This window comes from Podarcis raffonei, chromosome 3 (assembly GCF_027172205.1).
Source record: "Podarcis raffonei isolate rPodRaf1 chromosome 3, rPodRaf1.pri, whole genome shotgun sequence".
Classification (NCBI taxonomy): Eukaryota; Metazoa; Chordata; class Lepidosauria; order Squamata; family Lacertidae; genus Podarcis; species Podarcis raffonei.
In genome coordinates, this window is record NC_070604.1 from 94,743,532 (window position 1) to 94,887,710 (window position 144,179).

At 43.5% G+C, this 144,179-nt stretch overlaps 1 protein-coding gene across 3 annotated transcripts; it reads left to right on the forward strand.

The window, feature by feature from the left end:
• The first annotated feature begins 39,799 nt into the window (after window positions 1-39,799).
• On the forward strand, window positions 39,800-89,893 carry DUSP10 (dual specificity phosphatase 10). 3 transcript variants are annotated; one of them, XM_053383115.1, is made up of 4 exons: window positions 39,800-39,839; window positions 42,717-43,556; window positions 81,059-81,439; window positions 86,458-89,893. In XM_053383115.1, exons 2-4 carry the CDS (start codon window positions 42,758-42,760, stop codon window positions 86,721-86,723), a joined length of 1,446 nt encoding a protein of 481 aa, XP_053239090.1. In that variant the 5' UTR covers window positions 39,800-39,839; window positions 42,717-42,757; the 3' UTR covers window positions 86,724-89,893. The 3 variants fall into 3 exon arrangements, with proteins under 3 accessions (XP_053239090.1, XP_053239088.1, XP_053239089.1); XM_053383113.1 differs by lacking the exon at window positions 39,800-39,839 and adding an exon at window positions 39,846-39,950; XM_053383114.1 differs by lacking the exon at window positions 39,800-39,839 and adding an exon at window positions 39,972-40,119.
• Window positions 89,894-144,179: the final 54,286 nt, after the last annotated feature.

Genomic DNA, 144,179 nt, shown 5'->3' on the forward strand with positions numbered 1-144,179 from the left:
TTCTCTGATCAGCCCCAGCCAGTATGGAGGGGCACCACTGCCCCATCCTTTTATTAGAAATAATTGTAAAAGATCTTAAAAGCATATTCTCCCAATTAATCTGGGGTGTCAGTGAAAATGGTTTTTTTATTTCACCAGTTTAACTGATGAATTAATTAAATACCCTGCCCCAGGGAAAAGTAAATCTCTGTGTGATGTAGCTCACATGGGGAAGTGAAAGAAAATGAGCACACAAGCGAGGCATAGATTAAAAAGTTCCTTGCCTGCTAGAATCAGGGCTATGGCACCTAAGCAATGAGATTTGAGCTTGGTGTGAATACAATGGTCACCTGTAACTGCACCAGGGCACCATGTGTAATTCCAAGGGTAATCACAGCAAAATGATAGCAATGCAAGTGTCTTCACGATAGAAAGCAGGTGGTTGACAAGGTGAAAGAACCCTCCATTTCTTAGCACTAAATATTAGCTTTCAGACAATGTTTCTGGCGCACCACTGAAGCATGACCAACATAGGGAATTGCTGAACAGCTTTCTAGCTATTTGATAGAATTGTTATCATCATAGCTGAACAAAAAACACCCAACCCACATTGAGATGCATGTTCGTACAAAGCAGCTGACATGCTGAGTCAGGCGACTGTTAATCTAGCATATCATTCTTATTTCGATATTGGCCATGTAGATGCTCTGAGGAAGTTAGGCAAGATGACAAAATTAAGCCCCCTGTTTTGTTTTGTTTTTCTAATTCCCAGAACCCGGTACTCACAGATGCATTGTCCCTGAACATTGGAGAGTATTTCTAGCTGCTATGGCTGGTAGTGGCCAATAGAACTATTATTTCATCCTTCTTTATAGCAAGCATTTATGAGAACCAATGAGCTGTGTCAATGAATTCCATAGATAGCCAGTGCCGTTTTAAAGAAAGTAGCTGCATGAGAGTGAGATCTGTTCTGAGAAAGCAAACATAATTTCTTATTTACTCTGAATTTTCTTTTCTCTCCCCTCTCCCTCTCCTATATATGTACATTAGTGTGCATTCATATGTGTGCACATATATAAATCGCTCACCAGTTGTCTTTTTCACATGAGCTATCCTAGCCTCCCCCCATAAGCCAATGCATTTATTTATTTATGCATTAATAAAGGTAAAGGTAAAGGTACCCCTGCCTGTACGGGCCAGCCGTGTCCGACTTTAGGGTTGTGCGCCCATCTCACTTAAGAGGCCGGGGGCCAGCGCTGTCTGGAGACACTTCCGGGTCATGTGGCCAGTGTGACGAAGCTGCTCTGGAGAGCCAGCACCAGCGCAGCACACGGAAACACCGTTTACCTTCCCGCTATAAAGCGGTACCTATTTATCTACTTGCACTTAGGGGTGCTTTCGAACTGCTAGGTGGGCAGGAGCTGGGACCGAAAGACGGGAGCGCACCCCGCCACGGGGATTCGAACCGCCGACCATATGATCGGCAAGCCCTAAGCACTGAGGTTTTACCCACAGCACCACCCGCGTCCCTAATGCATTAATAACCTGCTCTTAAGCCAAAAGGATTCCCTAAGTGGCTTACAGATAATAAAAAATCAGGGTTACAATATAAAAAGACACAACACAAACCGAAAAGGAGATAGGGAGGGAGGAGAAAACAAACAAACCTGGACACCAGTTCTAAAAGTTACAAATAATAATGATGCTACCAATAATAAGCGACTGAGATGGAAATAGTTCAGAGGTGTGTGTGAAGCTGGACTCTCAGCTGAGTTGATGGAGTGCCACTGCTTTTTGGTGGTGGAGGCTGGTCCATTAGGGTGAATGAGGCATTGCCCCACGACCTCTGCTTGCCCTCATCTGCCTGCCCTCTTATTTACATCCATTCTAGGGGGCTGCTGCCTGTTAGCTCTATCCTCTTTAGTCTCATTGTTGCCTCTGCAGAACTAAGCAAGGAGAAGGATGAGGGCAAAACTTGAATTAGTTTGCTCTGCTCATCATTGGTTCTGGCTCTGCCTGTCATTGACTCTCACTCTTCCTACTGTTGGTCTCCCTGCCTTCCACCCTATCAGCGCCAATCCAATGGGCACCAGCCACTGCTGTTTCTCCTTCCCATCCTCCCCTCCCCTGCTCTCTCACCTGAAGCCTGATGTAAGGCCTGCTGCCAGGTTACAGCTGATGGAGGGAGGATCTCAATGGTGTCGATCTCTCAGCAGAGCCAAAGGAGTGACCCTGCTTCCCATCTCTCCCTCTATTCATCCATCCTCATGATCATTTCATTGTGTTGTTTAGTCGTTTAGTCATGTCCGACTCTTCATGACCCCATGGACCAAAGCATGCCAGGCACTTCTGTCTTCCACTGCCTCCCACAGTTTGGTCAAACTCATGCTGGTAGCTTCGAGAACACTACCCAACCATCTCGTCCTCTGTCGTCCCCTTCTCCTTGTGCCCTTCATCTTTCCCAACATCAGGGTCTTCAGGGTTTTTTCCAGGGAGGATCATTTCATTACCCATCCCTAAACCCATCTGGAGGAGACTCTTGAGAGTCCCATGGACTGCAAGAAGATCAAACCTTTCCATTCTGAAGTAAATCAGCCCTGAGTGCTCACTGGAAGGACAAGATCCTGAAGCTGAGGCTCCAATACTTTGGCCACCTCATGAGAAGAGAAGACTCCCTGGAAAAGACCCTGATGTTGGGAAAGATGGAGGGCATAAGGAGAAGGGGACAACAGAGGACGAGATGGTTGGACAATGTTCTCGAAGCTACTAATATGAGTTTGACCAAACTGCAGGAGGCAGTGGAAGACAGGAGTGCCTGGCGTGCTCTGGTCCATGGGGTCAGACACGACTAAATGACTAAACAACAACAAACTCATCTCAAAACTCATCTTAGAGCCAGAGCTTAGAGAGTTGGAATAGGACCTTGTTGGAGGAACTGGTCATGGGGAAGGGATTCATTTCTTTCATGAGTGCAAATCACCCTATGGATGAGATAACAGGTTCAAGGTCAGCCAAGCCAGTTGCTATGGCAATGATCCAATGCTGACTATATAAGCGATTAAGGCATGTCAGCTCCTTAGGTCTGGGACCTCATGCTGGCTGAGTGTTGGGGTCAGACTTGTGAAGTGAGTCGGAGTCTGTGTTGTCTTGATTTGCTGGAGCAACAGGTATATTTTGTACTTGTATAAAACTGTATCTGTATCTGCAACTCCTACAAGCTGAAAGTATATATCAGTGTCTGGAACTGTATTACTGAAGCCTTATCTTCTGCAGCAGTAAAGTATGTTGGACCTTAAGCTGCCTCTGTGTGGTGACTGGAACTGGAGGCCGCTTCTGCTATGTGAGTACCGCACCTCAGATTCCCTGCAGACCTGGGAGACCAGGGTTCAAAGCCCTGCCCAGCCATGAAACTCACTGGGTGACCTTGCACCAGTCACAGTCTCTCAGCCTAAGGTACCACATATGGTTGTTGTGGGGGATTTAATGAGTAGTGGGAGAGCCATGCACATCACCTTGAGCTCCTTGGAGTCGAAGGTAGGATATAAACGCAACAAATGAAATAAATAAATAAATAAATAAACAAATAAATAAATAAATAAATAAAACCTGTATGGGGGGAAATAAAGAGACACAAACAGCCCCATGCTGAGGCTCTTGAAATAGAAACAGAAGCAGAACAAGAGAGGCAAGCTGCTTCTTCTGAATTAGTGAGCAGAGAGATGAAACTGAAATAAGGCGGAATGTGGGCTGGGCCAGTGGAGCTGAAGGCATTTCTTCCACACCAAAGGGGGCTTTGCCTAAAGCAAGCCCTCTGCAACCTGTGCATCCTGCCTGTTGACAGGTGATGAAACCTGACTATTAAGAAAGAAGACTGAAAATGCCAGAAGACAAAATCTCACACCACAGAAGGTTAGCATCAGCAGAGATAGGAGGAAAAAGAAACACCACGGGGAAAGCAGCAAGGAGCTATGTCAAGTTACAGATAAAAATAGCTGGTATGGCCATTTCTTCAGCACAGGGCATGAGAGCCAGTGTGCTAAGCAGTTCAATGAGAGTTGGATTTGGAAAGCGAAAATCTTGGGTTTGAATCCTCGCTTGCTACTGTATAAGAATGTTAGAAGAGCCTGCTGGATCAGGCCAATGGCCCATCTAGTCCAGCATCCCATTCTCACAGTGGCCCTCACCCCCCCAACTGAACTTAGGGTCATGGTTTATCTTCCCACTTGCAGGGCCTTGACTGAGGGTCTGTGTGAGTAGGTAGTCCAAAAGGATTCCTTAGGCTTTCTGAAAACTTAACTAACACATCCCATGTAATTGTGGAAATCTGTTGCGCCACTGATATTCAAGTCCCAAGCTCCCAAAATTCAAGCTAAAGTCTTCCTCTGAATGTCATCCTTTTGGAGCCCAGAACATTTCCCACAACTGATTTGTCTGGATATTTTTTTTATCATATTAGGCTAGTTGCAAAGGCTGTCCTTCAATTTCTTCATCTTACCAGGGAGATAAAGGAACATTCGTCAGTATCAAGCCCTAATGAATGTGACAGACCCTTTTCCAAAGGAGCAGTGACTATAAATGCAAGATAGGAACAAGTTGGCAGGAGGAGATAGCCAAGCTAACACCAAAGGAGTTCTGAAAGTTCTGAAGTCATCTTGTCTGGTTTTAGAACTAAGCATGTTGTAGAATGGTTTTTTTCTGGATGCAATGCAGCTCAACTTGTTTTTCATAACCTTGCCCTAATCATCGTACACCTGCATGTGTCAAAATAGCTCTCCTCCCAAAGGCTGCAATTGTTCAAAGCAGAATAACCTGCACTCTGAGTGAACAATCTTTCCCTTGGAATTAGCTGAGATGCGTAATGTGGGAGCAAATGTCTCCAGTAGCAAGTTTTGTCTGCCCTTCAAGAAGAGCGTGGTCTTATTCTTGAAAAAAATCTGCTTTCCTTCTAATACCAATGGGACACCTGAAAGCCCTGTGGTTCCTTCCTTGATCATTCTTATCAGACGGCTAGCCAGTTTGACTGATATTCCTGTAAAGAAAGATGAACATGGAGAATCAAAGTTCTGTACCCAAAGGCTGTCAGCAACTGGCAAAGCTGGGGACCCATTTCTGTTCCATTATCTTTGCTGCAGAGATGGAGAATTTGGGCTTGCCCTCAGTTCAGGAAGGGCCCTCCTAGGCATGTGATAGTATGTGCACTACCACCACATACGCTCCAACTGTCCTGAAAATGCTGGGACCGTCCCGAAAAACCACCACAGCTTCTCACAGTGAGTCCCAATTTCCCAAGGAGTCTTCCCTTCAGTACAGCATTTCAACAAGTTACTGAAAGTTCAGATCAGTGCATCCCTTGACCACATTTCTTAGACCTCTGCCTCCCGCTCCCTCCCCCCTACTCAATATGGTGTTGCTTCCTGCTTCCTGTTGTGCTTCATGCCCTTTGGGGACCTAACCTTGCTCACTGCCTTTTCATGGAACTGGGCAAGCAGCAACAGCAGCAGCAGTAGCAGGTGCTGGGCTGGGCTGGGCTGGGCTGGCAGCTGTGCACTGGGAGAAAGGCTGTTGCTGCCACCTGGGCTTTGACCCATGCACCTTCTCTGAGGTAGGTGCTTTGGATCTGAGCCACACAGATCCTGAAATCCTGAACAGAGCCATGTTTCAGCAGAAGGAAACCCGGATAATTTCAAGAGACTTCATTCCAGGGAAGTGTGCTGAGGCTGAAGCACTACTGCAGCGAGCAAACTATTGCCATGGCCCTACGAATATCCAAGTTTTGCTTGAACGGTATAGAGAAGGCAATCTCTGTTATAATTCAAAATGTACCTTCTTTATTTTGAGAAACTGGGACTTGTTTACAGGAACCTTGAGATGCATATGTGAGAACGGCTGATCACATTTACTTGGTCATCCTCTGCACCGTGATTCAGAGGAAAAAGTTAACCAGCACCCATAGGGACAGAGATGCAAACGAGGCCATGTCCTTGGCATTTGCAGTCATGCTAAGGCTGAAAGCATGAGAAAGGTGGTTTAGTCTCTGGGGGAAGGACATAGATGGCATTTGCTCTATGTATCTTGGTGACTTGCCAATGAGCACTATTAACATCAGCGTCTCCAAAAAGGTCAATCAATCAACCTGTATATTTGTGGGATGCCCTTTATGCCAAGCGCCTCCAGGGCACTTGCTAAAAATACAGACATCCAGCAGGGCCACTTAAAAACAAAGATAGCCAAAAAAGATTAAATGCAAAACACACATACGCATTAAGAGCTGGGTGAAGAAGACCCAGCAATAACCAGCAATTATCTCAATGACTCATTCAACTATATGGCCATATGTGGCTGAAGGAGGCTAGAGTCAGATGCCCTTTAAATGTTACCCCAGCTGCATGAGAGCTACATTCCCAGGCCAGCCCTACCATTAGGGAGAGTAAGGCAGCTGCCTTGGGCTGGGGGGGGGGCAGGGAGCAGCAACAAGGTTGGGGGACAGAGCTGGGTGTGTCATACAGACCTTCAGGTGCAGTGAAGGATGCTGTTCCATTGCCAGTGCTGCAGTAAGAATCAGCTGCCAGTTCAGTTGACATCCGCATGTGGAAATGTGGCTGATGTGTGAGCCATCTTGTCCTTTGTCTTAAGCACAGCCGGTCTTGGACCAGCCCTGTTACTCTTTTGTCAGTGGCTCTAATGCAGGTATTTGAATGGCCAGGCACCTTTTTCTATGGTGCAATTTGTTCATAATGCTAAGCCATAATGCTAAGTGAGTATTCACTTGGGATGGTCGTTATATCTCTCTTTTAATTTTTCTCAGTTTCTCATTTTCCCAGTTTTCCAATCTTCAGTTCTCCCCATTTCCACATCAGTTTGCAATTGGGCTCAAGCTATAAGAGAGGCCTATAGAGAAGGAAAGGCAGACGAGAAGGGTGACATAGAGGTGGGAGAGAGGAGGAGGGAAAGGCAAAGGAGAGACCACAGAGTTTGTGAATGGGATTCCTAGAGAAGAAGGGCAGAGGGAGAGGCTAGCTGGACACAAAGAAGGAGCAGGTGGTGGAGAGATGAGAGGCAGTGGGAAACCCTGAGTGGAAGAACCAAGAAGCAGAGAGGGAATGGATTTCAGAGTATAACACAAAGATGGAAGGGGGGAAAGGCACTTGGAGCCCTAGGAAAGTGAGTGAAGAGACCCAAATCCTAATTCCCCAGCTCGATCACATAGATCATCTGTAGGAACATTACTGGTTGCCCCCCAGATTGGTGAGGCTAATCTGATGTCAACAAGAAACTGAGCCTCCAGGGTCATCAGCCCAGCAAAGTGGAATGCACTCCCAATAAAGATTCAGCAGGTGTATTCTGTGCTTCTAAATGTTTGCTGAACACTTTTTTATGCTTCCAGGTTGTGCAGACAATTAAGTGGGGTGGGCATATCTTTCTGTAATAGTTAGCTAGTGATCTGTGTTTTAGGTTTTTATTATATGTATATAATTGTTGCAGACTGCTTTAAGTTTTCTTTTTAATGAAATTGTGGTCCTTTAAGGCTTTATAGGTCAAAACCAGCATTTTGAATGACCATGGCTGTTTTCTCTGTTCTGAGACCCAAGTCTGCTGCGCCTCTGGGAGAAGCAAGAGGTTCTCTTGGAATGTGAACGCTCTGAACTCTGTCCAACTAGAATCAGGCTGTATATATGTGCAAATAAACCACATATCATAAAGACACCACAGTCTCCTCTGTGCCTCATTGTCCAAAGGTAAACACAGACCCTGGTAAGTGTGCCTGGTACCTCTGGAATCTCGCACTGCTCACCAGAGATTGGGGTGGTGTGTAACACAACTAAGTCTGTAAAATGCAAATGCATAATGGAAAGGAGAATTTAATAAGCCCTAGGATATTTTTATTTATTTATTGGATTTATAGCCCCCCTCCCTTTCTCCAAGGTGGTGTACATGATTCTCCCTCTCCTCATTTAATCCCCCAAAGTACCATATTTTTCGCTCTATAAGATGCACTTTTTCCCTCCTAAAAAGTAAGGGAAAATGTGTGTGCGTCTTATGGAGTGAATGCAGGCTGTGGAGCTATCCCAGAAGCCAGAACAGCAAGAGGGATCGCTGCACAGCACTCCCTCTCGCTGTTCTAGCTTCTGGCTTAGCCAAGCTCTGTCCTTTCCACCTCCTGCAAAAGCCAGCAAGAGCCGCACTCCCTTTAAAGAGCCACACGGAATGTGTGTGTGGCTCTTGGGGGCTTTTCCCCGAGGAGGGAGAAGGGCAACCCTTCAGTGACACATGCTCCACGTGGCTTGTGAAAGGGAGTGCTGAGCAGAGCCTGGAATGCATACAGGCTCTGCTCAGCACTCCCTTTAAAGAATATTTTGTTCTTGCATTCCCCCTCTTAAAACTAGGTGCGTCTTATTGTCAGGTGCGTCTTATGGAGCGAAAAATACGGTAGGTTAGGGTGAGAGGCAATGGCTGGCCCAGGGTCACTCAGTCAGCTTCATGGCCAAGTGGGGATTTGAACCCAGGTCTAGCACTCTAACCACTACAGTATATTATACTGGCTTTCTTAGTAACATAGCAAAGCATAAATGACTATATTGCTTTACCCACATGAATAATTTTTTCAAGCAATAACTTGCTTGTTTATTATATTAAACAGCCATCATTCATTCATTCTCCCATTCATTCACTCACTCGTTCATTCATGACCACTGCTTTATCACAAATTCTGAATGTTGCCAGGCAACCACAAGATATTACTAGCGCATCTGCTGCTGGCTTTGCGTTGTTCCACCTGACCATGTACACATACTTCACTTGAAGAGGGAAATGTATGTTTCAATTGAACACATTCAACTGGAAATGCTTCCAATCTGTATCTCAGTAAAGTCTTTGGCACATTTCCCCCAGTTCTGCCTTACCTCTTTCTCAAGCCTTTTGAATAACAGCCCTTGCAGATAGACATCCAGACAATATCATGAGACTATACATCAGTCCCTTTTAGATAAAGTTCAGTGGGGGGAATCAAAACTGTTCCCAGGGAAACTTAAATTAGCCGCAAAGCAATTACCTTAAGTGATTGAAAAAATGGTTCCATAAAATCTTATTTAAATGAGTTTTTAAGTGGTCGGCTAATTACAAGGTGGCTGCGCTAGCAATGAGTAAAACTCACGAATCTGAGAATAAGAGAAAGAAACACAAGAGTATTGTCTAAAACATTAGTGGCTCACATTGACTATAACTGAGCTGTAGAAAGGGCTCTATGAACTGAAAGCAGAAACACTGTATGTATTCATGTAACCCAAGAAAATCTTTATTAAAAACAGTAAAAAAGAGTAGATACATGCCCAACTTTCTGACTAGTGTAGTGATGCCCTGGGCATCTGCAGTAGCTTTCCAAATGCCACTTGAATTATTGGCCAAGCCTCAATGATGTCCCGGGTCTGTGCCTCATGGTTCTGAAAATAAAAAATGGAGATGGTGCTACCAAAACAATATCCAACAAAGGTCTCGCATTTGGTACTTGCATGCATTAACCTGAGTATTCTCAAGGGTCCATTGTTAGATTACGCAAGCTTGTGTTTAGGGCACCAGCAAAGGAGGGGCATTAAAAAATTGACCAGTGTTTTTTTGGGGAGAGGGTGACATTTGATATTTCAAAAAGAACTTCAAAATAGTCATAGAATTGTAGATTGAGCAGGGACACTCCCCCCAAAAGTTAATATATTCCCTTCCGCTGCAATGCAGTCATCATGGGGGGAAAAAATCAAAACTTTGTTAGACTTCCTTACACTCCACTACACATGCATCTCCAATTTTTCTGGTCTTTTTATTACCGTATTTTTCGCTGCATAAGACGCACTTTTTTCTTCCTAAAAAGTAAGGGGAAATGTCTATGCGTCTTATGGAGCGAATGCACGGTCCCTGGGGCCGAATTGCCGAGATCATGCAATGACGCAAAAACGTGGTTACAAAGCACGGATCTACATGGATTCTCAGGATTTTAGCATTGGGCTACTCCCAAACTCACCATCAAATCACATGTCTGTGGCCACAGCATGAACCACAAAAATCATACATCCATGTTCATTCCAAATATTGTTTTTCTTGTTTTCCTCCTCTAAAAACTAGTTGCATCCTATGGTCAGGTGCATCTTATGGAGCGAAAAATACGGTACTTATTCCCAGCAAAACAAGGGACATCCTACTAACATAGATCAAAATATTATTATTATTATTTATTAATTAAATTTGTATACCCCCCCTATAGCTGTAGATTTTAGGGCAGTTCACAACTTAAGATTACAATATAAAAAACACAAAATACACAATGAAAATAAGAAGAAAGACCACCCAATAATCTCCCCCTTCCACAACTCATTTAAAAGGACATCAGATGTCAATCAGCCCAAGGCCTGGTGCCTAAAGGTGTATAATGAAAGCGCCAGCCAAACCTTCCTGGGGAGAGCATTCCACAAACAGGAATAATGTGAGGAAGTCAAATTTTGTCATGCGGTGCAATAAATCTTTGTTATATTTTTATTATCATTGATAGAATACCATATCAAGGAGTTACATGCAGTTGATTTGTTTTGTTTTGTACACTGCTCACATCCAGCAGGAACAACCTCAAAGGGAAGGGAAGAAATAGCCAGTCTGATTATTTTCCTCATTCCCTGCTATGCTAAAGTAACACAAACAAACTGGTTACCTCACCTCATTCACTCCCCAGAGCAAGGAGGGTCTGTCAACTACCCTGGCGGTGCTCTGGGAGATGATGCCATTGCTTTTGCTTTGAAACCAGTCCCGGAGCTGCACTCCCCTGCATTCTCCCTCCACTGCACCACCAATAAAGAGGCATCTTCCCATGTAAACTATCCACAAGTGCCTTTCTTGACTAGTGTTTAATCCAGCAATTGCTTCGTGTATCGAGCAGTCTAGGGACAAATTACACGTGACACTAAATGCACCATCAGAAAGCATGTCAGTTTTTAAAAATTATTGAACAATAGGCATGAGACTCCGATTTTCATCTGGACTGCACCGCATGGAGAGGTTTAACCCTTCCTTCCCCAGCCACAATTCTGATGAAAATTCTCTCTGCTCTCAATGCTGCTCTTAGCCACTGCGGGAAGGGGGCCAAAGCTGCCATTGGTGCCCATGCCAGTTATTTTCTAGGGCTAATAGCAGCTGGGGGTTTTCTCACTGGGATCATGACTGGGAAGGAAAAGGTTAAGCCTTCCTTCCCCTTGTGCTGCGGTCTCCATGCCTGGGTACCGAAGAATCAAAAATCCCTGACATGCTTTTGGATGACACATTTAATGACACACACAAGATACTACGAAAATCACTTTGGCGTAGTTTGACATTTGAGGTTTTGATGTCGATGTGCTGATACAGATGCTGATAAAACTGTGGCAAACGCCTGTAGCAACAGACCGGAAAGGAAGTGGCTTTTTGTTTGAAACGTGTTCCTGCAACTGACTTAATTCCAAATCCCCCAAATATGTACAACTGGCAGTAAGCAGCAACTCAACGTTGCTTGTGAAACAACAACTCCCAACCCCCTACTGTTCATTTGCTTGTTCCCCCTCCATATTTCTTCTTTCAGGGTAGCCAACAAGTGCATTCTTACCAGTCGTGGGCAAGACTATTTGTCCATGAAGACAGATGGTACAGTGACAATCTAATACAGTGACAAGCAAGGGGTTGCATGTGCTCGAAAACATCCAGTAGAAATGATGCAGAGGAAATGTTGAGAAAGCGCATGAAGAAATTGCCCTCTTCTTGTGTGATAAGGCTCCACAGAAGATCTGATGACCTGTTGGTGTTACAAAGCAGGTCCAGAGCCAGCCCAGGACATTTTGCTGCTTGAGGGGAAGGATGAGATAGTTCTCCCCATACCTCGAGTTCCATCCCTGATGAGAAGCCAAGCACACCGGCACTTGAGTCTTATTGCAACACTGTCAAAGGAATGGTGTCCTCCACTCAATGTTGACTCCAGTTTTTGGAGGGTCCTTGAGCAAGACTCTATACGTCAACTTCCTTGCTGCAGCTGTTCCAGGGTCTCTTGTTAGAACCCCCCCCCAAACATGGTGCCTGGAAGACAATACTGAGCCTTGATGCCATTCCTGCCTTGCAGCAGGCTAGCTTAGGGGGAGCAGGCTGTGTGGCATACAAAGCTCTGCTCTGCCTCACTGCCACTCCTCATCCTCAGCAACTGCTATGGTAGGACTGGCTCTGGGAAGCCCCCCAACAGGCATGGATACTGGTATTTTGCCATGCTTGCTGGGGCTGACGGGAGTCAAAATTCAGCAATACCTGGTGGACCCAAAGTCTTCCACACCTACACTAATATCAGAAGATAGGAAACTGCAGAGTTACCCCAGATGAAACAGGTCTCAATAGTGATCTGGAACCCGAAAATGACCCATGAGTACCAAAGACTTCCCCCACTTCCTCTCTCTGACATTTACAGTATCAAGCACGTTGGACCTTCAGGTCCCAAGAACATAGCACCTCAGATCCACCATGAAGTAGATCACTCACCTCACCCCATGAATTCAGTCCCATTCACCATGAGCATACTCCCAAGAACCCCCTACTCTTGAAGCATCTGACATGCAGTGAACCCTGGCAGAAACAGCACAAGGTTATCCAAGTGTAGCGCAGGCCTTGGACTTTGAAGAAAACAGCTCCCAGCTCTCATCAGCCTCAGCCAGCCTGGGCAATGGTCAGGGAGGAAGGGAGTTGGAGCAGCAATGTCTAGAGGACCACAGACACAAAACTCACCTGTTCAAATTGCCATTCTATAACTAACACAACTGTCCTTCACTCATTCATCAGCTAGGCTTTATCCTAGGGTTGCCATATTTCAAAAAGTAAAAACCAGGAAACCACTGAAATTGTTGAGCATTTTCAATTGACTTGCCTAAGCCCACCTTTCAGAAATTCCCCCTGGACGTCAATTCTGCCTTAGAAATCCCAGTAACTCCCCCTAGATATATGGCAGCCCTACTTTGTCCAGTGATTGATTCAAGAAATCCTGGCTTTCAACATGGGGCCAGCACTTCCAGGCAACAGGGAGAAGCAACTCCATTCAGGTGGTACAGCAAGGAGGAAGCAGATGAAGGCAAGAAGTCATGTCAGAGAAAAAAATGAGAGCTATCATTTGTGAAGGGTGCCGAGAGATGTTGGGAGACCCTTATTTTCCTCAGAGAGGTACAGTTCCTAGAGTGGCTTAACAATTAATCCCTCTTCCGAGGGAACTCTGGGAATTGTAACTCTGTGAGAGGAATAGAGGTCTCCTAACACCTTTCAGTGCCCTTCACAAATGGCACTTCCCATGATTCTCTGGGCGAAGTCATGAAGCCATAAAGTGGTATTACAGTGCATTAAATATGTAGTATTTGTGGGGCCTTATTTAGCATATGTTTAATTTACTCTGAATTTTATATGGATTTTTGTATGCAACCAAGTCTTCTCATCAAGGCAGTTTAGAAGTCTGAATGGAATAAGGTAAAAATGAAACAACAGAACAATGGCTAAATAGCAAGCCAGATTACAGTTATACATATTTTAAAAACACAGGAGCCATGTAATATAAACCTTGCAAGGCAATTTTCAGTGTTATGAAGGATACAAGCTAGACAAAATAACCGAGTTAAGTGCCAGTCATGAAGCAGAGTTTTGGCTTCCTGTTCCCTATTTCCTTACAGCCTTTAACCACGTATAGAAGAAAATGACTTATGGTTCCTCATCGCTGTTTTACCTGATAGTTTGCTGTGTTCTCTTACAGTTGGCCATTTGTTATCCATACAAAACAGCTGCACTCTCCTCCCGCCGGCGACTGGCTTACTGTGTCATTATAAACAGAATTGGTGTATTTGTTTTGCTATTCCGAAACGCATTCTGCACTTCACTCACAGTCTCCACAATTGAGAAATCTGTCACTTTGGTGGGAGGCCAAAGAGAAGGGTTTCACAAACTGCAGCTATTTCTTGTTGCCAAAGTTTTGCAGAGAGTCTGTAATCAAAAAAAGGCAACATTTATACACCATTGTCGTGCTCTGATACTTGATACAGTAAATGACAGTTGTTTCCTGCTGCCTTATGTTTTGCCTCATGCATAAAGATCAGAAGAGAGATTCAGTTCATGCGGCTGTGGCTTTTGCAGAGAAACAAACAGAACAAGAAAAGAAAAAAAGTCAGAGATTGTTCCGGATGAGCATTTTGTGTATACTAGGATTGTTTTAATGAATATTTTGTTATCAGTGGTATTTCTGTATTTTTGTAAGTTGCTTCAGGACTCCTTTCAATGTGGGAAGCAATGAACAAGTTTAATAAGCTAAACTATAAACTAAATTGCATAAACCCCTCCCCTAACACTCAATACATAATCTTATTTTATAATAGCATGTTTTAACATGCATACATATATTGCCTGCAAACAATGCATCATGTTGTCTAGGGTATGCTGCCTTCAAGAGAAACCCCACAAGCATTTTGCATTTGTCCTTATTTTGGTATTTATGAGAGATGGAGAAAACCATCTCTCTAACATCCTGATGATGCTCCAATAGGACCGAACTCTAACTTGAGCCTAGCTCAATTGACTGCAGATTGGGAGAAAATCCTAAGAGCCAAGAAAGCTCTGGGTTGTCTTGTGACCTTTGTCCACGATGGAAGGTCCATAGCTCAGTGGCAGAGCATCTTTTAGAAACAGGCATTCAGACACTCAGGAATATTGCCCAAGGATCAAGGGTGAAGAGCCAATGATCTGGCAAGGATTCCTTGTGCCTAGAGAAAACCTCTCTCAATTTTAAGTTGTGGACAAGCATGGCAGAAAACAGGGCAGGGGAGTGATAATCGTTTCCATATTCTGTGAACTGTTCACACCTAAAACAAACAGAGCAGTTGCTGATCCGTGCTTACCTGGATGTGCACGAATGAATGCCTTAATGAAAGGCTGCTGTGAATTGAGGCATGAAGGACAAATGATTTGCACGTTTTTGCCAGTTGGCTGTACCTGGTTGTAAAACTAGCGCAAGGAGACAGGCAATTCAAAGTAAACATCAATTAGAAAGCCAACCACAAGTGCAGTGCTTTATAAATGCAACCAATAATCTTTAATATAATTATAAATATGACATATAAATCATAGAGAGCATGAACTGTTGACTCGTATAGATTTATTCTTGCTTTGCATCTTCTTTACAGATCTGTATGGGGGACAATGAAACCTCAAGATCTTTTTTTTTTTTTTTTTGGAGGGGGGTTCTCTGCAGCACCTGAATTATTCTGTGCTGGAGCTGAAACTACTTACTGGGGAGTGTATGTATGTTGGTGAATATTTCCCATATGAGGGTGAAAGAGGAGAGCGCAAAATATGGTCTGAAGCTCAACATCAAAAAAATGAAGATCATGGCCACTGGGCCCATCACCTCCTGGCAAATAGAAGGGGAAGAAATGGAGGCAGTGAGAGATTTTACTTTCTTGGGCTCCATGATCACTGCAGATGGTAACAGCAGTCACGAAATTAAAAGACGCCTGTTCCTTGGGAGAAAGGCGATGGCAAACCTAGACAGCATCTTAAAAAGCAGAGGCATCACCTTGCCAACAAAGATCCATATAGTTAAAGCCATGGTTTACCAGTAGTGATGTATGGATGTGAGAGCTGGACCATAAAGAAAGCTGATCGCTGAAGAATTGATGCTTTTGAATTATGGTGTTGGAGGAGACTCTTGAGAGTCCCATGGACTGCAAGAAGATCAAACGCATCCATTCTTAAGGAAATCAGCCCTGAGTGCTCACTGGAAGGACAGGTCATGAAGCTGAGGCTCCAATACTTTGGCCACCTCATGAGAAGAGAAGACTCCCTGGAAAAGACCCTGATGTTGGGAAAGATTGAGGGCCCAAGGAGAAGGGGACGACAGAGGACGAGATGGTTGGACAGTGTTCTCGAAGCTACCAGCATGAGTTTGACCAAACTGCGGGAGGCAGTGGAAGACAGGAGTGCCTGGCGTGCTCTGGGCCATGGGGTCACAAAGAGTCGAACACGACTAAATGACTAAACAACAACAACAACAACAACAACAACAACAACAGAAATAAAATGTGAACCAAATGAGGACAATTGAGAGTGAAAGCAGGAAAAAGGAAATGAAAAAGCACCAAGAGTAACAAGATGAAAACCAAGGAACAGGTTGCTTTCTTTGTCGGTGTTGGTTGCCTGTAGATGGAAAAATGTAGACGTAAAATTCACAAGGTTAAAATAGTTCAAACCAAAACCAGGGTTTAAAGGTGCTGAGTTGGAGTCAACTCCCTGCAAAGCAGAATTCACTGCTGAGGAATCCCTGGGAAATTGCCCGACTTCAGAGCTCAGAGAACTCTATCAGTAGCAAGACTTTGCAAGCAACAGAAATAATGACTTGGCTGTGGACTGCAACTCAGCAAGGACTTTGAAACAATGAACCTTCTCTGGGCTCAGAGAGAGAAGACTACTTGTACCATCTGTAAATAGCGTGCATATGTATGAAATGCAGTGTACGGTGGTGTTGGCCTAATAAAGACAACTCTGCCAAATGGCTGTTTTCTGTGGTGAGCTTAACCACCTGACTAAACTTCCGCAGTGCATACACCCAACAACCCCAACAAGGCAGCGGGAGCTCAGTGTGGCACATCCACAGCATGGATACAGTGTCAGGAGCATTGGATTGGCTCAGCCACAGCTCCCACCTGCCCCATACAGGAGAGCTGCACAGCCCCACTAGCCGCTGCTGGCCTCATGACTTTGATCTGAATGCAGTGGGCAGCAAAGGAATGACAGCAGCGTTGAAAAGTTATGGCTTGCCTTCTCATTAATGCCTTTTAATAATCTGACCGAGCCTTGGCCGTGGCAAAGGCACTGGAGTGGATATGATGCCTGACTTCCCTAATAATAATTAGGAATGTAATCTCCAGCATTTAAGCTGATTGAACTTCATTGTTCTGTACTGAAAACCAGAAGAGGAGAGACAGACAATGTCTTGCTGGGGGCTTGGAGTTCTTCACCAGAAGCTGAACGTAAGAAACAAAGAAGGGAAAAGGAATTGTTTCCACTCGCTAGCAGAAAGCCTGGAATGAAGCTCAGTGACTAGATCCAGCTCAGTAAAGGCCCTCTGTATATAGAAGAGTGGTTTATTTTCATGCAAGCCTACAACATTGGCATATGCATTCCTTATGGCTTAGCAACTTGCTATAAGGGGATGAGGCTAGATCCACAAATTTAGGTGTGATGCTAGGAGGAACTTGATTTAGGCCAGATCAGGTATCCTGCCTGAATCCTTACATGCACCTACATAAACAGGCCAAAAACAGACAAAGTTAATGGATGTTATTAATGGAAATAGCTCTATAATATCCCACAGTAATTTATAAAAACACATGTGAAATAGGCTCATGTTGTAGTCCCACCCCACAAAAAAGCCACTGACTGAACTTACAATGCAAAATTCCTCTGTGAAACTGAATCTTTGATAAGTCTATTATGAACTACAAGACAGCGATAGGTGAATTTGTCATGGGTGACTCTGTCGATGTTGGCTCCTTTCCATTCTTCATTTTTCCATTCTTAAGTTCAGACCTCTGCATTTCCACATCTGCTTGTGATTTTTTTTTTAAGTGCTCATGAAAATTCATCAGCAACCAAGTGCACATTTCTCCAAATATGCACTTAAAAAGGTAAAGGGACCCCTGACCATTAGGTCCAGTCATGGTTGACTCTGGGGTTGTGGCGCTCATCTCGCTTTATTGGCCGAGGGAGCCGGAGTACTGCTTCCGGGTCATGTGGCCAGCATGACTAAGCCGCTTCTGGCGAACCAGAGCAGCACACAGAAACGCCGTTTACCTTCCTGCCGGAGTGGTACCTATTTATCTACTTGCACTTTGACGTGCTTTTGAACTGCTAGGTTGGCAGCAGCAGGGACTGAGCAACCGGAGCTCACCCCGTCGCGGGGATTCGAACTGCTGACCTTCTGATCGGCAAGTCCTAGGCTCTGTGGTTTAACCCGCAGCGCCACCCGCGTCCCTTACTTGCACACAATTTTCTCCAGTAACCACACTTTTGCAAAGCAGTGTTCCCTAACATAATGAATGTTATTTTCACTAATATGTGCATTTTTATACACACTTTACCCTATAATATGCATTTTTGTACACATTACTTGGCTGGAGAACTACATTGCAAAATTCAGACAACTGCAAATTTTGAAGGATGGGTGTGTTTTGATGCATGTGTTATCTCAGAAAGTGTGAATTGGATAGGTTCCCCTTTAAAAGTGAACCAAATCAAATTTCTCTCCCATCTGTACTATGAGATCTCCATCTGTAGCATGATCTACAGATTTATTGTTTTTTGTGAGCCATTTGGAAGGTCGAAAAGCACTCTGTAAATACACATATAAATGAATGAATAAAATATGAACCATATTCTTGACATTCTAGAATATATTCTTGGCTGTTTAGAAAATGAAAATGTTGTAAAACCACTTCTAACAAAGATTAAATAAGTAATTTTCTTCTGTATGGTTTACACATGCTGTTTCTGTCTGCTATGAGCCAAACAACCACGCCAATCAACCTGAGGTTGGTCAGTATCAACACATCATTAAAGATCAAACATGTCTACATGTGTGAAACTGAAGTAAAGGCAAAGGAAAAGTTCAGATATCACAGAGAGTGGATTTCAAATTAGGAACATTAACAAGATTTCCAATATTCTTTTAAAAATATTTCACAGGCTTAGAAGCGATCCTACAGATATAGATATATTTAAAAGCGAAAGAAGTGGATTAAATTAGTAAGTAAGTAAGTAAAGTAAGTAAATTTTTATTTATACCCTGCCCTCCCAGGCCAAGACTGAGCTCAGGGCAGCTAACATCAAATATCAAATACATTAAAACACAATCAAACTATTGATTAAAATACAGCATAAAAATTAGAATCAGGATAAAATTAAATGACTGCCCATGAATTATAACCATAGGGGGCGGGAACCTCAAGTATTCATCAGGGCCAGCTATCCATGTTGGTCCCACTTGAGGTGATAAAAAGGCCAAAGAGGTAACTTACAGGGTCCCATAGAGAGGGGTAAAACTGGGCCCAGACCGGAGGCCAGGCAGAACAGCTCTATCTTAAAAGCCCTGTGGAAGGATGTCAAGTCCCGCAGGGCCCTGGTCTCCTGCAACAGAGTGTTCCACCAGGCTGGGGCCAAAGCAGAAAAGGCCTTGGCCCTGGTTGAAGCCAGTTTAACCTCCTTGAGGCCTGGGACCTCCAAGATATTATTATTTGCGGACCATAAGGTCCTCCGCAGGGCATACCAGGAGAAGCGGTCCTGTAAGTACAAGGGTCCTAGGCCGTATAGGGAGCCAATGCAGCTGGTATAGCACTGGATGAATGTGGTCCTGCAGCAAGGACCCTGTAAGGAGCCTCGCAGCAGCGTTCTGCACCCGCTGGAGTTTCTGGGTCAGCTTCAAGGGCAGCCCCGCATAGAGCGAGAACAATCGAGCCTGGAGGTGACTATCACATGGATCACTGTGGCTAGATCAGGGTGAGAAAGGTGCTTAGCACTGTGAAGGTGGGAAAATGCCTTTTGCTGTAGCTGCAACCTGCGCCTCCATAGAGAGGGAGGCATCGAAGGTTACACCCAAACTCCTGACGGAAGGCACTGGCACTAATTGAGCCCCCGCAAGAGATGGGAGTTGGCCCCACAACCCCATGTCGTCCCGACCCAGCCAGAGGACCTCTGTCTTCGAAGGATTTAACTTCAACCAGCTCCCACCCAGCCATCCAGCCACAGCTTCCAAGCATCTGGTCAGTGTGTCTGTGGTAGAGTCAGGATGGCTGTCCATCAGCAGATAAAGCTGGGTGTCATCAGCATATTGATGGCAACCCAGCCCAAAATTCCAGACAAGCTGGGCAAGGGGGCACATAAAAATGTTAAAAAGCTTCAGGGAGAGGATTGCGCCCTGCGGTACTCCACACACCAAGGGGTGCCGTGATGACAACTCCTCTCCTAGTGCCACCCTCTGTCCCCAACCTGAAAGGAAAGACCGCAGCCATTGTAAGACTGTGCCCTGAATCCCCATGTCGGTAAGGCAGTGGTCCCAAAGTTCATGATCAACCATGTCAAAGGCTGCTGTCAAATCTAAAAAAATCAGCAGTCCCAACCTGCCTCGATCCAGCTGTCTACGGAGCCCATCTGTTAGGGTGACCAGAGCCGTCTTGGTCCCATAACCAGGACGGAAGCCAGACTGAAATGGATCCAAAGCCAAATTACTGTTGTTTGTAGACCTAAGTGGATGTCCAGACCATGCTGATGCCTTAGGACTTAAGGGCAGCAGGTGTGAATTTGCACTGATTTAGCAAATGTCTAATTCCGTTGCTAGCTCCATTCATTTAGCCCAGTCCTTCCCTCTTGCTTCATCAAGGGAGAAACCAAGGAATGCCAGCAAATCATAATGCGCTTTCTGAATGTTCCAGCAAGAAGCCCTGCTGCTTCACTGCAAGTTCCTTAGGGCAGCACTAATTTATGACAGCTGGAGATGATCCCTCCAGGACTACAGTGCCAGCTGAGAATGGCAATGGGGAAATGCCAATGTCCTTTTCTTTCTCCTGAGATCTGCTCGCTGCACAGAGCAGGAGGAGAACATTTGCTGTAGCTGCCAGCTAGTGCCCGGGTGAGGGCAACTGGGACCTCACTTTTGCTGGGGACTGCAGCTAGATCCAAAATATTCAACTCTCTCTTCCTCATGGAGAACAGGGCACTAAATATTCTGACGCATTACAAATTGCTAAGGTGAATGCAGAAGCAACACATTTCAAGACAGAGCTCGGTTGACAAATATAAACTGGTCAATTAAAAAAAATGTTTTAAAGATCAGGAGAGAACAGCAGGAGCGTAAGTGGGTGTGGGGCGAATGTTCTAGCAGGAATATAGCAGCTCATTAAAAGTTTAGAGATTTTTAAAAAATGAATCCTATCCACATTTATCTTGGAGTAAGGCCCATCGAAATTGTGTGGTCTTACTTCTGAGAAAACATGAATAAGAGTAAGCTATGTGTTGCATTGGCAGAAAATAATGACCAGACCATATGTTGCAGTTAGAGAGCCTAGGAAGAATAGAGTAGCTGATTTGAAGTTCTATATATATAAAGTCTTAGGAGTAGGTCACCAAAATGTGCTACATTCCCACAGAGCAGGAATTAGCCAACATCCCACCCTCCTGATGTTGTTGGACTCCAGCTCCCATCAGCCCCAGTCAGCATTGCCAATAGTCAGCAATGATGAGAATTATGTTGTTGGTTGGCATCCATTTGTCTCAAGAAACAATGGAGTGCACTTCCAGGGGTGAAGTCAAACCTCTGCATTAGCAGCGCCAAAGTGACCTCTCTGGGACACAAGCCCAGACAGTGTGCATGGAGGTGCTGGGCTGCTCAGATGACAAAACCCCCCTGATGTGGTCCAAAGGAAAGCAGAGCAATATGTTTGACACCAGCTTAGCTGCAGGAGTTGCCGGAAGGAGGTGTATAAGGCACTATCTGCTCCAGATTTGTGTTGGGTTTACTCCTTAGCTTTTTCTTCCCCTAAAGATATGCTACAAGGCAGGGGAGGCTTAGGATCAGAGTTTTCTTTCTCCAAGATAGGCTACCTTCTCAGGTTGACAAGCCCTATCTTGCAGAAACTGCCTTCTTGACCATTGGACTCACTCTTGGTCTTGTCCACTCAATTCACTGAAGCCTATCTTCACATGCAGGGGAGGTCCCTAATTCACCAAGGATTTGAGACTCATAGGCTACCCTCACCTGGTTTAGCCAGCCGCTTGAAGCTGTTTCCTGGAGTGTGGCCGCTGTTACATGCTGACAGCTTCTAGGAGCCACAGGGGAGAGCTGAGAGCAGGGTGGGGACCAAAGGTGAACAAACTACAGTAGAATGAGCATGACATGTCTCCCACCAGAGGTACCACCCCTCCGCTAACACCCCATATACCCCATGGGTATTGTAGTCCGACAGTACCCCATGTTGGCCGCCTCTGCCATATGGTGTGATATATTGTCCAGTATGAGCAAGTCTCACATTTTCTTCTAGTCATATTTAAATAGATATTACCTTTATGATTGCCCATACAGCTGCCTTCTGAAGTTTAATTGCTATAATATATTAGACCTACTGAGAGGTGGGTACAGATGGAAATCAACTGCAGCAGGGTACAGCAAAGGTCTTGAAGCTTGAAGGGTGGTGAAGCATGTGTGTTGGTGCCCTCAACATCCCTTTCACAGTCTCTCTCTCTCTTTCTCAGTGGAGATCAGACTGCAAATGTTGTACCTTGCCCAATAAATTATATTGGTAGCCATTAATCTCCTCAGACCAGATTAATGCTAGATTTTATTCAAGGATAGTCCAAAAATGTTACGGTCAAGATGACACACCTATAAACTCATTCAGTTGTTTGTTTATTTTACAAAGTGATGAATGGGGTGATGACATAATAAATCCAAGATGGCATGCTAATCTAGAGCTCATCCCACAAAAATTAATTATATCTCATCACTGCTATAAACAGACATGACTCCAGGATTAAGCAGGGAATAAATCAAGGATTTTGGGGACCAAAGGAACAGGACCTAAGATACCTAACACAGTCCCTGAGTTTTGTAACACAGTAAGGTAAAGGTAAAGGGACCACTGACCATTAGGTCCAGTCATGGACAACTCTGGGGTTGCGGCGCTCATCTCGCTTTACTGGCCGAGGGAGAGCCGGCGTACAGCTTCCGGGTCATGTGGCCAGCATGATTAAGCCACTTCTGGCCATAGCTGTCAAAGTTTCTCTTTTTTAAAGGGAAATTCCCTTATTCCGAATAGGATTCCTCGCAAGAAAAAGGGAAAGTTGACAGCTATGCTTCTGGCGAACTAGAGCAGCGCACGGAAACACCGTTTACCTTCCTGCTGGAGTGGTACCTATTTATCTACTTGCACTTTGATGTGCTTTCGAGCTGCTAGGTTGGCAGGAGCAGGGACCAAGCAACGGGAGCTCACCCCATCACGGGGATTTGAACCGCCAACCTTCTGATTAGCGAGCCCAAGAGACTCAGTGGTTTAGACCACAGCACCACCCGCGTCCCATCAATGCCTAAGCACAATGGTGGTCATAGGGGAAATCAGTTTTGAAAAGACCTCTCTGAAGAATGGCCATATGCAATTAAATCTTTAAAGGGATGGGTTGGTGGCGATGTCTGCAAAATCGACAGCCCTGACAATTCCATATCAAGATCAAACACAAAATAGCCGTAATAGTTCTGATGAGATCACAAATGGATCTCTACTTTCAAATGCAGGATTTAAAGGATCAGGACATTGTGGAATCTTTTAGGACCCATGACTTACCAGTTAAATAAATGGAGTGGATGAATAACCTTTTCCTGATCTAAATGTGGTATCGAGAGATGTAGAACGGGTGCATAGATCGCTCCATCCAGGACCTCCCCCTCTTGGAAAGCCATAGGTTATAATGTCAAGATTTCCCAAATATTTTGTGAAATAATCAATAACACAAAAAGCAAAGGCCCTGGATAAGTCAGAGTGTGAGGTAGCCTAAATTTTACTCTTTCAGGGTATAAGCGTTAAAATGTCATGCATTTGGGGGGGAATTCAAATCCTGCACACAGCAGTTAAAATAAGGTGGGGATCTGCTATGTTGCGGTTATCCCTTTCAGCTTATTATTAGCCGTGACAATAAAACTGAAACTGTCTTCTCATGCTGAGAGACAAGAAAAACCCCAAAATCATTGGGGCTGGAACAAGGAGAGACTGGAACCAGCACAGCGGGTGAAGAGGATAACAAGGAGGATTGATGCAGAGACCCTTATGACTGGCACCAAAAGAAGAGAAAACCTAAAAGCAACAGCTCCTGCAATACTGAGGATTAAGACCCAATGCACACTAGGAAAGAGCGACAGCTGAAATTGGAGCTCAGGCTACAAATCTGGAACAAGGTTTCAGCTACACTCATTTGCGCACGAGTGGAGTTGTCACTTAAAATTAATAACACAGCAGTTCAGACTTGTAAGATATGAGGAGTGGGATAGTATGCTTGGTGACCTCAGATAGCTTCATTCAACTGAGTTTTAGTTTCTCCTACTTTTCTCCAGAAGCTTCTAAAGCAGACAAATACCTGGAGACAACAAATACCTTAGGGATAACGCAGTGCTGTCCTGGCCTTGGACCAGAACTCCTCAGAGGCAGAATCTTCCAGCAAATGCAGCTCCAAAGAAGAGATGGATAAACTACCTGGAGTGTTTTGTATTGGCCTGTAGCACGGGGGCCTTCCCCACTTCCCTCACTGACCCCCAGAAAATTGATCCTCCACAAATTTCCTTCCCCCTCACAAAAATACCAATATTGATGGAAAGAGATTAGCTAAAATGTTGGCTGAAAAATCTTCTACATTTTATTCATAAGGACAAGAAATTCAGAATTAATAACATTAGAACACCTTAGGTTATAACTGACATTAACTTCTATTGAGATCCTGATTCCTCAGAAGAGCTTGGCAGAACAGGGACAGATGTCTCAGCTATACAAAATACTTTTGAAAGAAATGATGAGGTCCCAGAAATATTTGAAAATAGCATGGGAGCATGACTTAGGAAGTGTAATTGACAGAAAATATTGGGGCAGATGGTGGGAAACATCCCTGATTTAAATCAGTGTCAGCACTGGTCTGAGGAAATGCTGTCAGGAGCCAGTCAGGGGCTGATCAGCAATAAAACACCCAGTGTCAGTGAATTTAACTCTTTATTCAAAGAAACAAAAGCTGTACAGACCTAGTGATCACAGCAAATCTTCCTAATAGGCCTTGCCCAAGTGAGGCAGTCATGAGGACAGAAGGTCCCTGTCTTCCCAGTGCTCTCTAAGACTCCTCCCCTGGGTTCTTCCCCAGCAACCTGAGCCTCCGCCCTCTTCATTTCTCTGTGTGTTCTGGGACACCAAAGGGGAGGGGAGCTAGTCACAGCAGGAGGGGGAGATTCCCTGGGTTCTTTAGCATCCTGCTTGCTGTCTGCCTCTTGACTGCCCTCTGCTTCTGCCTCTGATTCTGGACTGCTCTCTTCCACAGCCTCTTCCTGCTCACTAAACCCTGTTGCCTCTTCAGCTTCCAACACCACCTCCTTCTCCCAGCCTGCTCCCTCTTCTCTCTCTGACCACACATTGTCATCCCACCACCAGTACCCTGGCTCTGAGCCTTCTTCCCCTGGAGATTCCCTTGGGGGTTTCCCAGCAGGTGCCTCCCACCACTCCTCTACAGACAGCTAAAAAGGCTACACATAGTCTGTACCTTTCTCGCTATGTCCTTAGTAAGATAACAAAAAACACTAGCCTACTGCACTAGAGAAGCACATTCCCACATGTGGGGTGTGTGTGACGTAGTGTGAAGATTTTGGGTGATGGTGACCAAGGGAGCAGGCATGATCATTGCTCAAACAGTACCGTTGGACCCCAAGATAGCATTGGTATCAATTTATGAGGGTGAGACCAGGGCATTTGTGTACAAAGAGCTGTAGGCAATTCATTTTGTAGTGGCTAAACTTCTTCTAGCCTGACACTTGAGATCATTCAGTATAAACTTGCTGGGGGAGTGGTACCAGCAAATTTGGAGTCCCACTCTGATGGGGAAACTGACAAGACATTAAAGGCACGGAGAACTCCAACCACACATGAGGACATTGTCTCAAACGAAGACAATGACAGCTATCTGCAACAGATACCCTGTTGTGGAAAGACACATAGGGATGTGAGCACAGTAGAATCATAGAATCATAGAATCATAGAGTTGGAAGAGACCACAAGTCTCTTGTTGGGTTAAAGATTGGATTGTCATCAAAAACACAGACCTGTTAGACTTAGAAGGATTCAATATAAGATTTGGTTGGCACGCTTATTTGTGGCGCAATAAGGAAAAGGTCCACAAAGGATTTTCTAATCATATTATTAGAGGGCCACTGCTGGAAGTATGGGAGAGAAACAAAAAATTACTGGAAAAAAATACCCCTTGGTGGTTATCACCCATCGATATATTGACAATAAAAAAAACAAACATTGAAGGAGAAAGATGGACGTATGAAGATTTGCTAGTAAAAACAGAAAATGGATGGAAGATTAGGCCATATGAAGAGGTAAAGAATAAACTGACAGGTTGGATCCAATTTCACCAAATTAATGCTATGTGGACTGAGGACAAAAAGAACGGGATGAATGATAAAAAATCCAGATTCCAGGTAGAAATATTAGAAAGCAAATCAAAACTCAAAAATGTACAGCCAGTTGCTTGAATGGGACACCAAGGATGAGGAAATAAAGGAAGTAATGGTGAAATGGGCAATAGACATTGGATACAACATAGAATTTGATAAGTGGAAGAAGCTCTGGAACAAAGGTATGAAATTCTCGGCATGTACAACACTTAGAGAGAATATGTATAAAATGATGTACAGGTGGTACATTACGCCTGTAAAATTACCGTATTTTTCGCTCTATAACATGCACCCGACCATAACACGCACGTAGTTTTTAGAGGAGGAAAATCCGTAGGCATGCCACCTGTAGGCATTCCCTCCATAACACGCACAGACATTTCCCCTTACTTTCTAGGAGGAAAAAAGTGAGTGTTATGGTGCAAAAAATACGGTAGATAAAATGTACAAAACCGGGGACAAATTATGTTGGAAATGTAAGCTCAAGGAAGGCAATTTCTATCACATGTGGTGGTCATTTGAGGTAATTAGAAAGTTTTGGGAATCTATTTACAATGAACTAAAAAAAATATTTAAATATACCTTCACAAAAAAACCCGAGGCCTTCCTCTTGGGGATAATTGGAGAAGAAATTAAAAAGGAAGACCAAACACTTTTCCAATACGCAACAGTGGCTGCTAGAACACTAATAGCACAAAATTGGAAGACAGCAAAAATCCCAACTATAAATGAGTGGCAATCTAAACTATTTGACTATATAGAGTTGGCAAAAATGACACAGAAAATAAGAAATCAAAATGGTACAAAGTTTAATAATGAATGGAACAAATTTATGACATATATAAAAAACCTAAAAATCACAGTAGGCTCGATATAACGCTTGTGACGTAGAGTTTTAAGAAAACGAAACTGCAGATAGTAAATTTATTGTAATATATTCCAAAACCGAGTTGAAGGGAAGTCAATTATTGTTATGTGATTTAGTTATCTAATTACTGTAAGTTTAATTTGTTTGTATCTTATGTTATGTACTGTTTTTCCTTTTGTTTTTCTTGTTTTTTGTTTCTTTTTTTTCTCTTTACTTTTTCGTGTTCTGTTTGCCTTTTTTGTTGTTTTAATGTTTGGTGTTGTATAATGAAACCAATAAAAATTATTTTAAAAAGAAAAGAAAAGAAATCAGCAACCTGATACTGGGCATGTGATTGTGATTGGTAAAATTAGTGCTCAAACCACATTTTAAAATTAATTGAAAACATTTGGTGGAATTTAATATACTGCCAAGTGGGGTATGCATGTGGGGAATGAGGTCCACACACACCCAATGGGACTTTCCTCTTCTTGTTTCCCTGAGCCCAACACAGGCCCTAAATTTATTCTGGTGATTCCCTAACTTAACAGGTTAAGGGGAGGGGAGAATCTGTGGTGAGGAAAGATGGAAAAGTCCCATTGCACAAGCGGACAACTTGATTGAGTTCAGCCCATCGAAAACACCAAATTATTAAATGTGAACACTTTTGCAAAATTTCATCTCAGACTTTGAGTTTCACTGAACTCCTTTGTTTCCAATTACTACATCAGCCCAAAGGAAAATGAAATGGCTACCAGGCATTGAGCTCAATCACCTGTTCAATTAAGTCCATTGAAACTGATGGGAATCAGCTTAAAATCCATGTATCATCAGAACATTTTGTTCCATTTGTCATTGGGCTGATTGCTTCTTGGAAAAGGATTGTAAGAACTGCAAAGCACAACATGGAAATACCATGCGGGAAATGTGGTGACTACCTTGGTGTGTAATCAGAACAGCTATAACAGTTACTTGGGGGGGGGCGTGGTGGGACTATGTGCTACTCCTGAGCTGGAGAAGCTTTGGTGATGCATCCCTGAAGATCTGAAACAATTTTGAGGTGAATGTCACCACCTTGGGTTTGCCTGTGTTAAGGATGAATAGAGATATCTCCGACACCAAGAGTTCTTGGTGAGAGCAAGAACAAGAGCAAGAACAGCAGGCAGCAGCACGAGAGATAAGAGGTTGCGAGCCTTTCCTTTGCTCCGCTGTTGGAGAAGTCCATTTCACAGACATCACAGAACCTGAAGCAGAAGAAGACTGACATTTTGAATCCTGAGAACAACAGCAGCAGAGCTGCTAAACCAGGAAAAGGGATCTGTGTATGGAAAGAGTTTTTGACACACACTTCTTTCCTAGTCAAGATGGAAAGGGCTGCAACTGAGAGAACAAATCCTACCCCTAATGCTTGGAGTATTCACATAGTGATGTCTCCAGTGGCTGAACCATGTGAATATCAGGGCCAGACATACCATAAGACAACATGAGGCAACCTTCTCAGGCAATGGATGCTGGTGGGGGTGGCAGGAGTGGACAGCAATGGCAGACCCCTTGGATGTTCCTCCCGAGCCCCCTGGTCACTTCCCTCTGTTGGAGAATATAGCTATTTGTGCCGCACCAACCACTCAGTGCCTCTCAACCTAGCTTGCTGCTCTCAGGCGCGCTGTCCAGTCCCCAGTGTTGAAGAAAGATTCAGCTGGTGGTTTAGTTGTCTTCTCCATGGTGAATGTGGGGAGTGCCATCTTGTCCTTTGCCTCAGATAGTAAAATGCCCTGGTGGGTTTTCTTATTGTATTGGCCTTGTCACTATTACACTCACCTCAGTTTAGTATACAGCAGGTCGCATGAGTTAATAATTATTACGAGAGCTTCGGTCTTGTGGCACTTTTAAAAGCATCTGCAATAAGTGAGGTACTAATAATGGAAGGGAAAAGTTATTCTCAACAAAACATTCATGCTAATGGATGACCCCCCCATCATGAAATCAGCCACTTCTTAAATAGCTTTACCACCACAGCCTGTCCATAGGGACCACACATTACAGTCTTGTCAGTCACAAGGACAACTGATTGAAACAGCGTCGGTGTACCAGCTTCTCCACATGACAGGGATAAGATATAGTGCACTTGGAAAACTTCCACGTCACTGGCAAAGTTTCCTGCTGATGGCGGCATGGAGATTCTCTGTATCATCTGGATTAGATTCAGAGATGTCCCTCCACAAACTGGAGGTGTATTTTACCCGCAGAAGGGGTTTTTTCTTACTTACTTGAAGATCCTCACAAATGAAAACTGATATCCACAGGTGTGCTTCTGTTTGCACCATCTCTCTTGGGGAAGGTCAAGATGCTTGCTAGCATAGCTCAATTTCTTACACAACATCATGCAATGTATTCCACTAGATCAAGGGTAGTCAGAGGCAGTGTGCTTCTGAACATCAGCTGCTGGAAACCAAAGGAAGAGAGAGTGTTCTTGGGCTCAGGTCTAGCTTGTGGGTTTCCCAAAGGCATCCGAGTGGCCACAGTGACAACAGGATTCTGGACCAGCTGGGCCACTGGCCTGATACAGCAGGCTTTTATGTTCTTCTGTAGAGGGAGCCAACATGGAGCCCTTCAAATGTTGAACTCCAACTCCCATCAGCCCTCTCCAGCATGGCCAATGGGCAAGGATTATGGGGCAGCATCATGTTGACTTCTGTGTTGACTTCTGTGTTAGAATTGCAAAAATCCGACTTCCGGGTTAGCGCCATCGGCGAATGGCGGACTTCCTCCGACCGGAGGAACTGGCTCCGTGGAAACTGGGTCTACCCGCCGCGGCGAAGGTGGGGACCCGCTAGAAATCCCAGGTGGAAGAAGCCTGGGAACGTGGGGTTCGGCAGAGCACCAGGAGCGCCTCCCCTACTTGCAGGGAACCCCATTTTGGGGCTCCGGAGCGAAGTAGGGTGAGCGGCGCGGTGCTGCGAACTGACTACTATTTTCACGGAGGGAAGCCGCATTGCCATTGCCAGAGAGCGCTGACTTTTTCCTGTCGACAATTGGACTCTAAATAAGTACCCGTGAGTAGAAACAGAAAATTGGATCAAGAAATATCCTAATTTGGTACCGAAGCGGGAAGGTTCAAAACAGGAAGTCCGCCTTCCGCTTTTTGTAAATAAACTGAAGCAAAAACCTTGTAAGCTAATAGCCTGGAAAGTTGTTTTATAAAGGTCGAAATTTCCTTCATTTATAACCACTAAAACCCCCTTGGAAGCAGGAGAAAAGGGGGAAAATTTAACTGTTCAAGCCTGCAGGAGAGGGAGTAAAGGAAAATAAGCTAGAATACAAAAAGTAAAAGATAAAGGATTAAGATAAAAACAAAGAGGGAAAGGATTTGCTGAATTAACTAACTGAACTGGAATACAAAAAAGGGAGGTGTGAGGAGGTCAGGGAAACAAGTAAATGAAAGACAAGATATGGAAAGATTGATTTGTTTTTAATTGTTTTTATTTTTCTGTATTTTGTATTTTTTGTTTCTTTTTTCTTTCTTTTTCTTATTTTTGTAATCTTTTTTGAAACTTTAATAAATATCATTTTTTTAAAAAATAGAATTGCAAAAATCCCTTCCTCTAGCTGCTAGTGCATGTCTGAATGCCTAATCCTCTGAGTGGCAAGATGCACTACACAGTAATCCTTTAGACCCTCCAACTGCCCTGAAAATACCAAGATCATCACAAAACCCCTTAAGCCATCATGGCTTCTCACTTTTTCCATGCAAAATCCCAAACTCCCTTCAGCACAGCATCCCTTTAGCACGACGTCAGATCCAAGGTCAGAAGGTCAGATCCAAGTATCCCTCTTACACATTCCTTAGATCTATGTTTCCTGCTCCCTTTCCTTCACCACCCAACACTCAATATGATGTCACTTCCTGTTTTTATGGGGGGGGGAGTGTCTGGGTCACTTCAATGTCCCTAAGAAACTTTTTCACAGTTTCCCCACTCCTCTGTCAGCCAGTCTCCCATAAAGAAAGTGGTGGGTTGGAGAGTGAAGTGGGCAGGGCCTATCCGTGAGGTCACTGCCATAGCTGTGAGGGGGGCTGAGGGGTCATGGGTGTTGAACAGCAGCCGCTGTGGTCACTTGGTTCTAGCTTGCTTCGTTCAGCTGCTATATCTACAATGTCCCTGCACCAGCCTCTGAGGAGGAGGCGTGGGGTGGGAGTGGGGGTCACTGATGTCCCTAAGTCCCTGTTTACATCTGAGGAATATTGGAAGGTATGAACCTGCTGTGTACAGAAGCCACAAGGCAAGAGTCGTTTCACTTTTCCTCCATGAGACTTGCATAGTGTGGAACCTGATTGCCTTTCCCCCATCTTTTTTGTCAATTACTTGGCTACACAAATAATGGTTATCCATTTTTAAGATGCAGGAATATGAAGTGGCATTATCACGTTAGCTAATAGGATTTAACCACTTCAGTGCCAGGCAGTGTTACTTAATAAAATGATCACCAACGTGGGAGAATAAAGTGCAACTTCCTAATCTTCAACCCCCGATATCCGACTCTGGTTACCCATGCTTTGCCACTGATTTCCCTCTGTTTCCTTTCCTTCTATATGTTTAAAACAGGAATTCTACGCTGACCCTCGGGGGATTAGTTAATTAATGTTGATTAAAAACATGAGCCTTGGCTGAGCTAAATCACATGCAAATTTAATCCTCAGTAGATAAGGAGGGGGGGAACCCTCAGAAATAATTTAGTCAGTTTTTAGAAAAGAAATGAAAGTAAATTTCTCAGTGTCGGGGCAAGAAGAGGAAGAAATATTGGAAGAAAGCTTTATGATGACTACTCTAGCAAAGCAGCAGCTTCCATTAAAATAACAGCTTACACCACTCTGTGTGTTTGTGTGTGCTTGAGGGGGGGGGATGTCAGGAGTGCTTTTGTTCAATTTTCTAAATAGCTAAACAGATTAATATGGAGCCGGTGCATTAATCATATTAACAACAGACATGTATATAGACTGCTGAGGCACCCCTGACTTGTTCCTTATGTGTCATGAATGATTGACGCAGTGACAATCCAGTGCAGCCTTCTGTCACAGCTCATAGCAGATCGCTCTGCCTGACTTCCCTATAGGGATATACAGAACACACACTTAGACTGGCAATGGCAATATTTTAAGGCTGGGACACTGATGCATAAACTAGAACAGAAGTATATTTGCAGGACCCATCTCTGCGTCTCTTAAGCAACAACTCTAGGAGCAAAGTCTATCATTCACCATGGCAAATGGAGACTGTTTTTGTCCGGAAAAGCCTTCTTATCCTAAGATGGTTTCAGTTGTTCCTCACCCAGTGCACAACCCATGAAGAGAGGCAGAAAAAATATCTTCCAGTCAGGTTACGGCAGACTTTTAGTAGGACTAGCCTCAGGTTCATAACTTGCCTATGCAATGCTTCTCTTCATGTGATGGAGAAGTAACACACCCACCCCATACTCCATGTGGATGACCTAATGTATCTCAAATGTTGTTGTTGTTATTTTTTATTATTATTATTATTATTATTATTATTATTATTATTATTATTATTATTACAGTGGTACCTCGGGTTACAGACGCTTCAGGTTACAGACTCCGCTAACCCAGAAATAGTACCTCGGGTTAAGAACTTTGATTCAGGATGAGAACAGAAATCGTGCGGTGGCAGTGGGAGGCCCCATTAGCTAAAGTCGTACCTCAGGTTAAGAACAGTTTCAGGTTAAGAACGGACCTCCAGAGCGAATTAAGTTCTTAACCCAAGGTACCACTGTATTATTATTATTATTATTATTATTATTATTATTATTATTATTAATATACTGCCGTATACCCGGGGGTCTCAGGGCGGTTAAAGCTTCAGGTTCTTATGATTCTTCCTAATACCCTCCACCACGGGATATATTGAGACTATTTTAACTGGAGAAAAGATGCTGACATCCCAGCATGAGAGAAAGAAGCAGCGGAGGGCGGGGGGCGGATGGATGGGTTTTGAGTACAAAAATGAGCCTTAATTTTGCAAGGCAAAATTCCTGCGGGAACACAAATTTGTTAACCTGTTTGCTTAGGACAAGCACTCAGTGTAATTTTAGGGCCTTTCAATCAAGGCTGTCTGAAACACCTGCAAAGGAAAGATAGCAGCCCGGCTAATAGTAACAGCATCTTATTCTCTGCACATACTGTGTATGTTTTTCCTTTCCTTGTATAATGCACTGGTGGAATCAGCAATCTGATTCTTCTGCAGGCTTTGTCACTCTCCCCACCCCCCGGCTAAATTTTCCACACACACAAATTGCCTGCTGGCATGATGGGGTTGGGTAGAAAGCCTAAAAATCGCAGGGACCCAGGGAGAGAGCCTTAGAAATGAACAACACGAATTCACTCTTGGCTCGGTTGGTTAAGCATGGTGCTGATAACACCAAGGTTGCAGGTTCAATCCTGCTATGGGAAAGCTGCATATTCTTGCATTGAGGGTTGGACTAGACGATCCTCAGGCGGTCCCTTCCAACTCTACACTTCCATGTTTCTATGACAGAAAGGAAAGGGATTCACTCAGACAGTGGCCTCAGTGGTCAGAAGATAAATTGCCCAGATAAGTGGAGATGCGCATTGTGGAATCAACAATATACAATCCCCTGCTGACTCCATGTGCTACTCTACAAGTAACACTGGTGTAGAGAGGCTGCGGAGGAGCTGCCATGGTAAGGGTAGGTAGACCTCATGCTTGTGGAATTTGATTTGTTTTTTAAACTAGAACCTTGAGAATCACCATCCTGTCTTGCCAGTTAGCTCAGTTGGTTAGAGCATGGCGCTGATAATGCCACGGTCACAGGTTTGATCCCTGTATGGATGGATATTTCTGCATTGCATGATCCATGGGGTCCCTTCCAACTCTAGGCTTCTATTATTCAACCAGGTTTTTAAAAGTGACACTTTGAATTAAATAAGAAGAAGATATAATAATAATAATTTATTACTTATAGCCCGTTCCTCTGGCTGGGTTTCCCCAGCCACTCTGGGCGGCTTCCAACAAGAGATTAAAAATACATTAAAACATCAGTCATTAAAAACTTCCCTAAACAGGGCTGCCTTCAGATGTCTTCTAAACATCAGGTAGTTTTTTTTATTTCTTTGACATCTGATGGGAGGGCATTCCACAGGGCGGGCACCAATAATGTTGAGCCCAGGAATTTGTTTTGAGTTTTGAGTACCAGAGCTGAGTGGAGTCCATGGACTTTATACACAAAAACATCAAGCTTTCTTCATTTCAGCAGTATAATTTAGGGTGGAGGGGAGAGGGGAGTTTTATTTCTGCTATTGACTGGGAGACACAAATCTACTGCAAATCACCTCAAGATTTACACATTTTTGTCTACTTGAAGAAGCCATGGTCCGATCTGAAAAATCCAAACATTTAGGTTACAAAACTATAAAAATAAAGAAAAAATAAGTTTGTGAAACAATAATTACCATGTGGTTAGGGTAGATTAACGTGTCAGTGTCCACTTATCCCCAATGTAAATATGACATATCGGCAAAAGTCGGAAATTGAAAGATAACTACGTATAGGATGTACACAAAAATCGATTTCAGATTTGAAATCAGCATTGAAAGAACATATAAGAACAGTTGAAAAATCTCATGCAACAGAAAATGAAAATGTTCCCCAGTGATCAGTTGATCCAGATCTTCCTTCTAACCAGACTCTGGTGTAAGAGCGCTCTGTGTGCCATCATTGCATTTTCTGGAGCAGACTATACATGCCTTGAAAACCTTGGTCCTATTTTTAAACCTTGACAAGCAGGACAGCTGCAGAAGTGGCTAATTCACACCCAACACAGAGGACTTTGTTATTCACAAAGTACCAGCCACCAGGAAAGGGCAATCAGATATATGCCTCTGGGAAGGAGACTTTACAAATGCATAGATGCAGAGCCACTGATGTTTATTTGCGGGGGGGGGGGGGGGGAGGAATCAATGATGTTTTGTGGTTTAGTTGAGATGGGGGGGCTGGCCTACTCTCTTGCTAATTGTGTTTTAATTTATTGGGCATGTTCTTACAGAACGGATTAAAAACTTACACGCCTTTTGAAAATTGGTGTGAAATATTGCACATCATCATTATAAAAAACCAAGGTCTGTTCATAAATGTAGGCTTTTATTCCTCAATATGCAGACTCTTCATGCTGCTGATAACTGGCTTTGAAGCAGCACTTCAGCCTTCAGAGATGTCAAGGGCACATCTCAAACTGCCCATAGCTGGCTTGTGCTCTGATCTATCTCATCCTGTGAAGTCTTAACAGAGGGGTTTATTTAGGAAACCTGAATAAAGAAATAATGTCATTGGCAATTAGGAGAAGCAGATTAGCTTTCCATGAATGAATTTTGGATCACAGCAACATTTCACATCTTTTATAAGTTAGTAACTCAATTCCCCAGTCAATGTAAGCAAGTGAAGCTTTGCCTGGAGTGCAAATAAATACACAAAACCACTTTTTTCGGTCTTAAACATGGGGCAATTTGCTTTACCTCTGTAAATATTTATCCTTCTGCTTTGTGTTGTTATTTATATATCTTTTCCTTTGCTCTTTTGTATTTAAAGTGGTCTTTTTGGTCCTATAGCTGCATTTTCTTTGCTTCATTTTATTCTATCTTTAATGTCACTGTGATTGTTTTAACTTGTTTTTATCTTGTAAACCACCCAGAGAACTTCCATGACAGAGTGTCCTATGAACAGTACAAATAGACAAATAATATCCCTTGACACACCCATGTTAAATCTACATTTCCCTATTTCGGATACACGTTTACCTGCAGTGCAGTGAACAGGGATCTGTCATCGTTTTTGCCCTTGGAGTCTAGCAGGCAAAGAACTAGATTAGTTATCTAAAACCACAGCACAATTCAGCAAGATTTCAATAGCTGGCCAGACCAAAGAACTCAAACCAAAACTGCATCTAGCGAGTAGCTAAATACAAATATATACAAACAGTATATTTCCCCCCCACATTTTTCTCTAATCTTGCTAGAGTGATTTCCAAAACTGAGCCTATGTTTTCATTGTGGGTTTTTTTGTTTTGTTTTGTTTTGGCAGTCACTTCAAATCCCTCTTTAACAGTGCTACCTCCGAAATTATTGTCCATGTGTTTTCCACTCGGTGGCAAAGTCTGAGAAAGATGCACATTAATTCATAATTAAATAACACAGCTAGCCTTTTAACAGCCAAACTGAACAGTCGGTGTAAGCAATCATTGCATTTGTCTATTATCCTGGAAGCTGCACCTAATACAAAATGCAGTGGCTCAACTGTGTCTTTCTTTTCTTTTCTTCTTTTTTGGAGCAATGTCACAACACTCCTGAAAAAATTGCACTGGCTGCCAATTAGCTAGCTAAGATTAAGGACCTGGTGCAGAAAGCTCTATATTACTGTAAATGGCTATTGTGTTGTTTAATTATGTTGTCCTTGTATTCCAAACTCTCTATGCTGTTTTTAATTATCATAATCATGATGTACTGTCGGTAATTCCACTAGACTGAAGTTAGTTTATTCATATGACCAATGTGTTATGTGTGTGTCCAAAAAAGAATCTAAAACCAAAACACGCTTATGACAAAAACAACTAAAGCTTCTTATACCATGTCTGCTCATCTGTCGCTTGTTGATTGCATTTCTATCACACTTTATAAGTTCTCAAAACACCTTGCAGCAATACCTCATATAGTCTGGTACCTTTTCCTTTTAATTAATTTTTCATTAGCAGATTTAACAATGGTGAAAAGAAAATGAAAAAAAAGCAAAGGAGAGGGAATAAATAAATAATGTCATCAGTTCAAATTAAGGATACCAGAACTTTCATCTTAAATTAAACATGTAAGCTGATACAAGCCACCCAGATGGTGGACATGGGTATCCACCTGAGATTGACATTTATAGGAAATATGTTCTAATGTAGCAAGGACAGTGAGGTCCTCAGACCATCATGTAACAGACAGTGCAGTGCTTATCTTTCCATGCTCAAAGTTGGGGTTGCCATATGTCCAGGAAAACCCGGACATGCCCTCTTTTTGGGGCCAACATGCCCATCTGGGCAGATTTTTACAATTTAAAGGAAATTTCTGGGTTTTTTGTGCTGGGGCTGCCAGGGAAAGAGGTGCGGCAGCAACCCTGTGCAGCCACACACCCCTTTCCCCAGCTCAGACTGGCAGTGGCTCAGGCTGTTTTCTTTTTGCTCTTTAAGATATGGTAACCCTATCAAAGTACAAGTCTGTTAGGGAGCCCAAGGGCTTGTAAAATCCACCTTAGTCCACTACTAGCTTCAACTGCTCTCTTTGATGGTACCAGTAGGGAGGCAAATGCTGAACTAGGAATGGACATGGAGTGCAGAATGAACTCACAAAAACCCATACTTGTTGACAGATCTTGAAGGTAGGGGGTGAAATCTACATGTCTTGACACCCCAATTTTTGGCAAATCATCTCCCACTATTGCAGTCTTGAACCTGGCCCACAAAACCCAGGTCAGAGCTCTTGTTGGTTCAGATGGTGCCAGAAAGTCTAGGAGTTAAAACCAACCCTTGCCCATAGAAGCCATCACGTCTCCTGTCATCCCACCCAATCAGAGCCAGGAGAATCTCAGGCTGTACAACAAACATCTTTAAGATCCCAAGAATCAAGAGTTCAAAGTACCACTCTCTGCTTCTGAGGTCTCAAGCAAAAACCAAATTATACAGTAGCAGGTTAGATCAAGAAGACCAAGGGACTGGTTTAGTACTGAGGCTTAATCCAAGGAAACATCAGAATGGAAAGGTAGGTTTTATTAACAATAAACAGGGTAGCAGCATAGAATGGAACCTGTTTACCAGTAGGCGAAAGAACAAGAAAATATGGTTAAGGATGCAAGCTAACCCAGTCTAATACATTGTTAACCATTAAAGACACAACAAAAGGTATCAGTGAGGAAGGTATGGAACAAAAGGTGAATATGGGTAACTTTGTGGCTCAGCAACCAGTGCAGGTCTTCAACAACTAGTCATCTAGACTGTAACTTTCCAGAACAGAGAGTCTATGAGTGTACATGTGACTGCAAAGCTGTGGAATTTTCCCAACTAGCTAACTGGCCATCTTCAGCCAAGACAAAACAACACACAGGTGCAAGCCATGAGAGCACTTGGCAATTAGCCAAGCAAGAAACAGCTTCCTCATGAGTTCAGCTCTTTACCCAGAAGTCTAAGCTCCCATTAGAACCTTCCTTGGAGGGCAAGGCCTAGCAGAAGAACTAGGCCTCTTGACAACTGCCTTCTCAAAAGCCAACACCACAGGTAAGGGGGCTTGATTCCATCTTTGCACCTCCTAGTTTACAGAGGACAGTCCTCTTTTCCATGGGCTGTCTAGACCGAGTTTGATTTAATGATAAAAGACCATTAGGAAGGGAGAGCAGGATGGGCGTTGAGCTTGCCTACTTGCGGTTAGCAACTGAAAAGCAAGACAGAGTAGGCAGGCAAGCAGGTCACTTTTCCCCACTATAATGAGATGCATTCTATTTTTATTTAAATTACCATGATTATTTCTCAATGTGCATTTAAATTAGCATCTACAAATTTTGAACAAACCTCAGGCCTCTTATGCATGTGTGATGCATTTCTGCTGCAGCAGCAATATGTCCACCAACCTCTGCAATTTGAGCACTGATGGTGCAGGCCTGATTATCGCAAAATGAAGGTTCTGCAGAGATATTTAAAATGCAGGGATATCCAGAACATTTGATTTACTGGGCCATTTTATGCATGTCTTGGTAGAAGTCTCCTTGAGTTCAATGGAACTTATTCCCACTAAAGCATACATAAGACTGCAGTCTCAGCCCATCATTTTGCGTCTCTTATTCAAAGAATTTACCATGAATGGCTTATGCATGCAGTTTGCTCTCTGGTCCGTCCCCTCCCTTCCCTTGCATTCATTATGAAACAGATGGGGGGGTGTTACCATATCTAGGCACGTAACTCCTATCGACTCCCCCCCCCCCCCATTTTCAGTTTCTGAGCGATAGCAGGTAAATAAGAAAATTGTATAAAACTGCATCGTTTTCGGAGAGTTGTTTTTGTTTTTTGCTGCGTGGTCCTCAGGTGGCCAACTCAGCAACTAATCACCATTCAAGCTTCTGGTGTGTCGCCTGCTGTGTAAGAAGAATTCAGCGGACGTGAGATTCATTCATTGATTCATTCATTCATTCATTGAAGCCGGGGTGTGGGGGAGTGGATCTTAAAGGGAGAGGAGGCGAAAAAGCGAAGCTGGGGAAATACGGGCAGAGCGAATAAAGACATTTAAGCGAAGGTGCCAGGCGAGGGAAAAAAGACCATTGGGGGAAGGCAGTTAAAAGTATGCTCCATTGACAACTGCGCGCAGGGAAGAGTTAACCGCATCCTCCTGGTTAAGTTTACATGTAAATAGAGAGCAGCTGCTCCGCTCCGGCTCCGGCTGGCCCACTCGTGCCTTTGATTGGCTGCCAATGACATCACTCCCTCCGCTGCTTCTGACACAGGACCCGAAGCAGTGGCGGGCGAGCCATCCCTTAAGAGTTGAGTGGCTCCTCCCCCTTGCCCACCCGCCGCCAATCCCGGGCATCCCCGCGAGGGGGGGCTCGAGCAGCTCCTCCCGGAGAGCCCCTATTGGGGGAGCGCGCTGTCTATCCCTCCCCCGGCCACGCCCTTTTCGAACCTTACATTTACTGTGTAGCAAAAGAGAAAGTAAGTATGTTGCTGGTGGAGATCAATGAAGCCGAGTGAATGGGGGCTTAATGCGTAAATCGATAGCCACAGACGAGCGCCGGGTGCTGGAGGGAAATATTTCTTTATGAAGTAAGTGGGAGACTTGGGTTCCTTACGGAGAGGAGCGGTTGTGGTGCGTAGGTCGACCGCGTAGCGTCTCCTAGAATAAATCTGTCCTATCTTGGGGAAGAGAGAGAGATGCCTGTTTGGAAACAAACTGGGAAATGCGAAAAAATGTTGGGGAGCAATGGGAAATAAGGTACTAGCACTGTTATCCGTCCCCGCGCCGGTCTGCGCTTGGAGCCCGCCGACTTGCGTGCGTTTCACCGACTGGATTGTAAGAAACGGAGGCTTTTCTCGTCCGGGATTGCTGCAGTATCTAGGGGGGTGGGGGGGATCGGAGTGCAGAAGAGGCTCTCCGGAGCAGCATCTCTTGTAGCGCTTCTCTTCTTCCCCCCTCCTTTTTACGCCTGTTCTGTAAAACGCCTCCCCCCTCCGTGAGGTCCTGAACCAGCTCCGGATCGGTGAGCGTGAAAAGGTGCCTCATTTTGGCTGGGCTCTTTTAACTCCCAAGTCTGACTTCATGGCTTGGCTGGAAATATATTACCTCTGCTGCAGAGATGCAGAGCTCCCCAAATATCTTTGCCATCCTAAGGCAAACAGGGTTCCCTTAGCCGCTCTCCAAATACTTTATTAGTTTCTTTTTTAAAAAAAAAATCCAAACATTAAAAAACCAAACTCAAACATAACGTATCTGGTCTCGCACGTGATTTGGTTACTAAACTAACCCCTTGTTTTCTCTTTTTGTAAAAAAGAAAAAGGGTACTATTTCCCTTCTCCCGATCTTTGCTTCTCTTATTTCTCAGGAATGCATGGTGTTGTGTTGTTTTTCTCTGTACAATTATTTGTTGTTCTTCACAAATAGAAGGTGGGGAAAGGAAACTTGTTTTCTGTATTTTACATTTCCTCTCCCTTTATTTAATTCATTTTTTCTGACTCCCCATAGTTGATAATTGGTATTTCCTCTGGTCACAATTTAAACCCATTCTGCAAATACTTCTCTCTCTCTCTCTCCATTCCTCCTCAGGAGGAGATAGATGGGGTTTTTATGTTTTCTGGTTTCTTATCCTAGGATAGTGACCCATCCTAATGGAAAGTGTGTATTGTGGTTTTGAGGGGGGTAGGACATAGTTAGATTATAGAAACAGATAGTAGAATGTAGGGAAGGGAATTCACATTTTTAAAAAGTATTCTTGAATTGGGTTAAATTGTGTAGGTTGTTCTTTGCAGGCACCACACGTTTCTACATGACTGTCCTTAATTTTGTGTCATCCTGTACTTCGTCCAGTTTAAGCAAGCTTAGTAAAAAAAAAACCACCATCCCTTTTTGAGTCAAATGGGAGTTCTTGATAAGTATGCTTACCCTTTCAGCCTTAAAAGATACTGAGAGGGTGATGTAATAACTTTTTTTAAAAAGTGAGTGTCATTTGACTGACCTCAATTGGACTCTGCCAAATGTCAACGTAATTGGTCATTAAATGAATGCTATAAAACCAATATATATTATTAACTTGCTTGGGGGTGGGAGTTGCAGGGAACTCTGATTTTAGGACAGTGGATCATCTCAGTCTGTCCCTCCTTGTGTTATGGTAGTGATAACTAAGGTATAAGAGCAGGAAGGTTGGGACCTGAATACTTTGATATTCCAGGCCTGTCATTTTATGAGAGTGTGCTTGTATCTGAATAAATGGCAGTTCCAGAATAGCAGTTCTGCTCATAAGGGATGCATGGCAGCCTCTGTTTCTTATCTCTCATTTCTTTTCAGTATGTGTTCAGATTACTGCCGAACTTCTCTCTCCCCCCCCCTTTTGGTGGATTTTTACAGGAAGCCAACAATATTGAAAACTCTGTGCTAGGAGGGAGTTAGAACATCACCTCAGGCCAGATTTGGCTGCCCTCCATTATTGATAATTGTTAACATCACACTGGTCGCTTCTGTCTATTTTTAATTTGCAGAAGGGAGGATAAAGTAGGGGCAGGTTCTTTTCCACAACGAGCTTCCTTCCCTTGGAGCAAGAAAGCCTTGGGTACATGATGGTAGCTGCTCTGCAAGTACCTTTTGGTGTCTGGCCTATGTAATGTGGACTATTTAGGTTAGTCTTCATCGGGCCTGAATATTCTCAAAACATAGATAAAACATCAACATTCTGCACCAAGTTAACCTAATTTCTGCAGCAGCAGAAGAAAATGATTCAATGTGCATATCAATTAAAATTTGCATAAATTATGCCAATTAAGATTTGCACAATCTCCCATTTTTTCCATTATTTATTATATCATCATTTACCACTTTCCCAAATCCTGCCCTCCCTACAGGGTGCAGAAGCCCTCTACTCTCTGGGAGGCTTATTTAGCAACTTCTCTGCTTTTTTTGATAACTGACCACTTATAGCCCTTAATATATATTTTTAGCAATCATAAGGACTATAAAATAGCTCTTTAATGTAAGTGCAGGCTGAGATGCTGCAGCTGAATTCTGTTAGTGACCAGCACGCATTTATTGTGCACCCCCCACAACTGCAGCAGACTCACAGTCCTGGGTTGGAGGCAGCCAATGCGTGGCAGTTTCTGCCATGGCATAAAGGGTGGGATGGATAATTTCCCAACTTCTTACAGTTTTATGATTCCATGTTTGGTGGCTGTGTGCCTTTTAGAATGGCTCTCCCCTTGTTCTATGAAAAACAAAGCATTTGATCAACAATATTTAGAGCATTGCTATCCGGGAATAATGATGGAACTCTTGTGTGTTGCGACATACTTTCTTATGTCATTTTATTTCCCTCCCCCTTTTAACAGAGAGCTTGAGTTCCTTTTGACTTGCCATTCTCAGCTTCCTCATGCCTCCATCTCCACTAGACGACAGGGTAGTAGTGGCACTCTCCAGGCCCGTCCGACCTCAGGATCTCAACCTTTGCTTAGATTCCAGCTATCTGGATTCTGCCTCTTCTGCCAGCGAGAGCCACGTGAGTCTCCTCAGCACAGCTGTTGTGTCCCTCAAGGCTGCGAATCTGACGTATATGCCCTCATCCAACGGCTCTGCTCGCTCCTTGAGTTGTGGATGCAGCAGTGCCAGTTGCTGCACTGTGGCAACGTACGACAAAGACAATCAGGCCCAGACTCAAGCCAGCACCAGCAGCACTTCTGCCAACGTAGGAACCTCGACCACGTGCCCTGCTAACCAAATGGTCAACAACAATGAGAACTCTGGCCCATTGAGTCCCTCCAGCGGCGTGGGGAGCCCGGTCTCGGGCCCAACCAAGCAGTTGCCTAGTGTTAAAATCATCTATCCCAATGAACTGGCAAAGAAGATGACCAAATGCAGCAAGACCCACCAAGGGCCGGTCATCATCGATTGCCGGCCCTTCATGGAATACAACAAGAGCCACATCCAAGGAGCTGTCCACATCAATTGCTCTGACAAGATCAGCCGGCGAAGGCTTCAGCAGGGCAAGATTACCGTCTTGGACTTGATCTCTTGCCGGGAAGGCAAGGACTCCTTCAAGAGGATCTTTTCCAAAGAAATAGTTGTTTATGACGAGAATACCAATGAGCCAAGCAGAGTCATACCTTCGCAGCCATTGCACATAGTGCTGGAGTCTCTCAAGCGAGAAGGCAAGGAGCCACTGGTTCTCAAAGGTATTTATGACCCATATTCTGCTGCCTTTCTTCTCTCCTTTTCTAGGGATGCAGCGATTTGCCAGGCCACTGGGAAGGCAAAGCTCTGCATGTTCTTGTGGAGATAGTTCAGAATCTCTTGATGCAGGAGGACTTGAAAAAGGAAGGATGTGGTCTTGGTGCCTTTTTCCGTTTCTTAATAGGGTTGTGAGTTTAAGGTTAATCCAAAAGTTAGTGGACGGAGTGCCTTTCCTTGGGATTAATGCTCACAATGTGGTATGCAAACTTCTAGCTTTTGCGGGATTCATCCTGGGCTTGATATTTTTCTTAATAGAGATTGGAGAGGCATTTGGTTAAGCCTGTTGTATATTTTCTTTCAGTCTTAATGGTGGTAACTGTTAGAAGCATGCCTTCTTCAAAAGCTGGTGGGTTAAGTGGAGGCGCATTAGCCTACAGAAACAGATGAGGACATCCTTTTTGGAAATGCGAAAAACCCTAAAGAATCAGCAACTGTCTTGGCACTTAAACTCTCAGGTCCCATGCAAAAATAAACCACAATAACTTTTATGTTAGCAAAGCTGGAGATGAATGTTGGGAAATGTTCTAGGTCCAGAATAATTAGAAGGCAAATTTGGTAGCATCAGTGAATCTAGGGGCAGGAGTAGAGCTTGACCTTGACGAGAACTACACTGAAGACTGATGAGTCTCTTGTGAGCCGCTTCACAGCATGAGCTCAAAGAGGAAGAAGAGCAAGTGACTGAAACTTCCTGCTTCCTTGTTTCCTTTTGAACATGGAAGTGGAAAGCTCTGAAAGCTATGGGACCCAGGTAGCTTATGGAGATCATGGGTCTTGAAGCTAGTAAGATGAGTTCTGCTCACTGTGCTGTGGAGGTAGTGCAAGTCAACTACAGTTCTCTCTTTTTTTGCCATTTTCTAGTAACATATGAAATAGTCAGAGTGACTTTGAAATGGTATGATGGAATAGAGTTCCTAAAAGGTAATATAGATGAGATGGCCCTCTTATGGAAATGGTTATTGATCTTATTGGCCCAGCAACCTGAACACCTTTACAGTACATGGCTATGAAGCTTCATTAATGCAATGGAATTGTGAGTGTGTATTTAGGATTGCCTGTTCGTGGGCTTAGCTTTGTGTTGGACAACACTGGTAACTACTACAGTAAACTGTTACCAGTAATTAAAGTAATTGTGTGCCTTTTTTTGTTTTGTTCATGTATTAACTAGACCTAATTAGCATCCATGTTTTACTTTAGTGAGCCATGAAGGTTAGCTATGACTTTGCGTGTGCATACAGCAACCGAGAACTGCATTAATCTATTGACAGAATATGGTTTTAGACAAATGTCATGCAATAAAACAAGGTCATTGTGATTGAGAAACTTAACCACTAGAACGTCATTTGCAAGAATAGGTGATCATAGATCCAGTGGCTAGAGTTATGGTCACTAGTGTGGCACTTGTGAGAGCAACAGTGCCTTTGAGGACGTCTCCTGTTGCCTCTGAAGCCTCTGAGCCCCTCCTCGCTGACCCCTTTGTAATGAGTTGCTGAGGGCAGGGTACCTTTTTCTTTCCTTTGAAAAGTGCATAGAACTGAAGGAGGAAGTTTAAAGAAGAAATGTTCTCTACTTCCTCTTTCAGATTAATATGCTTCTCAAAACTCAGATTGTTACATGAGCAGCTGAAAAGAAAGTATAGTGAGTAAGCGGGTAGACAGGATAGTGGGAAGAAGAGGGTGCCACAAGATTTGGAAGACAGACTGGAGAGAGAAAGAGAAGGTTGTGGTGGGGCCCATACACATACCACCACATGATCCTCATGAAATTGCATCATTTGTAAAGAGTTCTTCCCTACATCAGATAATATCTGTCTTTTGACTGAAGGTAAAAGAATCAGTACTGCCATGTTTATTTTTATGTCTGTTTTAAATGATCTTATCTATTACACATTTTTTAATTATGTACACCATACAGACTTTGGTAATTAAGCAGTATATAAATAGCCTAAATAAATGATGTGAAAACATGGGTTTGAGGCACTGATGGTATGATGCTCATAATTTTGCAAAGGTTTCCCTCAAAGCTAGTACCAAATCATAGGTCACATCTGTGTCCACAGATGTGTTCTGTGATTTGGTGGTTTTGTTGTCATCCTGTGTACAAATCATGATCTGTGCCTTGCGTCAATGTATTTGTGGTGCTGGCAAGCACCTAAGCAAATTTTTGTATGGAGCAGTCTACCAGTGTAAGCTTTAATTTGGTGATGTTTCGGGGGGCCTGCGATAAATTCATGCAAATTCTGTAAAATCCATTTTAATTCTAGTGGATCCAGCTTTTACCCAGACCCCATGGGAAAAGCAAATAATCTATATGTGTGTGTTGGCTTTCTCTCTTTTTGTCAGGGTGGTGGGTGTGATCCAGGGAAAGGGGGTAGGGAGAATCAACCAGAGGGGGTAGTTTCCATAGCGCACCTCTCAAAATTCCAGAATATGTCCACAAACCCCCAAAAGGTTGGCAACTGCTGGACTAGATAACCAAAAAACTAGAGGCTGAAAATCTGATTCACCCGATGGTCTCAGCATTCTTTAGGGAGAAGCCACAGTTTCTTAGCAGAGCACATGTTGGCACTAGGGAGCTCCCATATCAACCATTAGCATCTCTTTTTAAACCAGAGTTGGGGAACCTGTGGCCCTGCAGATGTTGTGGGCTACAACATGCACCAACCCTGAATGCTGCACATGCTGGCTGGGGCTGATGGGAGTTGGAGTTATAATCCTTGTGGGAACCAATGAATTGTGAGCACAATATTGGAATAAGAAGACTCTGGTTTAAATTCCCACTCAGTAATGATACTCCCAGGGTGACCTTGGGCCGGTCACTATCTTAGGATCTGACTCATCTCACTCAGAACCATGTATGCTACCATGACTTTATAGCAGAAAAGTTGGGATTTGAATATAATAATTTATTTTAATTCTTTAATGGGGAGGAAAAGTAATAGGTCCTTTAATGAAAACGACAATCTCAAGCTTCTGACTTGCTTTGATTGAAGTATGATGGCCCACCTGTAGGCAATCAGAAAGGTAGGGAGCACGGCATCATTTCCCCTGTAATATGAGAGCTGCATCACACACTGGGGAAGAACTTTTCTTGGTGGTAAAGTGCATGATTTGCATGCAGAAGGTCTGGCATCCAATCCCTGGCATCTCCAGATAGGCCTTGGGAAGACCTTGGCCTGAGATCTTGGAGAGATGCAGCCAAGCAGAGCAGACCATCAGGTAGATGGACCAGTTTTCAATTACTTGCCCTGCCCTGCCTTCTGGAGGAATATGTGTAGGCTCAGCATAAGTAGGAAGGGGTGCGGGGAAGAACTGGTGAGGTGGCTTTGTTACAGATGAAGCCTGACTGTTGCATTCACTGAAAAGAAGTGGGATGGCGTTCCGCACCACTTTAAGCGCTAATAAATGGGTGGTGATAAACAGGTGCTTAACACAGCTTAATCTCTTGGAGGACATGGTTGCACTTACTGTTAAGTTGTGGTTTGTGTTTGCACACAATATAGTCCAACAGCTAACACCACTCTCCTTATATTCTGAAGACCTGCCAAATTACGTCCATCACGCAAATATTTTAAATAATATAATAATGATTTTTTAAATTTATACCCAGCCCACCTGGATGGGTTTCCCCAGCCACTCTGGGTGGCTTAAAGCACATAAAAATGTAAAATGTTAGACATTAAAAACTTCCCAACACATGGTTGCCTTCAGATGTCTTCTAAAAGTCAGATCGTTGTTTATTTCCTTGACATTAGAAGGGAGGGCGTTCCACAGAGTAGGCACCACTGTGAGAAGGCCCTCTACCTGGTTTCCTGTAACCTCGCTTCTTGCAGTGGGGGAGCCGCCAGAAGGCCCTCGGAGCTGGACCTCCGTGTCTGGGCTGAACTATGTCCCCATCATTTCCACCTTGCGTTCCATGACAGAAGAAAGGTGAGGGTACTAAACAGATAAACAACAAGAAGAAGGTATATGTGGAATGTAAATTGTAGTGATAATTGCTGGAACTTATATTAACACCCCATTTGGACCTCCTGCCCTCATACATACTCATGAAATCCTTTGTATCACCTGAGGAAATTCTACTCAAAGTGGTGACCTGTTTTTAGGGTATGCTTCTGTTATAATGATATATTGTTTGGTGTTTTAGACTCTATGCCACTTAGAGGTTTCTGAAACATTAAGTGGTGCATGAATGTTTTTAAATGGTTAGTTACTGTATTTGTGTATAAAACCAACAGGTGAAGAGGGGGACTGAGTAGCCGCACCCTCGAGTAGCTCCTCCTCCTGGTGTCCATACATACAGTGTGACGGCTTTGCATCCATATTCCATATGCACAAAGACTTCTATGCACTTGATCTGGAACACAGAGCCACCAGCAGGATGGGCTCCTTTGCACAGGCAGACATCTGGAGTGAAGCTACTTGGGAATGATCCCGTTTAGATATGTTTTAGATGTGAATATCATCTGAGTAGCACAATAATAACAGTTTATTGTCCTATGTGCACCTTTAGTTTATGGTGAATCACTAAGACTATCTATTGAGAACAGAGATTATAGAGAAATAATCCCTCTCAAATTACCGTCTCTGCTAGCAATCTTGAGACTATAGGAATTGTGAAAGGACACACACAGAGACACAAATTCAAACATCCATGACTTAGTGCACTGCTGGAATTCTGCCTTAACTATTAGAAAATTGGGATCCAATAGAACAGTGAATATGTGTGGCTGAAATATGACAGGTAGTCCTTAGGAATGAAGTCCCCAGAGTTTCAAAGGCTTAGGTTGCCTCTTAGTCCTTGATTGCATCATTTGGGAGGGAAAAGAATCCTCACAATGTCACCCAGCAAACGCTGCTCTGGCCCTGCTCTGAAGCTGGGAGTTTTAAAATTAGCCAAAAGCACTTAGCCGCTTGATCTAAAGAAGCTTTAGAAGAAAAGATTAATTTTTTCCTCCTCTTCTGCCAGCTAGGAAAAATTGTGGGTAGAGATCAAGGGATTAATGCTGCAGGTTTTTTTTTTTTACTTAACGGTGGCCAGAAAAAAGAGTGAGCAGGAAAGGGAGTGATGGCCACATCTCCATATGTTCTTTTTAAAGCAGCAGTGCTTAAAGGCGAGGACAACAAACGAAAAGCCCCTTTCTCATCCCTGCCTTGTTTGGAAGTGTGATCTGGACCGAGGAGACATAATAAGGCTCTGCTTCAGCATCTGTGCTTGCAGTGTGGCCAGAGAGGTGTTTGTTATTCAATTTCACTTGTCGGATGGAATTTTTTCCATCATGCTTCAGTAGCTCTTAATGTCCTGCATGTGATGCAATTTTTGTTTTTAGAGTTTGAACTAAAACTGAAGCTGGGCTCTAAAGCCCCTCTTGCTTTTAATGTTGAGTGAGGCTCTTGCCTTGACTGCGATCCAGTCATAATTTATGGCTGGCCCATCTGATCTTCCCAGTTTATGTTTGTAAACATTGGTTGCTAACTGCCCCATCCAAGTTTGTCCCGCCCCCCCCCCATCCACTGATCCAGTGCCATGTTCTCCATGTTTGGTGCTGCCTGTCAAGCAGGCAGCTCTCTGTTGCCATTTCAGTGGTACAGTGTCACACAGAGGAGAAACTGATCAGAGGGCCCTGGCCCCTAGGGATTAAATTACAGGCTTAATTTACAGCTCTGGCTGGTGACCTCGATCAAATATATATTCCTGTTCTAGACGTCTAGTGCTGTTTTTTTCCCCTGGTGCTCTGTGATGTGCAGAAATGTGACAATTCCAATAGAAGGCCAGGCTGCCCTTTTGTTAAAATACAGTTGAAATGTGTCCACTGGAATATAGATTTGAAAACACTGGTTCGGTTTCATTACATTTCTAGCTTGTTCTCCCTGTGTCTCTCTGTATGGCGTGTGCTGGCTGATGGGAATTGTATTCCTAGAAATATGCATAGGGCCACTAGATTAGCTACTCTTTCTCTAAGGATCGCAGGTTAGCCAATTCTCTCCCGTGATATGATGATCTAGGTTAGTCTTTGAGGTAGTGGTTGCCTCCTAGAGAGTCCATAACTGAGCAGGCGTTTGAACCTGGAGCTCCTCATCTTAAATATGAACTGGAGCCTTGGTCCCATGCTTTATACAGCAAGACTTTCTAACAGGGTTTTGAAGGAGAAAAAATAAATTAAAGCACTCGGCAAAATTAACAGCTTGTGCATGCGTTATAATGAGTAGATATGAAGTGGCCCTGATTCAAGGGAGTCGTGCTTAGGCAAAGGACTTGTGCCTGCAGAGGAGATGATTTTGTTGCTAAAGCTGAGAACCACTCTGCTGGTTCCCTGTAGCTTTGCTTCTCGCAATGAGGGAACCGCCAGAAGGCCCTCGGCGCTAGACCTCAGTGTCAGGGCAGAACAATGGGGGTGGAGACGCTCCTTCAGGTATACTGGGCCGAGGCCGTTTAGGGCTTTAAAGGTCAACACCAGCACTTTGAATTGTGCTTGGAAACATACTGGGAGCCAATGTAGGTCTTTCAAGACAGGGGTTATGTGGTCTCGGCGGCCGCCCCCAGTCACCAGTCTAGCTGCCGCATTCTGGATTAGCTGTAGTTTCCGAGTCACCTTCAAAGGTAGCCCCACATAGAGCGCATTGCAGTAGTCCAAGCGGGAGATAACTAGAGCATGCACCACTCTGGCGAGACAGTCCGCGGGCAGGTAGGGTCTCAGCCTGCGTACCAGGTGGAGTTGGTAGACAGCTGCCCTGGATACAGAATTGACCTGCGCCTCCATGGACAGCTGTGAGTCCAAAATGACTCCCAGGCTACGCACCTGGTCCTTCAGGGGGCACAGTTACCCTATTCAGGACCAGGGAGTCCTCCACACCAGTCCGCCCCCTGTCCCCCAAAAACAGTACTTCTGTCTTGTCAGGATTCAACTTCAATCCATTAGCCGCCATCCATCCTCCAACCGCCTCCAGGCACTCACACAGGACCTTCACCGCCTTCACTGGTTCTAATTTGAAAGAGAGGTAGAGCTGGGTATCATCTGCATATTGATGGACACCCAGTCCAAACCCCCTGATGATCTCTCCCAGCGGCTTCATATAGATGTTAAAAAGCATGGGGGAGAGGACGGAACCCTGAGGCACCCCACAAGTGAGGGCCCAAGGGTCTGAACACTCATCCCCCACCACCACTTTCTGAACACGGCCCAGGAGGAAGGAGCGAAACCCCTGTATAATAGTGCCCCCAGCTCCCAACCCCTCTAGACGGTCCAGAAGGATGTTATGGTCGATTGTATCAAAGGCCGCTGAGAGATCCAGCAGAACTAGGAAACAACTCTCACCTTTGTCCCTAGCTCGCCGGAGATCATCAACCAGCGCGACCAAGGCAGTTTCAGTCCCATGATGAGGCTTGAACCCTGATTGGAAGGGATCCAAATGGTCTGCATCCTCCAGGCGTGCCTGGAGTTGTTCAGCAACCACACGCTCAATCACCTTGCCCAAGAAATGAGCTGGCAGCCAATGCAGTTACTTTAGAACAAGGATTATGAGAGTTCTAAAGGCAACTCCAGCCAGTAGTGTGCCCACTGCATTTTGGACCAGGTGATGTTTCTGAGTTGTCTTCAAGGGCAGCCCTGCATAAAGTGCACTGCAATAATCCAGTCTGGAAGTTCGCAGAGCATGGAGCATCATGGCCATGTGTTCTTTTCAGCCAGGCTGCAGTTCCTTAAGAGTTAAGTGACGTGTTGACCAGTAGGCCACTGCAAGCACCATGAATGGCTCACAGCTGCTTCTTAAAACAGAAATAACAAATTTGTCTTGAGGCTGAACCTTTCCCAAAATGGTGCCTTCCAGTTGCTGTTTGACTCCAACTTCATCAGCCCCAGCCAACATGACCTGTGGTCAAGGATGATGGAAGTTGTAGACCAAAATATCTGTAGGGCACCTGGTGGGCAAAGCTGCTATACTATAATACAATGGCAGGGACCTTGGGACAGGTGTTATAGATGGACACACTCTTTCCTATCAAATGGATAATTTATGCTGATATTTTCAGGTGAGCCCTCTCTACCTCCTCCAGTACACCTTGCTCTCAAATTCTTCATTGTCACGCCTGACGCTTAGCCTTTCTCTCTTACTCCAAAGGCGTTTGGAACGTTCCTGAGACATTGGCTATGGAATGTTTTGTTTGAATCCGTGGTTACTTTTTCTTTCTGACTTGTAAATCACATGCTTTGCTAGAGAGTGACCCCTTCATAACAGAAGAGTGAATGGTGGTTGAGAGTCCCAAGCTAGCCTGCTGCAATTTTGGGCGGTCTCAGCTGTGCTCCATGCCGTTCCTCCTGCATTTGGCTTCTAAGTTTGATGTGTGCAGTCTTCCTCCTCGGTCCCTTTAAGAAGATACCTATCATGTGACTCTTCTAACCAAAAAGCCGTTTCTCGAGCGGATTCCTTTCTTTGAACATCATGTTTTTCTTCCTGCAGCTCCTGATACAGAACTGAGAACAGCCTATGGTGCGATATTTGCGAAATGACAACTCTCTTTGAGCAAAGCTTTGCTTTCTTAGCAATTTTTGGAAGGGTTGTCATCCCCAAAGACGAGTAGATGACTCACACTTGGTGTTACTGAGGTGGCTTAGTGAGATTGTACTACTGAGATCATGTTCTACAAACTTTCAGAGCTATATTGGCCTAAAAGCAGTTGCAATGCAGATGTAATATTTCCTAATCTCTTACCACGGTTAAGGGACTGGTGCACTCCTCTCTCGGATGACAAAACTTGCCGCTCTTCATTTGTCAGCCTTAACTGTGGTTAGTGTTTAACATTTGCATGAGTGCTAATCTGTGGCTAATACGACTTGGAGCTGGCCTTTAATTAGGTTGGGGTAGGGCTCTCAGTGGTAGGGCAACTGTTTTACATGCAGAAGGTCCCAAGTTCATTCCCTGGCAGCTCCAGGTAGGACTGGGAATGTCTCCTGTCTGAGAACCTGGAGAATAGCTGCTAGTCAGTGCTGGCAGGTTTGCCAATCTAACTTGTATAAAGTAGCTTCCTGGGTTTTGTAAACCGCGATTAAGAGGCATCCCAGTATGTCTTTACAATGGTTAGGGTGGGTGTTAAATTGGGTTTAAAATGAACAATGAAGGAAATGAGGCATTTGTGCTGGAAAGTGGAAGGGGCAATGTTGGAGGGGTGTTGCAGGATCAGAGCAATGAGAGGCAAATAATTCTGCCTACGGGGTTCTGGAGAATCTTTGCTCATGCAGTCTTCTGCTCATTTAGAGAAACAATGGAATTATAGTATTAATAGAATGGGAGGGGGCTGTTTTTATACATGCAGGGACCCTGTGCAAGGCTAGCTTCTTAATCTAAGGGTCCAGAATTTCCATAAGGGAAGCTTGCGAATTACTAGACACAGCACAGTCTTTTTGTGGGAGAATGGAAAGCATAATAGATGAAAAAGTCCTGGAAAGATCATAAATAATCTATGTTATGCTCTTTCCTAGAAGCTGGCAGGTACAGGTGTTGGCAGACCTTGCTGTGTAACACATTGCTACAATTTCAGGGGCCCCTGAATGGATAATATATTAAGTGTTCTCTGCACTGTCCCTTTAAATCCAGCCCAGGCAGTGTCCTCCCATTTTTTTAGAAGGCCTGTCTGTAGAACACTGCCAAGGAGCTATTACTCAGCCTGATAGGCTACTGTTGAACCTTGACTACTAGAGTCCAGCAGGCAAGGCTCGGCAGTCAGCATGACATGTCAATGGATGTGGAGGAGAAGTGACGGTGACCATAGGCTCCCCACCCCCCTTGTCAGATTCTGAGCAGGGCTGTGGTAGAGCTCATGCTCTGCATGCGGAAGGTCCCTAGTTTGATTCCAGGCCCCTGGGAAGACATTGTTTAAAACCCTGGAGAGCTGCCGTCAGTCAGTGGGGACAACACAGGGATTGATGACCTGAGATACAGATGGTGCAGTGGTCTAAAGCACTGAGCCTCTTGGGCTCGCCGATTGGAAGGTTGGCGGTTTGAATCCCCACGACAGAGTGAGCTCCCGTTGCTCTGTCCCAGCTCCTGCCAACCTAGCAGTTTGAAAGCACACCAGTGCAAGTAGATAAATAGGTACTGCTGCGGTGTTTCCGTGTCTGGTTTCCACCACAGTGTCCTGTTGTGCCAGAAGCTGTTAAGTCATGCTGGCCACATGACCCAGAAAGCTGTCTGTGGACAAACACCGGCTTCCTCAGCCTGAAACCATGGTGAGCGGCAACCCCATAGTCACCTTTGACTGGACTTAACCATCCAGGGGTCCTTTACCTTCACCTTTTTACCTATAAGGTAACTTTTGAAGTTCCATAGTTCCATGGTCCCTGCTTATAGGAGCCACATGGCATGACTGCAGCACCTAGTTAAACCATGGAACTGGTTAGCCAACACATTTCGTGCTTGCAGGATTCCCATAGACATCTTGGTTGGCTGGACTAGGGCAGGATGCTGGACTAGATGGGACACTGACCTGACCCAGCAGGCTCCTGTTATGTTCTTAATTACCAGGGTTAGGCCGTTATCTGAGCCTACCCTGATGACCCCTTTAAAACTTGTCCACATCTGCCCTGCAGTAAAGCTGTCCATGCTACTTGTAAGGATGCTAGAAGGTGACCATGCTACTGTAAAGAGCTCTCCGCAGGACAGTCTTGCTAGTGTCTGCCTCAGTGAGAATCAAAGAATTGTAGAGTTATGAGGGTCATCAAACTCCCACAGTGCAGGAACCTTTTGCCCACCATGGAGCTCAAACCCACAACCCTGAGATTAAGAATCTCCTGTTCTACCAACTGAGCTATCCAGTCAATTATTTTCTCTACATCCCTAAATTTTGGATTCTCTGTAAAATGGGTTAGAACTCCACTCACCGCTTCAGCATGTAATTACTTGGTGAGCTACTTCCTAGTTAAAGAGATGCCAATATTTACACAAAGGCATCTTGGGGATGTGTGTGCCATGTTCCTCCCCACAGGAGCAGTCATCATGCTCTATCGTGCGCTTCCTCATGTCCTGCCAGGATTTTCCATCAAGGTTCTTGTTGGCTGTTCTCTCCAGCTTTTAGGCCTCTGCCAGGTTTGTTCATACAAATAGCTTTGCCAGGAGCATTTGTTTTCTTCCACTGGACATTTGATTGCTTCTTTCAATTTTAAATGAATTATACTTTTGAAATGGCTTTCAAAATGCACATTCGAAATTAAAAATAGTGTGTGAGTGCCATTTTTATTCTTAAACACTTATAGTGTTTTCAGAATACGTGAAGATTGAGAAGCAGAGATCAAGACAGTCCCCCTGACTTGGGCAAGGCCGTTTGTTGTGTGTGTCAGAACTGATTACATTGTTTTTGGCATTTCACAAGAGCAGCCTGCTGGATCAGGCCATTGGCCCATCTAGGCCAGCATCCTGTTCTCACAGTGGCCAACCAGATGCTTGTGGGAAACTGGTAAGCAGGACCCAAGCACAAGAGCAGTCGTCCCTCCTGTGGTTTCCAGCAATTGTTATTCAGAAACATTACTGCCTCTGACTATAGAGGCAGAGTAGAGCCATCGTGGCTAGTAGCCACTGATAGCCTTATCCTCCATGAATTTGTCTGGTCCTTTTTTAATGCCATCCAAGCTGGTGGCCATCAATGTTTTTATCATCCTTGGTTCCAGTGTTGGAAACTCAGATACAGTGGAACCTTGGGTTGTGAATGTGATCCGTGTGGGAGGCGTGTTCACAACCCCCAGCGTTCGCTACCCGAAGTGCTGTGTCTGCACACATGCGGGTAGCGATTTGGCGCTTCTGCGCATGCAAAGTGCAATTTAGCGCTTCTGCACGAGCGCCGAAACCCGGAAGTAACCCATTCTAGTACTTCTGGGTTCGGCGTGGTGCGCAACCCGAAAACACATAACCTGAAGTGTCTGTAACCCGAGGTACCGCTGTATATATAAGCCATGTACCAAATGGCTCCTTAAACCAAGGTTGCAGTCACCAAAATGGAATGTCTAGTTGCCATTTAGGGGCAAAAGAGTTCTAAAGTCTTATTTTTCAAATGATGGACTGACTGTGATCATCAGTTTAACATCTGGCTAGTTCAGATGACAACCTTCAGCTAGGTTAAGAACTCTAATAACTTAAAGAAGAAAAGTCACTTGACCAAGGGACAGTCCACATATCTACGGGCCTATTCTGGCCTCCCGCTCAGGCTGCACAGAAGAAATAACCTTGTTATGCTGAATTCGTATTTTGCACAATTTGTATATGGTGTTTGTTTGATAATGTGTAGTTTGCTATTCCTATTAAAGGATTGTCAGACAGAAATAATAATAATTTTATTACAGTGGTGCCCCGCAAGACGAATGCCTCGCAAGACGGAAAACTCGCTAGACGAAAGAGTTTTCCATTTTGGAGGTGCTTCGCAAAACGAATCTCCTATGGGCTTTCTTCGCAAGACAAAAATGTATTGCGAGTTCCTGTGGGGTTTCCCCCCCCCCTTTTTCTAAGCCGCTAAGCTGCTTATCCGCTAAGCCGATAAGCCGCTAAAAGCCGCTAATAGCGCTAAGCCGCTAATCCGTCAATGGGCTTGTTTTGCAAGACGAAAAAACCGCTAGACGAAGAGACTCGCAGAACAGATTCTTTTCGTCTTGCGAGGCACCACTGTATTTGTACCCCACCCAATTGACTGGGTTGCCCCAGCCACTCTGGGTGGCTTCCAGCATATATAAAAACATAGTAAAACATTTTGGTTCCAGAAATTCATTCCAATTGTGCAGATAAAATATAACTGATAGAATTCTACAGAATAGGGTACTGTATTAGTGTGCAAAAACAGTCCAGATACAGTGGCTCCCAGGCAGACACCTCCAGATGGTGGAGATGTCAGGGACCATCCTGGAGCCCAGGCATATTCACGTGGTCACAAGTGGTCGAAAGCCAAGTGTGACATGCACCTGGCTAATTTCGAACACTGCTTGGTTCACTATTCAAATGGAATACTTGGTCCCCTTTTATGCTCATCTTGAGTAAAACAGGCCATTTGATGTAGGAAGTCTGGGAGTTAAAACTGAAATTGATGGTCAGGGGAATCACATGCTATAGCCCTTGGACTGTACTATTTCTGACTGAGAGGAGGGGAGTACGCATCAATGCTCCTTAAGAACTACTAAGTGAGCAGTAGGCTCAAATACCACTGCTTGGTTTTCCTTACCGTATATCTCCAGGAGTGAAGAAGCCAGGGGATGGCTTCCTGCTGAGAGCTGAGCAGCCAGGGTGAGGGCCTGGAATATCCCTGAAGGGCCCTGCCTGCCCTGTGGTGACAGCCCTGTTTCCAGACAACAACAATTCCATTTTATTGTTAGTGTTGGCTGGGATCCAGGGCCACATAATGAATAAAGGGTAGAATTATTATATGGGCAAAGTAACTCTTTTCCCCTCCCCAGTTTTAGTCACAAGCCTTTTGAGAAATGCTGGAGAAGGAGAACACAGATAACATTGCAGCTGAGGGAAGGGCACACTTGGGATTGCCAACTTTTGGCCGGCCGCTGCTCTTGTGCTTCATCTGTAGACTTTAGGAGGTGGTGATGCTCTGTTCCTTGCTGTAAAAAAAAGCTGACTTCTGCATCACAGTTGTTGTAAACATGGTTGTTTTTCATTAAACCTGCGGCTTAAGCAAAATGAGCATTCTCTACCTTTCACAGGGTTTCAGATCTCTAAATCCACCCAAGGAGATTCTTACGTCGCCCCTCTTCCAAATCGCTGAATGTTGCCCTTTGTGTTGTCTTAATGCTCACATAATCCCCCACATGACAGCGCCAGCTGCTGATTTTGTTTCGGAACGAGGGCTGCAATGAAGGGCAAACAGTCAGTGTTGCATTAGATACCAATACCCGGCTGGCTGGATGAAGGAGCGAATCAGCACTAAAATCCCCAAATGGGCAGATTAATATTTCATACAAGTCCCTTTCTGAGTGCTCAGTGCAGACACGTGTGCTGACTAAGTCTGTGCAAAGTGATAAAGCACCTTCAGCTTATGTAAAAAATGAGGCACGTGCTTTAATGCCTTGCTCTTTTGGATTTCCTCTCCACTGTTTCACTTAAAATCAGAGTCTAATGTAAATATTCCAGAGTCGAAGCACATAGACATTTATGTTCTGTATAGGTAATTTTCAGAGAATATGCTTTTGAATCACAGAATAGGGAGATCCCAGGGGTCATCTAGTCCAACCCTCTACAATTCAGAGATCTCAACTAAAGCACCCAGGACAGATGGCCACCCGACCTCTGCTTAAAAAACTCCAAGAAAGGAGAGTTCCCAACTTCCCGAGGGAGACTGTTCCTTAACATTCCCCCATCATCCAAGGAAAGTATATTTCTGTGAAAAGGGTAAGGATCCTGAAAATGTAGCGATGGGCAAAAAAGCCCAGGGCTTCCTCTGCAAAATACATAGGCCTTTGAACAATTTGGTTGCATGCAGAAATGCTCCAAGACAGAGATGGTGGACTTGTGGCCCTCCAAATGTTTTGGGGCTACAGTTCCCAGCGCCCTCAGCCAGCATGGCCAATGGTTGGGGGAAACGTGAGTTATAGCCCAACGACAACTGGAAGGGACCACAAGGGTCCTTCAATGCAGGGAACTTTTTCCCAACGTGGGGCTCAAACCTGTGACTCTGAGGTTAAGAGTCTCATACTCTACCAACTGAGCTATCCAGCATCCTCAGGTTTGTCCTTCTTTGCAATGGAGGGGGAAATCACCTTGGCGAAAGGGAATAAGGTAACAGATGCAGAGGGTTCAGGGTGTGAGCACAATGGAGGTGGCAGGCCTTTCTGTACTTCTGTTCGGCTTGTGAAAGATCACATTGGAATCCCCTGTTTCAATCCACCACTCCATTGTTGTAATGATTGACTCTACAGCTTCAATCCTGCTAAAGTTAGGCAGAAAGTCACATCTGGGCAGAAAGGAAGAGCAGGACAGGGCTATCGTCCTTGGTCCCTACCTCTTTGGGCTTCCCAGGAACTTCTGGCTGATCACTATGGAAATGTGATCTGGAATAGATAGACTTTTGTTCTGATCCAGCAGAGAGCTCTTTAGTGGGAATTAGATATCTTTGGCAGTGATATAAGTTTTCCTTTCTGGGGAGAAAAATCCTGTGCAAATTAGGCTAATTTGCATAGGGTAATTTGCATAGGGGTTTTTTTTTACCCTGATGCCCTGGAGAGTGACCTAGTTTAGCATGTTTGTTTAGCATGCATTTTGTAAACAAAGCTTAGAAACGTTGAAGCCACCAAGTCTAATACTGTATTTTCAGTTGGTGCCGCTCCATTTTCTGCCCCACTCCTCATCACGGATGGTGGGCAAAATGAGCCGCTGTGAATTCTTCCTCCAAGAATGTCCACATGGCCTCATTATTTGTTACAAACCAGAGGTCAGGTCTGGGCCACAGTCTAAAATTCAACATGGAGAAGACGAAGGAGGGAGACAGGTAAATATACAGGCAGCCCCCCCCCTTTAATGTGTGCAACTGCGCATACACACATTGCAGCAAACCAGGAAGTGACCCAAAAATGTCACCAAAAGGGGGGCAGAACGGAGCAGGGCAGAGACAGAATGGGGGGTTTGCAGGCTTTTCAAATATACAGGATTTCACTGATGCATGTGGTGCCTTGAAATGTAACACCTGTGTAAATGGGGCCTGTGTGCCTGTATGCATTTATTTTACTTCCACATGCTTGCGCTTGGTTTGTATGGCTATGGGGAGTCTGATCCCAGGCTCCACGGGAAAAGCAGGTTTTGAGGGGGTATTTGATGAAAGGAAGATGTGGCACCATGTAGGTGCACTAGAAGTAGTGAGAAGGGGGGGGTGTAGTTCAGTTCACATTTAAAGGTGAACCTACTTGATTTGCACTTCTGGAAATGATACATGGGCCAAAACAGAGCCACCCTTGGAAATCTGCACCTCTCTGAATTTTGAAATGCAGTTCTTCCTCTAAGTCAGGTGTGGGGAACTGTTGGCTTTCAATATGTTGCTGAACTACAACTCCCATAATCCCCAGCCGGCATGGTCAACGGCCAGGGATGATGGGAGTTGTAGTTCAGCAGCATCTGAAGGGCCAAAGGTTCCGCACACCAGATCTAGGTGGTGTGTTCAAAAATGGAAAGATGAGCAATATAACACCATTAAGACATGGCAGTTAATAACTGGATCAAAATTAAAATGTGTTGAGACTTCCTTGAAAAGTCACTAATGACAGGGCCGTATGCATTTCATGAGAAAACATATTCTAGAAATATGGAGCCACAGTTAAAAAGGCCTTGTACCCATCAGCCCCAACCCCCTTTTATTGATGGGCTACAGTGCAGGGCTTTTGAAACTGGTTGTAGAGTTTGCACAGATGCATATGGGAGCTGGTAGTCAAAATGCTCTGACATTCGATTCCCACAAGCATTCTTCTTGCTGCACTCTGTACCATTTTGGAGTTTTAGAGGTCTCTCTAAAGGCAGTTGTATGTAAAGCATATTGCAAGATTCTAGTGCACACATTCCCAAAAGTGCCCATCCTTATTAGCCATATGGGATCAGCAGGCTTGGGAGAACCCTAGGATTTGCAGGAGCAGAAAAACATTGGGGAGGGGATCCTAAGGGTTGGGTGTAGAGGGAGGATGACCCAAAATTAGCCTGAGCATGCTCCGTGAGTGCAAAATGCTGACTGCTGGAGCAAAAAACTAGGAGGGTGTAGAAATCAAAGGGAGTGTTTTTGGAAAAGGCATGGCTGGCTGGCTAAAACGTTGAACAGGAATACTCCACACTGCAGCATTTTGTTATCTGTCTTGATTAAGGGGGCTAATCTCAATCTTTTTTTCTTACCTTTCATTTCTCTTAGTTAAACTTTGATTAGATCAAGCTCCCTGAACTGCCTTTCCTCTGAAATTCTCTCTGTCTGATATAAGATGTCTGATTTAAGATGCGGTGACACCTCTCTAGCACACTAGAGTACTACAGTGGTACCTTGGTTTACAAACTTAATTCGTTCTGGAAGTCTGTTGTTAAACCAAAGCCGTTCTTAATCTTAGGCACGCTTTCCCTAATGAGGCCTCCTGCTGCCGGTGCCCTTCCACCATTCGGCTTCCGTTTGTAGACCGAGGTAAAGTTTGCTAACCGGAACACTACTTCCGGTTTTGTGGAGTTCGTATACCGAATAGTTCATAAACAGGGCTGTTCTTAAACCGAGGTACCACTGTACTACTCAGTATTTGATGCTGTAAAGTTAGAGTGTCCTAGTCTCTAATATTGCTCTATTATCGGCAGAGTATTTTGTTTCGCTTTGAGGGGTGTGAACTCTTCCCTGGCAGGAAATACCTTTGATCTTAACTGAAGTATTAGATCTTTTCCCAGAAATTGCTACAGATGTTTCATTTCAGAGGAGCCTCCAAATTTGGCTCCAGTCTTGCTTCAGGGGAAATTCTGTGGCATTTATAGTTCTCTGTTGCTTTAATCATCCTGTGGGTTCCTTGAGCCCGGTGGACAAACAAAAACAAAGATCTAGTTGTTCTCTACAGTGATTCGAGTTAGAAAGAGAGGTCTCCTTTAATCTAGAGAAAGGGTTTTCTGAGACCTAGTTAGATATTACACGCTAACATATTTGTTGCATCTGCTGACTTGAAGAGAGGGGAACAAATCTGTAACGACTTCCAGAGGGACAACCATGTTCAGCTGTTGCAAGCAGGATCGAAGGATCTGTCAGCTTCTTCACTTTTATCATTTTTCAAATCTTGAATTCGGTTCACCACTTTTCTGCATCAGTTTGTTAAGTCTTTAATGGGAATTCATTATTTTAGTCTGCATTTCTCCTAACAGGACACATTTTTGAATGTAGAATCGTAGAGTTGGAAGGGACCCCAAGGGTCAGGTAGTTCCCCCGGTTTACTGCTTTTTTTGCATATTTGATTTTTCACAAATAAATGCATTTTTTTTACATACACATTTCCCTAATATGCAAAGTGTATATACATTAGTTGGAGAACTGCATCACAAAAATTGGAGGATTGTGAAGATTGATGCAATTTGGTTTGCACATTCTTACAGGATGTGTGAATTAGAGCCATTAATGAATTAAAATGGAAACCAAACCAAGTTTCTCCCCGCACCCTGCCCAGCTATAGCAGAGGGTCTGGTAGCAACTTGAAGCCTACCAAATTTTTATGGCATACGCTTTTGTAGACTACAGTTCACTTCATCTGACATGTTAATCAGGAATTGCAGGTCTACACACACACACACACACACACACACACACACACACACACAACTTTTGGGGGACTGTAAACAGAGGTTGGAAAGAAATGAATATGTAGTCAGACAAAAAGAGCACTATATTGTGATTAAGATGAGAGAGACATTTCCTCCTGCTTTTCTTTAATTCGAAGTACTTTTAGCATTGTATACTCCACACAGTAAATTACTAATATAGCTATAACAACTCCAGCATTAATATTCAACATTGTAAACAATACAAAATCATACTGAGATCAGTTTACAGTGTTGAGGGGTTGTTAACCTTCCAGAATAAAAACGTCATCTTAAAAATATGAGGTTGGGCATTCATGGGCTTTATTGAGGGAAAGTATTTCAGACTGCTGCTGCTACTCCAGAATATCCATCATCCTGTTCTGTGTGAAAGAAATTTCCTGGAATTGTTCTGCCTTATTTCTTCCATTTCTCCTCCATGGAGGAATCCCTACAGCCAGTGGTTCTAAACTACGATGAAAAGAACCAGCAATATGGCTTCAGTAAATGCTTGTACCAGCCCAGTGAAACCTAACTGATTCATTGACCCCAGGTGCAAGATTCCATTGGAGCAACCAGTTTGTAAAAGGCAAGGTCCCGCTGCTTTAGAGACCGAAGATGCTTGGGTAACTTGGAGCAATGGCAATCCTCCGAAAAAGTTGCCTTGTGTTGGGGTAGAGTTCAAGGGTTGAGCCTTAAACCAACGCAGGCAACTCTGCTTTTCGGCAGACAGAAACATCAACATGTATTATGTACAATTTAGCACACACAGCACATATTTAATTTATGTATTTTAAAAATATGAATGCCCTAGCTTTATTCAAACAGTCATTCCAAATATACCCATGTTGATATAGCTGCAGGCTTCTGCATCATCCCAGAATTGCCTTAAGGTTTCTTAGGTTTTGCTAATTGGGGGGAAACAGGGGCGGGGGAATGTTTGCTTTCATCTAGTCTTAAATGGTTATGTTGACCTCAGCATTGTCATGCAGAAACAAATATCTCTCTGGATATACATTTTAATTAATGTATGCATTTGTGATAGAAGAGAACTAAATTCTGAAGTACAGTTCAAGAATAGCAATAGCTCAAAAGTGGGGGGAAATCTTATATTTTCTTTCCCACCCAGCATTCATCCTGATCCCACCCCCCACCCTCGCCTTCAACTTCTAGTTGATAGAACCTTGTTTTGCATTCATATACTGAAGACTTGGGAGTAAAAGAAAATGATGATCTTAATTGGTCAGTGCATCCATCTGGCTGTTAACTAGAAGGCTGGTGGTTCGAGCCCACCCAGGGATAGATGAGGGCATAATTCCTGCATTGTGTGGGGTTGGACCAAATGACCCAGTGTGTCCCTTCCAACTTACAATTCTATGATTCTAAATGAGGAATTGGGAGTTTATGGTCCTTCAGATGTTGCTGGACTTACAACTCCCACCACCTTTGATCAGTGTTAGAAATTAGCCCGGCGCCAGGTGCATTTTTGCGACTAGCTCATGTCCAATTGTGACCATGTGGAGATCTCTGGATGCCAGGCTGGTGACTGGGGGGGGGGGGGGGCAAAATATCACTTAGAGAAGGACCTGAAATATTTTCCTTGAAGCTTGAATATGTTTTATTTGATGTTTTAATGTTGTAAACTGCTTTGAGATCAGTTCTTTAAAATACAAATGACAACAATAAACTCCACAGGGTGGGGGGATAGTGCCTAGACATTCCATTGTGGCGGCCATAACCTAGGTTTAAGACACCATTTGGCGATTAAATTATATATCTGAGTTTCTAACACCGCCTATGACTATTGGCGACACTGGCTAAGTTGGGATTCCAGCATCTGAGGGCAATGTTTCCCCACCCAAAGTCTAGGTTTTGTGGAGAGAAGGCACTCTGTGAAGAATGATGAAAGGGCAGGGTCTGGACATGGGTGTAGCCGGGGAGGCAGGGGGCAGCTGTCCCCCCCCCAATCAATCAAAATCAATACAAATCTGAGGTTCTGCCCCCTCCTAACAAAAGCCTGCCCCCCTAACAAAAGTCCTGGCTATGCCCAGGGGTGTGAATCCTTTATAAACTAGCTGCTTCGAATACCCAAAAGGGACTGCAGTGCTATGTCATGATCTACTTTGGGACTGAGTTTGTTTATGAACCTGCCTTTCCAGGTAACTAGCGAATGGAATGGGGGTGGAGGTGGGGAATTGACCTTGCCAGTGGATGGAACGCTCCCAGTTCATTTGTTCCAGAGCGCTGCAAATTATTCACCCTGACAGCTTAACTCGAGGGGTGGATGTGCTTGAATGCTGGCGATTGGGAACGGGAGGGGCCGTGCAGAAGGCTCCTCTTTCCAAACCCCTTTGAGAAATGGAAAAGTGAAACGGACCCTTTTGCCCTCTGCCACATGCTGTCTGAGCACGGAGAGAAACCGGATTCATATGAGTTGCATGCTTTCCCACAGTGCAAACATCACCTACCCTTTTTCTCTCAGTGTTCTAGTTGCCGCTGTGTAACTAATATAGGCGCTCGTGTTCAAACTGCACATATTTGGCTGATTAGATAACTGGCTTCCTCTCTAGCAATTTTGCTTGGGGAGTTTTTGGTGGAGAGTGGAATCCAGTGTTGTTCTACCCAAACTCTGGAGTGGATTGCAGCACCCAGAATGGATTCCTCAATTGATCTTAGATGAGCACAGAGAAAGCTAGTGCAGCTAAGCTTCTCAGCACATGTACAAAGGATTCCAAGGCATGCAGAAGGTGGTGATATTGTCCCCTGCACGGCACTTGGAGGGTGCTCCAAACAGAGCCTTAGTGTGTAGTCCTCTACCAACTTAGCTAGTAAATATGGGTTCAGACATTCTGAAAAGGTATAGCGCTTGGGATCTAGCATTTCAGTGCCTGATAATATCACAGAATTGCAGTTAGAAGGGAGCCTGAGTAGGGGTGGCTAATATGGGGCTCTCTGGATTGGTTCTTTTCAACCTTGTGTCCCCAGATTTTGAACTACAACTCCCATCTTTCTTGACCACTGGCTAAGTGAGCTAAGAATGATGGGAGACCCATGGTTGAAGAACGCTGTCCCATTTTACTCCCAGCCTGCCTCAGCCTGCAGGACTAATGGATGAAGGGGGCTGTAGACCCAACAGCAACAATGACCCTTGTTCTAGAAGGTAGAGAAGTCTTGATTTTGAAGCATTGTGTAATGTATTGCTGATTTCCAAAAACAAGTGTGTCAGGGTTCGCAAGTTTGTCGAGTCACTCTGTGACTGAAACATTTGAGTGACCAGTGGCTTTGTAAATCCAATTGCAGATGGGAAAACCTCAGGCAAATGTCTCCTCTTCTGGTGTGCGGTTCACAGGTTCAGTTGTTAATCATGTAGATTCTGAGCGACGTCCATGCCTGTATGAAGTGGCCTTTCATGTGTCACAGGCGACAATTCTGAGGAGCATGTCATGTTGTAGAAAGTTCCAGAAGTTCTTTTTTCTGAGGCTGGTTGTGTGACATGTGCAAAATATTTCGAGTGAGTAAAGCATATGCAGCAGTAATGCTTCTGAATACAGTGGTATCTCGGGTTACAGACGCTTCAGGTTACAGATTCCACTAACCTGGAAGTAGCACCTCCTCTTAAGAACTTTACCTCAGGATGAGAACAGAAATCGTGTGGCGGTGGCAGCGGGAGGCCCCATTAGCTAAAGTCGTACCTCAGCTTAAGAACAGTTTCAGGTTAAGAATGGACCTGCAGAACGAATTAAGTTCTTAACCTGAGGTACCACTGTACCAGTTGCTGGAAGCCACAGGATGGGAAAGGCCTCTTGCACTCGTGTCCTGCTTGCTGGTTTTCCACAGGCATCTGGTTGGCTACTATGAGAACAGGATGATGGACTGGAGGGTAATATTAACGGGGTGGGACTATGTATGCCACTTGGAGCTCCTTGGAGAAAAGGTGGAATATAAATGCCATAGACTCATAGAGTTGGAAGTCATCTAGTCCAACCCCCTTCGATGTAGGGATCTTAACTAGATCATTACATGATGGATGGTCACCCAACCTTTGCTTAAAAACCTCTAAGGAAGGAGAATCCGCAACCTCCCGAGGGAGAGTTCCATTGTCAAACAGCTCTTACTGTCAGAAAGTTCTTCCTGATGTTTAGCAGGAATCTCCTCTCTTATTACATAATAATAAATAAAAATAAAATGCGTAAAATATACACACTTGCCTCCTCCCCTCTGAGTGAAAAATGTGTGTTATTATGAACCAAGCTTATAGACTGCTTCATGGAATAAAGCCATCAGAATGGTGGACAGAGTAGATATTGGCATGAATTGTACTCAGCTTCTAGAGGGAAGAACATTTAATTATCCATGTGCTCCTGCCACACATTTGATACAGGCTGGGCCTTAGTCAAAATGCCCCCTGTTTCACAGCCTGATTTCAAAAGCAAAACACGGGGCATTATTGTCAATTTTTTGGAGATGTTACGTTGGGCAGTGGAGGTGAGGTGGATGAAGCCAGCTGCTAAGGTCTGGTCATTTCCATACCTCCTTTGAAGCCCCCAAAGCAATGCTATGTTTATCACATAAGTGGTGTTCACATGCTTAATAATAATAATAAAATATATTATTTACACCCCGCCCATCAGCACATCATAGAAACACTTGTGCAGAGATCGCTTGTACCTGTGTTCAAGAGTAACATGTGAACAAGCCTATAATAATAATAATAATAATAATAATAATAATAAATTTTATTTATATCCCGCCCTCCCCAGCCGAAGCCGGGCTCAGGGCGGCTAACAACAATAAAACAGTACAAAAGTACAACACAAACAACACTCTAAAATCATTCATTATAAAATTAATTAAATTCAAGCCACTGGCCACCATTGGGCCAGAGCTCCGCGAAGATTGCCGAGGGAGGGAGTCAGGCTGTGCCCTGGCCAAAGGCCTGGCGGAACAGCTCTGTCTTGCAGGCCCTGCGGAAAGATGTCAAGTCCCGCAGGGCCCTAGACTCTTGGGACAGAGTGTTCCACCAGGTCGGAGCCACAGCCGAAAAAGCCCTGGCTCTAGTTGAGGCCAGCCTAACTTCTCTGTGGCCTGGGACCTTCAAGAGGTTTTTATTTGAAGACCGTAAGTTTCTCTGTGGGGCATACCAGGAGAGGCAGTCCCGTAGGTACGAGGGTCCTAGGCCGTATAATGACACTCTGTCATTGTAAGGTAAGAGCTTGGTATCCAGTCCCAATTCGAGCTCCCCTCTTGCGCCTCTGGTCTCCTTCCTGCACCTGAAACGTGCTGCAGGGGAATTTCATACCTACCCACAACCTACATCTGAAGTGAAAGTTCATATAATTCGCAGTGGTTCTTGAATCTTTTTTTAGATATGCGTACCCAAGTACAGTTATACTTAGAAAGAGACTATGGTATATAAGGTCGTGTATGATCCTGGAATTTCACCCCCATTTGCTATAAATAAAACCCATGTCTAAACAAATCCATTTGGTGTTAACCCTAACTTTCTAGAATGGAAGCTTAGTGAGGAATGTTGCATTTCAAGTATTAATGGTGGAGATGTTGGGTGTGTGTCAGTGTCTAGGAATTGTAATTTGGGTAGTGGTTAATAAATACTGGCTATATCGTTGAGAAGAGAAGAATCCTGCCAGATCAGGCCAAAAGCCCATCTCGTCCAGCATCCTGTTCTCACAGTGGCCAACCAGAGGTGCCTATGGGAAACTCACAAGCGGAACATAAGCAGCACAGCTCACACTCCCGCCTGTGATTTCCAGCAACTGGTCTTTGGAGGGAAACTGCCTCCGACAGCAGAGGCAGACCATAGCCATCACGGCTAGTGGCAAATGACACACAACCTGAGTACTGGAATTGAGTAGGCACTCAAGAGTAAGCCTATGAGCTTACTCTTCTGACACTTGGGTAGGAGGAAGAACTGTCCTAATGGAATTTCCTTTTTCCTCCTTTGAAGCTCTCGGGAAAAATGTGGCTTCCAAGGAACTCTTCTGGTTGTCAGTTAGCTGCCACATCTTTCTCCCCCTATTGCAGAGTATATGGGGTGGGCAACCTGTGACACCCCCCCCCCCAGATATAGCTAGAGTGCAGTTCATATCATCCCTGGCCACTGACCGAGGCTGATGTGAGTTGGAGTCCAGAAATGATTTGGGGGGCCCCAAGTGTCCCACCCCCATTGGAGAGTTAAGAAATACTCACAAGGTTTTTTTGCCATGTTCGTCTGTTGGTTGCATGGGCTGTGGAAGTTTGTACTTTTGTACTTTTTAAAGAAAGGTACAAATGCATGTGTTCTGCTCTGGAAAGAATCTAGATATCTGTTCCATGCCGCGCCTCTGCCACAGCGGAGAACCCTGTGCATTTTGAAGGCTCCAGAGAACAATTATTTGACAGCAGGCAGAACCCTATGCTTTTCAGCCTCTGTTTTCATTAGGTTTTTGGAGCATGTGTAGAACTAGGGTTGCTGTATTTCAAAAAGTGGAAATCCGGACACAAACGTTGTTGAGCTTTTTGTTTTTGGCCAAAGTCGTTGAGCTTCTTTTAGTTTTGCAAGATCTATTAAAACACACTTGGTTGCCATAAGTCTGGATTTTCCCAGAAATTAAAGCAATTCCTGCCCAGACACTGTTTCCAATGGCTGAATCCTGGCAATGCCTGGGAAATTCTGGGTGCATGGCAACCCTAGTAGAACATAGCTGTGAAAATCCAAAGCAATGCTTGGATAGTGACCGTAACATTACTGGTGGTGGTGATGAACAACTATCTTCTACTCATGCTGTCTTGACACACGTCTCTTCTCTTATTTAGATCTCGAGCATTCTTCCAGCTTCGAGCTGTCATGTTATGCAATTCCTGTAGGCCTTTTTAAAAGAGTGGAAACATATCAGGTTACCCACTTCCTCTTATTGCAGAGGCCTGCCATTTGATTTTCTTTGCTGGTTGCATGCCCCAGCTTTTCAGTGTTAGCTTCCTTTATCTTAAAAAAGCAACCAATGATGAAACCACAATCCCTCCTATAGAGTAAGTTCCATAGTACAGTTTGTTTAGAGTCATCACAGTATTGCTTTAGAGCAGCATTTTTCAACCTTGGGTCCCCAGATGTTCTTACAAGCCCACCCATACTTCTGAATCCTCACCCACTGAGTGTTGCAGGTAAATCTCACTCCCCCAGTTTGCCCAGTCATTGTTTTGCAGGCTGAGTGGAGTCTACCTGTGGTGCTGGATAGCATACAGAGGAATGAGTATCAGTGGCCTTACCTATCTGCAGCCCATGCTCCACCCATGGTCTATTCTGGCCATGCCCACTGACATGTGGTCCCTGACCATGTCCCTTGTTGCCCACCCCACATGTAGAGATGAGGGTGAGGGTGTGTGAGGGTGCTCCTTTTCTTTGATCATTAAGCAAAGGTTGCTGCTTTTAAGGCTGAAAACTTGTACACATTTCTAGTGTTTTCCAGTCTCATTGAAATCAGTGGGACCACTTCCAAGTAAATATACGCAGGATTCGGCCATAAAATTCTGCCACCAATCTTTGATTAGAATAATTATACAATGCAGATATAGGTGCACAAATGTACTCCATTATTATCAATGTTGCACTTTTACTACTTCTCAAAATTAGTAATGGCTGTATTGGGGAAAATAATTACATCTAGAGTTCTCAGCTCCCTTGATCCCTGCCTGGATGTCTTTTGCTTTCTGAACAACTTGTGTGTGTTTTTCAGAGTGTGTGTATGTGGAAGGATGTTAACTAAGATAACAAGCTTCCCCCTTTTTCTCTTGGAGGATAAAAGGTAATTTAACTTTGAATTCTGAAAAAAAAAGATGTAGCAAGATGGGTTCTGTGAGCTGGAAAATAAATTTCTGGACCTGTTGGCTGTAAGAATCATAGGAAGGCTAAAGGCTTATTCTAGGTAGGGTGATGCTGGACATAATAATTGGTGATCCATTTCTCTCCCCCTCCCACAAGTTCAGCCAACAAGCCGAGAATCAACCCTTTATCATTGCTTCAGCCTCCATTGACCTAACCATTCCTTGTTCCGATCTTCAGTGCAAACTGTACAACTAGAATGGAAGTACAAACGTTAGTTAAAAAATAACACTGTGAGTCAAACATAAATTCTAAACCTGGATTCCCTCCCTTTATGGAATAGTTTGACCTCCCTGACCTGACCTCCTTGACCAGAATGCCTGATGGCTTGATTAGAAGAACAATGAGGAATCCGGATTAGTGGTAACCCTAAAGATATATGTAGTACTTTTTCCATTTTCTGATATTGCCAGAGACAATAAGACAGTAACAGAATGGTTTGCCTTAGTTAAAACCCAAGGGCTGAATTTCCTTAGAGCAAACCTCTCCTTGACATCCCTGGGTGATACTGATGGATTAACGCTGGTGGGTGAAATTACTTTAAAAGTTTGGTGGAGGCTGTAATGAAGACTCACTTGAATTGAGTTTGCCTTGAGCAAGAAGGGAGTGTGTCTTCCTTTTGGAGTTCTGCTGGAGCGTTTCATCTTGCCTTGTGCATAATTATAATTGATGCATGGGGCAACCTGCCTAATGAAACCTGTGCCCTACAGGTTGATAGCCCTGTATTGTGGATCATCTGTAAAGGTTATGTGGAAGGTAAGCATAATAGTCCGCTTGGCTTCTATCCAAGAACCAACAGGTAGAACTTCAGCAACTGTAATCCAAGAATTATCATGGTTCTCCTTTTTTTAAAAAAAGGCTCGTTCTGCAGGACAGGGCCCTAGGCTTCAGTCCCCAAGGCCTGCCCTGACAGCACCACTGACTTCTGCTGTCCTAAACCTCTGGCCTACCTGGTAGCAAGTCAGTATGTCAAGTCCAAAGTTCAGAGTCCCAGCATCAATCCAAGCAAGCAAAGCCCAAAGCCCAAAAGTCAGGAAACACTGTCCAGGGTCAGGCCAAGTAAGCCAAGTCCAGCAGTCAGGATGCAGTCCAGAGTCAAACCTGAAGCACAGTCATGTAAAGGTCCAGGAGAATCCAAGCCAAGGTCCACCAACAGGGGAAGTTGAGCAGACACAGCACCTCAGCTCTGCTTCCCTTTCATACTTTGCATGCTTATTGTTGCATCACGAGGCAGGTGACCCTCACCTGTTCCAAACCTACTTTAGCAGAGGAATTACACACCTTCTCCCAGAGCTAGCAACCCCTACCTGGCCAGCTAGGAAGCTGGGCTGTAGGTCTCAGCCTCTTAGAGCACCCCTCCTGCTGCTCCCTAGGCCTTAGAGCCTGCCGTGTTTGTGGAGACGGGGTCTTCTCTGGATCTGGTGGTGAGTCCTCCTGCTCCGGTTCCTGTGCTTTGACCTCCATCCCCTTGCCACCCTCAGTCACCCAGTTTGTGCTTCCTTCCCCAACCCTTCCTTGCTTCAGAATGTCCCAACCCTAGCTACACACCTCGCCAGGATCCTTTTCCTCCTCCCCATCATCCTGCCAGTTAATGACATCTATATTTTGCTTTTCTCTCACCACCTCTGGTGAGTACAATTTTGTATACCTAGTGCCTATGCCTGGAAATGCACTTTCAAATGAACAAGTAGGGCTGCAGTCCTATACACTAAAAGTCAAAGAACCTGTATGTTGTTGGACTCCCAACACCCACAAGCCCCAGCCAGTATGGCTAATGGCCAGGAATGATGGGAGTTGTAGTCTAGCAGCATCTGGAGGATCAAAGGTTCCCCATCCCTGCAATGCATACTTAGGAATGAACCCCACTGAATGCAATAGGACTGATTGCCTGAGCAGAGTCAGCACACATGAGTGGATAACAGAACATTTTTTTCATATCTCCCCACCTTAACATTTTTGTTCGGTGATGACACTTCAAATTTTAGCCCATTAAGCAAGGACCAGCGGGTGTTTCCACATTGGCTTAAGCAATTTTTCATACTCTTACAGAGATCAGTATCCCGGAAAGGTCCCAAGCTCAAAGTATATTCCTGCTGTGTGTGTTTTGTTTTTCTGTACTTTAAATGACATTGCCTTATCCTTCAACCATCTCATGCTTTGAATCAGTTTTGACATAATGTCCTCTGCTCATTAAAACCACAGAAGCCATTTAATTGTTGGCTTAGTGGAAAAATACATAAGGCTGTCATCAGCTGTTGCTCTGGCAAGGCTTTCTGTAGCAGTATAAATAAATGAGGTCACAGTTCTTAAACAGGCTGTTCTTGCAGGAACTCACAAGTGTGCACTCAAAACAGTGTGTGTGTATTTATATGCCTACATTTTGAAATTTACTGCCCCAATGTTACTTATTTGATACCAGTTTTGGAAATAACCGTCTTTTAAATCCCCAGACTGTCTGAACTAATGCAATCTGTACCATCTCCTGTCAATCATCTAATATTGCTCAGCAGCTGAACTTCTATCTTGTGCAGTGATGTGACTCTAAAAATAAACCTGGGAGAAAAAGATGCACTAGGACAGGATCCGCACACACAAACACACACAAAGTTAAGTTGTCCATTTAGTTTTGAAACTGATGCATGCAGGTATATCTATACTGAAGAGTTAAACTGGTTTAATAGCCATTCATTCTCCTCCCCCCACAAAACTCCACGAAGCTATAGGGTTGTGGTGTTGTTGCTGTTGTTGTTGCTTAGTAGAGAGTGGACATGCTTTGGGAATCCTACTAGAGCATTCTGTGTGCTGTCAGCAGAATACAGCAGCTATTTCTAAATTTGCATCTATACTTACTGTATCAATTGGCATGTGCAATTTTTGTGCAAATCTCTGTCTTTTTGACAATGTGCAAGTGGCCACCCTATTACTCTAGGTCAGTCTGCCTGTGAGCTTACCAGCTGAATGGGCATATAAACCCAGTTCCTGCCTGTGTTAAGTCCAACACCACCCACTCTACCACTCCGACCGTCCAGACAGAGGCTCTTCTGAGAGTGAACTAAGCAAAGCGTTTGTGAATGAACTGTCAGGTTCAGCAGCTTCACTGCTGGAGGGAATAGATCTGACGTTATGAGGCTACTAATATGAGTTATATAAATTGATAGCTCTTTTTTGTTTGAGCCACAAGAAGATCTCTCCGGTCTGAATTTCCGGAGAGTGGGGAGGATAAACGCCACCCAATGTCAGGATAACGGTTCTATGTTTTCTGCAGCTTTTTTTTTTTTAAGGGTGATGCTGGGGAAACTTCAGAACTTCCAAAATGGCCTGCTGCCTCAGGCAGAGAGCATGAACAAAATAGCATAGTTTTCCAAACTTAAAAATAATAATAAAAATCCTCCTGAACATATTTAGAATGCAGGGGGGGGTTATGTTCCTGGCCGTTGTATGAATAAGTAAAATCACGTAAAGCCAGGAACCCCTGAATCCTTCCCCCTTGCAAGGTGGAGGGCTGCTTGTCTGGCTTTTGAAAGCTGGCACAAGGGCTGTAACAGGTTTCCAGAGCCCCCCCACTGCCTTCCCAGAGCCCAGTCAGCACTAGGAGTCTGCCAGAGCCCTCGTACCTCCTTCCCAAAGGCCAAGCCTCACGCTGCCTTCCCAAAGCTGGATAAGTCTGCAACTGCAGCTTTGTGCAGGTATGTGTGTTGAGGGGTGTGTGTGTGTGTGTGTGTGTGTGTGTGTGTGTGTAAATAAATGATGAGTGGGTTTTCTCTTCTCTCCATTTATTTATTTATTCCCCTCGCACCCACTCGCTGCCATCATGTAAATAAAATAAGTATAAGTTACCTGTACACCATAATTCCGCATAGCACTTTTTTCTTTCTTGCTTTAAAATGGTACTGTTTTGCGATAATCCCAGCCAAGTTCAGAGGCAGGCTGAGGTCTGGCGTTTGTGAGATTATTGTTATCATTTGTTAATTTTTTTATACCACTCTTCATCCAAAGTTCACAGTGTGGTTTACAACCTAAACACAAAGAATAGCCAATACAGTGGTACCTCGGGTTAAGTACTTAATTCATTCTGGAGGTCCGTTCTTAACCTGAAACTGTTCTTAACCTGAGGTACCACTTTAGCTAATGGGGCCTCCTGCTGCCGCCACGCGATTTCTGTTCTCATCCTGAAGCAAAGTTCTTAACTCGAGGTACTATTTCTGGGTTAGCAGAGTCTGTAACCTGAAGCGTCTGTAACCCAAGGTACCACTGTACATCTAAGAGCATTGCCATATCTGCTTTACATAGGACACAGAGAAAGGGTGGAGGCAGCATGAGAGAATTATCGGTTGCACCCCAAAAAAACTGAGCCGTCTTTATGCCATCCCCCAACACAACTTGTTACTGATCATCGCGATCATTTACTAGCTTTAGTGAGGATCTTTTATCCTCGCGGTGCATTCTAATGAAGACATAGCTGAACTGGTATAAACCAGAGTGTGTTGCAGAAAGTCCTTGGGAGAAGAAGGGCTTTCTGGTGGTTGGTTAACTTGCTTTTGGGTGAATTAAAATAAATCAGTGGAGCTATAAAACATTACACAGCACAGGCCCCAAGGCCTTCAGGAATGGGCTATGCTGAAAATACATTTTTTAAATATAAAGTTCATCAACTGTCATAGGCAAGGACAGCAACACTTTTCGAAATATCAAGTGCTTGTTTTTCAGACTCGGAACTTATATTTTAATGCCATCGCTAGATGTTAGTGAACTTTGCAGCATATATTCCATGATCGTTGTTGATGGGCTGTGGGGCATTGCTAGCGGAAAGGATCTGATAACTTCTTTTTCTGATTCTGCATAGATACATCCAAAAGATAGCTTCAGATAACTGGGTGGTCTCTGTGAGCTTGCTTGCAATAATCTCCAAGCAGGATATAATTTTGGTTTACTCTCTGGCTAACAACATGATGACACAGATATGTTTAGAAACAACAACATACTCTGAACTCAATTACAACCAATGGATTGTGTCTTAAGTCATACTTGGAGCAGATCAACTGAAAGAGCTGATTTTTCAATGGGACAACTCTGAGTTTGACTTAATCAGATGCAACCCAATAGTTCCCAGGTGCATGTTTTGGCAGGGACTTCAATACATATTGTTACTGATACAGTCAGATTCCAAAAACATTAATCTTTCCATTTATAAATAAATGTATGCTGAATGTGCTGAATGTAAGCCTTTATGTATCTGCGCGCGCACACACACACGCACACACACACGCACACACCCTATAGCCAGTTTTCCTATTTCCCCCTCCATGCTTTCAGCATGGACTGTGTGAACCTGTTTACTGTTCTAAAACCTCACATGTACAGTACAGTCATACCTCAGGTTGAAGTAGCTTCAGGTTAAGCATTTTCAGGTTGCACTCCGCAGCGGCCCGGAAGTAACGGAGCACATTATTCCGGGTTTCGCCACTCGCGCCTGCGCAGATGCTCAAAATAACATCACACGCATGCATGGAAGCGGTGAATCGCGACCCGCGCATGTGCAGACATGGGTTGCGTTCGCTTCAAGATGCGAACGGGGCTCTGGAACAGATCCCATTTGCATCCAGAGGTACCACTGTATGTAAAAGAATGGAAGTTTACAACCCCCCTCTCCCCCCCCTCCACTTCTCTTCCCCAATCTTATACAGTCATACCTCAGAAATTGAACAGAATTCGTTCCATAAGTCCATTTGACTTCCAAAACGTTTGGAAACCAAGGTGCGACTTCCAATTAGCTGCAGGAAGCTCCGGAAACCGCATTGGACATTCGGGTTCCAAAGAACGTTCGCAAACAGGAACAATCACTTCCAGGGTTGCGGCGTTCAGGAGCTAAAATGTCTGAGCTGCAAGGCATTCGACTTCCAAGGTACGACTGTACTGTATACAGTATCACAGTCTCATATTGAATAGGAATGGTCTGAAAAAAAGACTTTATCATCAGAAAAGAGACAATGTATATAATTTTGTAACCCAAGAAAATCTTTAATAAAAACAATTTTAAAAATAAACTTTAGTCCTCACCAGGTAGATTTTATCTTTTGCTTGTTCGCAAAGCATTTTGAAAATCGTTTGCATCTCCCAGGATCCTGACTCTGCTACTACAGCAGATTAATTTCAAGGGGTGTCCAGAGCACTGTTGTCCTGTTGTGTCGGATGAGTTTCAGTTAGTAAGGCTTGCGCATGTAGACAAGGTGCTTGGATCACTCAGGATGACTCCTTGTGCTCTGGACTCTTGCCACTCTTGGCTGGGACCAGGGAGGTGGTTAATGCTTCCCTGTGAGAGGGGATGGTCCCTACCTGCTTGAAGGAAGCCAGTGGTCAGACCACTCCTTAAGAAGCCCTCCCTGGATTCAGGAAATCTAAAGTAACAAAATGCTTGTGAACCAGGAATATCTCCATAGCAAGGCTGGATGCCCTCCCTATAGAGACATGCCTGGTTCACAAGTGTTTTGCTTTAGGTATACAATTGTTATACTCCTTAATAATAGAATAAAGATGTCTATTTCTATTGATTTTATTGATTTTCACTTTTATTTATGCAAAAAGCGGCTTGCATAAAAACAATACATGCCAGTGAAATTTCCTTAAAAGCAAGAGGGAAATAAAACACAGCTGTGTATCTCAAATCAAACAGAGTGGTGTACCAAACGAAATGAAACGAAAATAAAAACGGTAAGAGTCCAGGAAAGCAGAAGTGTTTAAAGGTCTCTTAACTCATGAATTACACAAGGGAGGACTCTACAGAGGGTTAGGCCGCAGGAGGTGCACTTCTGCCTTGTAGGAAGTCACAATGGGGTGGTCGTTGAACAACCAGTATGGTTTCCTGAGGGGTTTTTTAAGACTGGCCTGCTCTGTATGGGGAAAGGAGGCCTGTTAGACAGTAGCTGAGACATTCTTATTTACCCAGGTGTTTTTTTAAATAATGTGTATAGTACTTTTGTGTTTCTGTTTTATTCACTTCTGCTTATGTTGTTGCTATTTACTGTTGTACACTTCCCTGAAATAGAAATTTGGAATCTGCACTGTTCATTTAAAATGTTTATATGCTGCCCTTCATCAGTTTCTATGGTTCATAATCGCCTGCCCTCTCCCATATTATGGTTGCTGGTGACTTTCCTGGCCCTTTGCTTTTTGGAATTAGGAAAGGGTGTTTTTGTATAGGCTTAGGGTTGACTATTGGCTACCTCTTATACTGGTATCCCTTTTAAGGTGGCTACTTTCCCTTGCTTGCTTGCCATTTTAGTAGAGAGAGAGGAGAAATTTGATTTCACTTTGCATTTAAGGTGAACCTACCTAATTTGCACTTCTCAAAACAATGTGAAACATAGTTGTCTTTTATTCATTTATTCATTCATTTTATTTGTATGCTGATTTTCTACAGAAAATAAAACATGCTCAAAGTGGCTCACAACAAAGAAGCAGGGATGCATTTCAAACACTACAAAAACCATTTCATAATAACATAGCAAAACATAAATATGACAACCTACCCCAAAACCATATTTCTATACTGTAAATATAACAAGATTCTTTAAACAACATGCAACATCCTAAAGCAATAAGAACAAGGGAGCTTCAGTTTGACCTTAGTCCTAGAAACACCCCTCCCATGTTGTTCCTCGCAGTCCCTCTCTTGCAGCAACCATCAAACTCCTTTTGGGTTTGCAAGAAATGTGTGTATTGTGCACAAAAAATGCAAATGTTAGGGAAAATAACACGGAATTTTCTGCAAGAAATTTCCCCTAATAATACATTTTTGAAAGTTGGAAATGCTCTTATATTTCTAGGAAGTACTGAAGAGGTTGCTCCCTCTCTTTGGTTCAGAGGCCCTGTGTTTTTTAGGAGCTGCATAGCAAGAAAAATGAATCAGGTACAGTATAGAGATGAGAAAGTCTGTGCAGATTGAAATTTGCCATCCTGCAGCTGTTAAAGAGATGGAGCTTCTGTCCTGATGGGCTGGTGCCCATTGGGACTAGTAGGGCAGAAACCAAGGGTAGAGGGAGTCGGAGCCAATGACGACAGAGCCAACTAATTCTATTCTTCTCCCCCACCCTCTTCCCTGATGAGCTCTTACAAAGTTTGTTTCAGCACTGAAACTAAAGAGGAGGGAGCTGTCAGGCTGCTTGTAAGTAAGAAGGCAGGTAGGTTGAGGCGGACTGAGGGTAAACTGAGGCTACTGGGCCTGTGCCCCTTTAGCATTAATGGACCAGCCTGCACCGGCTTCCAGTGTGTGTTGAGGGGAGTGACAACCCTACTTCCCCCAAAAAGAACAATTGGGTATAGTTAAATAAGCACTGAGAATTAGTAGAAAAAATGTTTGCAGCTGTGGTTAAAGCCAGAGTTGTGATCTATTGATGCTACTAACCTTTCTTGTGTAATAAGGGAAGACATAGGTAAAAATAGGTATCCAGCTCTGAATTGGGGGAAAGGGACCATCATGGCCTTGGATGCAGCCCAAAGCAAAATAAGCTCACTTACGCCAAACTTTCTGAAATGCCTTTTTCTGATTCATAAGCGAGCAAACAAAAATGCCAAAAGGTTAATCAGATCTCTAATCTGTCCATCACCTCTTTACCTGTGTTCTTATTACCTTGTGTTCCTCTCTTAAAATAACCGGTTGGTGTTTCATTATTTCACATCTCTATTAAAAGCATCTCTATTAAAGTGAAACACCCTCCCATCAGATGTCAAAGAGATAAACAACTACCTGACATTTAGAAGACATCTGAAGGCAGCCCTGTTCAGGGAATTTTTTAATGTGTGACATTTTAATGTATTTTTAATCTTTGTTGGAAGCCGCCCAGAGTAGCTGGGGAAACCCAGCCAGATGGGCAGGGTACAAATAAATTATTATTATTATTGTTGTTGTTGTTATAAAATATAAGTGTCTTATGTTTGGGGGGATCTTAGCTGGAATGTCTAAAGGTTTTTATTCTGGCACATAAGCTTATAGACAAGATCAGAATATAAAGAGTTGTTACTAAAAGGTCTCTGAGCTGCCATAGTTTGAACCTTTGCCTTTTACCAAAAGCAATTATTATTATTTTTCAACCTTCTTTCCAAGAGTTACATCACTTTTTAGACAAGGTGACTCTGGTTCTTGCAATTTTCTCTTACCTTTGTCAGTTTGCATAAAGCTACATTTCTCTTGCATTAGTGCCTTATTTCACATGCCGTTAGTGAAAGCTTAACCTATAATCACCCATGTGTACACAAGGGATATAGCTGTATTTTTCCTCCTCCCTGTTAGGCAAATGCTGCTCCAACCACCTGTTAGCATTACATCACTGGCTCCCAAGAACACAGTTGTACCAAAAGGCCTGAAACAAAGTAGCTCTTCTTGCATTGTTTGCACTCAAAGAGCTGATGTCATGCCGAGCTGATGTCATTGTATGTCTTTGTGTAATTGCCATGGAAACCAGGCAGGTGGGGAGCCTGAGCTGATGTCATCTCAGAACGAGGTGTAGAAAGTTCTTAAGCTTCTGTTTTTCTCTTTATATTTTGTGGAACAGCGTTAGACAACAGATTGGAAAATCCCAAAGTACGTTAGGACAATATTCTTTTAAAAAGTGTATCAGTCTGGGGTGCATTGGTTGAAACTCCCTCACCCTTCAAGTGTCCTCTCTTTGAGAAATCATCTTTTATGAAGCAGAATAATCAATTATGGAACTACATAAGGAGCGTTACCATTTCACAGGCAAAACAAAAATGTTATTGTGGAATCGAAATGGATCATCTCCCTGATTTGAGAGATTTAGAGAGGGGGGGGGTTATTTATTTACCCCTTTCCTGCATCTGAAAAAAGTGCTATCTGGGAAGTGAAAAAATTATAAAATACCTGTGTAACACAACTGTGTGTGTGTGTGTGTGTGTTTAAAGTTTGAAAAACTATGTTTTGAAAAATAGTTTAGCAGTCACTGGAGTGCATTCAGAATAGGCATGCTTAAAATATATTGGGTGATATCAACTGCTAGTAAGACTCAGAGTAGACCCATTGAAATAGTATGCACTATACATTTAAAGCAGGCCATTTTAAACAAGCATGGCTTTCACCAAATAATCCTGGGAAATGTAGTTTGTCCAGGGTTCTAATTGTCGTTAGGAGACAGAACTAGAATTCTCTAGAAAGAGGGAATGGTTGTTAAACCCCTCTGGGAATAGAGGACTCCTAACAACTCTCAGCATCCTTAACAAACTACAATTCCCAGGTAAGTATTGGGAGTATTCCACTTTTTCTGTGTGCCAATTAGCTACCAGTGTATAACACCCTACAGTTTGGGGACCAGGATACCAGAAAGTTCATCTCACCCCTTATATACCCAATCAATCAGTACACTCGGAAGTTGAGGGCCTTCTGCAGATGCCTTTAGGAGATCCTAGAGTTTGATTGAAAGCAAACCTCCAAATCTAATGGGTAAGTCATAGAAGGGACCCTGAGGATCATCTATAGTCCAACCCCCTGCAATGCAGGAATATGCAACTGTCCCATACCAGGATCGAACCTGCAACCTTGGTATCATCAGCACCATGTTCTAACCAACGGAGCTATCCAGGCTCTACACTCAGAACTTCAGTGTTGAGTTGCCTCCCCTACCCTTTGGAATTTCCGCTCTGTTAAATATCACAAAGGTGCCATCACTGAAGACCATCTACTGAAGACCATTGTCTTCCAACAAGCCTTTCAAGTAGAGATATTTCTCATTCTGCATATACGGTAGATGACTGCATCTATATGACTGGGAGTGGCTGCTGAGACCATGTAACACCAGTCCTGAAATTCCTACATTGGCTCCCAGTACGTTTCCAAGCACAATTCAAAGTGTTGGTGCTGGCCCTTTAAATCCCTAAATGGCTTTGGCCCTGTATACCCGAAGGAGTGTCTCTACTCCCATTGTTCAGCCTGAGGTCCAGCTCCGAGGGCCTTCTATCTGACTTTTAGAAGACATCTGAAGGCAGTCCTGTTTAGGGAAGTTTTTAATGTTTGATGTTTTATTGTGTTTTTAATATTCTGTTGGGAGCAGCCCAGAGTGCCTGGGCAAACCCAGCCAGATGTGCGGGGTATAAGTTGTTGTTGCTATTATTGTTGTTGTTGTTGTTGTATTATATATTCTATTGGAATTGCAAGATTTTATCATTTGTGTGCTTATCAGCCTGGGCTCCTTTGCGTAGATGGGTGGGATATAAATATCAATGATGATGATGATACTAACTACCAGTAATTAATATCTCAGGTTCCTGACCTTCTCCTTTTTAAAATCCCTCTGTGCTGCAGGTGGACTCAGCAGTTTTAAACAGAACCACGAAAACCTCTGTGACAACTCCCTCCAACTCCAAGAGTGCCCTGAAGGCGGAGGAGGGGGCGGTGCTGCTGCCGCGGTGACCTGCACGCTACCTCAGTCCATCCCGACCACCCCAGACATTGAGAACGCCGAGCTCACGCCCATCTTGCCCTTCTTGTTTCTTGGCAATGAGCACGACGCTCAGGACTTGGAGAAGATGCAGCGGCTGAACATCGGCTACGTCATCAACGTCACCACTCACCTCCCTCTCTACCATTACGAGAAAGGCTTGCTCAACTACAAGCGGCTGCCGGCCACAGACAGCAACAAGCAGAATCTCAGGCAGTACTTCGAAGAGGCTTTCGAATTCATTGGTAACTATCCTAGCAAAACAGCCGCCATGGCTGCTTTGGCGGCGCAAATGCATTTAGTTCCGGGCTGACAGGCGTGGAACTGATTATCTTTGCCCAAGGGGGTGGGAAGCAGCTTTATCATGTTGTGTTGTTGTCTGAGCATTTCGGCACTTGCAGAACTTTCCATCGGCCTAGGGCAGTGCTGCCAAAGAAATCTGGTCACTTCCCGTGTTTTATTATCGTTTTTTGGGCCTCTTTGTACATTATGCAGCATAATGACCGCTGGGATAGCTCAGTTGGTAGAGAATGAGACTTGTAATCTCAGGGTTGTGGGTTCAAGCCCCACAATGGGCAAGAGATTCCCCCATTGCAGGGGGTTGGAATAGATGACCCTTGGCAGTCCCTTCCAACTCTGATTCTGCAATGTGCATGTGTGTCTAAACTTGCAAGATTTCAGGAGCACACATGTGTTTTCTGGAGGGGGCCTGCTAGATGGGCAGCTGCTGACAGTGCCCATTCTCGTATGAGCCAGATGTTTGCAAAATACCTGTTTCTCACATTCACACTTTGGCTGCCTTCGGACATGGGGAATATTGTGTTTGTTTTCCTGATTATAAAGCTAGCACATCTGCACCTTGCACACTGCAGTACTTGTTGTGGAATAGCAGTGTTTTGATGGATATACCAGCATGTCACACTAAACATCATTCCCAACAGTGGCCATGGCGTGACACAAGAACAAATGTCATTGGACAATGTTGCTCCTCCCACGCCCTTTCCACACACGTGTGCTTCTCTTCAGGAAAGAACAGTATGCCAGTATAACGTCCAAAATTTCATCACTTCACTTCCATCATTTTCTTGGTTAAGGTGGCTGCAAATGGATCTTTTTCCTGGAATTAAATTGCATGGAAACGAGTGCCCCCCAGCAAACCCCTGCAGCCTCAATTATACATTGAGGCTTTGGGGGTAGGAATGTGGCTGCAAGAGGGAGGATGGAATGAGAAATGTAGGCTGACATAAAAGCCAAGCCATTGGGTACTGGTGGCAGGAAGATCATGTCCACAGTCACACCTGCAGTGCATTACTCTGTTGGCAACTCATTGGTGCACTGCATTAAATGTGTGGATATTAGTGGGGAGGAATCCAGGAGCATGTGGACATTATGAGTGGGGCCAATGGGTGTGATCCTGCTTCCACCTCCACGTATGACATACAGTGGTACCTCAGGTTAAGAACTTAATTCGTTCCGGAGGTCCATTCTTAACCTGAAACTGTTTTTAACCTGAGGTACCACTGTACAGTATAGACAGCGAGGAGTTTGTATGAACACCCTAGTGCACAGAAGGTGACAGCAGTGAGGTATTCTAGGGCATACGCTGAAAATTATTATTATTGTTGTTGTTGTTTATTATATTATTTGTACCCCGCCCATCTGGCTGGGCTTCCCCAGCCACTCTGGGTGGCTTCCAACAAAGATTAAAAATACATTAAAATGTCACACATTAAAAACTTCTCTGAACAGGGCTGCCTTCAGATGTCTTCTAAATGTCCAATTTTAGTATATGTGCTGCCGAAGCGAGCACCAGAAGTCTTCTAAATGTCAGGTAGTTGTTTATCTCTTTGACATCTGATGGGAGGGCGTTCCCATTTGGCTTTACCTTTCAGAGTAAGAATATTGGTTAAAGGGGTGGTAGAAATAGGGGATTTTGCTGCCAGAAGATGTGGCAATGGCCACCAATGTGAATATTTCTAAAAAGAAGGAATATACCAATTCGTGGAAGATAAGGCTATCAATGACTGCTAGTCATGGCAGCTATACGTAGGAGATGGATTGAACAGCCTAACTCTTTCTCATTTCAATCATGTTGGTGCTCAGACACAGGCTCGTTTTGTTTTGTGACGGAGATGATAGATAGATCGATAGATGATAGATATAATCCGCATTTAAATTTTATGCATTTTGTATGCAAAATGCACACTTTTTAATGCTTCTCCAATCTGTAACATATGCAATTTGCTTGTATCTCTCACACAAAAGTTACATTTTTGTGCACATAATCTGCACACAAGCTACACTGCAACATCTAGAAAAGTACATATTCGACAGGGGATTACATTCTGATCTGCCTGCACTTTCAGGAGCACTGGATCACATCAGTCTGCTGTGAAAAGCAGACTGAACAACTTCTTTCCCCATCCCTAATTGTATGCTACCTTTGGTTTCAGAGGCATTAGGCCTCTAAAAACCTTTTGTTAGGAGCAGCAGTGAGAGAAGCCAGTTGCCCCCATGCATGTCGTGCCTGGGGGCTTCCCAGAGGCATCTGATTAGTCACTGTACGAAGGAGGATGCCTTTGGGATAATCTGCTGTGGCTCTTACTCAGTTTTCCTATCCTTCCTATCAGGGAAAAATCATTTGGTGGCTTTCTTCCTAGAAAGGCACCACCTGATATTACTAATTCTAAATTCTACAGTAAGAGATACGACTACAGGATTTCTCCCATTTGAAAATTTAACTGCTTTTAACCACAACCAAAGGAGATTGCAAGCCTTTCTCTCTTGAAGTCACTGATTTCACCACATGACAAAATGTTTACTCAGTGCCAGAGTTCTGAAATCCACAGTTGAGCAATACCTTTTATTTGGACCAACCAAAACATCACAAAAATAGTGAGCAAGCTTTTAAAGTCATTTTGTTGTGTTTTTCCTCTCCCACCCCCACCCTGTATAGACTTTGCATAGACATACAAAACAATGATGAAGAGTTCTGGAGAACTCAAAAGCTTGCTCAATGTTTTGAGGCCCAGTATTTTTTCCTGTTTAACATACCGTTAATGCCTTCTTGTGTTTAGGACAAATGTTCATAATAAAGGGAAGCAGAGCCAGTGTTGTCTTTTTGGAAATCTTGGTCCCTTTTTGCATCTTTCTTTTACAACTGTGTCATAAATATGGGAGGACAATGAAATGGAGGGCAAAAAATGTCTACCCTTGAGTGGTCCTTTTTTAACCAATACTTTTACAGACTGTCTCTAAAATGCCACTTAAGACTATATGATGGGCAATTCTATCTATCTATCTATATCTATCTATCTACCTATCATCATCATTATCTATCTATCTATCTATCTATCTATCTATCTATCTCTATCATCTATCTATCTATCATCTATCATCTATCTATCTATCTATCTATCTATCATCTATCTAAATTAAATTCTTACACCCCACCCCTTTTCACTTTGGTAACTATAGCCTAGAGCTATCCCTGCATGTTTGATGAACATATATTTCTTTGTCTTGACTTTTTAGTAGGATAAATATTCTGTTAAGTAACTAGTCAGAGCTTAGCTTTGCCCTAGGGACAGTTTAAATTGGATCTGAAAAGATCTGGGTGTCTTAAATAGATTTTCTCCCTGCTCCCAAAGCAGGGTTTTATGAAGGCTGAAATAAAGGCAGAAGGCCTGTGGAAAATCAATGTGTGTCCTTCCCAAGAATCAACCTGAAGCACAGCCTGGTTCCCTAAGACAAGCTGTGCTGGATCAGGCCACCAATCCACCTGGCTTAGGTCACTTTGAAAGTCACTTTCACATCACCTTTTATGCAGCTAAAGATATATGCAAATATGGAGAAGCACACGCTCAACACATTAGGAACTGGAGGTTTGCTGCAGTGGAAATGTGGCTTCCCAGCATTCCCAGGTTTCTGTCTCATAATGTGTGAATTGGCCCTTGCAAAACTCATGAATGACAAAAACTTAACAGTTTTGAAACAAAAATTCTGGATTCTATGTGGTTTCCATAATTCAGCTGGCTTTTGGTGAGCCTTGGATAAAAGGCACACATGACTTGCTGGAGTGTAAAAAAAATAAAAATTCCCTACCAGATCAGAAGGGCTATTGGGAGAAAAGGTTGTGTGGGGAGGGTCACCTGTGGCATGTAGAACAAACCACACCTGCCACCCAGAATTTATCTAATAATGATTTTCCCTGTCCTTAAGGCAGCACTTTATTTTTCCTTCTTGCTGTTGCCAGTGTTTCAAGAGAAGATCAATGTGAATGTGTACCCAGGATGGCAACTTGAATAAAATATTGGGGGGGGGGCAGGCAAGTCCCGCCCCACACAATTGATCACAAGACCTGGCACACGCACACTATTTGAATGACAATGCCCACCAACTGGGGGGCGGGCTCACATATTTTATTCGATCCCTAGGAGTTGGCTCCTATGATGCCCATACACAAATACTCCCAGAACAGGTGCATTCCACACCATGACATTATGTTTTAATATAAAATCAGCACTTTTTCTTTTATTATATAATTGCAGTTTCCCAGATCTAAAGCTCCACCCCCTCCCCTGGGCATTCCACAATGGTTGTGTTATGTTGTTGAATGAAGAATGTGCACTAATGGAGGCCATTGTGCCCATGTTCCAGACACCACCCCAAAAATGTGCATGAACAAAGTGGTATTAAAAAAAAGTGGGACTTGTACATTGCAAATGATGGCAATGGCATGTCTAACATATTCTCCAGTTTGTCCTATCTGTGGATTCACTTGGTATGGTGTGAAAGCCTTACATCATTTGGAGGCAATGCACCTAGTTTTCAAAACCCGCTGTTTATTCTGTTCATGTGAGCTGGTTTTGTGGCATATTCTATATGTCCAACATTGTTAGGAGTACAAAATGTATAATATAATGTGTGAGTCCATAGAAACGTGCATTTCTCTGGGGAGCAATATTTTAAAAATGCCTTAGCCTGGAATTGGTAATAGCAAGAATAATCTACAGATCTAGGGAGGGAGAGGGGCACAATGATTTTTGGCCACTTCTGAGTTGCAAATGAGAGAAATTAGGTGCATAGGTGAGGTTCTAGCCCAGTATCCTCTGCAGGGGCTATAGGCTTCCCAACTCTTAAGTGAGTGAATCTCTGGCTGCTGCTTATTTTGAGAAATGCATTAGGAGCTCAGGTCTCTTGACCTCTGGCTTTCACTCACTGAAGTGAATGTTTACGTTTTATTTCTGTGCTTTTTTTCCAGAGGAAGCTCACCAGTGTGGAAAAGGCCTCCTCATTCACTGCCAGGCCGGTGTGTCCCGCTCTGCCACCATTGTCATCGCTTACCTTATGAAGCACACGCGAATGACCATGACTGATGCCTATAAGTTTGTCAAAGGCAAGCGACCAATCATTTCTCCTAATCTTAATTTTATGGGGCAGCTATTGGAGTTTGAGGAAGATCTGAACAACGGGGTCACGCCGCGAATTCTCACGCCAAAGCTGATTGGGGTAGAGACTGTCGTGTGATGGCAAAGAAGCACGTGACTAAAAAAAGATGTTCGTATTCTTCACTTGACATGGACTTGGAAGGCTTGGATTTCCCCCCCCCCTTTTTTTTCCTTTTTAGCTTTATTGAGAAGGGTTTATTATAAGACAAAACTTTGGACAGGAACCTTTTTGAAGAAAAGGTTTTAAAAATACAAGGACTTCACAAGCGTTGGGCAAGATACCTTTGGAAGTCCCTTCTTGAAAAGTGGATGATGTGGGGATGCTTTGAAGAAACCAGTTTTAAAAGTCTCCATGCGTGTAAGAGAGAAACTGGACACTATATATTTTTTTCTTCCCTTTTTGGTTATTCAGCTACTTGTAGAGATTATGACTAAGTAGTCTGTGCAGGTTCATAGACCGAAGACAGCTATGTTTTTCCCCCAAAATAAAATACAACCAGCCAAAATAAAAAAGCGAAAAGACAACTAAAATCCACGGGCGGCCTTGAGTTTGCAAAGGCTTTGCTAAAGAAACCCTAAGCAAAATGCTTGCTGTGGCAAAGAAGATCAGAGCAGCTTAAAACTATCTGCAAATCCCTTCTCGCCCTCTTGACTAGAGAAAATCTTTTTATTTGCTGTGTTTCATCTTCTGGTACTATTTTTCTATTTGGGGGTTGGGGGTAGGCTAACACCAAGGGACTTGACCATTTTACGCCATATGCCTTTACTGGCTTCTTGTGCAATAATAGTTTTGAGTAATGGAAAGAGTTCTTTATTTTGAGTGTTCAAACCAGTTACAGCTGGCTGCCCATTAATAATATTAATAATATTTTTAAATAGCATAAAGGTGGCTGGCTTGATTTAGAAGAAGGTATACAACAACAAAAAAAGCAATTATTTTTTTCCCTTTTTCCGATTCTGGTTATAGTGCCATACACCTTGTTAAATATGTATATCAGAATGTACAAAGATCAAGAACAAGCAAAGTTTATTTAAAATATTTTTTCGCACAAAATACTGGTGTGTTTTTCTGTTCATGTAAAAAGTTTGATTATAAAAATGAAAACTGTTTTAGAAATTGTGCGTGTGTCTCCTTTCCCTTATTTCTTTCGTGAGCGCTCCTGTGTAGTTAGCTTTCCACTTGCAAGAAGCAGCAGGGCATGGTAAGGTGGTGGGAAGGCAGATTGTGGCACAAGGGGAAGTACTTGCCATGCAGATGTTCCATGTGGCTCCTATCTCATCTAAATTCATGTAACTATGGCCTTGGTCCAGTGAAACCATGGTTTGTTGGACAAAGAATGAGTATGATGCCCATATACTTCCTTCTCCCTTTCTTTCAGGGATAGGGAACCTGTGGTCCTCCCAATGTTGTTCAGAGTCCAACTCTCGTCAGCTTAGCCAATGGTCAAGAGCGATGGGCAGTGGAGCTGGCAACATCTGGAGGACCACAGGTTCCCCAACCCTACCTTCTGTGGTTTCTTAAAGGACAGCTTCTCAGACTTAATAAGAAATGGCAGGGTGTTTTTTTTTTAAGTCCTAGATGCACAACAGAAAGGGAAGAGGATGCATGTTAATATAACTCGTTTTCAGTCGGATAAACCATGGTTTATTCAGACCAAGTTCATCTTTTCTGAAAGGGCCTGGGCAACAAGTTGATCTGCATGTAGAATTGGCATACCCCAAGCATATCCACCTGGCCCAGACTTCATATGTGTGTCCAGATGCTCATATGAGATGGCAGCTACAGGGCACACTGGTGAATGCTGCTTTTGTGGCTACCATGCAGTCTTAAACAGGCCTTGAGTACTCTGTAGTACAGACGTCCAATCCCATTTTGGGTCAATTTTATATTGCTCCCATTCTCCTTTTTCACTGCAGGTTTATTCTGCAAGCTGCCAACTCCAGCATTTTCCAAAGAGCTGCTATTTTTGTGATGAGTATATGTGGAGCAAGGGTTGATTAGCTAGCTAGGTAGGGAAAATATTGATTATTGTAGGCTACATTCACCTAGGGTTTTTAGCTAGTGGTTTTTCACACATCGCTAACACTTGCCAAGCACATTCACTGATCCCTAGTTGTCCGCATACCTGAAGGGAGAATTTCAAAGCATATAGTCCATATGCTTGAATGTTGAAGGTATGCTTTCTGGATGAGACATAGACATAACTGGTGGTTGAAGACTTGCTTCCTCCTTCTCTTCTCCAGTTCCCCTCAGTAATATATCACAGCTTCTATAGCCTACATATAGTAGGGGTATTTAAAATGAGAGTCGTCATAGCATCCTCTTTTTTTGCTCTTCAAAATATGGCAACCCTAGGAGGTATCCATGCCTCCATTTTAAGTATTAAGAGATGAATCAGTAACATGAGGGATTTCCTCAGTAATATGGGATTTCCTCTCAGTCAGCAGCCTGCTAACCAATTACCGTTTTGCACCACTTGGAGCATTTTGCACATTAAAAAAAAAAAAACATGATTCAATTGCATCTGCTAGTATTTAAATTGGGGAAACAGCAAGATAGTAGCAGAATGGAGGCTCAGTAACAATCCATTCCATGGAAAACACTGCAGAGCCTTGCTTTCCCCATTTATCCACTAGTTCGCTGACTAATTTTAACACCCACATGGAAATGGCCTTTTGGTGTCCAGCTCCTTGTGCTTTTGAATAGTTTTTTGCGTTTGAGCTATAGCTGACTTCATTTGCCCACCCAGCCTTATTTTTTTTTTGCCATGGTCACATCAGTGTGAGATGCGGCTTATAAAGTGGGCATTTATCACTGATCTCTCATTTAGATGTGCTAGTCTTTGCTCCCTTTGCCAGTCCAAAGCTTGGATATAATCCATGGTAAAGTTCTGCTGCTTGTGCCATTAAAATGAGTGCTTTTATGCAGTTCCCATTCATTTCAATGGAGCATGCTGAAGAACTTCCCAGTGAATTGTGCCTCCCATTAGTATGAATTTGGAATGATTAGAGAGATGTTCCAGTTAGATGACCTTTGTGGGATTTTTGTACTACAGTGAAGGCTCCCCACCCCACTGCTTCAGATCAAATTCTGTACAAGCAGAATAAAGTGAAGTGAGGTGTGTCAAAAGAACACTGTGTATATTGACCCCAGATGTGTAAATTGCTGTGCACTTTTACTCAACAATGTTGTTACTATACATATATTTTCTTGAAATTTTATGCCTTTATTAAACTATTTTTATACAAGGATTGATTATTTTTGCTTTCTCTGAATGTAGTAGACTTTCTGTCTTGATTTTGTTTCTCCTCAATACAAAGAAGGGCCACAAGTAGATGGCTCCTGAGCTTTAGGAAAAAATGATGAGAGAACATTTGACTAAAATGAGCTGGCTAGTTTCTAGGGCTGCTTCTCCAATTCTTTGTACCCATCCTGAAAAAGTTAAAAATATTGGGCTGCATCAAGCTCCATTTTACTGGAACTTAACCCACTGAAATTGATGCACGTATGTTAGTCATGTCCATTAATTTCTGCTGAGTATGACTAACATTGGGCACAACCCATTAAACTTAGCACATGCCTCTATATCATAATAACTAAAATACAAAATACACATTTCATTCAACAATTTGTTAAGCATATGCTTAACAGCACGTAGACTAAATTTCAGAAAGCGTAAAGAGGAAAGGGCTCGCCAAATTTCACAATGGTTATATTTACAGTGTCTTTTTATATGTATGTAACTTGGCCAATAAGGGATGCGGGTGGCGCTGTGGGTAAAAGCCTCAGTGCCTAGGGCTTGCCGATCGAAAGGTCGGCGGTTCGAATCCCCGCGGCGGGGTGCGCTCCCGCTGTTCGGTCCCAGCGCCTGCCAACCTAGCAGTTCGAAAGCACTCCCGGGTGCAAGTAGATAAATAGGGACCACTTACTAGCGGGAAGGTAAACGGCGTTTCTGTGTGCGGCTCTGGCTCGCCAGAGCAGTGATGTCACGCTGGCCACGTGACCCGGAAGTGTCTCCGGACAGCGCTGGCCCCCGGCCTCTTGAGTGAGATGGGCGCACAACCCTAGAGTCTGTCAAGACTGGCCCATACGGGCAGGGGTACCTTTACCTTTTAACTTGGCCAATAGTAAGGGACCACATACCTCTTAAGCACTCAGTGGTGTGCATTTTTTAGGTTGCAAATTTCCAGAATCTTCCAAATGTAATTCTAATCCATTGGCAGACTCTGAATACCATGGAAAGTTCATGAGGACGGTTTCTGTCAGGGTAGACAACACTGAGCTAGGTGGAGCAATGGTCTGTCTCAGTAGAAGGCAGCTTCCTAGATTCCTAACTGATGGAACCAACTGCAACAAGGTGTGCTGATACTAATTTAGGAAGTTCCTGCTGGGGTTGGGCTAGATGACCCTTGGTGTCCCTTCCGACACTACTATTCTCTGATTCTGTGAGGATTTAAAAGGAGATTGTAGATAAAGAAGGGAAACGCTTCTAGCCATGGTGGCAATATGAAACCTCCAGGTTCTGAGGCCACAGACCTCTCCATGTCAGTGCTGGGAACTGAACCTGGGATCTTCTTCAGCTGAATCAGTTGCTCTTGCCACTGAGCTGTGAGCTGTTGCGCATCCTTCTGTGGGTAAACAATACTCGGACAATCTGAGTTTCTTGATAAAGAGACACTAAAAATCCTGCTATGGCTGCTCCCTCTATCCTTTATGAAGACTGTTCTGTGACTGCTAAGAAAGAGCCCTTTGCCTCGATAAACAAAGAGCGGCATGTATGATTCTGCTCCCAGTTTGATTACCCTATATTTATAACTCGCCTCATTTTCCATGGAGGCCTACAAGAGGCTGGGCTCTGATAAGCTGTCGTTCTCAGCGCAGAAACAGCCCCAGAATAGTCCCAGTGTGTTGTTTCTAATTGCAACGGATGAGCAGACTGGCTCATTAATCCTCCCCTATCAGCAGTGCATAACTTGTCTGCACCAGAATAGCCCTGATCTCAGCAATCCTGCATTTCAGCCTTGGGCTTGTGTGTTCAACGTATTTGGGAAAGGCAAGTTTCCACCACAGGCCCAAGGGGACTTCTACTTGACTGAGCTGGCTTTATATATAGTCGAGGCTGTGCATCACCCACCGAGGTTTATGTCATTTCGTAAGAAAATACATCGGTGCTCTTTAAGTTTGCATTATTTAGAGGAATCTTTTCCAACCACATTATTTAGCAGATGTCTTTTATTTTTCTTTCTTTTGGAACACGATAGCAAACCATGCTCTGGGTTAGAAAGGGGAAAGCCGAAATATTTTATTTTTCTCTCCTCTTCTCCCCACACTCCTTCCACTATAGATGATATAACCACCTAGATATCTGCTGATTTACAAGTTCCCTTTTTATTTTTTTAATTTGTATTAAACTTTTCGAGATGGACTGCTGGTCAAATGGGTATTGCAGTCTTTGCTGCAGTTACTGGACCAATACCTTTTAATGTGCAGGGAGCAAATTTCATGCATCTCTTGTAGATAAGGCTCCTAGAATTGGACTGCTCCTAAAGACAGTCTAGAATAGCAGCAGAGAATTCAAGGCAGGATGCACTGATTTAAATTAGGGATTGGGAACCAATTATATTATATTATTTATTTGCATATTTATATCTGGCTTTCCCCCCAAGGAGCACAAGGCACCACCCATGGTTCTCCCCCCTCACCATTTTATCCTCACGACAACCCTGTGAGGGTATGTTAGGCTAAGAGACAGTGACTGGCCCAAGGTCATATAGAGAGCTTCATAGCTCAGTGGGGATTTGAACCCTGACTTTCCAGCAATGCTGCAACCACGGCAACAGCATATGACTTTTGTGTCCCTATGTCTCTCAGCAGCTGGGGGAAGAAGCCCAGAGGGAGAGAAATAGGGGGGAATGCAATAAAATAGGTCTGTGCAAGGCAAAAAGGGTGGAGCAGTGGCAGATGGTTGGGAGAGAAAGGGGTGAAACGTACATTGATAATGTCTATAAGAATAAAAGAAAACTATTATAAATTAGTCTGGAGATGGTATTTAACACCAGTCAGATTACATCAAATAAATAGGGAATATTCGGTGTTATGTTGGAAGAGATACCAGGAAACGGGGAATTATGTTCACATGTGGTGGGGGTGTAAATATGTACAATTTTTCTGGCGAAGGGTGTTTAAGGAGATAACAGAAATCACTGGGTTAAAGCTGACTGAAAGTCCAGAGGTAGCATTATTATCAATTTACGATGGGGTGGAAGTTTGGCAGGCTATAGACTTGCTTACAAATTTATTGACAGCTGCACATGTTATTATAGCTAGAAGTGGAAGGGGCAAGCAGAATATAAAATGGAAGAATGGTATAAGGAGGTGTGAGATATAGCTATTAATGATATATTAACGTGCTATTAAGGTAGGACGGGGAATATGCAGGAGAAATGATTTTGAGGAGATATGGAGGGTGTTTGTAGAATTTGTACTGTTAAAACAGAAAAGGGTCAAACTGTCACAAGAGGTGTTGAAATTTTGGGAGGTTGGATAGTTATGATGGAATGGTCTCGGTGGTTCGGGTGCACATTATTCTAATTTATGATTATTACTTTGTCAAAATAAAATAAAAAATTAAGAAAGAAAGAAAAGAATGAGAGAGCCATGGGAGTGGCTCACCTCAGCATACAGACCCTGACCACATTCACCCTAGACATTTAAAGCACTACAATACCATGTTGACTACTTTTGGCTGCATTACAGATCTGAATCTAATAGTCTTGTTGCGGCCATGTTAGCTGAATGCCAATCATCAGGAGGGTTAAGAGGGATTGAGAACAAAACTAAACCGATAGGAATCTCACTAGACTCCCTGTACGGGTTATCAGAAAAGGCTGCATTTGAGATCATTAAACGTAGATTGTTAGACAACGAATTTCAAGAACTTAGTAGCCAAATCAGGAATAGGGACTGTGCATGTCTGGGAATGGTGCAATGTGAATAGCCAACAGCGACTTATCTCTCCCATTTGACCAACCTGAATCAACACAGGGCGTACATCCTAGCGAGACTGAATGCGCTACCTTCAGCAATGCTAGAGGGAGCAGTCCAGAAAATACTCCTCACAGAAAGACTATGCCCCCGTGGACTGAATGGTATAGAACCAGTCATGCATGTTCTTTTGCACTACCTCTTGTATCACACAATTCGAACTATGTTCATTAATCAGTTGGTTGTTGGCAGGGAGTGGCTCTCAGACAAATGTAAGGTAACCTTCCTAGTGGATGGATTCCTCAGGATGGGGATAAGATGGAGATAGTAGCCAGGTTTCTGTAACACACAATGAGGATTCGTGAATATTATATAGCAGTGTCTTAACTGTTAGATGTAGATTTTGCTGAGCGGTTTTACTGTGCTGAACCTTTCGGAGTTTTGTCTATATGCCAATGAAGGTTTGAGATGGATAGATTGCCTAGTCATGGCTCTTCCCCCAACCCCATCAAAGGAACCTGAGCCTGTTAAGGGTGCTGAGTGTTGTTAAGAGACCCCCTAACAGAGCTACAGTTCCCAGAGTTCCCTGAGAAGAAACATTACTGGCTCTCAAGGCAGAGCAAAGCCATCACTCCCAGTACCCACCGAGAGCCCTCTCCTCCATGAATTTGTCCAGTCCTCTTTTAACAGATTTTAAAGCTTTTTACAGCTCCTGTGGATCTGTTCCTGTTTGCCAGTGTCCATGAAATGTACCAGGAAAAAGGAGGGTCCTAGTAAATGCAGTGGGAGCTAGGGAAGCTGGGGCCATCAAATATTGAAGATCCTTTCCCTATTTAGAGGAGAAATAAATAATTGAGCGCACGTTTGAATTATGAAAAGAATCCATTGTTGCTAATAAATAAATCACGTAACGCCCCTCTGAAGTGTTGGGTTGGCTGTAGCTCAGGGCTGTGCGCATTCCATGTGTTCAAAGAGTTGGCCGTGGAAAGGCAGAGTCAGGCATGAGAGAGAGAGAGAGAGAGAGAGAGAGAGAGAGAGAGCGAGAGAGAGCAAAAGAAGACATATATTTGCATACAATTTGCACATGCTAGTTTAGACATCAGGGCTGTTATTTTAAACCAAATAGAATGCATCTTCCCCATGGTTGGCAAGACTGTGGCCAGGTGACATCTTGTGTACTTGCTCATTCTGCTGTCTGGGTCCTAAAGGCCCCCTTCTCTCCCTTCTTATAATAGAGGGTCCCTTTAGTGAGAGGAAAACAGGACGCATGGCACAAAATTAGATGTTGTTTTGTCAGAAAACAAACAAGCATGTGAGAACCACAAACTCATATTCCAATTCCGAGCAGCACTGAATAGGTCAGAAGGCGAGGCCCACTATCGCGTTACTTCAGTGGCAGCCCCTCCAGGAACTCTGCCCACATTTACACACTACATTTAAAGCACTATGATGCCACTTTAAACAGCCATGGCTTCCCCCCAAAGAATTCTGGAGCTAGGCTCTTGAGAGTTGTCAGGAGACCCCTATTCCCGCCCCCCTCAGGACTATAATTCCCAGAGTTCCCAGATTGTTAAACCACTCTAGGAATTGATTACATTCCTACATCATTTCACCTCCTTGGTGTGAGATGATCTTTTCTGCTTGCCACATGGCTGATAAAATCCCAGGTGCCCTGCCTGAGAAAGATAATCCGAGCAAGACTTGTCACCCCATTGGACAGCATTGCGCTTCTGCAGTTTGTGAGGCTCCACCAGTGTTAATAATTCAGAGCTTGTCAACATGGTGCCTGCAGGTACCAATATGCCCACAAGTACCTGTTACAGTGCACCCAAAAGGTCTCAGTGAATACCCCTTCAGAAATCCACAGTGTGTGAATGAATGTTTGCTCTTCCAGTTTGGTTCCAGGTCCAGGCTATCCTTGAACATGGCAACATTTCATAGGATACCAAGATGCAAAGAGCTTCTCAATGTGAACGGGTGTTGCAGTGGCAGATGTAGGGGCCTGGCTATAGCATTTTGTGGTCCTGTCTCTTTTTCTGCTCTTTTAGATGTGGCAGCCATTTTGTGGCCACACAACCCATGATGGCCATCTTGTGAGTAGCACCTACAGCACTATCAAAATTCAAAATGTCTCCACTGGCCCAAAGTTGTTGGCAAATGATGGAGTAATTAATCAAGCCCTTAAACATAAGCATTTCAACCTTTTTGAATATGGGATTGATCTACCCCAGGGGTAGGCAACCTAAGACCCATGGGCCACAAACGGCCCACGGGGGTTGTTTAACCAGCCCCCGAGCTGCCCCGAGCCAAGCTGCCTGCTCGGTGAGTCCCTGCACGCTGTGCTAAACCGGCGCGGCGCGGGGACTCACTGGAAATCACTGCTGGAAATCACATCTGTGCATGCTCAGGCACCGAAAATTGTGTCTGCGCGGACACAGATGCCAAAAATTGTGGCCCACGGAGGGGTCTCCGCTAGAGTGAATCAGCCCAGATGAGGTAAACCTTGCTGACCCCTGATCTACCCCAAAACACAATAAGAGTGGCTTCACAAACATACACCATTTCTTAAACTGCCATGAAGGACTTTTTCTGCCTCAAGCAGACAGGTGTCAGAACACAAGAGCACACTGTTATGACCATTAGTGTCCTCAGACCTTTTATGCTTCTATACTGTGCTTAAAAGTAATCATGCCTTTTCAGGATAAATTAGTTACTCTATGAGGGGACTCTGTGACCCTGAGCTCTTTGTGTAGAGTTAACTGTCACTAAAACAAGGTGAGAATTTCTGTGAGACTTTGGAATTAGGCACAAATGGCAATAAGTGGCATAACTAAAAAGACACTGGAGATTGATAGAAAAGGATACACAATGAAGAAAGGTGGGTAAAAGTGAATGCTGGAATGTAAGTGTCCAAGGAATATTAGTTGAGTTATAACTAGGGATGTAAGGTATCAGTTTCCATTCTAACCCACATGCATCATATGCAGTGTTGTTCTTGTTCTGCTGCAGTTCAGTTTCCTGCAAAAACAATGTTATTCAGCTTGCTGTTCACTGTGCTGCAATTTTTTTGATAATAATTTTTATTAGTTTTCAATTACATTCCAATAATAGCCTCATTATAACAGTGCCAAATTATAATACAATTACTAATACCAATCATTCAAATACCAAATTATATAATTTAGGTGGCTGCCTGTATGCTAGAATTGATGGTTTGATGATTTACTTTATTTCTGTGTTCCAGAATCTTATTAATTTCAATTATACTCCAGTCAAAATAACAATCCCTTATACAACAACTGCAATATTAACAACTTCCATTCATATTGACACATTAAATAATATATAAATCTACAAGTGAGGCACTCAGACTGTGTCCTTGTTCTTCCTGTGTGTGACAATCTTTCTGTCCATGATGTTTCTTCCCGTCCTTGTAAAATGTTATGTCTATCTTTTCCTGGTTGTTGCTGTTCTCCATCATGCCTTGGGCAGAGCTAATATCCCATTGTTGTTTCAGAAATTCTCCATTGTTCTGTCCCGTGTTTTGCAACTTTAACATCAGCTGCAAAAACCACACTGTCCCAATAAATAACCTGTCTTCGCCATTTCCCCTCTCAGTTTGTGCTGCAGTTTTAAAGAATTTGTTACATAATTCCACACCGTTCATTTCAAAGCACATGCAATGAGGCCTTTTTCCCATGTGCCAATAGGTTGCCTTTCAAGTTCCTTTCAAGTGCCAAAATAGCTTTCCATGTTATCATTCAAGTCTCTTTCACTGACTACACCTTCCCATTAGTGTTTTCCATAGCCATCAGGATACGGGGGGGGGGGGGTCTTCTGCATCCAATGCGCATGCTCCACCTCTAAGCTAGGGACCCTCCTTTTCAAGCTAGCTTCATTTTTAAAATAAAGAAAGGGGAAACCCTATGCCATCACTGCAATCACAATTTGTTGCTATTCTAACTTTGCTTTCAATGATTATTATTTTTTTAAAGACATGGTGACTTGCAAAATAACCACCTTCAGGTTCACTTGTGCAATCTTTGTGGGTCTGGGTACGAGCTTGTTCTAGTCGCTTCTTCAGCTGCCTTCAGTTAGTAGGACTTCTCTGGAGTAAACAGTCAAAGCACTGCAAGCAAACTTTTGTTAGAGAGAAGAAACTTGTGCCAACTGCAGTGCTTCTCCTTGACTGGCTGACAGTTGCAGTCTGAATTACACGGGCATCAGATGGGGGCCTCCTTAAGTCCTGGCCTTGACAAAGCAATTATGGAATGAATTGCTGACTGCACTGCACAGTTTTGATAGATGGCATCTGCTTTCTCTCTGTTCCGGAGGATGTTTGGGTGCAAGATTCCATCTATTTTTCAAATCCAATATATCATGGCTATGCTGTAATCATGCAGAAATCCTCTGTGAAACCAGTGCGACAGTGCGACAATGCATCCTACTGTACAGAGGACGGCCCTCTATTTGACGTGCTGTCTGAATTAAAGATAAAAGAACCAGAAGAAGGGACAGCAAGGGCCTTGAAGTTACCCATCAAGAATTAACACCTAAAGAAGCAGACTTTGTCAGGCACCCAGGTCACTTGTTCAGTCTTCCCCACTGTGGTGAGATGTATTGCATTTCTTTTTAAGTTATAGTAATCATTGAGGGAGGGGGATGGACCTGTGAGGCCACTCTAGATGATCTCAGCATCGGGGCTGAATGTGGCTTGTGTGTGGGTCCATTTATTCCTACACACACACACACACACACACAGAGAGAGAGAGAGAGAGAGAGAGAGAGAGAGAGAGAGAGAGAGAGACTAATGCATTAATGTGCACCCATTAGGACTATTATGACTGGTTGGTTTTGAATGAATAATAGTTGATGAATCCTAGCCCATTTATCTCACTCTCATTGGCAGGCTCGCAGCATTCACAGGGTGCTGCATCATTCCAGCAACATTAAAACATCACCCATCATTTTTAATAGCAACACAAAGGCAAGACGATGAAAAATGCATAGTACTATATATGTGGTTTTGGCTGAATGATAACTTGGAAAGGGGGTGGGGGTTGCCTTCCTTTGATTAATCCCACATAGGGCTTTTTTCATGCTGATATTAAGTTTTTAATGGCAAAAAAGAAGAAAGAAGAGAAGATGGCAAATATCAAACAGAGGGGTGAGGATATAGTCACCTTTCTCTGACAAAGGTGAGCAGGAATCTGCCAGATCAAACGCAAGTGTAAAGCTTTGTTTATTTAATTTGTGCATTTATACCCTGCCCCTTAGCCAAAGGGTACTCAGAATGGCTTTCAAAAATCAGTACTTAAGATGCTTCCTGCATTCAGGCTCACAATCGAATAAGTCATGGCACACAAGAAAAATGGAATGGGAGGGAAGAGGAAAAAGCAAGCTCAAGCATAAATTCTTAAAGCTACAGTTCTTACAGTGCAATTATACAGTTTTCTTCAGCAGATTCTGGCTGCCTAGCAAAGCAACAACTCCCTACCAAGATAAGGGGTGGTTCTGGCTGTCTTGCTCTTGACAAAGAGCAGCCCTGTCCCAGAAGGACTCTCCCCGCTACATCACCAGCAGAGCTGGTGTGAATGGCCTGGCCAAGAGATGAGGACAGTTTCCACCACACAATTCTTCTCTTAGGTAGCTGATTTGATGGCAGTTAGATTCTCTTCACCCTCACCACTGTCAGTGGAAATTCACTGAGATGTGATGAGATTCTAGCTGCAATTAAGTCAGGGATGAGGAGCCTGTGGCCCTACAGATGTCTCTGGACTCCCAGCTCCCATCATCCCCAGCCAGCATAGCCAACAGCTGGGGATGATGGGAGTTGTAGTCCTACAGCATCTGGAGGTCCACAGGTTCCCCACTCCTGGTTTAAGGCTCATTTTCATGGCCAGCTTTTGGTGTGGTAGATGTTTCTCATTCACCTTAGACTTCTTAGGGTTGAGTAAAAAAGAAGGACCTGGCTAAGTATATTGTTCAGACCTTTCTCCAAGCTAAAGGTAGACCCCGTAGGCAATAAATATATAAATTTGTGTATATGCAAGAAGGAAGGAAGAATGATAACTAGTAGTTAAAAGGAACTGCATGCCTGAAACACTACAGTGGTACCTCGAGTTACATACGCTTCAGGTTACATACGCTTCAGGTGACAGACTCCGCTAACCCAGAAATAGTGCTTCAGGTTAAGAACTTTGCTTCAGGATGAGAACAGAAATTTGTGCTCCAGTGGCACGGCAGCAGCAGGAGGCCCCATTAGCTAAAGTGGTGCTTCAGGTTAAGAGCAGTTTCAGGTTAAGAACTGACCTCTGGAACGAATTAAGTACTTAACCCGAGGTACCACTGTACTGCATGAGATCACTCTGGTTTCCTGATTATAATGCTCCCTCTCTTTTTGCCACATAGTCCCCAAGGATCTCATGAGGGGGCTTCTTGTAAAACAGCAGCTAGCTCATTAGATGGGAATTTACAAGATTCACTTTTATGGCTTCATCAGTCCAAAGGATATCGTGCTGTATATCTTAGCCATTGAGATGTTACAAACTTCAGACAAACGCAGGCCCTTTTCTAAATTTTTGTGTTCTCACTTGAGAACAAACAGCTCTCAGCATAGACAGATGGATCTATGCTTTGAAAACAGTGAATGTAATGCTATGGGCATATACAAAAAAAGACAAGACTCCATAGGCAAAGCTGAGGGACACAAAATGGTGGGTGGCTCTTGCAATGAACAGCATTTCCCAAAGTCTCCTTCCCTAGGAATTCCATTCAATTCGCATCCAAAGGCAAACTTACCAGATTCACACACTTCCCAGAACAATATATGAACCGAAACACAGCCCTCCTTTGAAATAACCCTCCTTTTCTGAATATTGTGATGCATCTCTACAGCCGAAAGTGATATGCACAAAAATGCAGGTACTGGAATAAAGTGTACGTAAAAAAGTATATATTTGTGTATATATTTGTGAAATTAGCGTATAAAATGTATTCTATCGGGGAAATCGCTTTGCAGAAAGCGTGTACAGTGGTACCTCGAGTTACAAACGCCTCAGGTTGCAAACGCTTCAGGTTACAAACTCTGCTAACCTGGAAGAGTTACCTTGAGTTGAGAACTTTGCCCCAGGATGAGAATGGAAATCATGTGCCAGCGGCGCAGCAGCAGCAAGAGGTCCCATTAGCAAAAGCATGTCTCTAGTTAAGAACAGTTTCAGGTTAAGAACGGACCTCTGGAAAGAATTAAGTTCGTAACTAGAGGTACCACTGTATAAAAGTGTGTATGACTTAGGGTCATGATGGTAGAAGGATGCACTTGTGATCTAGAACAATGCTAGGAGCTTGACAGGATAATAATAAAATAATTACTATTATTTTAATTAATTAATTAATTAATTAATTAATTAGATTTGTATATTGCTCTTTGCCCGCAGGTCTCAGGGAGGTTAAAACATAAAATCACAATATAAAAACGCAAAATACATAATAAAAATGAAAACGAAACCAACCCAATAAACCCCCAACACATTTAAAAAGGACATGAGCTGTTACTCAGCGAAAGGCCTGTATAAAGAGGAACTCTTTTTACCCCCTGGCATCTCAGAGTTCTCTAGCCACCAGTTGCCTATCCCTCTGAAAATCACAAACAACCTGTTTGGTTTTTTTTAGCTTGACACTTACTTGTCACTGGAGAATCAAGAAGAAGAAACTATAGCAGGTGCTGAATTATGGGTCACTTGCAATATCTACCTGAAATACCTACACATCGTCCCCTGCCCCCACTCTCCCTAGCGTAAATATTTGGGGGTGGGGGTGGGGGTGTATTCTTGTTCCATTATAGTGAGCAAAACATGTCTGATATAATCTTGGGGAGAGCTAAAACTGTCTGGCTTGCACCACTGACAAACTGCAAATTTTAGCAAATGCGTAATTGGGCTTGGTTGAAATAGAAGGGCCTCATAATGATGTCAGGTGCTCTGAATTCTTTCTCATGTATTTTTAGGCCTGCCATAAACACACAAAGTCTAACTTTTCATCCCAACAGCGGGAGTGTAAACTCTTCTGACAATTGGTTGTGTGTTGGCTTGAGAAGCTAGGTCAAGTAATTGGATTAATACGCTCCATTCCTGGGCCAGTCTGGCAAATTACTCGAACTCTTTTCAAGTATAGTCACTGGGATTTAAGGCCAAGGTCTGCTGTAATGTAACCTGTTGTCTACTTATCCCCAGATGGACCCTTGTGTAATACATAGCAACAGTGCCCTCCTTGTACTTAGTAACCTGTATCATCAGAGGAACTCTCTCTGCTGTCAAAGGTTACGAGAGGCAAGGCTTTCCAAAGGGTTTCGACTGGCCTTAACTGGCTTCCTCACAGACACCTCCCTTATAGGCAGCTATAGAAAGCCAATGTGTCATCAGAGAAAAAGTCAGCTATGATTCAAGAGGGGCGCTGGATACGAAGGAGAGTGAAAGCCATAGTCATAAGGGAAAATGGTATGCACCGTATTTTTTGCTCTATAAGACGCACCTAATTTTTGGAGGAGGAAAACAAAAAAAATAAATTCTGAATCTCAGAAGCCAGAACAGCAAGAGGGATCGCTGCGCAGTGAAAGCAGCAATCCCTCTTGCTGTTCTGGCTTCTGGGATAGCTGTGCAGCCTACATTCGCTCCATAAGACGACCACACATTTCCCCTTACTTTTTAGGAGGGAAAAAGTGAGTCTTATAGAGCAAAAAATACAGTAATCATAGAAAAGGAAGTAGAATAAGAACGTGGAAGTTCACCAAATGTTTCTGGATATCCATCATGTTATAGCAGAGTAGCTTTCTCCAACTGGAAACATCCTGCAGATATTTTGGAAGGCAACTTGCATCACCCCTGACCATTGACCAAGTTGTTGTTGTTGTTGTTACGATATTTATTTAGATCCTGCCTTTTTCCTAGCCCAGGACTCAAGGTGCCTTATGCAAATTAAAAGAAGAGAGAAAAATACAAAAGAGAAGTATATATAAAAGGTAATCATATATCGTTGTTAAAAGGTAATTAAACTCCATAGAAAGTAATTCCTACAGTAAACTGCCCTTTGATCTGCTGATGAAGGGGCGGTATATCAGCTTAATAAATAAAATAAATAGATAAACTGTAATAGAATTAAAACAACATGAAAAATGAATCTTTTAAAACACAGATAATAAAATCAGCACAGCACTATTAAAGTCCTTTCCTTAAAAAAACCCAAAAACATTCAGTTCCCAAAATCCTTTCGAAATAAAATAGTCTCCACCTGCCGGTGAAAGGACAATAAGGAAGGAGCCAGTCTAACTTCTCTAGGAAGGGAGCTCCAATGTTTGGGAGCAGCCATCTTGGCTGTGGAGTCCAATAAGAACTGGGGCTGGCAGAATCCTGGTCTAGAAGAGACTTGAAGGTTTTCTAGTACAGCTTCCTGCCCTGGAGAAAGATCATGCCTACATAAAAACAACTTACAAATCACTTAGGTAATGGGACTGTATCATTTATCATGGTCAGGACTGGAATGAAAGAGACACAGTTATCAGGTCACATAAGGCTTGGTGACCAAGGGAGGTTCCAGGGATCTGTACCTTAGTTGTGAGGAATCTGCGGTTTGTCATCCCCACATAAAGGCTGCATGGAAATAAGAGTGCGTGAGTGGCAAGTGCTTCCTGCTCTCTGTACTTCTTTGTAATATCTGACATCCATGCAAATCTTGCAACTTCCCCTGATGGTGATGTACACAAGGTCCTAATGCGCGGACAATTCAGATGTCTCACTACAGGGGAAGAAATGAGAGCTCCTCTGCGGATGCTGCAAAGACGCACAGAAAACAGGAAGCCTGAGTCACTTTCTTCATAGTTCCCTGTGTTTCTGATGTATAGGACCCACCCTATTCCTGTGACTGTCATTTGTTTTAACTGTTTTTAATTATAGATTGTTGTGACCTGCCCTGAGACCTGCTGTGAATGATGATGATGTTCAGGAGGAGTTACATTGTTTCTGTAGCCCAAATGGTAGGTAAAAGGAAAAGGGAAAGGACCCCATGATGGTTAAGTCCAGTCAAATTCAACCATGGGGTACGGCGCTCACCTCTACTTTCAGACCAAGGGAGCCAGTGTTGGTCCACAGACAGCTTTTTGGGTCATGTGGCCAGCATGACTAAACCGCTTAGAACAATAAATTTATCAGTAAGCTTAGAACTCCAAGTTTTGCAGAAATGCAAACAAAATAAAAAATCAGAAAGCTATTCCTAAATTTGGAGGGAGCCCTAAAAACACTCTCATGAGGACTGAGCATGCTCTATGGCACCAGATGCTAACTATGTGTAGGAGGTGAATGGAAAATGGGTAGGGGGCATTAGGAATCAAGCGGAGTGGTCTGGATTCTGAACAGCAGCACTCCATCCTGAAGCAACTTTGTGAGTCCCACATGTGTTCTATCCATTTCGAAGATGGCCTGGTGATCTAGATTAGGCATCCCCAACCTTTGGCCCTCCAGATGTTTTGGACTACAATTCCTATCATCCCTGACCACTGGTCCTGTTAGCTAGGGATCATGGGAGTTGTAGGCCAAAACATCTGGAGGGCCGCAGGTTGGGGATGCCTGATCTAGACTGTTTTTCTGCTTCTCGGCCTACCTGCTGCAGTCATGCCTATTGTGTAATTTGGTCGATACAACTTGTAGACTTACACTTTTATCCATTGTGGAGAAAATATGTCCCCCATTTGGAGCCTATAAAAAAGGGGTCATTTTAGCTATCTTGGGGTGGATTTTGAGGGGGAAATGCCATGAAACTCAAGTATTAAGGCATATTCAACTGGGATTTATTTTATTGCAGGGCAGGGTGTGTTTCTCCAGTTAATTGATCCAGCATATATGAGGCTCAGAAAACACAAGGCATGATTCTCAACGGCTCTCCTTGATGGACATGGGAAGTCCTTGTTTGGATTTCAAGTGTATAAAATCCACAGGCAGCCCAGCACACATCTTCCCCTCTTTCATATACCTTGGGTTGCACACTGAGGCATCAGCTCAGGAGCTTCTGTGAGGACAAACAGAGCAAAAAGATTGCTGGTTTTGGTTCATTATTAGCTTGCTTGCTTTGCCTGCTGACTCCTTGAAAGTAAGTTGCAGCTGAGTCGGCAAGGTCAGGCAGACATCCACTATCAGTCAAACCAATCATAGACACGAACTTCATAAATGTCTTTCATTTGCAACCTACAAGTTGGACAGGTTATGTGGGTTTTCAGTCTATTTTTAACTCGGCAATCTGTCATTGGGGGCTTTATGGAGCTCTTAGCTACATGCCCCAGGATTTGTAATGCAATCGCAGAGTATATTATAGGATTTCCTCTGCCACTTTTTAGAAACAGCAGGTGCAATGTCAGCATTCAGTGTTGATAACAAAATGCAGATACCATCAAAAATGCATTGCATAACACACCTAACCTTGGAAGTATTTGCTCTATCAGATGAACAATAAACGGTGAAACAATAAACAGGTACTTTACACTCACAATTGTCTACCGCTAGAATGGCAGTGGTCATAATGGCAAGGATATTAATTTGCTTGTTTCTTTTAAAACTCTATTGCATAGAGGGCCTTCAGAATCAAAGAGTTGGGAACGGGGGGCAACTGCCCCATGTGCACCACTCAATTGTAGGTGGCAACTTCTCAGTGGAATACTCTTAAACTCTGGACTGACTGTCCTCCCAGACTGGCCATTGGTGGTCCCTGTTCCAGCTGAGAATGGGCAGGAAGGTGTATAAGTTGTTTTCCTGAGCTATGGTGTATTCCATTTCCCTTAGTAAAAGGTAAAGGGACCTCTGACCATTAGGTCCTGTCGTGACCGACTCTGGGGTTGCGGCACTCATCTCGCTTTATTGGCCGAGGGAGCTGGCGTACAGCTTCCAGGTCATGTGGCCAGCATGACTAAGCCGCTTCTGGCGAACCAGAGCAGCGCACAGAAACGCTGTTTACCTTCCTGCCTTAGCGGTACCTATTTATCTACTTGCACTTTGACATGCTTTTGAACTGCTAGGTTGGCAGGAGCTGGGACTGAGCAACGGGAGCTCACCCCGTCGCGGGGATTCAAACCGCCGACCTTCTGATCAGCAAGTCCTAGGCTCTGTCATTTAACCAACAGCGCCACCCGCGTCCCTCCAGTATCCTTAGCTATCCTTTAATTCTGACTTCTAACTTGCTTCTTGAGCCTCTCCCTTGAATTCAGCCTTGACTCTTTGTGCCTGATTACTGGCTTTATCCCACAGGTCTTTGTTGCCTGTCAATGACCAAACAAAACTTTCCATCAATTCACTATTCTATGCTACTAAAAGTATGCCTATACTATATTTTTATACACAATCTTATAAAAGTACCACATATCTGAGAGAACACCTTCTCCCATACAGACTTACTTATGCAGATCATTAAGATCATGGTTATGCAGCATCCTGTAGACATCCATCTGGCCACAACCAGGAAGAGGACCTTTTCTGTGGTGGCTCCTGCCCTCTGGAATAGTCTTCCTCCAGAAATAAGGCATGCACCACCATTAGATCAATTTTAACATTTCTGTCCAGTGTGGCTTTTGCTGTGTATTGTATCTTACCATTTTGATGTGGACATCAAATGTTTGCTTCTAACTGAGGACTGGATAGCTCAGTTGGTTAGAGTGCAGTGCTGATAATGCCAAGGTTGAAGGTTCGATCCCTATATGGGGCAGCTGCATATTCCTGCATTGAAGGGGGTTCGACTAGATGATCCTCAGGGTTCCTTCCAACTCTATGATTCTATGAAGCACAGTTTAATGTTTCTCTTGATATGAATAACAAAAGAACAATTGTGCTTCTCTTGTGCATATATATGATGCCCCTGATTACCTGGAAAGACTTTAATGAGAAACTCAATCAAGAAAGTTATATGAAGCTGCCAACCAACTGTCCATTGATAATAAGTATAAGGAATTTTGATTGTACTATATTTGCACAACAGGGATGGACATGCTAAAATTATGCTTAACACTGGAATCCAGGAAACAGTATATTTTAATCCCCATTTTGGCCCATACACTCACCCACAATCCTGACACTAGAAGCCTTCTGTCTATACAAATAATTGTCATGGCTAAACGGGACTGTGTTGTTTCCTAAAATGGGACAAAACAGCCATTTTTTTTAACCCGGGGTTATTTTCGCCATGAGTACCATGCTATCCACCAGCTGTTAACTTTGTTATGAGGAGAGCATCAACCTAAAGAACACAAATCTAAACAAAGCTACTCTCCCAGCCATATTGTATAAAAGCACAAAGTCCACAGCGATGGTAGCAGGAAGATAGCTTGGACGGAGGATTGCAAATGACAATGTCTTTTCTGTAAGTAGATAATCAGGTATCTGAAGTCAAGCTGATGAATGAGGAAAAGTATAAATAGACTCACAATCTGATCCTATTCCTCTCTTCAGCTGCAGCAAATACAAGCCAAAAAAGACCTGTCAGATCTTGGCCAAACTCCAGCACAGGCTGGAGTCGGGGGCTTGCACAAACAAATGATGCTCAAAAGGGCCTGAGGCATGTGATATAGCCAAATATAGGCTCGGCCTGGGGCAGAAGGGGGGCCAGTTTCCAGGGTAGGACAATATGGTTGCTCAAGGCAGCAATTATTTGGTCAGAGAAGTGTTTCTCATCTTGTTTCAGAAAAGCCTCTCCTCCTTGCAGAGGGCAGGAGTTGTGAGCGAGAGCCATTTCCCGCATTGGCAGGGGGCGTTTCGGACCCTGCCCAGCTATCCCAGCTGCCATGCCATGCCCCCGGGCAGCCAAACAATCAGGTCGAGGCTTGGGGGCGGGGTTTAGCCGCTCAAATGCGGCCGTGGCAGAAACTGCAAATTTTGTAAATTCAGCTTAATGCAAACTGAATCGACTTTCTCTCCCATCACTAATATCCAGTTTTTAAAAAGGAACAGGTAATGGACAATGAGAAACATCTGCCATAGATGTTTGAGCCCATCTAGTCCAGCCTCCTGTTCTCACAGCAGCCAACCATATGAGGAGACAATACTGAACCGCATAGATCTGGCTTAGTAGAAAGCAACTGCCTATCTCTCTCCAGATTTTGTTGTTCTGAAGGGCACCACAGCCATAAAGCGCCTTGGCTTCCACCTTCTTCTTTGTGTTGTGAACAAGACTGCTGCTGTTGGCATGGTAGGTATCATTCACTCTTGTTTTACATCGCAAGTTTGGGCTCGATGAAGTTCTGAAGTTCTTTCTGATCAGCTTGCAGAGCTTGTCAAAATGCGAGAAAAGTGTTGACCTTCAATGGACCACCGAAATTGTAGGCTTGACATTGTGTCGCAGAACAGTAGCAGAAATAAGATGTTGGCCATTGATCTGTTGATGACAGACATAAGTGCCCCCATAAAGTGTGCGCTCTCTAAAAATAGAATACATGTAGAAAGGGCTTCAAGTGCCTTGTATCTGGGCTTCTTAGAAGTAGGTCACACATGACCAAGGGAATAGAATAGCTGCTGCATTGCTACCCTCCATGAAACCCCAACAATGTAAGACAACCCATATGTCAGAGTTGAGCTAGCGGAAGAGGTAGGGAAAAATAAACTTTTCTGAGTTAGGAACCAGCTTGAAAGACAAGAACACCTCCAAGAATATAGGAAGAGTCCTGTTGGATCTAACCAACAGTCTAGCATATTGTTTTCTATAGTGGGCAATGGAAAGACCACAGGAAGGTAACAGTCTCCTCATATTAATCTTGATAGGCAGGGTGGAATTAACTACTCTGATGCTCAGGAAACTGATGTGGTGCTACAGAAGCCTGCTAAAGGTCAGGAAACTACAAGAAGGAAGCAGCTGCATGAACAGAAGTATAGTGCCTCAACCAAGGGAATTAATAGTTCTGCTGTATTCTGCCTTGGTCAGACCACATCTGGAGTACTATGTCCAGTTCTGGACACCACAATTTAAGAAGCATATTGACAAGCTGGAATGAGTTCAGAGGAGGGCAATGACAGAACCATAGAATCATAGAGTTCATGTAGTCATCTAGTCAAACCCCCTGCGACTCAGGAAACTTTGGCCCAACGTGGGGTTTGAACCCATGACCCTGATATTAGGAGTTTCCTGCTTTACCGGTTAAGCTGTCCTAAGCCTTATGAGGAACAGTTGAGGAAGTTGGGTATGTTTAGCCTGGAAAAGAGACTGAGAGGAGCTATGACAGCCATCTTCAAGTCTCTAACGGGCTTGTTTTCTCCTGTTCTGGAGGGTAGGGCTCAAACCAATGGCTTCAAGTTACAAGAAATGAGATTCCAACTAAACATCAGGAAGAACTTCAATAGTGGAACAGACTCCATTGGAAGGTGGGGGAGTCTCCTTCCTTGGAGGTTTTTAAGGAGAGGTGGGATGCCCATCTGTAACGGATGCTTTAGTTGAGATTCCTGCATTGCAAAGGGTTGTACTAGATGATTCTATGAACCACTCCTGGAACTCCTCAGGAATTTGGTGCACAATCCTAATACTTTTAAAATAGACTCAGGCTGCAAAGCTATATAAGAGGAATGAGCCATAAAGAGCTGCAAGAGGAAGACCTTCAGAAAAAAGTGTTTTCTTTCTATTGTCGTTACTCAAAGCTTTTTTAATCCCATTGGGGTGGGGGGCAAAACAAAAGCACAGAAAACACCACACATGAAGTATGATAAGATTTAAGATTTAGCTCTTAGCTTGCTCCATTTTCCACATGAAGGACCTTCAGATATTTGATGATGACTGTTGTTGTTGATTAAATTTGTATCTGAAGATCCCAAGGTGCTTCACAACATAAAAATACAAAATGCATACTAAAACAAGAAAAGTGAACCAATAATCCTGCTCCCACAAAGACATTTAAAAGGTCACTGAAAAGCCTGGTTGTAGAGAAACATTTTCGCCTGGCTATCATGTCATTTCTCATTCTTCTCTTCTCCCTCAACTGTTCCTCATAAGGCTTGGTTTCCAGGTCCTTTTTCAGCTTGGTTGCCCAGGGTGCCTGTTTCAAGGCATATCTTGTGCCTGCATTGGCCTTTCACTTCAGGCTGGAAGACAGGGAAACCTGCTACCTATACATATGTAGGTGATGCCAGCGATCCGCCATCTAGATTCTTGATCATTGGGTAGCCTCAAGACACGTTCCTTGTGATGCCCCCGACCAACAATACACTTTTGACTTTCACATGCATCCCAGGACACAGGCCCTGTTTTGTTTTCTCACAGCTCACTACCACAGCCCAAAGGTCAGATTGACAGTTTTACATATGAAATCCAACCTTCTCTTTTTGAAAAGAGCTGCCCTGAAGGCATCATCTCCATGTCGGGGAAGCTAAGAATAAACAGCCAATGCCACGTGATACAATATGTTCTACACGAGAAGGCTTCACATCACAGCAGACAAAAGCATAATTGTTTGAATGGTGTTGAACTCTGAGTATTTACTGCTCCCTTGAAAATCAGTTACTACCTCTCTTTGTTTACAGTATTGTTTGCCTTCCACTTTGGATAAGGCTCTCAGGCCTTATCCAAGAGCCTAGGCTAGTGAAGAGAAATAAAAAAAGGAAGGCTGATCAGGGGAAGAACCAAGACATTTCATTTTTTATTGGAAGAGAACGGCAGCCATTTTGGTTGCCATAATCTTGTGTGATGTTTCGGCGTGATTTTGGGGCCATGATTTTGTGCGGTTCTCAAAAACGTGTGTATTTGAGCACCTTGCCCCCCAAAAGTGCTATTTTGGGAGGAAGCCAAAAAAGAGTTGGTTCCAGCTAGCCGTAGCTTGCAGAATTAGGATAATTTTAGCTGGGGTTCTTACAATATGCCTATGCTTGGTGTAGCACGGAAGACTTTGACCTGTGGTCACCTGTATGCCTGCTCAGTCCGCTGTCCAGGTTGTAACTGCTGATGGACAACTTCAAGGTCCCTCCTGCTGTCCCTTCTTACATTTCTTTATCTTGAAACCACGCTTGGACAGCCCTTCAAGCAGAAAGTACCTTCAGATAGAGGACTGCTCTTTGTAAAGTAGGGCACATGGCCACCATATTCACATCTCATTTCAACTGCAAGCCAACACTGCTGAAGTTCCTTCCAACTTACATCTCCTTAAACACTGGTTCCTGGCTTCGATACCCTAAACAGTTTTATTGTTATCCAGGAAGGTTTTTTTAAAATGTCACCGGCCAGGAGAATATGATATAGATTTACTAGCAGCAGGTGATGATTGTGTAACTCTGCTATCAGCCAAGTTCTTCCCCACCCACCTGCCCAGGAGTGGAAATGGTGGCTCCCACAGTTCTGAGAAGAGAGAACATGCCAGAGGGGTCGGAACTGGCCAAGAATTTCTCCCCTGCCATGTGGATTCCTTTCCCTCACATTCATTCAGGGTCACAATTCATTGCATGCACAGCGACAATTATTTTTTTAAAAAGTTGTTCAAAACATTTAAATCCCAGTCCCTCCATTTATTGTGTCTTCAGGCACTACTAAACTGAAGTTCTCTTTTGTAATGAATGTGAGGGAAAGGGAATTCAGATGTCTACATGGCTTGAGAACCAGTTATTGGGTCACTGATCAGCCGACCAAGCCACTGAATCATCCAGAGCAGGTTTTCCCAAACTTGCTTCTCTTGCTGTTTTCAGACTACAACTCCTATCATCCCTAGCTAGGAGGGCCAGTAGTCATGAATGATGGGAACCGTAGTCCAAAAAAACAGCTAGAGACACAAGTTTGGGAAACCCTGATCCAGAGGCTCTCCTGTGGGCTCCCATGTCACCGGGGCGAAACCATGTGGTGACTGGATAGAGGGGAATTGGTAAAAGTTGAATCCCCTTAATGGACCTGAACCAGACCATTGGTCCATCTCGCTCAGTATTGTCTACATCAGCTCAATGGCAGGCACTCTCTAGTTTTATTCCCAGGAATGGGAAACCTCTGACCCACCAGATGTTGCTGAAATACAATTTACATCATCCCTGGCCATTGACCATGCTTGCCAGGGCTGAGGGGAGTTGTAGTTTAGCAACATCTGATGGACCAAAATTCCCCACACATGCTCTAAGGCAGGCTTCCTCAACCTCAGCCTTCCAGATGTTTTTGGCCTACAACTCCCATGATCCCTAGCTAGCAGAACCAGTGGTCAGGGATGATGGGAATTGTAGTACCAAAACATCTGGAGGGCCGAGGTTGAGGCAGCCTGCTCTAGGGTCTTTCCCAGTGTTGTATGCAATGCTGTCACCTTCCTCTCCTCCCCACCTGCCCTTAAAATTTGCTCCAGGGGTTTGGGGGGACTCTGCAAAGCATATTTTGGAGGCACCCAGGGAAGTGGGGCTGCAGGGGGAAGTAGATGAAGGAGACGTTCTCTTCCATGAGCACAAGTCCACCCTTGCAACACTTGATCCCACCCCAACCAATTAATTCATTAGCTATGATTAACCTGCCCTACTAGGGGCTCTCTATCATTTGTTTGTTTATTTGGTCATTTAGCCTTATGCCAAGTCATGCCATTGGTTCATCTAACTCAGTGTCATCTGCACTGACCGGCAGCAGCTCTCCAGCATTTCAGGAAAGCGTCTCCTTCAGCCTTACCCGGAGACCCCAGGGATTGAATTTGGGACCTTCTGCATGGAAAGCACATGCTCTATCACTGAGCAATACCACCAAACTTCTGTCTTTTCAGGATATGAGATGAGGTGCTATTTAAGGCTCTCTTCTATTCCCAACTCATCTACGAAGCTTCATAACTGACTTTGCCCAATTTAGGGCTCACCATTTATTTATTTTTTATTTACCCACGGAAGGAAGTCTGGATGAGCCCTTACGGCCAAACCTACCTCACAGTGTTGTTGTGTGGATAACACAAAATAGCTGTATGTATTCTACCCTTTGAATCCTTAATGAAAGCCAATATACAAGTGGGATTAATAGAGGCATAATCCCACATTACAATATTGCATGTGTGGATTTGAGAGACAGACCTTGAAACTTGGACTCTCTTGAAATGTCTACATATTTGCAGTGCTGAGATCTGATGTGTCTGTCCTCGTGAGAGCATGTTCCTTGGATTTATAATGATAATCAAGAATGTGGTCATTGTCACAGAATGTCATTGCAGCCAAATAATTATTCTTCTCAATGCTCCCTAGGAAGTGCCCTGAGAATCCACCCAGAGACATGCAGCTTGGATCCAATTAAACATATGGGGCTCGCAGTTCAGATTTAATTAAATTATTTCTCATTTTACATAAATGAAATTTCCAGCCATAACGAGTCAAGTGATTATTTTTATGTGGCAGGTCATTATCTGCACATTTAGGGCTGGATTCTGTCCCTAGTTTAAACCAAAAAACAAGAACAAAGACCTGTTCCTGGAAATGTAGAAGTTGAAATCTGCAATAAAGAATAATAATAATAGCATGACCTGTTTTAGACCTCTGGGGATGCTGTAGTCATTTGGTGTCTATTTTGGTTTAAATCAGCAAAGGTTATGTTATGGCTCATCCAGTGAATCATAAAATTTAAGTGCGATTTAAGGTTGTTTTCTGCTGCTCCAGAGAAGCGGACACGGAGCAATGGATCCAAACTACAAGAAAGAAGATTCCACCTAAACATTCTTCTTTATGCTGGAGATGTTCCAGATGAGATTTTGGAACCTGTCTAGTAATGAATTCTGTTTGAAGCAAAATCTAGAACAGGATATGATTAGCCCAGAGAAGGTCCAAGGGTTCAATCCTTGCCATCCACAGTTTAAATGATTAGTGAGGAGGTGATGTGTTAGACCTCTGCTTAAGACCCCGGGGGTGGGGAGGGAGGTGGGACACTTTTGGTCAAAGTGCCCAAGAGACCGGTTGTCTCTCATAGGGTTCTTCACTGCAGGTGTCCATGTTAATGTGTGGCTATTAGGGGCTGGGTTCATCTGCACAGGCAATTGCATCGTGTCCTTCCTCTTACTCCTTAGTAATTGTATGATATCCTCTTTACACAATCCACACATGAAGGAATTATCGTTGTGCTATAAGATGTGAGAAGAGGAGTCTTCTCTGGGATCGGTGTTCAGACTGCTGTCCTGTGTTTTCAACTAAGGGCAGGGTTTGCTGATATAATTTGGTTTAAATTATACACAGTGGTAAAAACTTACTAAAAAAGGATGGGGGGGGGGGGTTGCAAAGAGCTCCGAAAGGATCACTCCAAATTTGAGTACATGGGAAATAAAATGTTAAATGCTTTTCAGTGCAAGTTTGCATTCTCAGATTGATTTATTTCTGAAGTAACTGTAGACATTTTGATGTCTTTTTTTAAAAAAAATGTTGCTTTTAAAAAAATAGTAAGTAGTTTCTCAGTAACCAGTTTACTGAGTATTCCTCCTCATTTGTTTTTAGAGAGATCAGTTGATTTGGGTTATTCAATGAGCATTCATTCTGATTGTTTGTGGGGAGGTTAGATAATGGGGCATCAAAGCAAGAGACTTCCCAAATCTTCAAGTGCATTTTCCTTCCACTTTACTCATTGTAATATATATATATATATATATATATATATATATATATATATATATTCCTTTGAGGAGGTGAGTATATTGAATAAACCTACCGATCAATGATAATTGCACAACCTGAATTTGCCAGGATGTGACTGAACCCCACTCAAAGTAGCAGCAGTCTGGAAGTGCCCTAAGTAAGCCTGTGGAACCCTTAAAATTTGCATTCTCATAAATAGATAGTTAAAAAAAAAAACACCAAATAGTGATGCAGACCAAAGAACGTAAGAACCTACTAGATCAGGCAATGGCTCACCTAGTCCAGCATCCTCTCTCACAGTGGCCAGCCAGGACCCAAGCACAACAGTTTCTTCCTTCTTGCAGTTTCCAGCATCTGTATTTTTGCTCTCACTGTGGAGGCAGAGCTTCAGCCATCAATGTGCTTTTTATCAAGTTTAACTATACGGCTCATCAGAGTCCAGGCAAGCCACCTCTTAATACATCCCTAAAAGTGTCAGCCTGTGACCAAGAGTATTGCACCTTCTTTTCCATTACTTTAATCAACGCTCACAAGTGCAAACTGTATTTGCCAGACACTTTGAAGTATAGTGAGCATATTATGGCCAGCAGATGCCCAATCTATTTTGTATTTTAATTAAAATAATCCCAGTATTGGGTTTTCAGCCATTTCAAAAATGAAAGGGGGTCTTAGAGAGACAAAAAAAACCCCCTCCACTTCATTGTTGACAGTGCAAAGGAACAGGAAATTAAAATTAATAGTAACTCACAGGAGTGCTCAGATATAAATTATAATACTATTGAAATTTAGTGCATGCCCATATATTTTGAAATGACCCATTTCTCTGCTTGATTGATGAGCAATCTGCAAAACTCCTAATTGGGTAGTTATTGAAATTAATGGCAGGTGTTTCTTAGAGGGTCTCTAAGGATTCCTTGTAACACATTTTTCATGGGGTGTTTACTTTGGCCTTTTGCAAAGACAAGCTGCAGTGACTTGTTTTAATTATTTGGCAGCTTTATATCATAACTTTCAGGGGCATTAAGGCAAGGCCTCAACCCTGGGTCTTTGCTTCAGCCTCGGGATCTGTTGTCCTTCCTTTTAAAAAACTTTTAAAAAATGATTGCATCCTTTGCTTGTACATCTGGGTACACTATAAAGTACAGTACTGATAAGACCCCATCCACCAGCCATCTTAATATTTCATGGATAAGAATTTCATTCAAGTTTCTGTCATGTGTCAGAGTCCTTTCAGTGGCTGGAATAGATGGACCGTGGACCTGATCCATCAGAGCTTTCATCACAGGCCCCTAAAGATGGTAGCCGTGGTGGCAGGAATATAAAAGACCACCTCTCTGAGCCTCTCTGATGCTCCGCCACCAAAAAAGCCTCTTCAAGGCCTTTATGACAGTACAAGGAAGGTGGTTAAAGCCAGAAATAGGGAACCTGTGGCCCTCCAGATGTTGATGGACTGCAGCCCCCATCATCCCTGACAATTGGTCATGCTGGCTGGGGCTGGTGGGAGTTGGAGTCCCACAATATCTGAAGGCCCACCAGTTTCCTCAGCCATGGTCAAATAGTGATGAAGGAAAGGTTATTGCAGTACGATTCAGTTTCCTAACTCTTTCCTCTTATCTTCAATCCTCTGTATTGGCTAAATGTCTTAAAATATAATACTGAAGAAGAAAGATTCCTGCCATCTTCCACCTACCTCTGTCACTGCCTGTTTCCTGCAGTTATTTTCCTACCCCCAGCAAGATAAGATAAAGCTGAAAATAATTCACCCAGGAGGAATGGGGTGGTGGGGTGGTACAGTCGAGTATTCCCGAAATCAATTATGGCAGGCAAAGCCATTAAGAAGCAAATGGAACATTGCTCCTGCTACATTTCTTTAAAAATGTAACCATTTCCCATAAAGCTATTGAAGACTAGCAACTATTTGAAATCTAAGAAAACAGGCCCTTTTATATTAACGAGAAGTTTGCTTGAATCACGGAACTATTCTTCCACTCACCGCTCTTGTAACTGTGAGTAAATATAGACTTTCAAAGGAGTCCATCTTTGCTTTATGTGGTGGAGGGAAACGAGGGAGTTCAACAGCCCTGCTTTCAGATGGTTCAGCCCCGCTCTGCGTTGCGAAGCAAAATGTCATCACGCCACGTTCACATATGCTTTCCAGAGCAATCTGCTTGCTGGCAGTAAACCTCAGAAAACCCCTGTAAATGGGTCACTTGTTCTGAGTTGTCATTGTGAATCAGGACAAAAATTACTGGGGCTCCCGGCCAGATGATGAAAAGGTGCATTTTGTACAGATGATTGCATTAGTCGTTTTTTGGACGAGGGCTCTGAGAAGCTTCAGAATGTAGGGCATTCATCATCAGCAAGCTGCAAGAAGCAGAAAGGCTCGGGATTGTATAACCACCAGCAGACCGTATTTTAAAATATATTGCAACACAGCTGAGTATTATTTCCTTCATGAGATCCTTGATTTTTGGTCATATGGGATTAAGTGCATGAGAAGAGCCACTCAGGGTCTCCTATGCCTCCTAAGAGGCTCTATCTGAATATATGTGTATGAAAGAAAAGTGTTACTTAGCCTCAATTTGCTCCAAATATTTAAAGTACTGTTATAAGTTTTGGGGGCCAGAGTCTGTGGGTGCAGGTCACCCATAAATCCCGGAATGAGTAAAATTTAGAATTAATCAAGATTTGCTTACACTGAGCCAAACATGGAAACCCCTGGGTTTAGTTTATGTTAATGAGCCAGGCCAGTTTGGCAGAGCTAGCTGGATGGGAGTCATTGGAAGAACAAAGGCCAGTGGTGGCCTGTTGTTAATCCATCAAGGAAGCCATCAAGAAGGCAGAGAGGTACCAGATGAAGAGCGAGGAGCCTTTCCTCCAGTTGTGTGTTGGTAGGCATGGACCAAATGAGGTTAGGATTTCAGGGTGGATGAAGTAAGCTGGGGGAGGAAGTGAGGTCAGAGCACCGCACGGTCTGGTTGGGACAAAGAGACACTGAGAACGTGGCTGATTTCTCTGTTTGAAGACCCAAGCCTGTTGCGCCTACTGGAGAAGCTAAGGGCACTCTTGGGGTACAATGTTGTGCACCCTTCCATCCTAGGCTCAGGTTGTATATATGTGTAAATACACCATATATCTAAAGACACCACAGACTCCGCTGTGCCTTGTTTTTCCAAAGGGAAATACAGACCCTGGTAAGCATGCCTGCAACTCGTAGAATCTCATACCGCTCAGAGATTGGGGTGGCACGTAACTGTGCTATGATACTATCTTAAGCAGTCATGATTCCAGCAAAGAATTCTGGGAGCTGCAGTTTCTTCAGGGTGCTGAGAGTTGTTAGGAGAACCCTATTCCCAGGGTGGTTTAACAATCAATCCCTCTTTGCAGGGATCTCTGGAAATTCAATAGATTTTATTGCATTAGCCGTGTGGCCATAGCATAATATACATAGAAATAACAACATAAAATGGGGGTGGGGAGGTAAAGGTGGATTTCGTCCTATGCAAATACTTACAGGGGGGGGGAGAGATAACAGAAGCGACAAGGGATTTAAAACATCGAGTGACCGATAATACAAAAACAAAAAGACAAAAAAAAAACTGCTGAGGGTGGAGGAGGATCGTTAAAGGGGTCCTACAGCTCCTCGGATTTGTCCTAGCCCCATTGACCTTGTACAATAAAGCTACTTGGAACTTCGTTCGATTGTGCAGCGTATCGGCTGCAGCTGTGGTGTTAAAAAGAAGTTAGTGCCGCTTTCCTCTTCATCACACTGAGCAGGAAGTTAGCTGTCATCTCGGTAATCCAACAATCAGAATCCTGCAAAAAAAGGGACACTATCCAGGGCTGGATTGGGAGATGAAGCTTGTTCATGAGAGGAGTTAAAAACCGAGATCTTTCATCTGTCCAGTTGGGACAGAAGAGCATTACATGGTCCATAGTCTCCAGAGCCGTGTCATTACAGGTGCATGTTCTGTTTGCGATGGGGACTCTGGAATAACGACCCGACAGAACTGCTGTAGGAAAACAGTTGAGACGGGCACAGGTAAAGGCCCTTCGCTTAGCCTCCGAGGAAATTGTGAAGCAGTATAGAGGGATCCCTTCAGGGGGAGGAATAGCTAGGGCTAGGCCTGAACACGGCCCTCTTGCATCGGCAGCTGTATTAGAGAAGTCAAGTTGCTGTAGCTTCTTTTTAATTGAAGGTAGGGCCGCCGGACTGATGCACTCTAATTTAAGAACAGTTTTGCAATTCAGATTAAAAAGAGAGCGGAGTTTGAGGTTAATTGTAGTTTTCCAAGGGGAATTATGAATATCTCTTAGGATCAGATTGGAAAAACCACCTCTAATTCGAGCATCCGATGCTAGTAGGTGGGAGCTATAGGAAATGGCTCGACTCCATGCTCGTTTTACAATTGAGGGCTGGGCGAACTCAAGTCGTAGGGCTGCACCTGAGACGCATCTCGGGACACCGGAAAGAGATCTCAGAAACATATGAAGTGGGCGATCCAAGTTACCTGATATTGCTGTAGTCCATACTTCACAGCCATATAATAATTTAGGAACAACTTTGGCATTGAATATTTGAATTGCTGCTGGAAGGTGTTTGCCGCCCTTCTGGTGGTAAAATCGGACAATGGCATTGGAGGTCGTGGTTGCGGCGAGAAAGGCAGATTGTAGATGGGTGGTCCAGGAGAGATTATAAGTGAATATTAAGCCTAGATATTTAAAGGCTTTTACCTTTTCTAAGTAGCCACCTGTGATCTTAAGCGGCTCCAGCTTGAGTTTGCGGGAACGAGTGAAGTGAAGGACTTTCGATTTTTTATAATTAATATTAAGAGCTTCCGCCTTACAATAGGCGATAAATGCATTAACTGCATTTGCCAGGTCCGCAGCTGTTCTGGATAAGATGACGGCATCATCTGCATAGAAAAGGGAAGCAACGGGGTGACCTGCTAAGTGAGGAGGATACTTAGTTGCTAGCTTCAAGGGGGAAATTGCATCATGAAGATAGAGATTAAACAGCAAAGGGGCCAAGAGACAACCTTGTCGGACGCCCTTGGCCGTTGGGAATGGAGTGGTAAGGGAGCCGTTGGGACCACTTCGGACGCAAGCTGTGGTGTTTGAATAAAGGGAAATAATTAGGGAGAGGAGGTGCGGATCAATTCCCAGATGGGCAAGTTTGGACCATAATCTCTGCCTAGGAATGGAATCAAAGGCGGCCTCCAGGTCCATGAAGGCGGCAAATAGGTGGCCTTGCCTTGGTGCGGAGTATTTACTGGCAAGGTGATAAAGAGTTAGACAGTGGTCCATGGTTGATGCTGACTTTCGGAAGCCAATCTGTTCTAGCGGTAGAATGTTCCTCTCCTGGACCCATGAAAGAAGTTCTTCCAGTAAAACAGCGGCAAATATTTTCCCCGGAATAGATAATAAACTGATGGTGCGATAGTTCCTAGGGATGTTTGGCTGGCCGCCTTTGAAGATCGGAACTATTATAGCTTCTCTCCAGGAGTCGGGGATGTCTAGGGCGGAGGAGATAGCGGTAAATACAGGAGTCAGCTGTTCGCTCCACCAAAGAGGATCAGTCAGGAAAAGGTCCAACGGAACCATGTCTGGGCCGGGGGCCTTATTCCTTCGCATGGACGTTATGATGTTGAAGATGCGAGTTGGGGTAAAGTTTATTGAAGAAGTGGGACTAAGAGAATAGGAACAGAAGTCCGACGGGGGCTGAAAGAGATCCGTAAGATGATTTGGAGAAGCGAAACTGGTTGAATAATAGGCAATCCATTCATCAGCGGAAATCTGGGTAGCTGAATTGAGTGGTGCCGAAGGTCTAACTAAGCGCCAAAAGGAGCGGGAGTCATGCCTCTCTACAGCCGAACGAAGAGTGGACCATGCCTCAAGGATGTGCTGCTGTTTCTTACAGTGAATCATGTTTCTGTATGTCCTTTTAATATCTATGAGCTTTGCACGGGTTTGGGGGTCGTTGGAGAATTTGATGATTCTGACCATTTTCCTAATTCGCCTTCTTAGGGCTTTACATTCCTTGTCAAACCAAGGTGATTCAGAAAGGAGGCGTTGGTGGGTAGGCGAGGTGGTGGTTGTGTAGGTTATTGAGAAAGCATCAATTAATTTCCGGTATAGGTCAGCGGGCAGAATTGGGTCAGAAGGAACTACAGACATATCGAATGATTTTTGTATGTCCAGGGCAAGAGAGGAACTGAGGCTTGTCCATTTCTTTGTTTTGTATACAGGGTGGTTTTGTGCCGTGGAACTATAGTTTGAGGGGGCTGAAAATGGCTCTGTTAGGTTTAACAATAGAGTCAATGGAAGGTGGTCACCACCAAAATATTCAGCCACTTCCATTTTTGCAGAAATTGAGAATAGCTCCGGCGTCAATAAAATGTAGTCGACAACACTGGTTCCCCGGGAAGTGATGCACGTTAACTGCTGCGAGGACACGGGAGTGATGTTACCATTCGCGATGCACAGATCGTTTTCCATGGCCAATTGGGCCATCAGCCTCCCCGACGCATTTGTTATAGGATCAAGAGAGCATCTGTTTCCCCAGGGGGGCTGCAGGGGATTGTCCAAGAGTGCTGCGAGAGATAATATATCATCGTCGTTGGGACCTATTCTTGCATTAAAGTCGCCTAAGAGGATTTGGGGAAGTCCTGGGTTAGTTGTTTGAAGATCATGGAGCCAAGACGAAAGTTCAGACCGCCTTTCATTGCGGTCGAAATCATTGATTACCGGGGGCAGATATACTGTAGTTATCAACCATGGGCTTTTGGTTTTTGGAAGATGGATCTTTATAGTGAGAAAGTAAGGGGAAGATTTAATTTCCTCGCAAATAGTGAGGGATAAGTTGTTTGAAATAAGACAGGCAAGGCCAACTTGGGGGCGGCCCCTGTTGGTTAGTTTACGAGCACAGGAGCTAAAGGAGCAATAATTAGGGAGAGCGATACTTTGTTGGGACCAGGTCTCTTGAAGGCACACAATGTCAAAAGAAGAGATGAAATTTATTGCCTCAGGATCCATTTGCTTTGTCGCCCATGGTAGCTCTGGGAGGGGAATAGGGGCCTCCTAACAACTTTCAACAACCCTTAACAAAACTACAGTTCCCATTGTCCTGCAACCAGGAATGGCGCAGTGATGTGGGAGTCAGCTTTCTCAGCGGTGGTTCACTTAATGTGGTTCACACACATGAGTTTTCATAAGTTGGTTACTCAGTTGATAACAGAAAGCTGAATGTATGGACAGACTCTGTTAACAAGGCTTCTATGTGATGTCACAAAGAAGTTCCAGCTGTGGTGTTTGACCCTGGGTGGCTTGTAGATCCATGTAGTAGTAGTAGTAGCAGCAGTAGCAGCAGTAATAATAATAATAATAATAATAATAATAATAATAATAATAATAATAATTCTTATTATTATTATTATTATTTATTATACCCCTGCCATCTGCCTGGGTTTCCCCAACCACTCTGGGTGGCTCCCAACAGAATATTAAAAGCACAACAAAACATCAGGCATTAAAAACTTCCCCTAAACAAGTTCACCACTTGCTATTGCAGTCTTCATGAGTGAGCTAACTGCAGTTGTAAATATATTCAGGAGCGGGGTGGAGGGGAGCCCATTACAAGACTGGCCCTACCACCAGGTAGATGAGGCACCTGCCTAAGGCTTTGGGAATGATGGGTTGTATCCTACACTGCACAAGAGGAGCTCCACTCATGCAGTGGGACTTCCTTTTCCTCTTCTCTCCTCCACAGGCCCCAATCTGCTCCACTGTGTCCCTCCACTCTGTGGAGCCAATTTTGGTGATGCAGATGGGCTGCAGGTAAAGGAGAGGAAGCTGTTGTGTGAATGGATCAGCAGTGATGGATATAGACCTCTGTATATTGACATGCAGAGGGGCCATTTGTTGCTCAACCTCAGGCAGCAAAATTATAGGCCGGGTCTGCCTTTGACGAGAAGTTCATCAGCCTGTTAATGAGCAAGCTGTGCTTCATTAAATCCAGCCTCTCACCGAGCAGTTGCAAGTTTTCGTTATCCACCCATACGTATGTGGTTGCACATATCCACACACACTTTGAGGGACCATGCATCCTCCTTTACAGAGGACAGTCCTCTATTTGATGACTGCATCTGTCATGGATGCTTTAGCAGGGGGGGTTGGACTAAATGACCATTGGTATCCTTTCCAACTCTACAATTCTACGATTCTACTTAAAAGTAGAGAGCTATGGAAAGTGTGAATCTCAGGGACCTTGAAATTGCCCATCACAAGTAGCTCAGTTGACTGAACAGCTACAAAGACCAGCAACCTTCCACAGTATAGCGAGAGATATTGTATGATAGAAATAATAGTTAACAATTATTTCTAAGTGTGCATTTTAGACATGGAAATTGCACATGCAAATGTTATGCAAATCGGTATCACTTTTGGTCCTCTTTTATTTGGTGATGTGTGTGAGAGGAAGGGTGTGTTTAAACAAATGCTAGTCCTAGAGAACATTTCAGCCTGAACTATTTTGCTCTGTCTCATTACCCGTGTTTGGAAAAGGCTAAGACTTTGATAAACATCAGTGGTGTGTCTGAGGCGGATGGGTTTGTGGCACTGCTCTCCATTCATTGGTCCACTGCACATGAAAGCTTACTGATGACACAAATAGGAGGCACTATCTCTCCTCTGTGCTGGCAAATGCGATCAACTATAGATCTTTTTCTCTCCTCTCTGCTACCGCCTTGGCCAGATTGCAGATTTCTCTATGTGATATATATGGTTTTCTGCTTCTTTTAAACATCACTTCTAGCTGGGAAGGAAGTAACATGGCATGGGCTTTGTGGCATTTCAGGGACAACGCACCTTTTTCGCCTTTAGGATTTGTAAAGAAAACAGTGATAATGATTGAATAGGAGTGAGTTTTCCCTTAGGACTCTCCTTGCTCTGATTCCATATGTGTATCAAAATAATAATAATAATTCCACACTAATGTAATAGAAGGGAATTACCATTGTTGTGGAGGAAAATCTTGTTCGTGCTCTTCAAAAAAAGGTACCAAAACCTATTTATTTATTTATTCTATTTTTCATATTTGAAAAAGGCCACCAAACCACATTATAAAGACAGTCTCCTCCCTCACAAAAAGAAAATGATTGCACAGGAGGAGGGTGGAAAAGTAAACTCTTAGTTACAGTGACTTTGTACTTTTGATTTTTACTATCTGTAGTTCTAAGAGGCCTTCTTTAATATAAAGAATCCCACCTTTTCCCACACAAGGTTTGTATCCAACTAAATCACACCCTGAGTTAGGTGCATTGAAATCAATAGGCATGGCTAACTTACCAGTAAGTCGACTGAAGGTTTGGGGAACTGTCCGGGGTATTTTAAGGAAAGGGCTTTTAACAGTGCTGTGCTATTTTTACTATCTGTATTTTAATAATTTGTTGTCATATTGTTTTAATTCTATTATAGTTCAATTAAGTTTTATCCTTAACATGTTAGATTTCTGTATTTCATGTGTGTTGTTTTAATTTGTATAAGTCATTTTTTGTGGGAAAAGGTGGGATAAGAAGAAGAAGAAGAAGAAGAAGAAGAAGAAGAAGAAGAAGAAGAAGAAGAAGAAGAAGAAGAAGTGCAAGACGCAACCCCGTGCCAGTTTTGTGTAAGCTGCTTGGAGCTTTTTGCTGATTCCCAGTGACAGTCATGTGAGACCTTGACATCTTGGATGCTGATAACCTTAGAAGGAAAAACCATTCCATCAGCATAATGAGATGTTAAGGAACACACACAAAAAGACAACAGCTATGATGCCAAAATGTGGAATCATTTTTAGTATTTTATATTTTGTATTTGTTGTTTCACATTGTATCTTCCTTGTTTTGTATTGCAATCTGCTCTTAAGCATTATTTTAATAGAAAAAAGAGCTATAAATATTAAATATAATATAAGAATGACATTATTGAACTGCTTCAGAAAGCAAGTACTGGAATGTGTCAGGGTGCATAAATCCTGCTGAAGGTGCATAAACCCTGCAGAAAAATGCTGAAGGCGCAAGGGCTCCAGTTACACTTCCCCCTGAACATATTTGGTAATCAATTATGCTTTTCGTGTTGCAGTGTGAGCCCTTTGGAATCAACTGACATCTAAAATTCCGCAGGCACCTAGCATAACGGTGTCTAGGCACCTGGTGTTTACCTTTTTTGTTTAAAAAGGCTTTGCCTGAGGTGTGACCTAGTTGTTTCTTCCTATAGCCATAAAAATGTAAGGCCGTTGTCGCACATAGTCCCCCACATTGGAGGATTTCTAGCGTCGCATCACAATCCTGCATTTGCAAGAAGTCAGGGTGAGGAAGAGGAACATAAAAAAGAAGGCAGGTTTTAAAATGGCAATTTTAAACAGCATCAAAGGTTTGAAAAAGGGGTGAGGAAAAGTGATTTTAAACAATGGCAGAGGTGTGAGTAGGAGGTGGCATGGGGTTGTGTGTGTGTGTTTGTGTTTGTCAGTTTAAAACAAAGTTTCAGTACAGCAAGAAGGGAGCTTGGAAAATCCCTGCTGAGTTAGCTTCAAATATTCCATATTACCTAAATCAATAGGGTAGAAAGGGATAAGAAGTCAAACCACTAGCCAAAGTATTTGACTTTCCTACAAGAGGCACGGCTGGTATAACTCTGGAGTGCTGTTGTTTTTAATGTTCAGAGAATTATGCATGCACCCTCTGTAGCAAATGAAAGGGAAGTGCTTATCTCTTTCCACAAAGTCACTTTCTAGCTGTTGCTGTGCCTTTGCAAGAGATGGAAGAAGTATCTGATGGATGGATATCTACGGACAGAGGTGAACATTGTTTCTGTCAGACAGTTCAGCCAAGGTCAGCTGGGACTTATTAGGTGGGATTGCCATGGGCTGCTACATTAGCTGTGGAAAGGGGCTGCATACAGTGATCTTAACCTCTTCAATCTCTGCGCCGCACAGTCTGCATAATACAGTAGACCAAAACCTAGTGATAACACAGAAGGGGAAGCAGAGAGCAGTACAGCAAACTTTTATTACTTTCAGCTGATAGCTACTGCAAACTTGCAGAGCAGAAGAGAGAGATTTCAGAGATACAAATTCAATTCCAAAATAGGAGAAAACACTAAAAATGGAAATTTGGAAACAGTAAAAAGCATAGTTTCCAAATGTAGGAATGGGTTTGTAAACATTTTATTTATTCTTGGCAGCTGCACTTAATTGGAATGATTCTTAATAATTTCCACACAAAACTAGTGAGTTGTTGTGATCATCTTTTTTTATGTTTTGCATGTGCTGTTATTGCTTTAAAATGTTTTTCATATTAATAATGGGTGTTTAGCTTGTTAAAATATACACAATGGTTTTTGGTGTTTTTATATATATAACTGTTTTATATATGCTGTGATATTGTAAATTACTTTGGGATGCCTCATGGGAAGTAATTACTAAATGAAATAAATAGTCATTATTATTACTATCATCTGGAAGATGAGAAGTCTATTGGTGGATCAGTTTACTCCTTGTAGAGTAAACTGGCCATAGATTCAAGGTTTTCAGTATTGCATGACATTCTTTTATTTCTGCAGTAAGTATCAATGTACCATACTGGTTGTATCAGGTCCCTGATATATTAAGAAAATCAGAAACAGAGGAAGAAAACTTAAGAACAGAAATAGGAGAACAGCTAAGGAGCAAGTGGTCAAATGTTTAGGTATTTGTAAATGCCCACCTTGCTTTAAAAATAATAATATAGTTCCAGCAATATTTCCATCTGTCTGCTCTGACCTCGGGAGGAAGTACAGTCAACAGGAACTCAAATGGCCATTGTGCCCTTTGAATGACCTTTTAACATGGCATCTCCATTCCCTGAAGGCTTGGCCAACTTGTGCAGCTCTGGTCGAGGAGTGGATGGGTAGCCAGGCATGAATAAGGCTTGCCAAACTGGTGAACTGTGTAAAAGCTTATGAGACATTTTGCCTCCTTCTTGACTGCACTGAGCTAGAGTACTCTTGTCTGACACGCTGCCTTGAGGATTGCTTCACACATGGGGAATATATGTGTGGTGGCTCAGAGCCTCGGAAAGAAGTTTGCTTTGGCTAACACAGCAGCCCCAGGATGGCAGAGTGCAAAAAAATGATGGATGCCTCTTCCCCAGTCTATAAAAAATAAACACCAGTTGCTTCCCTTATAACAGCAATGGAACCTGACCGAAGGTCACAGCATTAGCAAAGGTAATAGGCAAAGGCAACAGATCTCTCATTGGCATTATCCACTTCTTTTGCACATGCACACAGATGCAGCTACAGGGCCAGGCTCCATCTGCACAATGCCTTTAAAATATTATCCTACTATCTTATAGAGTCATGACTTCCCACAAAGAATCCTGGGAACTTTAGTTTGTTAAGGTGGTAGCTCATAATTGGTGCTGTGCTGCTCCAGCAGATGCTATTGATAGAATAAGTTCTGAAAAATATTTTATTGATATCTCCATTTTCTCTAAAGTACTTTGCCCTCCAAACGCAATAGCAGAAGGCAAAGGCAACAATAAAGTTGATAATACAGTGGAACCTCATGTTACGTACCGTCCTCCTTGCAAATGCTGCGGGTTACGAGCGCCACTAAACTGGAAGTAGATGCCCCTTGTTGTGAACTTTGCCCCAGGATGCGAGCAGAAGTCGCGCGCCAGCAGCGTGGCAGCAGCAGGAGGCGCCATTAGCAAAAGCGTGCCTCATGTTACGAGCGGTTTTGGCTTAAGAACGGACCTCCGGAACGAATTAAGTTCGTAACTGGAGGTACCACTGTACATGCTAATGCTGATGGTGTTGTCAAAACCTGGACATGCCCAGTTTAGAGTGTGGCATTGACATGTGTACCTATTTGCTGAACCAGATGCCTGTTCCCTAATAGTTCTTCCCTGGTACAGACTGTAATCTGAGCCGGAGAAGAATTCCTCCCTACAGTATGTTCATATTTACCTGCCTGCTGTTGCAGAGGGTGCCTCCGCATAGAGGGAGGGAAGTTTCTCTCCTCCTCCTCCTCCTCCTCCTCCTCCTCCTCCTCCTCCTCCTCCTCCTCCCTTCCCCTGGTATAGCAGTGTTTCAGGAACCAGGAACTTTACTAACCAGGAAGTTAATAAACCACTATGCGATGCAATGTTCTATCTACAGCATAGGCCAATTTCCACCCTATGCATTTGTTTCAAAAATGCCTTCCAGTAATCCTATCAGCCACATGCGTCTGCTTTCCACATTCCTTTATTAGTGAACTATATGTGCCTTGCAATAATGCAGTCCCCAAGCCGAGCATGGCAAGGCACCATATCTATTAGATTTCTTGTTCTTTTTCCATCCCTAAGGTGCAGAACCAAGTACCAATTTAGTCATCAAGCACTGAGTCATCTAGTAAATAATTCAACTCCCCATCTTCAGACACTGAAGTCAGTTGTCTAAAGAAGCCAGTCTTTTTATGTCAAATGTGCAAACGTTGTGTAGGCAAGAGAGAGTGAGAGTACAAGGCGGTGGCAGGAGAATGGGAGAAGCAAGGTAGCCAGGAGAATATTAGGGAAAGGTCTCTCACATTAAAAAAAAATGTGCCTTTGTTGTGGAATCTAGGGCGATCTGAGAAGCTAAACAGTGATCATCAACTTGATTTGAGTAGGGAAATCAGAGAAGAGCATCTGAAGTTGCTTTTCACCCCTCCTCTAGGAATGAAAAACTCCTGATTTTTGGACTTATACGCCTAGTGGTATGCTACAGAATCTGAGCAGGATTTACAGGAATGATATTTTTCCCAAATGGAAGAAAGCTCAAGTAAGAATAATTGGGACAATAGGGAGTTATTAGCAACCACCCATGCATATTCTTCAATTGGTGTTTTAAGAACAATGAAACAAGGTAAAATCTTCGCGACCTCGTCCTATATTATTTCGAGAACTGTATTGTTATTTACATAGTGGCCCTAGCCTATATTCATTTGGTGGATTTGGCTCCTATTATGCATAGTTTACTGTATTCTTTGTAGTTAGTTGTATTCTCCTACTACAGTGGTACCTCAGGTTAAGTACTTAATTCGTTCCGGAGGTCCGTACTTAACCTGAAACTGTTCGTAACCTGAAGCACCACTTTAGCTAATGGGGCCTCCCGCTGCTGCCGCGCCGCCGGAGCACGATTTCTGTTCTCATCCTGAAGGAAAGTTCTTAACCTGAAGCACTATTTCTGGGTTAGCGGAGTCTGTAACCTGAAGCATATGTAACCTGAAGCGTATGTAACCCGAGGTACCACTGTACTTCCCACATGTTTATATCAATCAGGGGTGGCCCAATTTTGCTCCAGCCCCTTCTATGCTTGCTGGCCATTTCACCCCCCTCCTCTACCACCACCTGCCACGCCCACCTGTTGCTTAGTTCAGAGCAGGCGGCTGAAGCAGCAGGCGGGCACGGAGGAGGCAGATTCCATGGCAAAGGGGGCAGGCGGGCACAGAGGAAGAGGCAGCGAGTGGTGGCAGAGGAGACAACTGAGGGAAAAGGCAAAAGAAGGCAGAACTGCTGCCTCTCCCAGTTTGGCTCATAGATATCAAACCTGGGTAGACCTACTAAAGAGGCAGCTGACAAGTGTTTTTAACTGTATTATTTTGTCACTTCGGTGTTTGCTGCCCTGGGAAGAGCAGGCTAGAAATTTAATACAGTGGTACCTCGGGTTAAGTACTTAATTCATTCCGGAGGTCCGTACTTAACCTGAAACTGTTCTTAACCTGAAGCCCCACTTTAGCTAATGGGGCCTCCTGCTGCTGCTGCGCCGCTGGAGCACTATTTCTGTTCTCATCCTGAAGCAAAGTTCTTAACCTGAAGCACTATTTCTGGGTTAGAGGAGTCTGTAACCTGAAGCGTATGTATCCTGAAGCGTATGTAACCCAAGGTACCACTGTAATGCGTAAATTCAACTTAGGAGTTACACTAGCCCTGACTTCTAACTGCAATGTAACTCCCTGCTCTCCCCTCTCCTTGTTCACCTCCTGTGTGGCCCCTAAATCTGCTCTGGAGACTTGAAGGAGCAGATTTATGGGGAAGGTGGGGAGGGGAGAGGTCAGGGAAGTTACATAGTGCAGATAAAAGTTTTTTTAAAAAAAAAATTTGCCAGCATAATTCTTTAGTTGAGAACTGTCCCAACTGCAGCCTGGAATGCTGTTTTAAAGGAAATGAACCAAATATACAGGTTGCAAATTGGCATCTCTAAACAGGCCTTTATGAGTAGGTATCTTTAAATTTCAATCATTTCAATGACACTTAAGACATTCAGCTTTCAGCAGATGGTATTACTGATCACAATAAATATTACCCCCCCCAAAAAAAACCCACCCCACATCAACTTTGGTGTGCATCCATCTTTGAAAAAGACGAAGGAAAGATTTGAATTTTCAGAACTTTTCTCATTCAGAAGTTACTTTTGGCATCTTTCCTGGCTCTGTTATATACTGGAAAGACCTCATAAGGACAATGGGTCTTGCTTCCATCTGCAGAACAAGCATCACCAAAACCCCGCAGACAGATTAATGATTTGAAAACCTGGGCTACAATTGGTCAAATGTGATCAAATACTTCCCAATGTTGGTTTTCAATGGAAGTGCTTAATAAAAATCAGAAGCAATGTATCACTGCTCCGGGAGGCGATGTCTGTAAAAGGTTTGACTAATATTACCACCTGCTGGGCAATCTGTAACAGTGCAATACACAATACATTCCAGAGGGGAAGCTGTGTTAATTTGAAAGACAAAGAGACCTGTGGTACCTTAAAGACCAACCATTCCTTTGTGGCATAAGTTTCTGTGAACCAGGGCCCACAACAACAGATCTGGGAAACATCCTCCTCTTGATTATATTGACATGCATGCAACATATGTAGAAAGAAACAAAATAGTTTGTATGTAGTGTGGCCCGAAGTTAATGAAATATAAAGGTCAGGAGGAGGTGTGTGACACTTATTCAACAAACAAAAATCCATGCAAGATAGAAAGACAGGAATTCATTCACGTGGCTTTCTATACACATGTAATTATATAGATATCTGTAACTCCAGGTTGATTTATGTATTTTTTAATTATTATTATTATTATTATTATTTAACAGAATTTATAGACCACTGTACTGTAAATGGAACCTCTGAGCTGTTCACACAGCAAGTTAAAACGGTCAGTAAAAGAAAAAACAATGTTAAGAAGAGGTATTTCAAAAGTTCAAATCAAATTAAAACCAACAATTACGTCAGAAACAGATTAGAACACATGTCAGTTTGGATAGACTTGCATGAACAAAGGGTATATTATTTACTACTGCACCACTAGTGTAGGAGTATCTAAGATGTTGCTGGACTACAACTCCCATCATCCCTGACCATTGGCCATGCTGGCTGGGCCTGATGGGAACTGTGGCCCAACAACATCCAGAGGCCCCCAGAGATCTTCTGATGGTCATACGATTTTGCATCATGGTCTACAAGGCTCCCTTGGATGCTGTGCTGTGCCTGGTGCATGGCTGGCCCAAGGAGCAGATAGATTTGTGTCCTGCTTCCTGTTGCTGCCATGCCCGTCTCCTGCCATTTTCTACAATCTCTCAAGGTGGTTGCTTTTTCCCTGTGTACTGGTGCCATACTCATGCTTCCCCACCCCAGTTTCCTAGGCTCTGTGGATTTTCCAAAATGTTCTGTGTGCATTTGGAGGCCAGGAGGTGGAGCCATAATGCAGCTTTTTAGGTAGTGATTATCTGAGGGCGACTGGGGAATTTGCACACTGCTGTGGATGCAGGGGACATGGGCCTCCAGGGCTGGTGTGGAGGATAAGATTGCAGATGGATCCATTTCAAGGTGCTTCTGGCAGCCAGTTTAGAAAAGGGAGATCCTTACGTTAGTCTTCCAGAGTTTTAAAGCAAAAATAAAATAAAATAAATTCTCCGCCCAATACAAAAACATACAAGATGAAAACCAATAAATAGTGTTATATCATATAATTACTAACAGAAGGTGGTGTCTTTAACATATTTCCCCTCTTTACAGGCACATAAGCATATATGCTTATGGGGATTTTCTTTATATGTCATCATTAAACCACACTTAATCATTATTCTATACTTTCATCTATTTTCCATAACGTGAGGAATGGCTTTCATAAATTTGGCTGCATATGTCTCTGATATGTATATGAGATTAAAAACATGCTGCACAAAATAAAAATCAAATATTTCAGCTTTGCCTATAGGTAATTTAAGTTGGTAAGTCAATTTCTCTGCAATGGATATATGCCACAGCTCACTGTAGAAATAAAAAGTCAAAAGTTCTACAGTTTCCTAGTTTTTAGTTATTACCCCATGAGCTGCCATCAATATAAATACTATGAGTTCTGCAGATACCACTTTCTCATTTTGTACCTTCCAAATTAGGCATGGGGAACCTCTGTCCCGCTGCCTAATAGGGTCCCTATTTGGTCTGCACAGCCGGTCCTCACCACATAACCTGCAATGTCAGGTGCTCAGCAGGTGGATGGGTTCTGTCTACCCTTCAAAATGGCCTGCCAAGGGTGTGGGAAGTCAGGATCGGGCCTGGTGTCCATTTTTGTTGTGACCAAAGATTTTGCAGGTCGAAGCAGAAGAGAGTACAGAGGGACACAGAAAGAGATACAAGAGGAATCTTACAGCCTGTGCACAGCCTTAGCTTGACTTCTGCATCCAGCTTTCTGAAAAGTTCTAAGAGGCATTTGGAAAGTGGCAGTTCACACTTTTACTGCACTGGAAAACAAACTAGACTAAGAAAAGTCCTTGAAGCATAGCATAATAAGTATTACTAGAAAGACAAATGTGTCATTCTGAAAAATAAGGTCTCACCAGAAGTTCAGGGTTATTGGTAATGAAACACCATATACTAATTTTTCATCCATGTAATAAAATATCTCAGTGAGGAATATGGGGGCTGCATAGGTTGGTTTCAGTTATTTTCTACTGCTAGGTCTTAATAGGATTGCCAGGTTTGCTCTAAACATGAGAGAAACGTCTTCCTGTTTCTGGAAAATACTCACTGACGCTCAGAGCTATTTCCATCTTCACAGAATTCTAGAGTTAGGAGCACCCCTGAGGTCCACCTACTGCAGCTCACTGCTCTAAAACAATTATCAGGGCTGGGCAGCCGTCTGGAGCAAGTCAGGAACTGGGTACCAGGAATCAGGCCAAAGAGCAGTCAGGATCAGAGAATGAACCAGAAGACAGGGGCAGAACAAGGAAGGAGTCCAGACTAAAGAGCAATCAGAATCAGGGTGCAAAAGGGTTGGCCAAAACAGAGAATTCATGATCAAAGAGCAAGATCAGATACACATAGGGACAATGCTATTTTTCTAGGAAAAGAGGTGCTGGAACTCACCATGAACACCTCCCTCATGGCACCAACCTGAGAGGTGCCAGAACTGAGTTCTGCCAAGTTCTGGCTGGGGGAAAAAACCTGCATAGGAACATAGGTAGCTGCCTTTATACCAAGTCAGATCGTTGGCCCACCAAGATCTGTATCATCTATCTAGGGTTACCATATTTTGAAGAGCAAAAAAGAGGACTCAAATTTTAAATACCCCTACTGTATATAGGCTATAGAAGCTGTGATATATTTGCTGAGGGGGCAGGAGAAGAAAAGAGGAAAGCAAGTCTTCAGCCACCATTTATGTCTATGTCCCATCCAGAAAGTATATCCAGAGACATTTTGGTAAATTTAAAAAATCCACCTGGGCAGAAATGTTACTCTGAAAAAGAGGACATGTCCTGGAAAAAGATGGCACATGGTAGGGCTGCCATACATCCAGAATTTCCTGGACATAGCGTCCAGATGGAATTTTCAAAAATCATTAAAAATGTCTGGGCAACCCATGTCAGAAGTGTTGATTATTTGGGGGGGGTGAATTCCCCCCCAAAAAAGCTCAAAAAAATCTTCTTTTTTTAGATTTTGCCAAAAAAAGCTCAAAAATCCCACCCCTCAAAAAAGCTCACCAACTTTTGTGTCCAGATGTTCACTTTTTGAAATATGGCAACCTAACACATGGCAACACTGCTGACTGGTTGCAGCTTTCCAGGGCTTCAGACAAGGGTCCCTTGGGATGCTGAGAACTGAGCCTAGGACTGTCTGTTCACAAAGCAGATGTTCTACCAGTGAGATGCAACTTTCCCCAACACAAGACACATCAAATATCAGGTAGACCTTGTTGTTCAAGCACCAAGGAGACAAGAAGTTTTCTTATGTCCCTTCCCACTTATAAGGAGCCAATGACTGACCTGGCAGGTGGAAGCAAGAAGGTTCTTCCCCAAGAGACTGCAGTTACGCTCTTCACCACATGAGGCAGTGGTCAGCAAGTCATGGAAGGAGTCTATCTATGAGCCAGACATAAGCCAGTAGGTCAATACTTTTGTTCAAGCCTATATATCAAGACCATTTTCCTTGTCTACAAAGCCAGACACTTTATCTAATCAGGAAACTAGAATGGTCTGGCATGATTTATTTTCAATAAATCCATTTTGACTGCAAGTAACTCACTTGAAATATTGGCTAATACTGTTCCAGTTGTATGTAGCCAAAGGAGAGACAGAAAGTAGGGCAATATTTTTGATTGCATGAGATTCATAGCTGTTGGCAATAATGTATGTCTGTTCAGTCTTCTCATTCTGCTATCATTTATTTAGCCAGGTACTGTACAAAATGTAGAATGTATTTGAGCTTTAAGGCTCTTGTTTCTGTTTTTCTTCCCCAAGGATGCCGCGAGGGGTGGATCATGGCTGCATGTCTGTGATGTGTGCAGTCCAGAGGGGCCCACACTCACAACTGTATGGAGCTTGGCAACAATTCCTAGGGCACCCATCCCTCCTCAACAGCAGGCAGGGAGAAGAGTAGAGTCTGAAGGATCACCTTATCCCATATATGCTCACTCAACCCCCTTGATCTGCACTCTTACTAATGTTGATTCCTAGAATCATAGAATCATAGAATCATAGAGTTGGAAGAGACCACAAGGGCCATCGAGTCCAACCCCCTGCCAAGCAGGAAACACCATCAGAGCACTCCTGACATATGGTTGTCAAGCCTCTGCTTAAAGACCTCCAAAGAAGGAGACTCCACCACACTCCTTGGCAGCAAATTCCACTGTCGAACAGCTCTTACTGTCAGGAAGTTCTTCCTAATGTTTCGGTGGAATCTTCTTTCTTGTAGTTTGGATCCATTGCTCCGTGTCCGCTTCTCTGGAGCAGCAGAAAACAACCTTTCTCCCTCCTCTATGTGACATCCTTTTATATATTTGAACATGGCTATCATATCACCCCTTAACCTCCTCTTCTCCAGGCTAAACATGCCCAGCTCCCTTAGCCGTTCCTCATAAGGCATCGTTTCCAGGCCTTTGACCATTTTGGTTGCCCTCCTCTGGACACGTTCCAGTTTGTCAGTGTCCTTCTTGAACTGTGGTGCCCAGAACTGGACACAGTACTCCAGGTGAGGTCTGACCAGAGCAGAATACAGTGGCACTATTACTTCCCTTGATCTAGATGCTATACTCCTATTGATGTACTTAAAAGGAACTGGTCTTTTGGTGTGGCAGCAGTTACACTCTGGAACTCCCTGCCCTTTGACATTAAGCAGGTGCCTCTGCTTTCCTGTTTCTGCTGCTCACTAAAACCTTTCTTAATAATAATAATAATAATAATAATAATAATAATAATTTATTTATTTATACCCTACCCATCTGGCTGGGTTTCCCCAGCCACTCTGGGCATCTCCCGACAGAATATTTAAAACACGATAAAACATCAAACATTAAAAACTTCCCTAAATAGGGATGCCTTCAGGCCAGATAGTTGTTTACTTCCTTGACATCAGAAGGAAGGGTGTTCCACGGGGAGGGTGCCACTACCGAGAAGGCCCTCTGCCTGGTTCGCTGTAATCTCACTTCTCGCAGCGCCAGAAGGCCCTCAGCGCTGGACCTCAGTGTCCTGGCTGAACGATGGGGGTGGAAATGCTCCTTCAGGTATACTGGGCACAAGGCCGTTTAGGGCTTTAAAGGTCAGCACCAACACTTTGAATTGTCCATAAGCAAGTCCATTCAGATATGTAAAGCTGACATTTACATATTTTAATGCGCAATTTTATTTCATAATGCATATTTTTAACTGCTGGTTTTCTGTGTACTTTGATATTATTTTTAGGTCACCAGATTTTTAACTCTGACTTTTATCAATAATGTTAATGTATACAATTTTAGGCGATCCACTTGGATGATTTTGCATTGAAGTGGTATATAATTTTTTGTTAAATAAAGTAAAATAAAATAAAAATAGAGTAGCCTGGTTGGGGGTGAAGCAGGGGCTGGAAAACCCCTGGTCTAGAGCTCCCTAAAACCTGTCAGCACCTCTGTTGTTCAGTGGTTATCTGTTGCTTTGTACATCCAGTTTTAGATCCTGTTCCTTACCTTCCTTAAGATATATGCCTTCTCTACCTCCTGCTTATCTTCCTTCTCCAATTTCACCTGAGGTCTTTGCATTCTTCTCATTCTCTGCTGCTTGTAAAGCCTCATATTTCTTCCTCGGTTTCCCATCTTCTCACTTCTTCCTCTTATTGTTTCCTGTCTGTGCAACTCTTTGCTAGCCAAGATGAATTCAGTTCTCCCCCTTTAAAAAATGCCTGTGATGTGTTACGACTAATTTCTTCCATTCAGTCTCTGCCTAATTGTGTTTGTTTTCCCTCTCTTCTGATCCTTAGCTTCTTTCAAAATTATGCTTTTGGTACATCGGCACATCAGAAGAGCCTGCTGCTTTTCAGAAGCATAGCCATTGTGCTTAGAAGTAGGACATCCACACTGTGAACTCTCTTAGGCTGCATCTTATTTTCCCGGGTACTCTGTGCAAAGTGGGAAGGATAGTATAGTTAAGGCAGTGGGCCCCCTGCAGATCTCGGGGTCCAGGCAAATGTCCAGCCTTGCCAACTTCTGGAGCCAACCCTGCGTGCATATTTTATAGCCTGGTTTCCATACCCCAATAAAAAAACCAAATTGAGAATCAGACCCAGCTATTTAATAGAGCTGCGGTCAACCTGAAGCATCTCTGGAAATTATATAGTGTGCCTTGCTGGTACTTGAAGGAAAAACCATGCTTGCTTCCATCACTCTTCCGACCACGTTTGAACAAATGCTGGTATTCAGAACTCGGCTATCGTGTTCATTTGTTGGGGACAAAGTGTGTATCAAAGCCATCTCTCTGGGTAACATTATCTGGGGCTCTCTTTGAAATCCCCAAAGCAACTGTTAATAGCTCAGTTACAGGAAAAGCGATACTGTTTGCGTCGCCCTTGTGAGGGGGCCGGTTGCTTAGCGTCATGGTATATTTTCTGAAAACAGTTGGCAGAGTGATCGGCCTCACTCAGCTAAACGAATTAAGTAATCGCACAATATCGCAAGGAATATGAGCGAGGAATTTCCATATTATGGCTCTCGATACTCCCACCTCACATGCAAACCCAACGCTTTGGCTGAGCAAGCGGTAACTTGATCTCAGACGGGGCCCTTATTAAGCAGATGCAGTGAAATGATGCAGAGTTTTAGGTTGCATTTGTCAACTCAATGCTTTTTATTACCGCTCATTAGGGCAAGGGATACCTTGGTGCTGAGGATTCATTAGCCAAGCATTGACCCTTGGAGGCGCAGTAATTAAACGGTTCTGGAGACTAAGTATGGGAGCCAGGCCACACACAGCAGGCTGGGAAAAGTCAGCTGCTTCTCGAGCCGAGAGCGATTTTTGCGTAAGAGACTGGTGAAGAAATAGAGACACTGGTGACTCAGATTCAAAATGCCACGATATTCATATTCTTCTGGGGAAGAGCGAAGTTGCTTCTCTGTCATGTTCTCTATGCATTTGGATACCTCCTTAGATGGTTTAACCAAATTTTGCATGATGGCTCCTGAGGTCAAGGGGCAGGTTGTTTTCTGTGTTTTGGTACAACTGGGTGCCATGTTGAATCAAGATGGCAGACTGACCCTTTCAAAACTGTACTGATTATTTTTTCTCCTGACCACCACCAGGTACAAGACCACTAGTAGATATGTTAAGGTGAATGTAACTCTTCTCTCAACAGAATACTTTCCTGCAAATTAAAGTAATTTAGACAGAATGTTTGTGTCACATTGCTTCACAAGCAAGTGATTCAAAGGCCAATAGACATGGGGGCTGAAATACCAAGCAGAGTTAAGTGCAGTTCACTCAGTCAATCATAGAATTGTAGAGTTGGAAGGGACCCCAAAGGTCATCTAGTTCAATCATCTGCAATGCAGGATTCTCAGCTAAAAGCTAGCAAGCAATCATTTTACTGGTATGCTGTGTTTCAGAGTTAAAACCATGCTCAAGGCGACTTATAACTTTTTTAGAATTACATAACTACAAACATAACAAACATAGTCATAAACAATAAGCATACCATTAAAACGTACACAACCAAATTGAACACAATAACACCCCTACATATTATTTATTAAACTATGTATAAATCACCTTGAAACAGTGGTTTAGAAGGTGGTTTATGTGTGGTGGACGTGTAAGGTAATAAAAGTACTCTGGGAAATGAAGTTGTTGGACTATGTCGAAATGGCAAAACTGACCAGAAAGCTCAGAACCAGGAAAACCAAAACTTTAATAAGGAATGGGAAAATTTTACCATTTATCTTAAAAACCACTGTAAACAGTTGAAAACAATAGTAGGACTGCAATAACACTTGTAATGTAAGGAGAACTATGGCTACAATGGAGTTATAAAAAACTTGATTATTTAAAAAAGATGCAGTAGAAAAGGTTTAATAACAGAACCCACGGAGGGGGGAAGGTTCAAAGATTTGGGAGAATGTTGTAACTTTGGATGTGTTGTGGGATGTTTGTAAACTTAAATATGTAAAACCAAATAAAAATTATATACAGTATATCATTTAGAAGGCGGTTTATGAATCAGTAGCAGAGACATCACCTTACCAGCAAAGATCTGTATAGTTAAAGCTATGGTAGTGATGTATGGAAGTGAGACCTGGACCATTAAGAAGGCTGATCGCCGAAGAATTGATGCTTTTGAATTATGGTGCTGGAGGAGACTCTTGAGAGTCCCATGGACTGCAAGAAGATCAAACCTCTCCATTCTGAAGGAAATTAGCCCTGAGTGCTCACTGGAAGGACAGATCCTGAAGCTGAGGCTCCAATACTTTGGCCACCTCATGAGAAGAGAAGACTCCCTGGAAAAGACCCTGATGCTGGGAAAGATGGAGGGCACAAGGAGAAGGGGACGACAGAGGATGAGATGGTTGGACAGTGTTTTCGAAGCTACCAGCATGAGTTTGGCCAAACTGCAGGAGGCAGTGGAAGACAGGAGTGCCTGGCATGCTCTGGTCCATGGGGTCACGAAGAGTCGGACACGACTAAACGACTAAACAAGAACAAGTAGTAGTAGTAGTAGTAGTAGTAATTGGCATTGGAGGTTGCTGGAAATCTTAAGTGGGTGCTTATGTGCTCAGATCTTGCTTGTGGGCTTCCCATAGGCACCTGGTTGGCCACTGAGAACAGGATGCTGGACCAGATGGGTCTTTGTCCTGACCCAGCAGGCTTTTTAATGTTTTATGTTCATTCAAATACTATGGCCTGGGTTCTGCTGAAGCAGGGCTTTCTTGCCACCTTCTTCCTTCTGAGCCTTCTGAGCCCCTCTCCAATCCCGCCAATTCTGAGGGTCAGGAGGATGCCTGGGAATGGTTTGGAATATGGCACAGGAAGCGAGTCAGTGGAAATCACGAAAACAATCCCTCCTTGTGCAACCAGGAATCCCATATGACATCATTAGTTTACAGAATGTGAATTAAGGTGCTTTTTAGAATGTTTTAAACTTTTCTTTTTTAAAAAAAACAATTTTAATGATATTTTTAATGATGTGTTTGCCACCCTGGGCTCCTTTGGGAGGAAGGGTGGGATATTAATTGAATAATATCTCTCTCGTTTTTTCATCAACTCATAACCTACAGTTTAAAGCAGAATGAGAAATATAAAATATATTATAAATATAAATAAAAAACAACAGTAAAAGCTTAAAATATTAGTAAGAAAGTAGTAAATAAAACTACAGCAAAATATCATGCTGTAGTTTTTCTAAAAAAATAAAAGCAAACATTGTTTAAATCAGACATTTCAGCTGAGGAGGCATAAAGCTATGTTTCCATGACTTGCTCAAAAGGCAGGCAGGGGTGGAGTTGGGGTTAGACAAATTAGCAGAGGATGGGTCTGTTAATGACGTGTCCATGTGTCTGTGCTCCCCAACTAGAACATCCAGGTTCAGAGAATGCCAGTTTTGGAGAAGAGGACAAAACCAGAGAAGGACAAGGTTCCCATAGGCAGTGCTTTTTGCTTAAAAAAAGTTTGGTGGTACAGTGGTACCTCAGGTTACATACACTTCAGGTTACATCCAGAGGCCCCCAGAGATCTTCTGATGGTCATACGATTTTGCATCATGGTCTACAAGGCTCCCTTGGATGCTGTGCTGTGCCTGGTGCATGGCTGGCCCAAGGAGCAGATAGATTTGTGTCCTGCTTCCTGTTGCTGCCATGCCCGTCTCCTGCCATTTTCTACAATCTCTCAAGGTGGTTGCTTTTTCCCTGTGTACTGGTGCCATACTCATGCTTCCCCACCCCAGTTTCCTAGGCTCTGTGGATTTTCCAAAATGTTCTGTGTGCATTTGGAGGCCAGGAGGTGGAGCCATAATGCAGCTTTTTAGGTAGTGATTATCTGAGGGCGACTGGGGAATTTGCACACTGCTGTGGATGCAGGGGACATGGGCCTCCAGGGCTGGTGTGGAGGATAAGATTGCAGATGGATCCATTTCAAGGTGCTTCTGGCAGCCAGTTTAGAAAAGGGAGATCCTTACGTTAGTCTTCCAGAGTTTTAAAGCAAAAATAAAATAAAATAAATTCTCCGCCCAATACAAAAACATACAAGATGAAAACCAATAAATAGTGTTATATCATATAATTACTAACAGAAGGTGGTGTCTTTAACATATTTCCCCTCTTTACAGGCACATAAGCATATATGCTTATGGGGATTTTCTTTATATGTCATCATTAAACCACACTTAATCATTATTCTATACTTTCATCTATTTTCCATAACGTGAGGAATGGCTTTCATAAATTTGGCTGCATATGTCTCTGATATGTATATGAGATTAAAAACATGCTGCACAAAATAAAAATCAAATATTTCAGCTTTGCCTATAGGTAATTTAAGTTGGTAAGTCAATTTCTCTGCAATGGATATATGCCACAGCTCACTGTAGAAATAAAAAGTCAAAAGTTCTACAGTTTCCTAGTTTTTAGTTATTACCCCATGAGCTGCCATCAATATAAATACTATGAGTTCTGCAGATACCACTTTCTCATTTTGTACCTTCCAAATTAGGCATGGGGAACCTCTGTCCCGCTGCCTAATAGGGTCCCTATTTGGTCTGCACAGCCGGTCCTCACCACATAACCTGCAATGTCAGGTGCTCAGCAGGTGGATGGGTTCTGTCTACCCTTCAAAATGGCCTGCCAAGGGTGTGGGAAGTCAGGATCGGGCCTGGTGTCCATTTTTGTTGTGACCAAAGATTTTGCAGGTCGAAGCAGAAGAGAGTACAGAGGGACACAGAAAGAGATACAAGAGGAATCTTACAGCCTGTGCACAGCCTTAGCTTGACTTCTGCATCCAGCTTTCTGAAAAGTTCTAAGAGGCATTTGGAAAGTGGCAGTTCACACTTTTACTGCACTGGAAAACAAACTAGACTAAGAAAAGTCCTTGAAGCATAGCATAATAAGTATTACTAGAAAGACAAATGTGTCATTCTGAAAAATAAGGTCTCACCAGAAGTTCAGGGTTATTGGTAATGAAACACCATATACTAATTTTTCATCCATGTAATAAAATATCTCAGTGAGGAATATGGGGGCTGCATAGGTTGGTTTCAGTTATTTTCTACTGCTAGGTCTTAATAGGATTGCCAGGTTTGCTCTAAACATGAGAGAAACGTCTTCCTGTTTCTGGAAAATACTCACTGACGCTCAGAGCTATTTCCATCTTCACAGAATTCTAGAGTTAGGAGCACCCCTGAGGTCCACCTACTGCAGCTCACTGCTCTAAAACAATTATCAGGGCTGGGCAGCCGTCTGGAGCAAGTCAGGAACTGGGTACCAGGAATCAGGCCAAAGAGCAGTCAGGATCAGAGAATGAACCAGAAGACAGGGGCAGAACAAGGAAGGAGTCCAGACTAAAGAGCAATCAGAATCAGGGTGCAAAAGGGTTGGCCAAAACAGAGAATTCATGATCAAAGAGCAAGATCAGATACACATAGGGACAATGCTATTTTTCTAGGAAAAGAGGTGCTGGAACTCACCATGAACACCTCCCTCATGGCACCAACCTGAGAGGTGCCAGAACTGAGTTCTGCCAAGTTCTGGCTGGGGGAAAAAACCTGCATAGGAACATAGGTAGCTGCCTTTATACCAAGTCAGATCGTTGGCCCACCAAGATCTGTATCATCTATCTAGGGTTACCATATTTTGAAGAGCAAAAAAGAGGACTCAAATTTTAAATACCCCTACTGTATATAGGCTATAGAAGCTGTGATATATTTGCTGAGGGGGCAGGAGAAGAAAAGAGGAAAGCAAGTCTTCAGCCACCATTTATGTCTATGTCCCATCCAGAAAGTATATCCAGAGACATTTTGGTAAATTTAAAAAATCCACCTGGGCAGAAATGTTACTCTGAAAAAGAGGACATGTCCTGGAAAAAGATGGCACATGGTAGGGCTGCCATACATCCAGAATTTCCTGGACATAGCGTCCAGATGGAATTTTCAAAAATCATTAAAAATGTCTGGGCAACCCATGTCAGAAGTGTTGATTATTTGGGGGGGGTGAATTCCCCCCCAAAAAAGCTCAAAAAAATCTTCTTTTTTTAGATTTTGCCAAAAAAAGCTCAAAAATCCCACCCCTCAAAAAAGCTCACCAACTTTTGTGTCCAGATGTTCACTTTTTGAAATATGGCAACCTAACACATGGCAACACTGCTGACTGGTTGCAGCTTTCCAGGGCTTCAGACAAGGGTCCCTTGGGATGCTGAGAACTGAGCCTAGGACTGTCTGTTCACAAAGCAGATGTTCTACCAGTGAGATGCAACTTTCCCCAACACAAGACACATCAAATATCAGGTAGACCTTGTTGTTCAAGCACCAAGGAGACAAGAAGTTTTCTTATGTCCCTTCCCACTTATAAGGAGCCAATGACTGACCTGGCAGGTGGAAGCAAGAAGGTTCTTCCCCAAGAGACTGCAGTTACGCTCTTCACCACATGAGGCAGTGGTCAGCAAGTCATGGAAGGAGTCTATCTATGAGCCAGACATAAGCCAGTAGGTCAATACTTTTGTTCAAGCCTATATATCAAGACCATTTTCCTTGTCTACAAAGCCAGACACTTTATCTAATCAGGAAACTAGAATGGTCTGGCATGATTTATTTTCAATAAATCCATTTTGACTGCAAGTAACTCACTTGAAATATTGGCTAATACTGTTCCAGTTGTATGTAGCCAAAGGAGAGACAGAAAGTAGGGCAATATTTTTGATTGCATGAGATTCATAGCTGTTGGCAATAATGTATGTCTGTTCAGTCTTCTCATTCTGCTATCATTTATTTAGCCAGGTACTGTACAAAATGTAGAATGTATTTGAGCTTTAAGGCTCTTGTTTCTGTTTTTCTTCCCCAAGGATGCCGCGAGGGGTGGATCATGGCTGCATGTCTGTGATGTGTGCAGTCCAGAGGGGCCCACACTCACAACTGTATGGAGCTTGGCAACAATTCCTAGGGCACCCATCCCTCCTCAACAGCAGGCAGGGAGAAGAGTAGAGTCTGAAGGATCACCTTATCCCATATATGCTCACTCAACCCCCTTGATCTGCACTCTTACTAATGTTGATTCCTAGAATCATAGAATCATAGAATCATAGAGTTGGAAGAGACCACAAGGGCCATCGAGTCCAACCCCCTGCCAAGCAGGAAACACCATCAGAGCACTCCTGACATATGGTTGTCAAGCCTCTGCTTAAAGACCTCCAAAGAAGGAGACTCCACCACACTCCTTGGCAGCAAATTCCACTGTCGAACAGCTCTTACTGTCAGGAAGTTCTTCCTAATGTTTCGGTGGAATCTTCTTTCTTGTAGTTTGGATCCATTGCTCCGTGTCCGCTTCTCTGGAGCAGCAGAAAACAACCTTTCTCCCTCCTCTATGTGACATCCTTTTATATATTTGAACATGGCTATCATATCACCCCTTAACCTCCTCTTCTCCAGGCTAAACATGCCCAGCTCCCTTAGCCGTTCCTCATAAGGCATCGTTTCCAGGCCTTTGACCATTTTGGTTGCCCTCCTCTGGACACGTTCCAGTTTGTCAGTGTCCTTCTTGAACTGTGGTGCCCAGAACTGGACACAGTACTCCAGGTGAGGTCTGACCAGAGCAGAATACAGTGGCACTATTACTTCCCTTGATCTAGATGCTATACTCCTATTGATGTACTTAAAAGGAACTGGTCTTTTGGTGTGGCAGCAGTTACACTCTGGAACTCCCTGCCCTTTGACATTAAGCAGGTGCCTCTGCTTTCCTGTTTCTGCTGCTCACTAAAACCTTTCTTAATAATAATAATAATAATAATAATAATAATAATAATTTATTTATTTATACCCTACCCATCTGGCTGGGTTTCCCCAGCCACTCTGGGCATCTCCCGACAGAATATTTAAAACACGATAAAACATCAAACATTAAAAACTTCCCTAAATAGGGATGCCTTCAGGCCAGATAGTTGTTTACTTCCTTGACATCAGAAGGAAGGGTGTTCCACGGGGAGGGTGCCACTACCGAGAAGGCCCTCTGCCTGGTTCG

What these genes read in the sequence shown, in the direction of transcription:
- DUSP10 (XM_053383115.1), top strand. Translation starts at nt 42,758, where the DNA reads ATGCCTCCATCTCCACTAGACGACAGGGTAGTAGTGGCACTCTCCAGG. An exon ending in GGAGCCACTGGTTCTCAAAG is followed by an intron (nt 43,557 to 81,058) that starts GTATTTATGACC and finishes TCTGTGCTGCAG; the next exon opens with GTGGACTCAGCAGTTTTAAA. An exon ending in AGAGGCTTTCGAATTCATTG is followed by an intron (nt 81,440 to 86,457) that starts GTAACTATCCTA and finishes CTTTTTTTCCAG; the next exon opens with AGGAAGCTCACCAGTGTGGA.